The 141100-nt window shown below is 43.3% G+C and overlaps 11 protein-coding genes, 2 long non-coding RNA genes, 1 other non-coding gene and 2 pseudogenes across 19 annotated transcripts; 8 read left to right on the forward strand and 8 right to left on the reverse strand.

Moving 5' to 3' along the window:
- On the reverse strand, positions 64–10560 carry LOC8082944 (coatomer subunit beta'-2). Of its 2 annotated transcripts, none has more exons than XR_002452779.1 (26): positions 10303–10560; positions 9982–10002; positions 9805–9866; positions 9654–9708; positions 8614–8650; positions 8208–8533; positions 7965–8096; positions 7743–7891; positions 6811–6879; positions 6331–6481; positions 6182–6247; positions 5535–5723; positions 5013–5153; positions 4846–4920; positions 4532–4708; positions 4361–4452; positions 4164–4280; positions 3976–4090; positions 3822–3893; positions 2990–3186; positions 2808–2901; positions 2294–2400; positions 1976–2108; positions 1072–1288; positions 664–730; positions 64–569 (listed from the first exon to the last, which is right to left on the reverse strand). XR_002452779.1 is itself a non-coding variant. In XM_002453480.2 (26 exons), the coding sequence occupies exons 1-25, from the start codon at positions 10303–10305 to the stop codon at positions 711–713; spliced, it is 2769 nt and encodes a 922-aa protein (XP_002453525.2). In that variant the 5' UTR covers positions 10306–10560; the 3' UTR covers positions 145–569; positions 664–710. The 2 variants fall into 2 exon arrangements, 1 of the variants encoding a protein (XP_002453525.2); XM_002453480.2 differs by having other exon boundaries at positions 145–569; positions 1120–1288.
- On the reverse strand, positions 16952–32125 carry LOC110435114 (coatomer subunit beta'-2-like). Of its 3 annotated transcripts, none has more exons than XR_002452780.1 (26): positions 31853–32125; positions 31575–31595; positions 31398–31459; positions 31247–31301; positions 30621–30657; positions 30215–30540; positions 29972–30103; positions 29750–29898; positions 28902–28970; positions 28416–28566; positions 28261–28326; positions 27618–27806; positions 27081–27221; positions 26914–26988; positions 26601–26777; positions 26430–26521; positions 26233–26349; positions 26045–26159; positions 25891–25962; positions 19808–20004; positions 19627–19720; positions 19113–19219; positions 18795–18927; positions 17819–18029; positions 17404–17470; positions 16952–17309 (listed from the first exon to the last, which is right to left on the reverse strand). XR_002452780.1 is itself a non-coding variant. In XM_021460477.1 (26 exons), the coding sequence occupies exons 1-25, from the start codon at positions 31853–31855 to the stop codon at positions 17451–17453; spliced, it is 2763 nt and encodes a 920-aa protein (XP_021316152.1). In that variant the 5' UTR covers positions 31856–32125; the 3' UTR covers positions 16976–17309; positions 17404–17450. The 3 variants fall into 3 exon arrangements, 1 of the variants encoding a protein (XP_021316152.1); XR_002452781.1 differs by having other exon boundaries at positions 16956–17309; positions 17749–18029; XM_021460477.1 differs by having other exon boundaries at positions 16976–17309; positions 17867–18029.
- Positions 57094–57715, reverse strand: LOC110435002. Its single transcript, XM_021460207.1, has one exon. The coding sequence runs from the start codon at positions 57685–57687 to the stop codon at positions 57388–57390; it is 300 nt and encodes a 99-aa protein (XP_021315882.1). The 5' UTR covers positions 57688–57715; the 3' UTR covers positions 57094–57387.
- LOC8071670 lies at positions 58544–59392 on the forward strand. The gene has a single exon (XM_002451712.2). It carries the CDS (start codon positions 58699–58701, stop codon positions 59215–59217), a length of 519 nt encoding a protein of 172 aa, XP_002451757.2. The 5' UTR covers positions 58544–58698; the 3' UTR covers positions 59218–59392.
- LOC110434436 lies at positions 60397–60791 on the forward strand (annotated as a pseudogene).
- On the reverse strand, positions 60751–62697 carry LOC110434437. Its single transcript, XR_002451936.1, has 3 exons — positions 62332–62697; positions 62070–62120; positions 60751–60785 (listed from the first exon to the last, which is right to left on the reverse strand). It is a non-coding gene; the product is annotated as an uncharacterized LOC110434437 (long non-coding RNA).
- Positions 67072–67142, reverse strand: TRNAG-GCC. Its single transcript has one exon. It is a non-coding gene; the product is annotated as a tRNA-Gly (tRNA).
- On the reverse strand, positions 67763–69349 carry LOC8082946 (syntaxin-124). Its single transcript, XM_002453482.2, has 2 exons — positions 68627–69349; positions 67763–68547 (listed from the first exon to the last, which is right to left on the reverse strand). Exons 1-2 carry the CDS (start codon positions 69071–69073, stop codon positions 68047–68049), a joined length of 948 nt encoding a protein of 315 aa, XP_002453527.1. The 5' UTR covers positions 69074–69349; the 3' UTR covers positions 67763–68046.
- On the forward strand, positions 70989–76370 carry LOC8082947 (sterol 3-beta-glucosyltransferase UGT80B1). Its single transcript, XM_002451713.2, has 15 exons — positions 70989–71155; positions 71296–71367; positions 71449–71542; positions 71636–71796; positions 72666–72736; positions 72907–72988; positions 73486–73587; positions 73682–73737; positions 73960–73994; positions 74101–74311; positions 74871–75095; positions 75169–75228; positions 75337–75376; positions 75703–75924; positions 76045–76370. Exons 1-15 carry the CDS (start codon positions 71072–71074, stop codon positions 76105–76107), a joined length of 1578 nt encoding a protein of 525 aa, XP_002451758.2. The 5' UTR covers positions 70989–71071; the 3' UTR covers positions 76108–76370.
- Positions 76503–78037, forward strand: LOC8071673. Its single transcript, XM_021458128.1, has one exon. It carries the CDS (start codon positions 77399–77401, stop codon positions 77801–77803), a length of 405 nt encoding a protein of 134 aa, XP_021313803.1. The 5' UTR covers positions 76503–77398; the 3' UTR covers positions 77804–78037.
- Positions 81024–87560, forward strand: LOC8071674 (ABC transporter A family member 8). The gene is made up of 18 exons (XM_021459312.1): positions 81024–81310; positions 81636–82035; positions 82161–82243; positions 82320–82413; positions 82673–82792; positions 82881–83053; positions 83284–83451; positions 83592–83754; positions 83972–84097; positions 84192–84275; positions 84408–84775; positions 85395–85595; positions 85841–85950; positions 86059–86143; positions 86450–86578; positions 86692–86797; positions 86884–86972; positions 87070–87560. Exons 1-18 carry the CDS (start codon positions 81251–81253, stop codon positions 87370–87372), a joined length of 2862 nt encoding a protein of 953 aa, XP_021314987.1. The 5' UTR covers positions 81024–81250; the 3' UTR covers positions 87373–87560.
- LOC8071675 (ABC transporter A family member 8) lies at positions 87675–98795 on the forward strand. Of its 3 annotated transcripts, none has more exons than XM_021459313.1 (18): positions 87675–88219; positions 88635–89019; positions 89368–89447; positions 91316–91457; positions 92033–92161; positions 92244–92344; positions 92537–92695; positions 94145–94307; positions 94557–94682; positions 94782–94865; positions 94948–95306; positions 95845–96045; positions 96150–96259; positions 96389–96473; positions 97608–97736; positions 97875–97980; positions 98102–98190; positions 98340–98795. In XM_021459313.1, the coding sequence occupies exons 1-18, from the start codon at positions 88136–88138 to the stop codon at positions 98622–98624; spliced, it is 2817 nt and encodes a 938-aa protein (XP_021314988.1). In that variant the 5' UTR covers positions 87675–88135; the 3' UTR covers positions 98625–98795. The 3 variants fall into 3 exon arrangements, with proteins under 3 accessions (XP_021314988.1, XP_021314989.1, XP_021314990.1); XM_021459314.1 differs by having other exon boundaries at positions 98268–98358; XM_021459315.1 differs by lacking the exons at positions 98102–98190; positions 98340–98795 and having other exon boundaries at positions 97682–97736; positions 97875–97967.
- On the forward strand, positions 105727–112757 carry LOC8071676 (ABC transporter A family member 8). The gene is made up of 18 exons (XM_021458888.1): positions 105727–105861; positions 106117–106510; positions 106852–106934; positions 107028–107181; positions 107515–107628; positions 107709–107857; positions 108115–108273; positions 108394–108556; positions 108896–109021; positions 109111–109194; positions 109360–109724; positions 110014–110214; positions 110485–110594; positions 110715–110799; positions 111653–111781; positions 111958–112063; positions 112189–112277; positions 112370–112757. The coding sequence occupies exons 1-18, from the start codon at positions 105802–105804 to the stop codon at positions 112661–112663; spliced, it is 2865 nt and encodes a 954-aa protein (XP_021314563.1). The 5' UTR covers positions 105727–105801; the 3' UTR covers positions 112664–112757.
- Positions 117955–119690, reverse strand: LOC8071677. The gene is made up of 3 exons (XM_021459434.1): positions 118634–119690; positions 118416–118534; positions 117955–118347 (listed from the first exon to the last, which is right to left on the reverse strand). Exons 1-3 carry the CDS (start codon positions 119688–119690, stop codon positions 117955–117957), a joined length of 1569 nt encoding a protein of 522 aa, XP_021315109.1.
- Positions 127155–128658, reverse strand: LOC8082948 (annotated as a pseudogene).
- On the forward strand, positions 133500–136957 carry LOC110434487. The gene is made up of 2 exons (XR_002451993.1): positions 133500–133630; positions 136577–136957. It is a non-coding gene; the product is annotated as an uncharacterized LOC110434487 (long non-coding RNA).

Consider the following 141100-nt stretch of genomic DNA (forward strand, 5'->3'; position numbering starts at 1 on the left):
TACGTATCAGGTACACCACAAGAAATAATGTCCAACTTTGCTATCACTGTCACTCCAGCCAGATAGCTCAACGGAGTCGGATATATAAGTAGCCTAGCCATCACAACAACAAACATAGCACAACACAAATTGCTCACAATTAACTAAACAGGCTACTGAAAGCATCTGCTCTAAACTTATTATTCGCTAATCGCTACCATTGAAAAGGTGTAACACAATGATACAAAGCTCCAAGTCCGATGTACATATCACAGGTAAAACATTCTCAGTTCGACAAGCTACTACTCTATGTACCCTGTAAAATATCACTCATCCGATCACCAGTCATATCCCATCTCGGTGAAACAAGAGTACCTCTGATGATAGGCTATAAAATGTCTTCGAGACCTAAAGATCTGATCTACATGTAAAAAAGGTAGCACAAAATTTCCTATATAGGGCACAAAGATGAAGTGTTGATTAATTGCGGTCCAACTCCGTATGTGGATAAGCCAATCCTAGAGCACATCCCATGCTTAATACCGCTCAAGAAAAATGGCTTGCATGTACTCTAGATAGCAGTCAGCAACCTGCAATAACATTGGTTACTTGTATTATAGCTTTAACATGACTAAAAAGGTTCTATGGTACATGAGTAATTGTTTACTTGGAATAGCATCTGACCTTTACAAACTAAACCACTGAAGCAAAGTTGCCGTCCCATTGATCCACTATTGCTCAGGAGTCAGCACTGCAAAGAAAAGACAACCATTAGAAGCATTCTAGTGAAATTGTGTACATCAAAAAACTGGTAGAAATCCATAACAAAACAAGGGAATGGTAGCAAGAAAGCAGGCATCAGTAACAGAAACAGTAACGTTTTAAGCAAAACATTCTAAGGGATACGTTTAAAAAGCGTTTGACCAAGGTTGTAATAATGAATCCTAGGTTGATCAAAAACTCCCTGAACTGCCATACTGCTAAAGATAAGGGCAACACAATGATATATCCAGAATAGATCACCCAGCAGGAGCTTCCTAATATCGTGCACTGGGAGGAAGGCCAGGAAAAATAAGGTATTTAGGACTGTACACTTGCTCAACTACAGCTTTTATGCTGATGGTTCTTCATTTTTCGTACCCCACTGTTCCTCACTACTGTTTCCATTCACAAGGACAGCACCATCAGTTGAACCCTCAGCCTCAACCTCAACAGCTTCGTCTTGACTTTCTTCTTCTACTCCGTCATCCTCTGCATCACCCTCAACAGCATCTTCTTGACTCTCTTCTACTCCACCATCCTCAATAACCTGTTCAACAACGATCAATGTTACCAGTTCTGCAAGAACGGTGAGCTTGAACAGAAGCATGAAACTTTGGAAGTGCACACAACTAACCCTACTGAACTCAATTTATTAGATAATAGGTCAACAAACTAGAAACTAACAGGAGACAGTCCTGTACCATTTATAGCAACTCAGAGGTTCTCATCTTTATAGTCAAAACATATTTCTATTAGTTTTAAGGTACGAAATGAAACAGTGCAGAACATCATACTCATAAGCAAAGAAGTTAAACTACCAGCATGTTCCTAAGCAATTCAATTTAGTGAAACTACAATATGCACACTACTCCCTCCATTCCAAATTATAGATCACTTTAGCCTTGTCCCAATTAAAACTTTTCTAACTTTGACCAAGTTTTAGGAAAAGCACCAACACAATATCAAATTAGTTTCATTAAATTCTCCATGGAATGTCTTGATAGTGCATTTATTTTGAAATAGTAGATGTTAGCATAGTTTTCTAAAAATTTGGTCAAAGTGAGGGAAGTTTGACTTAGGACAAAACTGAAGCGACCTACAAAATGAAAGAGGGACTACAGATTACCATATTGTCAAGATCAAAATTAGGATATTTCACATAGTAAATAAGATGCAACTAACATCAGATAACCACCAAACCTTTTTTTTTGCGAGGAATAAATCATAATAGTACCTCATGAACAGTATCTTCATTATCATCTGGTACCATCTCTTCATGTACATGCATATTTTTAAAAGCTTCCACTAAACTCTCATTTGACCTTTCAGCATGAATCATGTACTCCTCGGCAGGTGGATAGATACCCCTGTTCAAACGATTTTTTTATGTGTGTCAGTAAAAGATGATAGCTTGGAAAAATATATGAGTATCGACATCACTTCCGCTTTTCAACAGATGAGTGCAATTAAAGCACCCTCATCTGATGCAAGAGGTAATCGGAGACAATACAAAAGGATACAGTTACATATGAAGATAAAAAAGAACAAAAACCTTTTCGGGGCAACAACAGCTTCTACATTGAGAGCAATCTGCCAGTCTTCAAATAAGTTTGGGTACTCATTAGGATCAGCCAGCGACTCTGCTGCTTTTGGGTTTACCTAAAAAAGCAAATGGAACAAAACAGTGCACATTTCATAAGCTTAGACCTGCAATTTGAAGACAGTGATGCCCAAGTCTAAACTTAAGACAAAACAAATATCACATGATTTTAGCAAATCTTTTAAGACACATCCACCCTGAATTTAGTGTACTAAAATTATTAGGTAAATTGTGCTGGACGAAATTGAAAGCATCCATTACAAGTAAATTCAGAAACAATTCCAGCAGTGGACTGTACCAGGGTTATGCTAAAATAACAATACCATGCTTGAGTTTGTAACTTAAGATGACAATTTATCCTGGGATACGTGCACTAAGACCAAGTTAACCTAATTAAGATATGCAGAAAGATTTGAGCATAAGACTGAGTAGAACAGAAGCAAAGGAGACTCATAGGACAGAAGACCTTCTGGAGATCCTTTTTCCACAATGCTACAATCTCAGGGACTTTGCTAGGAAGATAAGATCTTGCCATCAATGCTGCTTCCGGAATACGGTTGCTGTACAAGGGATAGTAGACGAGTCAAAATAAGAAACAAAAAAAAAGTAAGGTTAAGCATGACAATCTTGCCCAGATGCCTATTATACCTTTCTATTAGCAACTGAAGACACTCTTCCAGCTTTCCTAGCATGAAGAAACAAAGGAAAGAAACATTGTTCTTTCCTTGTTCTTTGGCTACAGATGCCAATTTCTTAATGCCATCAGCATCCCCAAGGGAAGAATACAAAAGCAACAAACCACTGAGGTCCATAGCATGTAGAAGACACTCCTCTGCCATCTCAAGCTGCAGAAAATTGTATGGCATGTGAGTAAGCGACTTCAAGTTAAATTTTTGCATGATTGCATCATAGTTTTACATGGAACACTATTTTGTTAAATCTAAGGAAATAGCTATAAGCATCTCCTTACCATCAAACTTTTAGTATAACTTTCTCTTTATAAGTACCCTCGTATTATCATAAATAATTTTCTGCTTCATAATAGCTATTGTTTGTCCCAGTCACAAATAACTAATGCTTTGGACAGTGACATGGTCACCAAGAAACTACTTTTAAGTCTTTGACCACTAATTACTAGTCCAAAATGTATGCAAAATATAGTGAATTGACATGTTGAAACTACTTTTGAAGAGACATCTAGCAATGAAACTGATGAATGCACGCAACATAAAATGTTCAAAGGTTATTCATAGTGAATCTAAACCTCTGCAAAATATAGCAAGTTTACAAAAGTTCAATCAAAGTATTCTCTGATGGTCAAAGTTTAAGCCTGTCAAATTCACACAACATAAAACGACACTTATCTGCAACCAGAGGAAGTAATAATTAAGAAAACATTATGGCTGAACCACACTATATAAGGACAACATAGATAGCAGCATTGCGCATGCAAGATAAACAATACACCCGGTAGCTGTACCTTTCCATTTGACATAGCTAACTCCCCTAATTGCTTCCACTTGGACTCACTTTGCACCTCGGTAGCAATCGCCTGCAAAGCAACTACTATTAGAAAAAAATCAAAAAATAAATACTTTCATGAAATTGTGGAGAAGAAAAGAAATCGATTGTGCCTTCGCAATTTCAAGTCGACCAAGCTGCACAGCCAGGTCAAATTTGTAATTAGTGTCAGTTGCTATCTCGAGGGCTTCCTCCAACATTCCCCGTGATTCCAAGAAACGTGCCACACTGCAAAACGAAAGGTTATGTTTCTATGCTAAACCTGACTTGACACTACAATAATTACCATGACATTGAGCACCTGTCATATTGTTCCTTTGGTATAGATGATAAAACATCATTCGCGCGATCAAAATCCCCACGCATTACAAGTGTTTTATACTCGATCAAACTAAGGAGTAAAGTATACCCCACAACACTGCAATTAAAAGGTACATTAGCCACAGAACTTGTGTATGAAAACTACATGTGAAATTTAGGTAACAAAGATGAACTCACTTAAATTGCTTATCAATAAGATAGACACGGCTTTGGTTTGCAAGATATCCTAGTAAATACATTGGCCTATCCAAGTGAAACAAGGTTGTGACCTGTAACACATGAAATGGTTATGACATGAAAGCTCAAAAGATATATAGGATGTTTTTGTAAGTGACGAAAAAAACTCACCTCTCCTCCTACACAGTAATTAAGCCGCCATGAAGAATTATTGTAGATGAAGCAATCGCCAACCCATAGCCCAGTGCGGACACGTTCATTGATCTCATGAAGCAGTTCAAAGGCATCTTCCACACCTTCCTCACCAGCTGAACCCCCTCCATCCAAATGAGATGAAACTACATCCCTCTACAAGGTAAAAGGAAACTTTTATATTAGTACATTTCCATTTGACCAAAAAATAATTGCTTCTTAATTTGACATAAAAAAAAAGACACAAGAAATGTCAACGGAACATAGGTAATTGAGGTAATGACAGAACTCACATTATATTTCAAAATGTAGAATGACGTATCACTTGCAATTGTTACTAAATCACCACTGTCGGCCCAGTAAAGATTCTACACAAAGAAACATGTTTTCAGTGGCACCACATTTCAAATGGCATGAATGTAAAAATAGCTTTGAAATAATAAGGCAGCAAATTCCATACCTTCACATTGACATCAATTCGACGTATCAATCTGCAATCCACCCAATCATAGAAGCAAATGAAGTCATTTGTACACATAGCAAGTAACACTCCACCAAATATCCGTTCAGCAGAAAATGATGGCCTTATACTTTTCTTCTCCTGAAAAGACCAACTCTAGTTAACAGACTATGTTCCAGGAACCCATAACAAAAGAGAATGGTGTATGGAGTATAGTATGGTGGTTGCAATTCATTTAACAATTTAGTTTGGAGCAGCACAGTAAAATAGTTATTTTACCTTTCCATCAAACTTAACAAAAAAAGACAACACAAACTACAGTACAGTTTATTTCATAGCGTCTATAGTTCATTATAGAAAATATTGAGGCTACAAATTGGATATGAGGGCCAATTGACCATCTTTTATGGCATGACTAAGCATGTTACCAGGAACAGGTACCCTACGGATGTTTGTTTTATAGATATAACTAAACAAAACAGTGTGCCAGGGAGAAGTGAAATATGTTATACTCAAACAAACCTGGAAATTTTTAGTGTATATCTTTATCCTCGAGGTGCTTTCTCTGATGGCATATTCTCCATCAGTTGACCAAACAACTTCAAGTGCGGTCCCAAATGATTTGTTTCTCCATGCTAATGCTGTGTATATTATGTATTCTCCATCTCCGCATACAACAACAAATCTCCCATTCGGATTGTGCCTTAAGCTCTGAAACAAATATTGCACCAGTATATTATTAACGTAAACCAGCACAAATAAAATATGCATGACCACAAAAAAAGTATAAAAAAATCATGATGGTTCAAACATTCAATGTTGTTCGAAAGAATGAGCCATTACCCCCTACCCATAAACTGCCATAGGCATTTTTATGGTCCCACTAAGTTACAGAGAACTTTATTTGCACAAATGAGCTTTCACTGAGCAAGAAGCATTTCATTTTGGTATTTGAGTTTAACGATATTATACTGAAAAATGCAGCTAAATAAACAAAATATCCGGATGCATTTCCAAAAATACAAGATGAATGTATTATCATGACACCATGTCTATGTTACTTGGACATTAAAAAGAAAAAAAAAATAGAACTAAGTTTCAAGTATTTAGTTGACTTGTGATGAAGAAGATCACAACTGAAGCATCCATTTTATCACAGGTAAACTTACTTGTGGATAAAGATCGCAGCTTCCCAACTCCTTCACGGCCAACGGTAACCGATCACCATCTGCGATCTAAAAAACGAAACAGTTAAGGACCACAGAGAAACCTTATAATAAGCTTACTAAGTTTACATCGCAAGGTGAACAAAGGCAACCTCATTGTCTGCACCAACACTCTTGATATTAACAGTTTGGATTTCATTATGCTTTGCCCATATAATTTTCCCACTACTATCCATGCTAGCAACAGGAACTTCACGACCAATTTTTATCATTATTGTCCCTTCATCATATCCAATCACGACCCTACACAAAATAAGATATTCCATATCATTAACTTGACTTGTGCAGGAAAGAACAAGTCAAAGAAAACCACACACAGCATGTTTCAGTGAGAGCAATTCGTTAAGAAATAGTTAGGCAAATAAACAATTTTATTGTCACAATGTATGAAAATGGGATATGAAAAAAGGTATGGTACTTCCATAAGACAGTTGAGGAAATGTGGAGAACACAGCGTGTGCAGTATTACTGAGCTGTGGATCTGTGGAGCCCTTGATAGCAGATTACAAGAAATGGCATTTGGTGTCAGACACTTCAATATGGAGAGAGAGAGAGAGAGAGAGAGAGACTACCTTCTTGACCCTTTCATATATCCTAAAGCCCAAACTCGCTCAAGGCCATAGTTAAGAGTGTTCTCAAGCCTGTAAAAGCATCAAGAAAATCATTAGTCTCTTGTTGGCTTGTTCTATAACCAAAAAAAAAGTATTAGTTGCATGGAAAAAGGATTGTAATACTATTCTAAACCATGAGTACAAAACAGCAGGTCTTCATATATCACGAGTTCCGGCATCAAAAAGTAGTTCCATAATTTTATATGACAAAATGAAAATAATTTTTTTTAAAAAAAAAAAACTCTTCTCAAAACTGCAGGAGAAAGCATAACTCCAAGAACCCCTTTTTTCTCATCACCTCATTGTTAAAGGAGCTAATCATTTCAACAGCTTATGGACTAAGCTATTATAGTCATGGTGTCATGATGGTTTAATGTTCAACAATTAGTGCCAGGTGTGATACCAATCAGCATAAGGTTAGAACCAATCATGTATCTCATTCACCCCTATTTAGTTGCAGTGTTTTCTCTGTATGTGACTGATTTTTACTGTATGTTGCAATACAAAACAAACAGTGCAAGTTAAATCTCCTGCTACTGTAACCCTGCCACCAAACTTTTTTTGGGAAGTCATGTGTACTTAATCCATGACAGAAAGTACTGTTGGCTGATTTGCTGTGAGAGAAAAACACTGCTGACTGACTAGCAGATTCGGCTGATAAGCTCAAGCGAACAAGGCTAACAAAATCTCCTGCTACTATAACCAACAATTGAACATTTGAACTCTAGAATTGTCGCAAAGTTAAACCTCGGATCAAATAGCAAAAGAGGCTATCACAGAAACTGCTGATGAACTTTAGTGTTTACCAGATTTGGCCTCAAAATGAAAGCACACTTGCATATACATATATAAGCAAGTGATGGCAGTGATACTAAATAAATGAGTAGCAATACCTGTAGGTAGTAGAATGCCACATTCGAACTGTCCCATCCTCTGAACCAGTAATTATTATAGGTAGCTCTGGATGGAAACATACAGCAGACACATTATGTGCATGTCCTTCAAGTGTTTGAACGCAACTCTTTGTTTGGTAGTCCCAAACCTGATTTTCACCAATAATGTCATCAGTGTACAATAAATGATCACAGGAGTACAATTCAGTGCATATGACAAACCTTTGCAGTCTGATCATCAGAGCCAGTAATTAAGTATGGTCGATCACCACCGGTGAAGTAATCAACACAGTTCACACCTTTTGAATGGCCATCTAGTGTGAAATTTGGGTCAGGGGAACCAAGACTCCATATCTGATATTGACAAAAATTAGGATATCACCATTAAGTTATGAAAAAGCTAATGGCAGCAAATAATACAATATTGTGGCCAACCAGAACTTTTAAAGCAGAGATAACACAAACCTTTATTGTGCGATCCAGGGAAGCACTGGCAAAGGTGTTGGTATCTTTTGGGTTAAATGTAACTTGCATCACATAGTGAGAATGCCCTTCGAATATTTGAGTACACACCCAGCCTTTATCCCAATCCCACAGCTTAATCAGCATGTCATCGGACGATGATAGCACAAAGGGCTGGGTTGGATGAACAGCCACACACCTAATGTAATCAGTGTGAGCTTCAAAAACCTTGACCTTGTCCATTGTGTTATAGTTGTACACACGGATGAACATATCGTCAGCACCAGCAACAACCCATTGCTTACGTGCAATAAATTTAGCCGAACGAACTGAAATTGTTAAAGAATATTAGCATAGCATGATGTAAACTTCAGGGAAGAGAAGCAAGCAGAAAGTTGGGTGAGCGTACCTGGTAAATCCGTGACTTCAAATGATTTCACCATTGTCTGGGGACGAGTTGATAAAATGCCATCAGTTAAAGTTTATGACCAAACCAACTAGGTAATATTTCTGGACTTTAAAAGTAATGAGATCATGGATTCACAAGGTGTGCATGTTTCTCTTTTCTTCCTTCCAGTACTGGGGTTTAATTCTGTGTTTGCTCTATTCCATTCCTTATTCTTCCTTCCAGTACTTGGGTTTAATTATGTGTCTGCTCTATTCCATTCCCTATCTGTGGTCCACTAGTCTGTCAACCATTTACAAGCTGCATATAAATTCAGCACATGCAACTAAAACCCATCCATCTCAGCATCCATCAGGGAGGTGCTTGTAACTTTTGCCCTAAGCCCCTAACCATTACGCTTTTTGCAAATGCAATTAAATCCAAATTGTTCCTATTAGTTTTATGTAACCACTAGTCTTTCCCATACTCTATTGCTGGCATATCACTAAGTTCATTATTGTGTGCACCCAATATGCCCGCGCCTTGAGCTCTATAGTAAATGCAATGTATGCAAGTAATGGCTAATCATTATGGGAAGATATCTAGTGCAAACCACAACTTTCGTGAAAACCTGTGCAAACCAAGGCAAAAAAGTCATCTAAATTTACCAAAAAAATCACACATGTAGATGATATGATGATACACAACCTTGTAAAATATCTTGTCCAAACTCAAATTCATTTGTGAGATATAAAAATAACAAATTTCTAGCAAATTCTGTGGACACCTTTCTGGCTTGAAATTTGTTATTTTTATATCTCACAAACAAAGTTGAGTTTGGACAAGATATTTTACAATGTTGTGTATTATCAAATCATCTACATGTGTGATTTTTTTGATGAATTTAGACAACTTTTTTGCCTTGGTTTGCACAGGTTTTCATGGAGGTTGTGGTTTGCACTAGATATGTTCCAAATCATTATAGCGTAAAACGTTCATCCAACAACCCAATTTAGTATAAAATAATAGGCATAAGCTACCGTGAAGCATGAACAATCACCTACCTGAGTCTGGTAGTTCCATACACAAACGCTTCCCGAGTACAGACTCGACAAAATCCTGCATTCCGCCACATAGCATAATGTGATTAGCCATGGTTCAGACGAAGCACTCATAATTCACGTAGCGTTTCGGTACACAAAACCAGCCACTCACCATGGCTCTGTCGGATGCAGATCCACGGACTTCACCCTCTCGGACCTCTGCGCGAGCTTCCTCTGATCCAAGCAAACAGAGAACCACCATCAGCGACGCGGCCCAAAAGCATTTACCGCCGAGACAAAACGAGGAGCAGAAAGCCAAACGGATCCGAGGAAGATGGGTTGAGATTACCTTGATATCCAACCGGAGCGGCTGCCGGAGCACGCCCATCGCCCGCCCACCAACACCACAGACAGAGAAAAAAAAAGGCAATCACATCAGTACACAACGCCAGAAAGCACCAGATCCACGCAGATTTCAACCAGCCCCGCCGCGGATCTCGCTACCTCGCGAGCCGCCGCGCCACAGCCCAACGGGCGCGATCTCGCGTACGCGGCGGCGAAGTAGCAAGGCGGGAGCTGGAAGAGGTGTTCGGTGCGGAAGACGAGAGAGAGAGAGAGAGAGAGAGAGAGAGAGAGAGAGAGAGAGAGAGAGAGAGGCACGTGCACGTACCATGGTGGCGCCCGCGACGGCTACGGAGGCAGCGGCGAGGCGAGGAGCGCGACTGGCGGAGGTGCGGCCGTGGAGGCGGCGCTTCTAGGGCTTGCGTAGCGAGGGGGCGGGTGGGAGTGTGAGGAGCGCGGCCGCGCGGGCGGTGGCCTCTCGCCGGACCGGGAGGTGCAGGCGCGCCGCGCGGGGAGAGGGGAGGAGATTTGCGAGTGCGGGCCTGCGGGGGGAGACGATTCCGGTGGAGAGGCGAGTGGAGACTGGAGCCCAATTTTTTACAATTTGATTCTTTTTTTTAAAAAAAAATTCCTTTTTCATCCTAGAAAACCTAAACGCAGTTTTGGACCCATGGCGTCGACCCCATGGGTCCAAAACTGCGTTTAAGTTTTCCAGGGGTCTAAAAAGGATTTTTTTTTCAAAAAAAGAGCCAAATTGTAAAAAATTAGGGGACTGGAGAGTGGAGAGGTAGCAAACGGGCTAACGGGTCTCGTAGCTACTGTGGATTGGATCCTCCGTGTGTTTTTTGGTTGGCCTTTTTGGATCGTGGGTTTGCGTGCATAAGGGTTTAGCTAGGCTTGTGGAATGTAACCTGAAACTTATTTCGTTGGCTGGATGGCCAGCTAGCCAAGCTCCAGCAAGCCCAAATCAAGGGATTTAGTTTTCTTGATGGAAACAACCGATTCGGTTGTTCTCCGCAAGCCTAGCTTGGCCAGCCCTCGCAGCCGTATCCGCTCACCTCGAGCGCAGCAGGCTCGTATCCGCAGACCGATGCGACCTCGACGTCTTCCTCGCGTCAGCAGCCGTGCGCGACCCGTGCGCCGGCAATGACAACTTCACCGCCCTCTCGGCTGCCTTCCCACGGGCGCTCTCCGCCCGGACCCCCCCCTCCTCCCTCCCTTCCTTCTCAACCTCTGTGCCACTGTCCCCGTTCACGTCCGCCTCGCCGGCTCCTCCTTTCTGGCCTCCTCCGGGCGGTCCCTCCCTTCCGTCGTCAACACCGCCGTCTCATCAGCTCACTTACTCTCCAGCCGCCGCCCACACCATCTCGCGGTCTCCCACACCCTCCACCTTGATGTCACCAGCCCCGTCGCGGCGTCCAAGCTCACCTCGAGCCCGTATCCGCAGACCGATGCGAACAACACGAGCGCAGCAGGCTCATCCGCGCCCTCCGCCGTGAAGAACGCGAGCGCCTCAGGCCCTCGAGCTGCCTCTGCCCACCTCTTCATCGACCTGTCCGTCGTCGGTGACCCCAACAACCTGCACGGGAAGATGCGCGGCGGGATGGGGCGCCTCGCCTCTCCCCCTCCCCCGACACCTCCGCCGGGATGGGCGCCTCGCCCCTCCCTCTCCCCTGACACCTCCGCTGGGATGGCGTGACTCGCCCCTTTCAGATCGGCTGAGAGCTCGGCCTCTAAGCCTTCTGGTCCTCTGAAAGCCTAAGTTTGGTTTTAGTAATTAATGACACCAAGTTGCTAATGCTTTATGTTTAAGTGAACTGAGACAGACATAGCAACACATATGATGAAGGTGCAAGGTGCCATAAAAAGGTGGTCACATGATCACAGAGAGATAAAGCATAAAGTGGAGATCATGGTGATAAACAAAGAGTAAAGTGAACAAGGCAAAGGTATAAACATAGGGTTTTGCTTTTGCCGGTCTTAGTTGAGTAGAGAAGTGATTGACCGGATTTAGGATTGATAGCCGACTATCAAGAGGGGAAATCACGGTCATCTCTTGAATCAAGTGCTACTATGTCCATATCTTGAGCATATGCATTAGGATCTAATAAAATACTAACCTAACTCCTTTGGGAAAATATTTGTGAAATGTTAACACACATGCACATTAGTGGTGGACACTTGTTGGTGTTAGCACATTTGCAAAGGAGGTAGAGTTTATAGGGTTGAGAGGGGTTTGGGTTCCTCTCTCCCTCCCGCCGAGCTTGAGAGGCGGGATTCGACGCTTTTAAGAAAATTAAGTGTATATTTTCTATTTGCGCCGGTGGAAAATTTGGGAAAGTCGCGGGAGTGCTGGATGTAGTGCGCGGAGGCACCGGACGCTGACCCTAGCGTCCGGTGTGCTGTCAGTGCGTGGCCCGGTTAGGGTTAAGCACCGGACGCAGGGTATTCCCTGTTCGCGCGTCCGGTGTGGCCTGTCTTCAGCTGAGGTTTTCTAACAAGGCACCGGGTGCACTGGAGTGAGTCCGGTGCTCAGCGTCCGGTGTTAGTGCGGTTTGTAGACCTCTCTGCGCACGAGTCCAGTGAGGTCGTGAGTTTCACAAACTCTCTGCGTACGAGACCGCTGAGTACCGGACGCGTCCGATGCTCACTTGACCGCGTCCGGTGGTCCGCATGTGACCATTGGAGTTCAACGCGCGAGATTCAAAGAGTTGACACGTGGCCAACACCAGAGCACCGAACGTAGGGGGTCGAGCGTCCGGTGGCTCCCTGTGGTGAGTCCAGTGCCGCCGATTTCAGCCCAATGAAAATGGCCAACGACTCTTTTGTTGAGGGGGATTATAAATAGGAGGTGACCATCTTTAGAAGGTTCTCTCTTGCACATTTGATTACTTGAGGCATACATTAAGCTAAAGAACACTCCCTCCACTCATCTCCTTGCTTGATTGCTAATCCTAGTGAGATGAGTGAGATTCAAGTGCATTGCTTAGTGAGTTGCATCTAATGTCACTTGATTCTTGAGTTTGCTGCAGATTTCTTGTTACTCTTAGGTGTTTCCCGACACTCTAGACGGCTTGGAGCAGCGGTGGTGTTGAGCTCGTGATTGAAGATTGTTTCGAGCCTCGCCAAGTGATTTGTGAGGGGTTCTTAAGCCTTCTCCGCGGAAGATTGCAATTGGCTACTCTAGTGGATTGCTCGTGGCTTGGAGGATCCCCATCTTATGAGTGGATGTGCGACACCCGCTGAGGGTTTGGCTTTGGATTACCAATTAGCTCGTGATCCATCAAGTGGGTGTATTGCCACAACAAGGACTAGCTTGCCGGGAAGCAAGTGAACCTCGGTAAAAAATCTTGTGTCATCTCTTGCCGAAGATTCTCCTTGTGATTGTGATTGTAAGTAATTGATTGGATATATCTCTACTCTACAACGTTGGTATAACAATCACACTCCTCTCCATTACTTTCTTGCACAACTTACTTGTTGTATAGCTTGTGTAGCTTAGTCTTCTTACATAGGAGTGTAGTTAACTTTAGTTGTGCTTTGTTGTTGTGACTTAGTGTTTAGCCTTCTTGCTAGACTTGTTTAGGTGGCTTGCATAGCTTAGTTGAGTTAGTGCTAGAATAGCTTCACCATTTGTTTTTACTAATCAACTTGTCTAGTTGAGTTTGTAGAGAATTTTAAATAGCCTATTCACCCCCCTCTCTCTAGCCATTTGGACCTTTCATCCTCTTCCATCTTTTCGACTCGGCCTTCTTCTCCAGCTCGCAGCTCATAGCGGCGTGGTGGCCCATTGCCATGGTTGCCGAGGTGCTTATCCACCATGCCCACAACATGTTCGACTAAAGTTCTGAAAGGGGGTAAAATTATCAGGTGAAGAAAGAGGTGAGTCTATTCAAACTAAACCAGGCAACCAAACACACATATTCTTAGCCAAGCTTAGCCAGTACATGCAACCAAACATGTGCTACTTGCATTAGTTAAAGCTGGCCAGAGCTAGCCTGTCTTAGTTTTGCTAGCAGGCTTGTCTAAGAAACGAACCAAGCACACCCGTAGTGATTAAGCAAAGATGGGTAGGTGTCTTTTAAAGTTCAAGGGCAACTAACATTAGATGGTTTTAAAATTTTGAAATTAGATTGTTATAGTCTCAAAATTCAAACTCTATTATCTTTGATTAGTAATTAGTTCAATTGCATAAAAAGTTTATAATACGGTAGTGGTTACATTAGGCTTGTATTTAGAAATACTTTCTAATGATCAGAATTTTATTATATAATACATTACTAGTATAGATAATAAGAAAAAAGACTGTGATAAGTTGAATCATATCTCATATTCTAGAACGGATAGTATAAATAAATTGTCCCTGGACGTTATTGGTTGCAGTTTATCCGAGAGAAGATATCTTATGCATTGGAGTTGACGTTTCATGATAGAAAATCAAATTGATTCTAGTGCATGCAAATTATAAGAGCATGTTCAACAATTTAGCAAATGACTTTTATATCTATAATTTTTTTAGCAAAATAAAAAAATAAACTCTCTCTCACAGTTTGGTATCTCAATTCTCTATCTTTTCTATCTTGATATATCACTTTGTCTAGCGCGCAAATATACGTGCAGTCTTCGTGCTTGGCGTTGGTCTTTCTCCTTATGCTTAGTGGGGCCCTTTATTTCGTTAGCGGATTTTTAGGTTTTTAGAAACGAATTTTTGTCAAACTGTTAGAGATGAGATCTTTTTTCTTCCTCATATTATTTGGGAGTTGGCAAACAACAATATTTGGAGGCATCTCCAACCGTTTTGGCAAAATTTGTTTTCCAAATCTTGATGTTTGCCAACTCTCAAAATAAGAGCATCTCCAGGAGTTTAAGAGCAACTCCAATAGTTTGGCAAAAAAAACTTGGCAAATCTAGGCATTTGGCAAGTGACTAAAACACATATAGCAAGTCAAAAAAATTAGTATATCCAAAAATTTGGCATTTGGGCTTGACAAAATTAGGCACAAGCACAAGCACACACACATTTACGTGTTGCAGATAACATTTTCATTGTTGAATTGTGATTGAAACAATTTTTGGTTCAACTATATTCGGCCATCAGCTCTTGCATGAAATATGCACTTGCATCAGCTCTGAATGTGTGAATGTGTGTGTGCTTATATTGACAGCCGTTTCATCATTGCCAATCATATGCTTAGATGCATGGCCAATCGCCTGGCAAAAAACGACAGAAACAGGTGTTGTTCCGGCGAACTGGAGCTGCAACTTCTTAGCCTGACGCGGGCAGGGAAGCCGATGCCAAGTGAACCGGACCGTGCAAACATTTATGTGTTCATCCGAAGGATGCCAAGTGCGCAAATTTTGCCAAGTGAATTGCCAAACGGTTGGACCACCATGGCGAACTGGAGCTGCAACTTCTTGGCCTGACAAGGGATGCCGATGCCAAGTGAACCGGACCGCGCAAATATTTATGTGTTCACCAGAAAGATGCCAAGTGCGAAAATTGTGCCAAGTGAATTGCCAAATTGTTGGGCCGTGGTTTTTCAAGTTTTGTCAAAAATCTAAGAATAGCAAGTGCTTTTGCCAAACTATTAGAGTTGCTCTAACAACTTCCTACCTTAATATTTTAGTAAAAAGAGAAAAAAAATTTCCTCCAACAGTTTGGTAAAACAGCTTTTAAAAAATAGAAAGTTCAACTCATTAATTCCATATTCTCTTTGAATCTGTTTTCACGTCATTTCTGATATAGTCCTCTCATTCGACTAAGGGTCTGCAGCACTCAGCGGGACAGACATGCATCGAAGCCCTCGAGAGAATGTGTTTCATACAACCAGGTGGTGTATTTTGTCGGCCGTAATCTGTTGTACAACTTGTTTCCAAAGGCTTAATGATCGAATGTAACTCTGTTTTAGAGGGCCTAAGCCCTAAGCTGCTTTCAGCCTCATTCCTTGTATATTGTGCCTGGCGTTCTGCTCGAATTGCATAGTATGTATATTTTGTGTTCCGTAGTTGTCTTGGACAGTATCAGCTCATGTTTTTAGTACAAGTCGTTTTTAGTGCAGTTGGCTATTCAATTTAACGTGGATGATAAGTACTGTATACTTATCAGATGTATAATCGTGATCAATCAATTTTGTGGTTTCTTTTACTTAGTAGTATCACTTAATTTTGTGTGATCTTTTGTAAGGGTTCTATTTCTTGTGGAACTCATCATTCACCAAAAAGTTAATTTTAAGATTCTTTATCATATTAAATCTTTGAACACATGCATTAAATATTAAATATAGATAAAAAAATAATTATTGTATAGTTTGTCTGTAATTTGTGAGATAAATTTTTTAAACCTAGTTAGTCCATTGTTGAATAATAATTATTAAATAATTTTTTGAGCATGTTAGTTTATGTTTAGATAATAATTATTAAATACAAACAAAAGTGCTACGATAACCGAATAAAAAAACGCGAACTGGAGTGTTTGGGACTACTCTACAAACTCCACTGTGAAGTAGCTCCATAAAAAACTAGAGTTTGCGGAGTACCTTTTTAGGTGCTTTCACAACTCCACCTTTTTTTCCTCGAACTGAGTGCGTAGAGAACTGAGTGCGTAGAGCTGAACCGTTTGGCTAAATAACATAAAGCGGAGCTAAAAAAACGTGAGACAAAACAATCCCAAACACCCTCTAAACAAGGCAAAAGTTCGCGAACGAAACAAGGCCTTGGTAATGCACTCCGGGTAACTCAAATCAAGTGCTTACAAATGAGCCCAATTTGGCCGAGTTTAATAGCCCGGTTAGGCCAAATCCCTAGACGTAGAGCTAGCCTTGCCTAGCCTCCTGTCTGCTGTCACGTAGCTATAATACCTACTTATGACTCAGGAAATAATTTCCAGCTTTGCCGCCACTGTCACTCCGGCCAGATAGCTGCACAACGGAGTCGGATATAGAAGTAGCCATCACAAACAAAACATAGCACAACACAAATTGCTCACAATTAACTAAACACGCTATTGAAAACATATGCTGTAAACTTATTATTCGCTAGCACTGAAAAGGTGTAACACTGATACAAAGCTCCCAAGTCCGATGTACATCACAGGTAAAACATTCTCAGTTCGACAAGCTACTACTCTATGTACCCTGTAAAATATCACTCCTCCGATCACCAGTCATATCCCATCTCGGTGAAACAAGAGTACCTCTGATGATAAGCTATAAAATGTCTTCGAGACCTAAAGACCTGATCTACATGTAAAAAAGGAAGCACAAAATTTCCTATAGGGCACAAAGATGAAGTGTTAAGAAAAATGGCTTGCATGTACTCTAGATAGCAGTCAGCAACCTGCAATAAGATTGGTTACTTGTATTATAGTTTTAACATGACTAAAAAGGTTCTATGGTACATGAGTAATTGTTTACTTGGAATAGCATCTGACCTTTACAAACTAAACCACTGAAGCAAAGTTGTTGTCCCATTGATCCACTATTGCTCAGGAGTCAGCACTGCAAAAGAAAAGACAACCGTTAGAAGCATTCTAGTGAAATTGTGAACATCAAAAAACTGGTAGAAATCCATAACAAAACAAGGGAATGGTAGCAAGAAAGCAGGCATCAGTAACAGAAACAGTAACATTTTAAGCAAAACATTCTAAGGAATACGTTTAAAAAGCGTTTGACCAAGGTTGTAATAAAATTAATGAATCCTAGGTTGATCAAAACTCCCTGAACTGCCATACTGCTAAAGATAAGGGCAACACAAGGTTATATCCAGAATAGATCACCTAGCAGGAGCTTCCTAATATCGTGCACTGGGAGGTAAGGCCAGGAAAAATAAGGTATTTAGGACTGTACACTTGCTCAACTACAGCTTTTATGCTGATGGTTCTTCATTTTTCGTACCCCACTGTTCCTCACTACTGTTTCCATTCACAAGGACAGCACCATCAGTTGAACCCTCTGCCTCAACCTCAACAGCTTCATCTTGACTTTCTTCTACTCCGTCATCCTCTGCATCAACCTCAACAGCATCTTCTTGACTCTCTTCTACTCCATCCTCAATAACCTGATCAACAACGATCAATGTTACCAGTTCTGCAAGAACAGTGAATGGGAAGCAATACATACATACATATATAACAAAAATCATGAAAGAAAATGGAAAATGATAACAGTACGATGCTTGAACAGAAGCACGGAACTTTGGAAGTGCACACAAGTACACAACTAACCCTACTGAAAATTTATTAGATAATAGGTCAACAAACTAGAAACTAACAGGAGACAGTCCTGTACCATTTATAGCAACTCAGAGGTTCTCATCTTTATAGTCAAAACATATTTCTATTAGTTTTAAGGTACGAAATGAAACAGTGCAGAACATCATACTCATAAGCAAAGAAGTTAAACTACCAGCATGTTCCTAAGCAATTCAATTTAGTGAAACTACAATATGCACACTACTCCCTCCATTCCAAATTATAGATCACTTTAGCCTTGTCCCAATTAAAACTTTTCTAACTTTGACCAAGTTTTAGGAAAAGCACCAACACAATATCAAATTAGTTTCATTAAATTCTCCATGGAATGTCTTGATAGTGCATTTATTTTGAAATAGTAGATGTTAGCATAGTTTTCTAAAAATTTGGTCAAAGTGAGGGAAGTTTGACTTAGGACAAAACTGAAGCGACCTACAAAATGAAAGAGGGACTACAGATTACCATATTGTCAAGATCAAAATTAGGATATTTCACATAGTAAATAAGATGCAACTAACATCAGATAACCACCAAACCCTTTTTTTTTTGCGAGGAATAAATCATAATAGTACCTCATGAACAGTATCTTCATTATCATCTGGTACCATCTCTTCATGTACATGCATATTTTTAAAAGCTTCCACTAAACTCTCATTTGACCTTTCAGCATGAATCATGTACTCCTCGGCCGGTGGATAGATACCCCTGTTCAAAACGTGTTTTTTATGTGTGTCGGTAAAAGATAATAGCTTGGAAAAATATATGAGTATCGACATCACTTCTGCTTTTCAACAGATGAGTGCAATTAAAGCACCCTCATCTGATGCAAGAGGTAATCGGAGACAACACAAAAGGATACAGTTACATATGAAGATAAAAAGAACAAAAACCTTTTCGGGGCAACAACAGCTTCTACATTGAGAGCAATCTGCCAGTCGTCAAATAAGTTTGGGTACTCATTAGGATCAGCCAGCGACTCTGCTGCTTTTGGGTTTACCTAAAAAAGCAAATGGAACAAAACAGTGCACATTTCATAAACTTAGACCTGCAATTTGAAGACAGTGATGCCCAAGTCTAAACTTAAGACAAAACAAATATCACATGATTTTAGCAAATTATTTAATACATATCCACCCTGAATTTAGTGTACTAAAATTATTAGGTAAATTGTGCTGGACGAAATTGAAAGCATCCATTACAAGTAAATTCAGAAACAATTCCAGCAGTGGACTGTACCAGGGTTATGCTAAAATAACAATACCATGCTTGAGTTTGTAACTTAAGATGACAATTTATCCTGGGATACATGCACTAAGACCAAGTTAACCTAATTAAGATATGCAGAAAGATTTGAGCATAAGACTGAGTAGAACAGAAGCAAAGGAGACTCATAGGACAGAAGACCTTCTGGAGATCCTTTTTCCACAATGCTACAATCTCAGGGACTTTGCTAGGAAGATAAGATCTTGCCATCAATGCTGCTTCCGGAATACGGTTGCTGTACAAGGGATAGTAGACGAGTCAAAATAAGAAACAAAAAAAATTAAGGTTAAGCATGACAATCTTGCCCAGATGCCTATTATACCTTTCTATTAGCAATTGAAGACACTCTTCCAGCTTTCCTAGCATGAAGAAACAAAGGAAAGAAACATTGTTCTTTCCTTGTTCTTTGGCTACAGATGCCAATTTCTTAATGCCATCAGCATCCCCAAGGGAAGAATACAAAAGCAACAAACCACTGAGGTCCATAGCATATAGAAGACACTCCTCTGCCATCTCAAGCTGCAGAAAATTGTATGGCATGTGAGTAAGCGACTTCAAGTTAAATTTTTGCATGATTGCATCATAGTTTTACATGGAACACTATTTTGTTAAATCTAAGGAAATAGCAATAAGCATCTCCTTACCATCAAACTTTTAAGTACCCTCGTATTATCATAAATAATTTTCTGCTTCATAATAGCTATTGTTTGTCCCAGTCACAAATAACTAATGCTTTGGACAGGACATGGTCACCAAGAAACTACTTTTAAGTCTTTGACCACTAAATACTAGTCCAAAATGTATGCAAAATATAGTGAATTGACATGTTGAAACTACTTTTGAAGAGACATCTAGCAATGAAACTGATGAATGCACGCAACACAAAATGTTCAAAGGTTATTCATAGTGAATCTAAACCTCTGCAAAATATAGCAAGTTTACAAAAGTTCAATCAAAGTATTCTTAGAGACATTGATGGTCAAAGTTTAAGCCTGTCAAATTCACACAACATAAAACGACACTTATCTGTGTTGCCCAACTCATAGAGATTTGGATCTGGGAATGCCCAGAGGGCAGCTTGGCCCTTGGCCGCTTGGATTGAATCAAACTTGTGATAACAGGATACAATAGAGGGAGGGGGGTCTGCCACTTATATAGCAATGTGGTCAGACACCTACTCCAGAATATGCTATAGCAAAAGTAAAGATGCCTGCTCCAAACTTGGATGCCAAGGCACTGCTACTACTAATGCAGAAATTAAGATACATAGCAATTAGGCTTAACTAACATTCTCCCCCTAAGCCTAATGCTGGTTGATCTGCTCCAGTCCAATCCTCCTCCTCATCTCCTGAAACTTGGCCTTTCCCAGAGACTTGGTGAGTATGTCTGCAAGCTGATCAGTAGTAGGGATGTGGCTGGCCTTGATACTTCCATCTTCCAGGCAGTCTCTGATGAAGTGGTACTTGATTCTTATGTGCTTGCTCCTGTCATGGAAGACTGGGTTCTTGGCCAGAGCTAAAGCAGACTTGCTGTCCACCTTCAACTCCACCACATCAACTTCTTTGCCCAGCAGCTCCCCGAGCAGTCTGGACAACCATAGTGCTTGAGTTGCAGCAGAGGCAGTAGCAATGTATTCTGCCTCGCAGCTTGACAAGGCCACCACTCTCTGCTTGATTGACTGCCAGCTGACCAGACAATCGCCCAAGAAGAACATAGTCCCACTGGTGCTCTTGCTTGTATCGATGTCACCGGCAAGGTCGCTGTCACAGTAGCCGATGAACCGCGCTGTTCCAGGAGCCCTCTTGTAGTGAAGACCATACTCCAGAGTCCCAGCAACGTAGCGGAGGATGCACTTCACCGCCTGCAGATGCTCCACCGTGGGCCGCTCCATGAACCGGCTCACGTACCCGACGGCAAACGCCAAGTCCGGCCGGGTATGCACGAGGTACCGGAGGCTGCCGACAAGCCGCCGGTAGTGCGTGGAGTCCACCTCCTCAGCCTTGCTCTCCCTGCTCAGGCGAAGCTTCTCTTCCATGGGCGTGTGCGCCGGATTGCAGCCAATCATCTCGCCGAGCTCGAGGATCCGCTTGGCATAGTGAGTCTGGCGGAGAGTGATGCCCCTGGCATCCTGACGCACCTCGACGCCGAGATAGAAGCAGAGTAAGCCAAGATCGCTCATGTCGAACCTTTCCTTCATCTGCGCCTTGAAGCTCTTGACCTCCTCCTCCTCAGCGCCGGTGATGATGAGGTCGTCGACGTATACCCCGACGAGCAGGACAGAGCGTCCGCTGCCCCGCCGATACACAGCCGCCTCGTGCGCGCTCTGGGTGAAGCCCATCGCCTTCAGGGTGGCGTCCAGCTTCGCATTCCAGGCGCGCGGTGCCTGCCGCAAGCCGTACAGGGCCTTGCGCAGGCGGTACACCTTGCCTTCTTCTCCGGCGACGGCGAAACCCGGTGGCTGGCGCACGTATACCTCCTCCTTGAGGTCGCCGTTCAGGAAGGCGGACTTCACGTCCATGTGATGCACCGACCACCCTTCCTCAGCCGCCAGCGCGAGGAGGACGCGCACTGACTCCATGCGCGCCACGGGGGCGAACGCGTCGTCGTAGTCGACGCCCTCCTGCTGGACGAAGCCCCGCGCCACCAGTCGAGCCTTGTGCTTGATCACCGAGCCCTTCTCGTCCTTCTTGAGCTTGAAGACCCATTTCAGGGTGATCGGGCGATGACCGGCAGGTAATTCGACAAGCTCCCAGGTCTTGTTCCTCTCCACCGACTCGATCTCCTGCTTCATGGCGGCCTCCCACGCCGGATCACCTCGTGCCTCCGCGTGGTTGATGGGCTCGCCAGCGTGCGTGAGGTGGAGCTGGGCGAAGAGGCGCGGCGCCAGGTCTGGAAGAGACACATCTCCCAGGATGTTGGTCATCTTGCGGTACCGGAGGGGCTCGTCGTCGTAGAAGGCGTCCAAGCGATCCTCGTCATCCTCCAGTGGCGTCGCGAGCTCGACTTGGGGCTGATCGGTGGTCGGAGTAGTGGTCGGAGATGGTGTCGCAGCAGCTCCAGGACTGCTCCCGTTCTCCCCCGGAGCTGGTGAGCTTGATGGCGTGGTCGGAGATGCTGAAGTGGTCGGAGTGGTCGGAGATGGTGTAGGCGCGGCTGGAGCAACTGCGGTGGTCGGAGTGGTCGAAGCAGAGGAGGTTGTTGAGGATTCGCCTCGTGCTCCTTCCTTCCCGCTGAACACCGCGTACTCGATGACGAACTCCGTGTTCACTGGAGCTGCGTCCTCTCCAGCTTTCACCCAGTCCCAGCCGCGGCTCTCGTCGAAGATGACATCCCGTGACACGCGCACTCGCTGCGTCGCCGGGTCGAGCACGCGGTACGCCTTGGCACCGTCGGCGTACCCGATGAAGATGCCGGGGCGACTCCGATCATCCAACTTCTTCAGCTGGGTGAGGTCCTTGGTGTATGCCACACACCCGAACGTGCGCAGGTGACCCACCGCCGGCGTCTTGTCGTGCCATGCCTCGTAAGGCGTCTTGCCCTGCAAGCTCCCGGTAGGCGCTCGGTTCAGGAGATGGACAGCAGTCACCACTGCCTCCCCCCAATACCGAGCCGGAAGACACCTCTGCTTCAGCAGCGCACGAGCCATGGCCACCACCGTCTGGTTCCGGCGCTCCACGACTCCGTTCTGCTGCGGCGAGTAGGGGGCGGTGTAGTGGCGCTCGATTCCTTCATCGGCGCAGTAGGCCGCAAACTCCATGGCGGTGAATTCGCGACCGTTGTCGGTGCGCAGCACCTGGAGCTTGCGTTCGCTCCCCTTCTCAGCTACAGCCTGGAGATGTTTGATGGCGTCCGCGGCGGCGTCCTTGGTGGTCAGCAGTGCCACCCACATGTACCGCGTGGCGTCGTCGACGAGCAGCAGGAAGTAGCGTCTGCCGCCCGGAGTCGCCGGCGTGATTGGGCCGCAGAGATCGCCGTGGACGAGCTTGAGCGGCTCCTGCGCACGGTACTCAGCCTCCGCCGGGAACGGGGCTCGACGATGCTTGGCGAGGACGCACGTGTCGCAGAACTGCCCGACGTGGGTGATCGCCGGCAATCCGCGCACCATGTCGTTCTTGGACAGCTGCCGGAGAGCGTCGAAGTGGAGATGACCGTAGCGCTCGTGCCAGCGCCATGCCGCATCATCCTTGCGTGCGGCGAGGCAGAGTGGCTTGGCCTGGTTCAGATGCAGGACATAGAGGCGGTTAGCACCGCGGCGCACCTTGACGAGTAGCCGCCGGTGTCGATCCCAAATCCTCAGGACGCCGTGCTCGATCTCCACCTTTGACCCCCCTTCGTCCAGTTGGCCGAGGCTCATGATCGAATTCCTGAGCGCTGGGATGAAGTAGACGCCGTGGAGCACCCGGTGCTCCCCGTTCTTCGCTTCGAAGATGATGGACCCGACGCCATGGATCTCCACCTTCGACTCGTCGCCGAACCTCACCGATCCTCTGGCAGAAGTGTCCAGGTCGGTGAAGAGCTCGTGTCGGCCGGTCATGTGGTGGGTTGCACCGCTGTCCAGGTACCATCCGTCCATCTTCTCTTCATTGCCGGTGTCGAGGTAGGCGCGCGCACGGGGTTCTTCAAGCTCGAGGCAGCCGTTCTTGGCGCAGAAGATTGAAGCTTGGGCCTTGCTGCAGCTCCCTTGTGCGTCGAGCTCCAGGAAGCCATGCGCGAGGAAGGCGGCAGCGTCCTCATCCACTTGGGCGACGTTGGCGGCGCCACCGCGCTCTCGGTTACGTCGGGGATGAGGACAGTCTCGGGCCCAGTGGCCTGCTTGATGGCAGTTGAGGCAGAGGTCGTCGCGATTCGCCTTGTGCTCGCCGTCCGCACCTCCTGCCTTGTCCGCCTGCGCCCCTCCGCCACCGGCTCCGCATCCGTCGCGATCGCCGCGCGGCTTGTTCTTCTTGCCACCGCGAGGACGCCGTCGCTTGTCCTTGGACGGCCCGGCTGCTTCCGCCTTCTTCTTCTTGTCGAAGGCCCGCCACTGTTCGGCGGTGTACAGAAGCTTGCCGCCGGCGTTGGCGGATTCGAGGTCGTCCGCCAGCTCTCGGTCCTGGACCGACTTGAGCCGGCCGGTGACGTCCTCGATGGTGAGCGCGTCGAAGTCGAGCAGAGTCTCGATCGAGTTCACGATCTGCCTGTACCTCTTCGGCATGCACCGGAGGAGCTTCTCGACGGCGCGTTCTTCGGTGAGGTCGGTGTCGCCGTTCAGCTTCATCTGCTCCATCAGACTGCTGAGGCGCACGGCGAAGTCCTCGACATGTTCGCCGGGCTGAAAGGCGAGGCCTTCCCACTCCCCGCGAAGGCGCTGCAGTGTCGCGCGGCGTACCCGGTCACCGCCGACTCTGCGCAGCGCGATGGCGTCCCACGCCAGCTTCGCCGTCCTCTTGTTGGCGATGGAGGCCGCGATGTCGAGCGGGACAGCGGCGCACAGAGCCTCCAAGGCCCGGCGATCCTCCTCATACGTGACGCCACCGACGTGAACTGCATCCCAAAGATGTCGAGCTTGGAGCTTTACCTTCATCAGGAGGCTCCACTCGTGGTAGTTGCTCTTGGTGAGCATCGGCCACGGCGTCCCGGCCCCGGAGTCGCGGTAGACCATCTGCGGCACCGGCGAACGCCCGCGACGACCACGGCGCCGCTCAGGAGACGGCGACTGGCGGCGGCGCTCGGGGGTGCGCGATCGCGATCCCGCGGAGACCGCATCCTCCTGCTCCAGCTCCCGACGCAGGGCGGCCGCGGCGTCAACTGCGGCCTGCGCCGCTGCTGCTGCCTGCTGGGCCGTGGCGGCCGCGGCCGCCGCCGCTGCCTCTGCGGCAGCAAGGCGCGTCCTGCGGTCATCCCCCCCCGCGCCGAAGGCTCCAGCGCCCCGCTGCTCCACCGTGGATGCTACAGCTGCTGCTGCTGCTGCGGCGGCGGCGGCCCGGACGCGAGCACTCTCGGTGGACATGGCTCTCTCTGGGTAAACCCTAAAGCTCTGATACCAATTGTTGCCCAACTCATAGAGATTTGGATCTGGGAATGCCCAGAGGGCAGCTTGGCCCTTGGCCGCTTGGATTGAATCAAACTTGTGATAACAGGATACAATAGAGGGAGGGGGGTCTGCCACTTATATAGCAATGTGGTCAGACACCTACTCCAGAATATGCTATAGCAAAAGTAAAGATGCCTGCTCCAAACTTGGATGCCAAGGCACTGCTACTACTAATGCAGAAATTAAGATACATAGCAATTAGGCTTAACTAACAATCTGCAACCAGAGGAAGTAGTAATTAAGAAAACATTATGGCTGAACCACACTATATAAGGACAACATAGATAGCGGCATTGCGCATGCAAGATAAACAATACACCCGGTAGCTGTACCTTTCCATTTGACATAGCTAACTCCCCTAATTGCTTCCACTTGGACTCACTTTGCACCTCGGTAGCAATCGCCTGCAAAGCAACTACTATTAGAAAAAAATCAAAAAATAAATACTTTCATGAAATTGTGGAGAAGAAAAGAAATCGATTGTGCCTTCGCAATTTCAAGTCGACCAAGCTGCACAGCCAGGTCAAATTTGTAATTAGTGTCAGTTGCTATCTCGAGGGCTTCCTCCAACATTCCCCGTGATTCCAAGAAACGTGCCACACTGCAAAACGAAAGGTTATGTTTCTATGCTAAACCTGACTTGACACTACAATAATTACCATGACATTGAGCACCTGTCATATTGTTCCTTTGGTATAGATGATAAAACATCATTCGCGCGATCAAAATCCCCACGCATTACAAGTGTTTTATACTCGATCAAACTAAGGAGTAAAGTATACCCCACAACACTGCAATTAAAAGGTACATTAGCCACAGAACTTGTGTATGAAAACTACATGTGAAATTTAGGTAACAAAGATGAACTCACTTAAATTGCTTATCAATAAGATAGACACGGCTTTGGTTTGCAAGATATCCTAGTAAATACATTGGCCGATCCAAGTGAAACAAGGTTGTGACCTGTAACACATGAAATGGTTATGACATGAAAGCTCAAAAGATATATAGGATGTTTTTGTAAGTGACGAAAAAAACTCACCTCTCCTCCTACACAGTAATTAAGCCGCCATGAAGAATTATTGTAGATGAAGCAATCGCCAACCCATAGCCCAGTGCGGACACGTTCATTGATCTCATGAAGCAGTTCAAAGGCATCTTCCACACCTTCCTCACCAGCTGAACCCCCTCCATCCAAATGAGATGAAACTACATCCCTCTACAAGGTAAAAGGAAACTTTTATATTAGTACATTTCCATTTGACCAAAAAATAATTGCTTCTTAATTTGACATAAAAAAAAGACACAAGAAATGTCAACGGAACATAGGTAATTGAGGTAATGACAGAACTCACATTATATTTCAAAATGTAGAATGACGTATCACTTGCAATTGTTACTAAATCACCACTGTCGGCCCAGTAAAGATTCTACACAAAGAAACATGTTTTCAGTGGCACAACATTTCAAATGGCATGAATGTAAAAACAGCTTTGAAATAATAAGGCAGCAAATTCCATACCTTCACATTGACATCAATTCGACGTATCAATCTGCAATCCACCCAATCATAGAAGCAAATGAAGTCATTTGTACACATAGCAAGTAACACTCCACCAAATATCCGTTCAGCAGAAAATGATGGCCTTATACTTTTCTTCTCCTGAAAAGACCAACTCTAGTTAACAGACTATGTTCCAGGAACCCATAACAAAAGAGAATGGTGTATGGAGTATAGTATGCTGGTTGCAATTCATTTAACAATTTAGTTTGGAGCAGCACAGTAAAATAGTTATTTTACCTTTCCATCAAACTTAACAAAAAAAGACAACACAAACTACAGTACAGTTTATTTCATAGCGTCTATAGTTCATCATAGAAACTATTGAGGCTACAAATTGGATATGAGGGCCAATTGACCAGACATTTCAAGATTATCTTTTATGGCATGACTAAGCATGTTACCAGGAACAGGTGCCCTACGGATGTTTGCTTTATAGATATAACTAAACTAAACAGTGTGCCAGGGAGAAGTGAAATATGTTACACTCAAACAAACCTGGAAATTTTTAGTGTATATCTTTATCCTCGAGGTGCTTTCTCTGATGGCATATTCTCCATCAGTTGACCAAACAACTTCAAGTGCGGTCCCAAATGATTTGTTTCTCCATGCTAATGCTGTGTATATTATGTAATCTCCATCTCCGCATACAACAACAAATCTCCCATTCGGATTGTGCCTTAAGCTCTGAAACAAATATTGCACCAGTATATTATTAACTTAAACCAGCACAAATAAAATATGCATGACCACAAAAAAGTTTAAAAAAAATCATGATGGTTCAAACATTCAATGTTGTTCAAAAGAATGAGCCATTACCCCCTACCCATAAACTGCCATAGGCATTTTTATGGTCCCACTAAGTTACAGAGAAATTTATGGCACAAATGAGCTATCGCTGACCAAGAAGCATTTCAATTTGGTATTTGAGTTTAACGTTATTATACTGAAAAATGCAGCTAAATAAACACAATATCCGGATGCATTTCCAAAAATACATGATGAATGTATTATCATGACACCATGTCTATGTTACTTGGACATTAAAAAGAAAAAAATAGAACTAAGTTTCAAGTATTTAGTTGACTTGTGATGAAGAAGATCACAACTGAAGCATCCATTTTATCACAGGTAAACTTACTTGTGGATAAAGATCGCAGCTTCCCAACTCCTTCACGGCCAATGGTAACCGATCACCATCTGCGATCTAAAAAACAAAACAGTTAAGGACCACAGAGAAACCTTATAATAAGCTTAATAAGTTTACATCGCAATAGCATGGTGAACAAAGGCAACCTCATTGTCTGCACCAACACTCTTGATATTAACAGTTTGGATTTCATTATGCTTTGCCCATATAATTTTCCCACTGCTATCCATGCTAGCAACAGGAACTTCACGACCAATTTTTATCATTATTGTCCCTTCATCATATCCAATCACGACCCTACACAAAATAAGATATTCGATATCATTAACTTGACATGTGCAGGAAAGAACAAGTCAAAGAAAACCACACACAGCATGTTTCAGTGAGAGCAATTCGTTAAGAAATAGTTAGGCAAATAAACAATTTTATTGTCACAATGTATGAAAATGGGATATGAAAAAAGGTATGGTACTTCCATAAGACAGTTGAGGAAATGTGGAGAACACAGCGTGTGCAGTATTACTGAGCTGTGGATCTGTGGAGCCCTTGATAGCAGATTACAAGAAATGGCATTTGGTGTCAGACACTTCAATATGGAGAGAGAGAGAGAGAGAGAGAGAGAGAGAGACTACCTTCTTGACCCTTTCATATATCCTAAAGCCCAAACTCGCTCAAGGCCATAGTTAAGAGTGTTCTCAAGCCTGTAAAAGCATCAAGAAAATCATTAGTCTCTTGTTGGCTTGTTCTATAACCAAAAAAAAAGTATTAGTTGCATGGAAAAAGGATTGTAATACTATTCTAAACCATGAGTACAAAACAGCAGGTCTTCATATATCACGAGTTCCGGCATCAAAAAGTAGTTCCATAATTTTATATGACAAAATGAAAATAAAAAATATTTTTTTAAAAAAAAAAACTCTTCTCAAAACTGCAGGAGAAAGCATAACTCCAAGAACCCCTTTTTTCTCATCACCTCATTGTTAAAGGAGCTAATCATTTCAACAGCTTATGGACATAAGCTGCTATAGTCATGTGTGTCATGATGGTTTAATGCTCAACAATTAGTGCCAGGTCTGATACCAATCAGCACAGGGTTAGAACCAATCATGTATCTCATTCACCCCTATTTAGTTGCAGTGTTTTCTCTGTATGTGACTGATTTTTACTGTATGTTGTAATACAAAACAAACAGTGCAAGTTAACCTCCTGCTACTGTAACCCTCTCACCAGACTTTTTTTGGGAAGTCATGTGTACTTAATCTAAGTAACAAAATCTCCTGCTACTGTAACCAACAATTGAACATTTACACTCTAAAACTGTCGCAAAGTTAAGCCTCGGATCAAATAGCATAAGAGGCTATCACAGAAACTGCTGATGAAATTTAGTGGCTACCAGATTTGGCCTCAGAATGAAAGCACACTTGCATATACATATATAAGCAAGTGATGACAGTGATACTAAATAAATGAGTAGCAATACCTGTAGGTAGTAGAATGCCACATTCGAACTGTCCCATCCTCTGAACCAGTAATTATTATAGGTAGCTCTGGATGGAAACATACAGCAGACACATTATGTGCATGTCCTTCAAGTGTTTGAACGCAACTCTTTGTTTGGTAGTCCCAAACCTGATTTTGACCAATAATGTCATCAGTGTACAATAAATGATCACAGGAGTACAATTCAGTGCATATGACAAACCTTTGCAGTCTGATCATCAGAGCCAGTAATTAAGTATGGTCGATCACCACCAGTGAAGTAATCAACACAGTTCACACCTTTTGAATGGCCATCTAGTGTGAAATTTGGGTCAGGGGAACCAAGACTCCATATCTGATATTGACAAAAATTAGGATATCACCATTAAGTTATGAAAAAGCTAATGGCAGCAAATAATACAATATTGTGGCCAACCAGAACTTTTAAAGCGGAGATAACACAAACCTTTATTGTGCGATCCAGGGAAGCACTGGCAAAGGTGTTGGTATCTTTTGGGTTAAATGTAACTTGCATCACATAGTGAGAATGCCCTTCGAATATTTGAGTACACACCCAGCCTTTATCCCAATCCCACAGCTTAATCAGCATGTCATCGGACGATGATAGCACAAAGGGCTGCGTTGGATGAACAGCCACACACCTAATGTAATCAGTGTGAGCTTCAAAAACCTTGACCTTGTCCATTGTGTTATAGTTGTACACACGGATGAACATATCGTCAGCACCAGCAACAACCCATTGCTTACGTGCAATAAATTTAGCCGAACGAACTGAAATTGTTAAAGAATATTAGCATAGCATGATCTAAACCTCAGGGAAGAGAAGCAAGCAGAAAGTTGGGTGAGCATACCTGGTAAATCCGTGACTTCAAATGATTTCACCATTGTCTGGGGATGAGTTGATAAAATGCCATCAGTTAAAGTTTATGACCAAACCAACCAGGTAATATTTCTGGACTTTAAAAGTAATGAGATCATGGATTCACAAGGTGTGCATGTTTCTCTTTTCTTCCTTCCAGTACTGGGGTTTAATTCTGTGTTTGCTCTATTCCATTCCTTATTCTTCCTTCCAGTACTTGGGTTTAATTATGTGTCTGCTCTATTCCATTCCCTATCTGTGGTTCACTAGTCTGTCAACCATTTACAAGCTGCATATAAATTCGGCACATGCAACTAAAACCCATCCATCTCAGCATCCATCAGGGAGGTGCTAATCATTACGCTTTTTGCAAATGCAATTAAATCCAAATTGTTCCTATTAGTTTTATGTAACCACTAGTCTTTCCTTTACTCTATTGCTGGCATATCACTAAGTTCATTATTGTGTACACCCAATATGCCCGCGCCTTGACCTCTATAGTAAATGCAATGTATGCAAGTAATGGCTAATCATTATAGCGTAAAACGTTCATCCAACAACCCAATTTAGTATAAAATAATAGGCATAAGCTACCGTGAAGCATGAACAATCACCTACCTGAGTCTGGTAGTTCCATACACAAACGCTTCCCGAGTACAGACTCGACAAAATCCTGCATTCCGCCACATAGCATAATGTGATTAGCCATGGTTCAGACGAAGCACTCATAATTCACGTAGCGTTTCGGTACACAAAACCAGCCACTCACCATGGCTCTGTCGGATGCAGATCCACGGACTTCACCCTCTCGGACCTCTGCGCGAGCTTCCTCTGATCAAAGCAAACAGAGAACCACCATCAGCGACGCGGCCCAAAAGCATTTACCGCCGAGACAAAACGAGGAGCAGAAAGCCAAACGGATCCGAGGAAGATGGGTTGAGATTACCTTGATATCCAACCGGAGCGGCTGCCGGAGCACGCCCATCGCCCGCCCACCAACACCACAGACAGAAAAAAAAAGGCAATCACATCAGTACACAACGCCAGAAAGCACCAGATCCACGCGGATTTCAACCAGCCCCGCCGCGGATCTCGCGAGCCGCCGCGGCACAGCCCAACGGGTGCGATCTCGCCTCGCGTACGCGGCGGCGAAGTAGCAAGGCGGGAGCTGGAAGAGGTGTTCGGTGCGGAAGACGAGAGAGAGAGAGAGGCACGTGCACGTACCATGGTGGCGCCCGCGACGGCTACGGAGGCAGCGGCGAAGCGAGGAGCGCGACTGGCGGAGGTGCGGCCGTGGAGGCGGCGCTTCTAGGGCTTGCGTAGCGAGGGGGCGGGTGGGAGTGTGAGGAGCGCGGCGGCGCGGGCGGTGGCCTCTCGCCGGACCGGGAGGTGCAGGCGCGCCGCGCGGGGAGAGGGGAGGAGATTTGCGAGTGCGGGCCTGCGTGGGGAGACGATTCCGGTGGAGAGGGGAGTGGAGAGGTAGAAAACGGGCTAACGGGTCTCGTAGCTAGCGTGGATTGGATCTATTCTGGACTCTGGAGTGGAGGCCTCCGTGTGTTTTTTGGTTGGCCTTTTTGGATCATGGGATGTTGACTTGTCCTGCTGAAGTAGTGATTAAGCAAAGCTGGGTAGGTGTCTTTTAAAGTTCAAGGGCAACTAATATTGGATGGTTTTAAAATTTTGAAATTAGATTGTTATAGTCTCAAAATTCAAACTCTATCATCTTTGGTTAGTAATTAATTAGTTCAATTGCATAAAAAGTTTATAATACTGTAGTGGTTACTTTAGACTTGTATTTAGAAATACTTTCTAATAATCAGAATTTTATTATAATACATTACTAGTATATATACATAATAAGAAAAAAAGACTGATAAGTTAAATCATACCTTGTATTCTAGGATGGATAGTATAAATAAATTGTCCATGAATGTTATTGGTTGCAGTTTATCCGAGAGCTAGATATCTGATGCACACGTTTCATGGATAGAAATCAATTTGATTCCGGCATTGCACGCAAAATGTAAGGAGTGCATACACCCTACATTTTAGATGTAGGAACAAGATGTTTTAGTTTTGTCCTAAGCTAAAATGTCCTATTCCGTACCAAGTTATAAAAAGAACTAAATTTTATAAAAAAAAATTCTAGAATATCTAATGAAATATCTTGGTATTGTATTTTTTTGTTCTTATATATGTTAGTATATTTTTATAAACTTGATTAAGGTCCGAAAAACACTTTCTATTTTTAAAAGAGACATAGTATGTCATGCTATAAGCCATATGGCACAAGGACTCTAAAGGCTTCAGTAATGCAGGCTTAGGCTTGAGCCAACAACTACGATGTATACAGGCACAAAACACCTTGGGCTCCTAAATCTCCCAGCTCAAGGCAACACTCACAAGGTTGCATATTTGGTATGGTTTAACTAGTTTTCATGGAGAAAACTGCTTTCGCTTGTGCTCTCTGTTGCAAATTATTACGTCGCAGTGTTTGGGTGTCTATTGCGCTACTACATAAAATGAAACTCCAGGAAGCAACCTTATTGTCTGACAACCAGCAATTGGTCTTAAATGGGACTAATCTCTCCAACTCTCCTGATTGGAGAACAAAACCATATACACAGACGATCAGTTCTTTTCTCTGGCAGCCACAAACTCTTCCTTTTGCAATATTAGAAGAACTCAGAATCAAATGACAGATTTGTTGGCTAGATAGACTCTTTCTGTTTTTCACTCCAGTCACACAAGTTTCGCAGGAGCTTGTGTTAATCCACAACATGCTTATGAGTGCTCAGTTTCTTGTGGCTCTCCAATATGTAAACATAAACTCTATTATGGTTCTCACAGCTTCTTGCTGTTCTCAATGAATATGGTTACTTGTCAAAAAAATTGTCTAGCTCGGTGACTCCTTGCAGGTTCGGTTAGATGAAGACAATACTATCTCTGCAAAATTTCTACAAAGCCACAACCCACAACACAAGCATGACATGAATGCTCAAACTGAAGATGAACGCTAGAGCTCCAGCATGCATGGCACGACCTTGATGTGTCGTATCATGCCCTTAATTAGTGATGAAAAATGGCGTGTGTTAATGTCGTCCATGTTGTTAGCAAGAAATGAACATAAAAAAAATAAGACAATAATGCACCACTTCATTAATATATGTTTTTCTGTTGAAGAAATAAGCTTTGATGACTTATGACTCACTCACGTGACACCCCAACTTCTGTCGCTGTAAATCCTCCATGTCCTTTTTCCTTCTCGCTTAGTTGGAGAAGTCTACTACAAACTTGAACATTTGTGAAGCATTGTCATGATCCTCTCTCCATTGGTGAAGAAAACATTTTTCTTAGGCCTTGTTTAGTTCACCCCAAAAACCAAAAAGTTTTCAAGATTCTCTGTCACATCAAATCTTGCGGACATGCATGAAGCATTAAATATAGACGAAAATAAAACTAATTGCACAGTTTACGTATAAAATCACGAGATGAATTCTTTGATCCTAGTTAGTCCATGATTGGACAATATTTGTTACAAACAGATGAAATGCTATCTAAACAAGGCCTTAGCCTTGTGTTGACACCGTTTTTGGACACGTACCCAGGATCGGTAGAGTGTAGATCGGCAAGAAAAGGGCAATGATAACTGATCTGCAGGAGAGTTGCCGATGAGGGTGGTTGCCGATAAGAAGACAGCTGAATGTGGCTAAGTCCATGGATGGTGATGTGTTTATACCGATGGCCAGTGTTAACCGTTGCCGATGGGGAGTCTGCCGATGATATGGAAGGAAGACTTGAAGGTTGCCGATTGATCCGTGGTGGTGTCCCAGTTTGTCACGGAAGGATAGTTTTATGTTTTCCTTAGTTATTTAGATCGTTTTGTACACGGATTCTGTTTAAATTTAGAATTCGAATTCTAGTCGTGTCTGGTTGTAGCTCTTTGAGCAGGGTATAAATATAGACCCTAGGGCCTTGTGATCGAGATCTATCAATCAATCAAACACAAGTTTTATTCATATTCCAGCATCTACTTTTTCGACGACTTCGTCATATTTTCCTTTTTCATTACGAGTTCTTAGGAATTCGTCGACTTAAGCTCGGCGTATTCTCAAGTTCCGCGTGAATACCTCTTGGCCGTGGCATCCGGGCGCATCGCTGTTGTCAGGACCAAAGTATTCGAGTTATCACCTTTGCCGATAGTAAGGTCAAATCGGCTGGTACGCCTTAACGTTTGAAATCGGGTATTAGCCCTTTGTGTTTGCAGATCTAGCTTTTGCATCAACACATCTTTTGGCATCGGCAGACTCAATGCTGATGCAACAGAGGCTTATGACTCAGCCAGGGTATGTCAACTCAATGATAATGCCCAATTACGAGTCATCGGCAGGACCTATGCCGATGAACGCTAATAGTGGATGGCTTGTACAGCAAGTTTTTCCACAAATGTCCCAACAGAATCATCAGGCTATAGGGTTTCAACAAGGCCAGATCTACCCCGGGTTCCAGAATCAGGGATTGCCCAACCAGCCGATGAATCTCGGACAGCAGATCGGCGGACAGCAGATCGGCGGGCAACAGTTTGGTGGTCAGCACACGGGTGGCCAAATGATTAACCCAATGTTCCATGCAGATCGTGTGCCGCACAGACACGTGGAAGCTTACCAATAGATGCCGGATCCGCAGCCGCCTCATCGGCAAGATGCCGATGCTTATTGAGCCGATAAGATTGCTGAAGTAATGAGAGACCAATTTGGGATAAACCCAAAGTCAACACTTACTCTTATCGGACACCGTATCCTCCCGCATATGATTTAATCCCGCTTTCAAATCGGTACAAAGTACCAGATTTTACCAAGTTTTCTGGGCAGGATGACACGTCAACCATGGAGCACGTCAACAGGTTTATCATCCAATGCGGGGAAGCTGCTAACAGGGACGAATTAAGGGTTCGCTTGTTCTCGTCATCATTATCTGGATCGGCTTTCACCTGGTTTATATCATTACCTCCTAACTTAGTGATTACTTGGGCCGATCTAGAGAAGCAGTTCCACAAATACTTCTTTTCTGGAGTCCATGAGAAGAAGATCACCGATTTGGTCAAATTGAAGCAACGCAATGATGAATAGGTTGAAAGTTTTGTGCAAAGGATACGGGAAGTCAAGAACAAATGCTATAGCCTGGTTCTGGATGATCGGCAGCTAGCCGATTTGGCTTTCCAGGGCTTGTTGCCACATATCAGGGACAAGTATGCATCTCAGGAGTTTGAAAGCTTAAGTCATTTGGTGCAGAGAATTTCTGATCAAGATATCAAGCCTTTTGAGCCCAAGAGAGCATGGAACAAAAAGGTATCATTCGTTGATGAAGCAACAAGCTCGGATTCTGATGAGCAACCAGTCATCGGCTTGGCAGAATGGGTAAAAAATAAGAAGCCAATGTCTTGTCCTTTTGGGCACAAGGAGCCAGAAAAGTTCGCGTTTGACATCACTAAGGCTGATAGGATATTTGACTTTCTACTTCAGAAAGGTCAAATCAAATTGTCACCTAATCATGTAATCCCATCGGCCGAAGAGTTAAAAAGGATGAGTACTGTAAATGGCACAATGCAACTTCTCACAGCACCAACGAGTGCAAAGTTTTTAGACAACAGCTGCAATCGGCTATAGAGTCTGGGAGGATCAAATTTGACAGCTCCAAAACTCAGAAGCCAATGAAGATTGATCAACATCCTTTCCCAACAAACATGCTAGATGCTAAGGGAAAGGCCAAGGTCTTAACCTCGGAAGCAGCCGAAAGAAGTGCATCAGTGGATCCTCAACATCAGATCACTACTGCCGATGCGAAAGGAAAAGGCTTGATCCAGGAGGGAACTAACTCAGGAAGGCCTCCCAGATCCGGTATTGTAATAACTCACAGAAGGCATCGGGAAACTTGGCAGCAACGTGAGGATCGGTATCAGCGCCAGCAAGAGGACTATCGCCGGGAAGAAGAAAGACGCCGACAGGAGTGGAATCGGCATAGGAATCACTGGAATTGTCCGTTCTTCATCCATTGTTGGGAGGAAAATACCAAGCTTCCTACTGTCAGAGATTGTCCTGAATGCAATGGTTATGATCGGTATGACAGATCCGATCGGCGCTATCATGATGATGATCGGCGGTTTAATGGGCCGATTAGGGGGAGAGCGTCCGTTCATGATCGGCTTGGGGGCAGGCTTAGTGTGCACGATAGGCTCGGTGATCGTGTTGAATATTTTCCCAGGAACCAGGAAGAACTTGAAGAGATGGCTAATGCGCGGGTTCCCGATGAGTTCATCTTCTGCAGGGATGCCAATACTTATCGGATGGAGTCAAGAGAAAATCATCGCCCATCGGTAAGGCAGCAGCAACTTCCTCCATGGTGTCCAGAGGGGTTGACCAGGACACAGAAGAGAAGACTGCAGCGCGAAAGGCGAGAAGAGTTAAGCAAGGGCGAGAACTCTGGGGATCAGCAACAGCCAGATCCTAAGGGAAAGGGGCCATCGGCAGACATCAACATGGTATTCATGTTGCCGATGGAATTCCTTGTGCCGTCCAGCGATGATGAATCGGAGTTTTCCGACCAAATAGCTCAGTTGGCTCTGGATCCGATGACAACCATATTTGAAAAGCCTGCCGATGATGAAAGGCAACATCTTAAGGCTCTGTTTGTCAAAGGAAGGGTTGATGGTCAGCCGATGACCAAGATTTTAATTGATGGTGGAACTACTATCAACATCATGCCATACGCAGTGTATCGGAAGCTTGGAAAAGGAGATCAGGATTTGACCAAGACCGATATGATGCTTAAAGACTTTGAAGGCAATGTGTCTCCAGTTAAGGGGGCAATATGCGTCGAGTTGACCATCGGCAGCAAAACCTTGCCGACAACTTTCTTCGTGATGAGTGGGAAAGGTGCTTATAACTTGCTGCTAGGGAGAGATTGGATTCATGCCAATTGTTGCATCTCATCTACAATGCACCAGTGTTTGGTCTAGTGGGTAGGTGACAAGATTGAGATTGTCCCGGGAAATTCTTCCTATGTCATTGCATCGGTAGAGGCAGACACCTACGAAAGAACTAGGTGTATTTCGGGAGAAGTTTGGGAGAAAGATTTTCTCAAGGTTGCTGATTATGAAATTCAACCGATCCAAGCAGTCGGTTCTGATGAAGGTTTTTAATGGATAGGTTCGCCGATGATGGAAAATTAGGCCAGGGATTCACATCGGCCGATGATTTGGTAGAGGTAGACATAGGTAGTGGTGATAAGCCTAGACCTACTTTTATTAGTGCTAAGTTAAATTCTGAGTGTAAGCAACAGTTAACTGATTTGTTAAAGGAATATAAAGATTGCTTTGCTTGGGATTATACTGAGATGCCTGGTTTGGACCGATCGGTTGTTGAACATCAGTTGCCTATCAAGTCTGGGTTTCGGCCACATCAACAGCCAGCTCGCCGATGTAATCCTAATATTCTTCCTGATATTAAGGCCGAAGTAACCAAACTTATTGAGGCCAAGTTTATTCGGTAGTGTCGGTATGCCGAGTGGATCTCCAATGTTGTTCCAGTCTATAAGAAAAATGGGAAGCTTCGGGTCTGCATTGATTTCAGGAATCTTAACAAAGCTACGCCGATGGATGGCTACCCAATGCCAGTTGCCGATCTGCTAGTTGATGCTGCGGCTGGGCATCGGATTATCAGCTTTATGGATGGCAATGCAGGATACAATCAAATATTTATGGCTGAAGAAGATATTCCAAAGGCTGCATTTAGATGCCCTGGTCATGTTAGGTTGTTTGAATGGATAGTCATGACCTTTGGCTTGAAGAATGTTGGTGCTACTTATCAGAGAGCCATGAATTTTATATTTCATGAGTTCATCGGCAAGCTGGTGGAAATTTATATTGATGATGTGGTGGTTAAGTCTGGAGACTTCACAAAGCATCTTGCCGATTTGCGAAAGGTGTTGGAATGCACAAGGAAGCATGGTTTAAAGATGAATCCCAATAATTGTGCATTTGGTGTATCGGCAGGGCAATTTCTTGGTTTCATGGTGCATCAAAGGGGGATTGAAATTAGTCGAAGATCCATTGATGCTATCAACAAAATAATTGCCCCTACCAACAAGACTGAGCTCCAGTCATTGATCGGCAAGGTAAATTTTATCAGGAGGTTTATATTTAATTTGTCTGGTAAAATTCGTGCTTTCAGTCCTCTTCTTAAGTTGAAAGTGTAAGTGCATTCCCCCCCGATGTGGGTTTTGATAATTAATGACAACAAAATTAGGGACTAACATGTTTATCGAGCATAATTTACAGGTGTTAGTCCATTGATGGAATTGAACGAAAACATTCGGTGAATTATAGCACCCCTAAATTTCCAATGGATGAACAGTGTTTCGACTCAAGTGGCTACAAAGTTTTTATTCTTTGCTTGAGTTATAGGAAACGCCGCACTATCAAGAGGGATGCAAATTGAGTTGGTAAGATGAGGATAAGAGTGCTCAGGTCAACTTAGCTCTTGTGCTTGAGAGACACACTTGCACGCACGAAGCACTAGGAAATTTCTTCTCTGCTAGGGTGACCCGGTAGTACCAACCCATCCTTTCTCCTAAGTTTTGCGAGAAAATAAACTACCGGTAGTACCGCGCTCGGGCCAGTGGTACCGGCCAGCACCAGAAGTACCGGTGTGAAACGCCGGTAGTACCGGCAGGCCAAATCTACGCTGACTTTGGTTGTGGAGATTTGAACTGCCGGTGGTACCGGCCTTCCACCGGTGGTACCGGCAATGGTCGGTAGTACCGACAAAAGCCCGGTGGTACCGGTAGGCTTATTTCTCGCAAATCATAGAGACTTCTTACCGTTAGATCTAAGGTAGCCGGTGGTACCAGTGGTTGCCCCGATAGTACCGGCAGTTGTTCAGGACCTATGTATAAATAGCTCTTCCCTCATTTCTGACCGTTAGCTCTCCCATTCCTTCAACTCTAAATCTAAGAAATCAGTCTCCAGGCTTTGTCTCACCCACTCTCTCTCCCTCTTTGCTCCTAGACTTCACTCCTTGAGAGATTCGAGCTAGAGAAGTGAGATTAGAGAGTTGGGAGCTTCGATTTGTGACTTGAGCACTTGGATTCTTCGTCTTGCCGGTTTGGTTTGCATTTGTTACTCTTGGGTTCTTAGAACCCTAGCCGGCTAGGCGTTCTTCGTGGTTGCCCGTGTTGATTCATTTGTGAGGGCACCCCGAAGTGTTTGTATAACCCTTTGATTCTTAGTGGAAATCTTAACCTATCCTGTGTGGTTGCTTGAGGGAGGAGACCTAAGTGGTCGGACCTTCGTGGTCACCTCAACAACGGGGACGTAGGAACTCCTTCGTGGGGGTTGCCGAACCTCGGGAAAAATATCTTGTCTTGCTGTGGAGGTAGCATCGACTACCATTGTTCTTGTGTTCTTCGTGTTCTTCCTCTCTACTCCCTTTCATAGGTGAACAAGGGCCGATCTACGTTTTGGAGAAGAACCGAGCCAAGGGAACTTCAACATCATCCTCTACTACATCTAGGAGAGTGGGGTAACTCTCAGATCTGAAATCAAAACTCAATCTACTCTAATTTCGTAGCTCTCATAGGGCGTCGGTAGTATTGGCTGTCTTACACCATGTAGTACCGGCCCAAACTGTCGGTAGTACCGGCAGGCATTTAACTTCCGCAACTTGAGCTTTTGAGTTTCAGGTTTTTAAGATACGCCTATTCACCCCCCCTCTAGGCCAATTGGATCCTTTCAATTGGTATCAAAGCAAGGTTCCTCGTACAAACGCTTCACCGCGTGAGGAGCAACATTGGCCAAGATGGATCCAATAGCACAGAAGCAAATTGTTGATCAAATCACAGCACAGATCACTACATCCTTGCAGCTACAGCAACAAGAGCAAATGCAGAAGATGCAAGCAGAGCTTGACAAGATGAGAGAGCTCCTAGGCAAAAAGAATCATGAATCGGGTAGCAAAGATGAAAATGAAGATAGTAGCAAAACATCAAGGAACTACAATAAAGCTAGCTTTGATTGTGGTGGTTCAAGCAAGAATCCAACCTTGTCAATGATCAATCCTGGAAAACCACCTCCATTTGATGGTGTAAGGTACACCAATTGGGCTCATAGGATGAAGCTACATCTCATAGCCGCAAGATGTTGGGAAGTAGTGGACATTGGAGTAAATCCGCCGCAAGATCCAAATGAGTGGACACTTGAAGATGAGAGAGACTTTCACCTAAATGCAATGGCAGCCACCTTGATCTTGCAATGCCTCACTCCGGAGGACAACAACAAAGTAAATGGTATGGTGAATGCAAAGCAAATCTGGGACACTTTGAAGGTGTCATTTGAGGGAGATAAAAGTGTAAGAGTTGGAAACATTGAACTCTTACAAAGTAAGATTGAGAATTTTTGCATGGTTGAGGGAGAAACAACAAAGGCCATGTTTGATAGATTCATGTCCTTGATCAACCAAATTAGAGCACTTGGAGCAACAACATGGGATGACAACTCTGCAGCAAGAAAGATATGTAGGGTGTATAGACAAAAGAACAATATGCTTGCCTCCGTCATTATGGAGAAAGACAATTACCACACGATCACACCTCAAGAGATGCTTGCAAAGTTGATGCATCATGAAGTCTTGGATGATGAAGCTAAGGAAGCAATGAATCAAAGAAACAACATTGCACTCACAGCATCACATGGAAGTGATTCAAGTCATTGTAACAAAGGGTGTTGTGAGCATAAGCATAATAATGATGATGATCTTAATAAAGAGCAAGCTATGCTAGTGGGAAACTACAAAAATTACTTGAGAATGAAGAAAGATAATATGAGGAGATATGGAGGAAACAAGCCATACAAGAAGAGGTTTTGCTATGAGTGTGGTGACACCGGCCATCTTGCGGCCGATTGTCCTAACAAAGAGAAGAAGTCAAGATACAATGAGCAAGGTGACAAGAAGTATAAGGACAAGAAGAGAGGTGAAGCACATCTAGGCCAAGAATGGCAATCCGACAGTGACAGTGATGATGACAATGATAATAAGAAGAAGAGTATGGCTGCCCTCGCCATACAAGAGGCATCTTCCTCAACAAACATCTTCACCAAAAATGCGTCATCGACCTCTCTCTTCACCCACACTTCTTCATCACCTAGACTCTTCGCCAACCTCTCCAACGACGACCATGACACTCCTACATGTCTCGTGGCAAGAGGAGATAAGGTATAATTTGACTCTCCCACTCACACCACTAGTAAATATGATAGTGATGATGAAGATGATGAAAACTATGCATCAAATCTCATTAAGAAATATGGTAAAGTTGCTGCAACTAAAATCCTAAAGCTAATATATGCTAAAGATAAGCTTGAGTCATGCATTGAGTCGCAAGGGGAATTGCTCCTAGAGGAAAGGGAGAAGAACCAAGGACTTGAAGCATGTCTCTCCAAGGAAAAGGAGAGGGCTGATAAGTTGAGTGTAGAATTGTCTTTAGCCAAAGATGCTAATGATCATTTGTCTAAGGGACATTCTTCACTTAATGACTCTTTGGCTAGCCTAAAGAATGATCATAGTTTGGCTCAAGAGAGCCTTACAAGCTTGACAACTAAATATCATGAGCTTGAACTAAACTATGACAAGCTTTGGACTAGCACCTCTACCATTTCCAAGGATTCCAAAGCTTCAACAAGTAAAAGCTGTGAAAGATGCTTAAATGTTGATATAAATGCTTGTGTTACTAACCTTGTTGAGCTAGCAAAGAAGGACAAGGAGATCCAAAGATTAAACACAATTGTCAAGATTGGTTGCAAGTGCAAGGACAAGCAACCGGCAAATGTGTTCAAGGCATCAAGGCACCCCATAATCAAGGATGGCCTCGGTTACAATAGGTATAATGGTAAGGCCAATGGAAGAAACATGCTAAATGGGGTGGCTTGTGTGAAGTTCAACAAGAGTGTGCCTCTTGTTGACCTTATTGACAAGGTGAACAATATTGCTACTCCTACAATTCCACTTACAAACAACAAGAACATCAAGAAGAAGCAAGTGGAGGTGCCCAAGCAACAAGTGCCTATTTCACGCAATCACATTTGTGATTACATGTGTTGTTGGGACAAGGATGGTAAGATTGTTGTGAAGTATGTGGGTGCCCTTAAGAAGAGACAAATCTTAAGGAGTGTTTGGGTGCCCAAGTCTTATATTTCTAACCCCCTAGGTCCCATCTCGGGACCTAAAACAACAGCTTAATCTCGTGTTGTAGGAATACTCCTCCAGTGGACCAAAATGGGTGCTTGATAATGGATGCACCAATCATATGACCGGAGAGAAGAACATGTTCACCTCCTTTCAACCAAATCAAGTTGCATGTGAAAGGATTGTCTTTGGTGACAATAGTAAAAGAGATATCCTTGGTTTGGGTAAAATTGCTTTCTTAAATGATAATTCAATTTCAAATGTATTACTTGTGAATTTGTTGGGATACAATTTGTTGTCCATCTCACATCTTTGTGAGAAGGGTTACAATTGTCTCTTTACGGATAAGGGTGTAGAAGTCTCTAGAAGGTCGGATGCCTCTATTGCTTTTACGGGTCAACTTAAGGGCAAGCTCTATCTAGTTGATTTCTCATCTAGTAGAGTGGGGTCCAAGACTTGTTTAGTGGCAAAATCTAGCATGGGCTGGTTATGACATCGCTGTCTAGCTCATGTTGGGATGAGGAACTTGGCCGATCTTCAAAGAGGTGGATACATCCTAGGACTAACAAATTTTTCTTTTGAGAAAGATAGAATTTGCACTGCATGTCAAGCGGGAAAGCAAGTTGGAGACAAGCATCCCACTAAGAACATCATGACTACAACAAAGACCACTTGAGTTACTTCACATGGACTTATTCGGACCCAATGCTTATATAAGTATTGGAGGTAACAAATATGGTTTTGTAATTGTTGATGATTTTTCTTGCTTCACTTGGATGTTTCTTTTGAGAGATAAAGGTGAAACCCAAGGGATCTTCAAGAAAGTTTGAAGAAGAGCTCAAAATAAGTTTGAAGTGAAGATCAAGAAAGTGAGAAGTGACAACGAGATAGAGTTTAGAAACACCAACATTGAAGCTTTCCTTGATGAAGAAGGCATCAAACATGAGTTCTCGGTTCCATACACTCCACAACAAAATGGTGTTGTGGAGAGGAAGAACCGGACTCTCATTGAAGCCATAATAGCAATGTTGGATGAATACAAGATTTCAGAAAAAGACTATTGGGCGGAAGCCATCAACACGTCATGTCATGCTATCAACCACTTGTAACTCCACAAGTTGAGGAAGAAAACCACCTACGAGCTTCTAACCGGTACAAAGCCTAAGGTGGACTACTTTAGAGTTTTTGGATGCAAGTGTTTCATACTCAATAAGAAATCCAAAAGCTCTAAGTTTTCACCAAAGGTTGATGAAGGTTTCTTAATTGGTTATGGTACTAACGAACATGGCTACCGTGTCTTCAATGAGACCACTGGTCAAATTGAAATAGCGGTAGACGTGACTTTTGATGAAAGCGACGGCTCTCAAAAGGAGCAAGTCAATGCTGAAATTTTAGGTGAAGAAGAACCATCTCATCAAGTGATCAAAAAGCTTGCTACCGGTGAAGTGAAACCCGTTGAAGAATAAAAAGATGATGCACATATGCAAATTCCTCATGATCCAAACTTGCATCATGGGTCAACCAATGCCCATGATGATACTTCCACTTCAAGAAGGGGTCATGACTAAAGGGAACAAGCTAGTCAAGATCCACAAGGTGGTGATCGACACAGTCAAGATCTTGATTCTCCAATCAACCAAGACTATGAAGATGAAGATGATGGTCTAATTCAAACAAGAACAGCAGTGCCTCACCCAAGAGTTCATCACTCCATCTAATGGGATCATCCCGTTGGGAGACACACAACGAGGGGACCCAGATGGGGTGATTGCCATGCAAGAGGAGCTAAACAACTTCACTAAGAATAAAGTCTAGTCCTTGGTGGAAAGACCCAAGCAAAATGTGTTAGGTACCAAATGGGTCTTCCGTAACAAAGAAGATGAGTATGGCATGGTCACAAGGAACAAGGCACGATTGGTAGCCAAAGGTTTCAGTCAAATCAAAGGTTTGGATTTTAGGGAGACCTATGCACCTGCAGCTAGGCTTGAATCTATTCATATATTACTTGCCTTTGCTGCTCACCATGATTTCAAGTTATTTCAAATGGATATGAAACGTGCATTATTCAATGGCCCCCTCTCTGAAACCGTGTATGTGGAGCAACCGCTGGGTTTTGAAGATCCACATCATCCCGACCACTCTACAAGCTTGACAAGGCACTCTATGGTCTTAAACAAGCCCCTAGAGCTTGGTATGATTGTATCAAGGATTTCCTACTCAAACAAGGGTTGAGATTGGAAAGGCCGATCTCACTTTATTTACTCGCAAAGTCAATAATGATATTTTTTATGCCAAATATATGTTGATGACATTATATTTGGTAGTACTAATGCGGACTTCAGTGAGCAATTTAGTAGGATCATGACCAAGAGGTTCAAGATGTCCATGATGGGGGAGTTGACATACTTTCTTGGATTTCAAATCAAGCAACTCAAAGACGACACGTTCATAAGTCAAACCAAGTACACCACCGACATGCTAAAGAAGTTTGACATTGACAAGGCCAAACCCATAAAGACACCAATGCCAACAACCGGACATCTTAACCTTGATGGAGACGACAAGGCCACTGATCAAAAGGTATATCATTCCATGATTGAATCTCTGCTTTACCTTTGTGCATCTAGGCCTGATATTATGCTTAGTGTGTGCATGTGTGTATTCGAATAGGCAAAAACTCTTGTGAAAAATTGTGTAAATCTTTCAAAATCTATTTTTCACAGCTCAAATGTGTCCATAGTTATGTAATGGCTTCATGAAATCTGGACAAATTTGAGTTGGTTTGAGTATACTATGTGGTTCACCTCCTTTAGAATTTCTGCTCACTGGTTTTTGACCTCCTACAACTTATGACATTCAAGCATAACTGGAACACAGAGGTTATTTGTCAGTTTTGGGCCACAGTTTATAATGATGTAGAGCACAAGATACTTCACTAGATGACCAAGGGACTTCACTGGCACTATGATTACCGCCAGTTCTCCCACCTTCTTGGGTTTGATCACCATGACTGTGATGCTCCTAGCTTATATGGTCATTATCCAAATGGTGTGGGTAGGGCTGATTTCATTGAAGCAGCCTAATGTTGATCTGACTAAGGCAAATGGTAAGACAGAAGGTCTAAAGCCCTATTTCTATGTGCTCAACAATTTGCTCTGTGCTACTATTAACCCAAAGGTTGGTGATGCTACTTCAGTTCAGAATCCTGCTCCAACCATCATTGTTTGCTTTGGGCTTAAGAAGAGGTTCAGTGTGACAGATCTCTTGTGGCATCACATTGAGGAGGGTTCCTAGACCTCCAACTAGTCCTTCCTCTATGCTCGGTATCTCATGTATATCATTAAGCAAGTCACTGGCTTTGCATTCTAGCAAGACAGCAAGCACCTGGACCGGAATGTCAGACGTATATATGCTAAGTCCAAGCAAAAGGGAAACGGTCAACAACAGATGCTAGCTGCAATGGTGCAGCACAGGATGATGAGGTGCAGCGTGACACTGAGTTTGAGCAGCAACAGGGCTTTCAGTGAAGGTGGTGGTGGTGATGATGATGATAATGTTGAGTAGTTCACCTACTGCCTTTGCCCCTTGGAGCTTCATGAAGCCTACCCTTTTTGGCATTTGATGCCAAAGGGGGAGTGTTAGGCTTATCTCATATGGTATTAGGCTTGGTATTAGAATTATCTCGTGTGGTGAACCATGTGGTAAACTTAAATTTTGTGTATGTGATGGTTGATTGTCAGCTAAACACCTTTGCTTCATTATTATATCCTACTTGTGTTAGCTGATTTGGGATTGTGCTGATGCAATGTTGTTTATGAATGGTTATGATAAGCTAAGTCCTTTTCTTTCTTGCATAACCATTCAAGTTCTTTCTTTTTATTCTTTGTGATATATCTTGTCATATGCATCACACTTTATTATCTCACACACACTTAGGCACCCCACAGATTGCAAAATTTAGGGGGAGCTTGTTCTTAATGTATGCCATCTTGATTCTAATCAAGATTTGAAATTCTGAATCCAATGCATACATAAGGGGGAGCTCAACTTAAATTTTTGGAATTCAAAAGCTTCAATTCTTTCAATTTTTATAAGCCTAAGTTGGTTGTCATCAATTACCAAAAAGGGGGAGTTTGTAAGTGCATTCGCCCCCGATGTGGGTTTTGATAATTAATGACAACCAAATTAGGGACTAACATGTTTATCGAGCATAATTTACACGTGTTAGTCCATTGATGGAATTGAACGAAAACATTCAGTGAATTATAGCACCCCTAAATTTCCAATGGATGAACGGTGTTTCGACTCAAGTGGCTACAAAGTTTTTATTCTTTGCTTGAGTTATAGGAAACGCCGCACTATCAAGAGGGATGCAAATTGAGTTGGTAAGATGAGGATAAGAGTGCTCAGGTCAACTTAGCTCTTGCGCTTGAGAGACACACTTGCACGCACGAAGCACTAGGAAATTTCTTCTCTGCCAGGGTGACCCGATAGTACCAACCCTCAGGGCCGGTGGTACCGGCAGTGCCAGCCTTTCTCCTGAGTTTTGTGAGAAAATGAACTACCGGTAGTACCGGGCTCAGGCCGGTGGTACCGGCCAGCACCAGTAGTACCGGTGTGAAACGCCGGTAGTAACGGCAGGCCAAATCTGCGCTGACTTTGGTTGTGGAGATTTGAACTGCCGGTGGTACCGGCCTTCCACCGGTGGTACCGGCAATGGTCGGTAGCACCGACAAAAGCCCGGTGGTACCGGTAGGCTTATTTCTCACAAATCATAGAGACTTCTTACCGTTAGATCTAAGGTAGCCGGTGGTACCGGTGGTTGCCTCGGTAGTACCGACAGTTGTTCAGGACCTATGTATAAATAGCTCTTCCCTCATTTCTGACCGTTAGCTCTCCCATTCCTTCAACTCTAAATCTGAGAAATCAGTCTCTGTCGATGAAAGCTGGTCGGCAGTCTACCTTGGGGTATACCCACGGTAGTAGTTTATCGGTAGACGGTGCGCAAACTACGAACTTGATGGTGACGCAAGACACAGGCAAGCTTTTTATCCAGGTTCGGCCGCCGAGCTGGCGTAATACCTACGTCCTGCGTCTGATTGTATTGATTTGTGTTGAGAGAATAATGTGTCCTAGGGGGGTCCCTTGCCCCTCCTTATATAGTCCTGAGGGCAGGGTTACAGATGTGGAAACTAATCCTAGTCGGTTACAATTGCCATAGATAGTTCGATATCAATTCCTACTCTAACCGACTAGAATCCCGCTTGATCTCCACATCTTGTTTCCTTGCGCGAAACTCCAAACTGTCGGATCAAGCCTTGAACTTGTCTCGTAATGGGCCAAGCCTCCTGGCCCAAGTCTAGCCGTAAGGGTATAGGGGTTTATACCCCCACAGTCTCCAAGCTTTGTCTCACCCACTCTCTCTCCCTCTTTGCTCCTAGACTTCACTCCTTGAGAGATTCGAGCTAGAGAAGTGAGATTAGAGAGTTGGGAGCTTCGATTTGTGACTTGAGCACTTGGATTCTTCGTCTTGCCGGTTTGGTTTGCATTTGTTACTCTTGGGTTCTTGGAACCCTAGCCGGCTAGGCGTTCTTCGTGGTTGCCCGTGTTGATTCATTTGTGAGGGCACCCCGAAGTGTTTGTATAACCCTTTGATTCTTAGTGGAAATCTTGAGCTATCCTGTGTGGTTGCTTGAGGGAGGAGACCTAAGTGGTCGGACCTTCATGGTCACCTCAACAACAGGGACGTAGGAACTCCTTCGTGGGGATTGCCGAACCTCGGGAAAAATATGTTGTCTTGCTGTGGAGGTAGCATCGACTACCATTGTTCTTGTGTTCTTCGTGTTCTTCCTCTCTACTCCCTTTCATAGGTGAACAAGGGCCGATCTACGTTTTGGAGAAGAACCGAGCCAAGGGAACTTCAACATCATCCTCTACTACATCTAGGAGAGTGGGGTAACTCTCAGATCTGAAATCAAAACTCAATCTACTCTGATTTCGTAGCTCTCATAGGGCATCGGTAGTACCAACAGTTGTGTCGGTAGTACTGGCTGTCTTACACCGGTAGTACCGACTCAAACTGTCGGTAGTACCAGCAGGCATTTAACTTCCGCAACTTGAGCTTTTGAGTTTCAGGTTTTTAAGATACGCCTATTCACCCCCCTCTAGGCCAATTAGATCCTTTCAGAAAGCCGATCAAGAATTCGTTTGGGGGAGAGAGCAACAGTTGGCCTTGGATGAAATCAAGAGTTATTTGTTAAATCCTCCAGTTCTGATTCCACCGCAGCAAGGGAAGCCCTTCAGGTTGTATTTGTCTACCGATGGGATGGTCATCGGTTCGACTTTAATTCAAGAATTCGAAGGGAAAGAGCGTGTGATTTATTATTTAAGTAGGAGGTTGATTGATGCTGAGACCAGGTATTCGGCTATTGAGAAACTGTGCTTATGCTTGTATTTCTCCTGTATTAAGTTGAGACATTATATGCTATCGGCCCAATGCACTGTTATTTGCAAAGATGATGTGGTCTGATACATGCTATCTATGCCGATCATGAGTGGTAGGATCGGTAAGTGGATTTTGGCACTGTCAGAATTCGATTTACGTTACGAATCGGCTAAAGCGGTTAAAGGACAGATTATGGCCGATTTTGTGACTCAACATTGCGGTACAGTGGAGACTTTGGAGATTGTACCTTGGACGCTCTTCTTCGATGGATCCACGTGTGACCGGGGTGCAGGAATCGGCATAGTGTTAATTTCCCCTCGGGGAAGGAAATATGAGTTCTCCTTGCCGATTGTTGCCACGTCAACAAATAATCAGACTGAGTATCAAGCTTTGATAAAGGGGTTGGAATTGCTAAGAGAAGTTCATGCTGATGCTGTTGAAATCTTCGGGGATTCTATGTTAGTTATAAATCAATTGGCTGGAAGCTATGAATGCCGAAGTGAAATCCTCATAGCTTATCATGAGAGGAGTATGCAACTGTTAAAGGAATTCAGGGATTTCCGATTAGAGCATGTTCCTCGATTGCATAATGAGGAGGCCAATCGGTTGGCTCAGCGTGCCTCGGGATATCAGCCCATGATTAATGCAATATTGGCAACCGGTGTCGATGATTGAAGAAAAGAGATCATTGATTATTTAAAGGATCCATCCAAGAAAGTGGAGAGGCGTGTGCGGTTTCAAGCTACCAGTATGTACTCCTCGAAGATGAGTTATATTACCGAACCATTGACGGGATTCTTCTCAGATGTTTAGGTGATGATGAAGCTAAGAATTTGATGGGAGAGATCCATGAAGGGGTATGTGGAGCACATCAGTCAGCCTTTAAAATGAAATGGATGATCAGAAGAAATGGGTATTATTGGCTGACTATACTTGAAGATTGTTTTAAGTATTTTAAGGGGTGTCAAGGATGTCAGAAGTTTGGCAATGTTCAAAGGGCACCTGCATCGGCCATGAATCCTATCATTAAGCCTTGGCCGTTCCGGGGATGGGCTATTGACTTGATCGGCCAGATTTATCCACCATCCAGCAAGGGGCATAAGTTCATCTTAGTTGCCATCGATTATTTCACTAAGTGGGTTGAAGCTATTCCTTTGAAGAAAGTTACATTGGCCAATATGATTGATTTTGTGAAAGAGCATATTATTTACCGATTTGGAATTCCTCAAACGATTACTACCGATAAGGGTACTATGTTCACATCGGGGAAGTTTGATGAATTTGCAATCGGTATGGGAATTAAAGTATTAAACTTTTCTCCTTACTATGCTCAAGCTAATGGGCAGGCCGAGGCATCTAACAAAGGAATTATCAAGCTTATTAAACGAAAGATTGAAGAAAGTCCTAGGAAGTGGCACACGTTGTTAAACGAAGCTTTATGGTCATACCGGATGGCTTGCCATGGATCGACCAAGGTTTCACCTTATCAGTTGGTGTATGGGCATGATGCAGTGCTACCTTGGGAAATTAAGACTGGGTCTAGGCGACTATCATTTCAAGATCAATTGGCTGCCGATGATTATGCTACCTTGATGACAGACGAGTTGGATGATCTAGCAGGACATCGGCTGAGGGCTTTGATGAGTATAGAAGAGAATAAGAAGAGAGTTGCCAGATGGTAAGATAAGAGGGTAAAAGCTAAGGAGTTTGCCGATAGAGACTTAGTATGGAAATTAATCTTACCGATCGGGACTAAGAGTTCAAAATTTGGGAACTGGTCTCTCAATTGGGAGGGTCCCTATCGAATAACTCGATCGACTCCTGGTAATGCTTATATTTTAGAAACCCTCGAAGGAGTTGAATTTCCCAGAGCATTAAATGGCAAATATTTAAAGAAGTACTACCCCAGCATATGGGTCGATGCATGAAAGTATAAGTGCCGATAACACTCCTATCGGCTGGATCAAAATGTGTCTGGGGCCGGACTTAATGTTTTAAAAGGTGCTGATAACAGTCCTATCGGCTAGACTAAATATCAGGAAGGTTGGAAAGCAGAAAGGGGCAAGTGTGTTGCGGATGAAGAGCTCACATGGTCAACAGCGCCTGGATAGCTGATATAGCGCGTAGGCGGATTTGGTTGGCTGCTTCTATCTCTTTGATGTCTTCATCGGCAGAGCCTTCCACTGGCTTCAACTTCTTCTTCATTTACAGCGCCGTGCGGGCTTGGACATTTCGCTCTTGCTCAAGACGCTTGATCACCTCAGGCAGCTGGTTCTCCTCTTGTTGAGCCTGGGACAAGGCTTCTTCCACTTGCTTGAGTTCTGCCAGCAGGGCCTCTCTTTTTGCTGACAGATCAGAGATCTTATGCTTCAGAGCATCTCCCGAGGACTTTAAGATGCCGATGTTCTTGTGCTTCTCATCGGCAAGGAGCTTCACCTTCATCATCTCCTCAGAGAGCTGGGCATGAGCAGCTCTATCGGCAAGACGTTGCAGCTCTATCGGCAAGACGTTGGGTAGCCCTCTGGTACTGCAGTAGACGACTCTCTAGATGTGCAGCTTGAAAGAGAACTTCTTCAGCATCGGCAGGGATTTGGCCTCTAAGGGTCTTGAACAAAGCCTTGGCCAGATTAGAATCATTGATTAGTTGGGCTGTGTTTTGATGGAGGAGGGTCGACAATTCTTCCAATTTTGCCCTGATCTCTGCCGATGTGATTCCAACTGCCCGAGAGGAGCTTGCTTCCTCACCTTCATCTTCGGAGATGTCGATGGCGAAAGAGAACAAACTGTCGGGAGAGTCTTGCTCCTAAAAAAAGGAATAAAACGAGTTATTCTATGGTCAAGTATTGATAAATGATACAAACAGAGATTGGATAACTTACTTGTTTTAAGGCAATCTCTCGCCTCTGACTGGAAGATGCCGATGGAACTACAAGTTGATCGGCTGGGGTTGCCGATGGGACTATGTCAGCTGAGAGAAAAACAAAGGTAATTATAAGGTAGGGAAAATAGGTTCATCGGCAATAATTTCATGAAAAATATGTTACCTTGAGGAGGAGCAATACTTGTCTGAATGGAGGAAACTACCGATGCTATAATGGAACCTGCTGGATCGGTAGTTTGCTCGTGCACGTCAGCCGATGTGTCTTCTGACTGAGGTACTTCCGGCTGGGGCTCTTCTGCTTGGGGTTCTTCCACTTGGGGTGCTTCTTGCGGCTGAGAAGGAGATGGTACTTGCTGTGTCTGTGTTTCTAGAGAAGAGGGAGAAGATTCTACCGGAATTAGAGATACCGGGGGAGGAGGAGGCGTTGCTACTCTTTGGCGCTATGTTTGTGCTCTGGTACTCTTGGCACCTTTTCTCTTCGGCTGGCTGGACTGGGGGGCATCGGCACTTGTGCTTCTGGTCCTTGCCGATGTGCCAGTTTGCTGGTACAACGATGAAGATTCGTGAGTACAGGCATATTAGCTAGAAGAATGAAATTGGTAAAGAAATTTGAAGGTTTACCTTAAAGGCTTGCGCCAAAGCAGAGGCGGCTACCGATGGAGATGTCTTTGAATGCTTGGTGGTGACCTTCTTGAGGCGTACACCTCGATGCATTATGGCAGCCAAGGTAGGAGCGTTGTTGCCGATTGAGGAGATCGGGCATGATGGAAAAAGATCAATCGGCTTGCCGCTCCTGCTGACCGATGGAGGAATGTTATCAACCTGCAATGTGATACACAGAGTGAGTTACCGATGGAAATAAAAGTGAAAGAATTGAGGCATCGGTTTGGAAATACTTACAGTGTTATCAGGAACTCTGTACTGAGGGTCGATCATGCCGCGGTACGTGAGAACCGATTTGCAGAACAAATGCTCCTTCCATTCTTCCCACCATTGTTTGTACGCCTGAGTGATGAAGAGGGCTGGAATCCACTCTGACAAATCTACATCTGTATCGGCACTCGGTGGCGATTGAGCTACTCGAATCCACTCGTGAAGGTTAGTGATGGCTTCCCTAGGTTTTATCACATCGTCATAACAGAGTGCGATCGGCAGCTGGCCGAAAGCTAGTTGACGGGCTAGTGCCGATGGGTTGTAGAACTCGTAAGTCTGGTTGGAAGTTTTCCCACTGCCAAAGAAATTCACTGGTATAGCTCTGGGAGTGATCAGTGCCATCATCACATCATGATCCTTGTTGAGAGCGTCATTGAATGGATGGAAAACCAAAGGAAACATAGTATGTGGATCTTCATAAGGCATCCACGCTCACTGCTCTCTGGTCAGGCCTTCGTACAAGGTTTTAAAGAATCGGCTGACCTGGTCTGCGTTGCCACCAGTGCCAGGAAGAACAATGACAGCCTCGCCAAAGTTCAGAGGAGAGTGAGTTGCCGATTCTTCTTCATCTAGTTCATAATCCTTGGCTATGTCCCTAGGGAAGCGTTGTGTGAAGAGGTTGAATTCAAGACGCTTGTGCATGTGAAGGCTAAGCCACATATTGATAAACCGCCAGGGTCCTCCTAGGTTGCCGATGGACTGGCCGAGCAAGAGTTTCCTGGTTACTTGATGAAGGAGGTGGTAAGCCGCGCCAAGCAGGTATCGGCCGAGGGGAAATCGGCCACCATTGGCTAGTCTTTCTGCTACTGCCAGATAGACAGAAGTTGGTCCTGCCGATCGACCATAAAATACAAATTTGTCCAACCACATGTTCAGGAAGCTGGTCTGTTCCTTTATGTTGACAGGGCCTGTTCGTTTGTATTTTTGGATGTACCCTGACCAACCGCCGATGGAGCGAGTTTCTACCTTGGCACTGGGTTTAGTATCAAAAAAGTGGGTGCTATCGGCAGAAGATACATCTAGGCCGATGAGCATAACCACATCGGCAAGTGTGGGGGAAGCAGGGCCGTGACCAAAGACAAAGGCATTAAGAGTGTCCGACCAGAAATAAGATGCAGCTATCAGCAATGACTCATTCCTATGCATATCGGCAATGGACAACCTGATGCATTGATCCAGTTTTCTCTCACCCCATTGGACTTTGTTTGAGTGGCTGACTCTCAAAAACCAATCCTTCCATCCCACGGTAGGACTGGGCCAGGAACGGAAGGTATCCTTCCACAGATCCAAAGAAAAATTCTCGGTTCTAAAGGGGATTCTGTTTGTTTCTGCGTTGATAAGGTCGATGGGATCTGGATCCCCTAACGGACCAAGGCATTGGAGATGTGGTTGATCGGTACGGATGACAATTTTATTGGACAGATCCTAATGGTTTCAAGGATAAAAAGAAGAGCAAAAGAAAAAAAAGAAGAATATTCAGTAAAATAAATTGTGAATGAACGAGGATATGATAAAAGTACGAGAGGTAGGGTGAAGAACCTCAGGAACGGTGAAGTTGATGGCCATCTCCTCACAAAAATGGTGATCAAAGGCTTCAAGGTCGGTGAAGAAGGGGCTTTGTTGGAGTTCTTGGAGATCTCGAACAGCGCCGCCAGGAAGGTGGAGTTGGAACTATGAAATGATGCGATGGAGAAGGAGTACCCGAGAAGGAACTATTTATAGGACAAAATAGGCAAGGGTAAATCCGACTTATCACTTCGCCGTATCCGTGAAATCCGAGGATACTCAGGAGGATATGGTAACTGTTCGCACGGTAATCAAGGGGTTGTGCAGGTGATTTGACAGGAAACGGTCGTGATCTGGAGATATTTTACTGTGCGAGATTTCCTGGTCGGTCCATCGGTAGCGTCTTGTAACGGTAATATTGCCGATGGACGAATAAAGTGGAGATGACCGTTTGGGAGGTTGAGATATTTCGCTGTGCGGGACGTCCTGGTCAGTCCATCGGCAGCTCTCTGTAACGGTAATATTGTCGATGGGCGACTAAAGTGGAAATGTCCGTTTGGGGGGTTGAGGATTTCGAGGAATCTGTGGAGGATTCGGATCAAAGTTGTTCAGATTAAGGTTGTCGGTTACCAAATTGGGGGAATTAATTGCGGAAAGGCATCATTACTGCAGAGAATTTCGGAGCATTAATGATTTCATACTCCGAAATTGGGGGGCATGTGTTGATACCGTTTTTGGACACGTACCCAGGATCGGTAGAGTGTAGATCGGCAAGAAAAGGGCAATGATAACTGATCTGCAGGAGAGTTGCCGATGAGGGTGGTTGCCGATAAGAAGACAGCTGAATGTGGCTAAGTCCATGGATGGTGATGTGTTTATACCGATGGCCAGTGTTAACCGTTGCCGATGGGGAGTCTGCCGATGATATGGAAGGAAGACTTGAAGGTTGCCGATTGATCCGTGGTGGTGTCCCAGTTTGTCACGGAAGGATAGTTTTATGTTTTCCTTAGTTATTTAGATCGTTTTGTACACGGATTCTGTTTAAATTTAGAATTCGAATTCTAGTCGTGTCTGGTTGTAGCTCTTTGAGCAGGGTATAAATATAGACCCTAGGGCCTTGTGATCGAGATCTATCAATCAATCAAACACAAGTTTTATTCATATTCCAGCATCTACTTTTTCGACGACTTCGTCATATTTTCCTTTTTCATTACGAGTTCTTAGGAATTCGTCGACTTAAGCTCGGCGTATTCTCAAGTTCCGCGTGAATACCTCTTGGTCGTGGCATCCGGGCGCATCGCTGTTGTCAGGACCAAAGTATTCGAGTTATCACCTTTGCCGATAGTAAGGTCAAATCGGCTGGCACGCCTTAACGTTTAAAATCGGATATTAGCCCTTTGTGTTTGCAGATCTAGCTTTTGTATCAACACCTTGAGTACGGCTTGGTGGTAGAGATCCAACAACCACAACTGTGGCTATTAGCACATATGGTGGTTAGGCCATGGACACCGATATTGGGTCCATCAACCATGCCTCTATGAACTTAGGATCTCAAAGGTATCTTGCCGCAATATATGGGTCACTGAAGGCGCAAGGCTCCAAAAGTGTGATGATGTGGCCTTTTTTGTGTTGATTCGGGAGGCATATTAACGTACTGAGAGTGCTTGATGTAGCTCTAGCCCATGGGTGGGGTAATGGTCTCGTTGTGATTATAGTTCCCTTGTTGGTCAGCTTTTGTTGTTGCTCGTGTGTATCCCCTTCCAAGTTGGTCAGCTCTCGATGTAGATTTTGCCTTTTTTGCGTTGACTTGGAAGTCGAGGGCCTATGTTGTTAATGAGCGACTAGCTGGGAACGACGGCTAAAATTGTGCTCCCTCATTATTAGACTTGTTAGGTCAGTCTTAGAGGGTGTTTCGGACTGCTTTGCTCCATGTTTTTTTTAGCTCCGCTCCACGTTTTTAGCCAAACACTCCCTTAATGTATAGTTTTATGACACAATTACTAAGACTAGCCACTTGAGTTTTACGGGGATGAAATTCCTCTCTCATAGGATGAAACTTCTTCATTTAATGACCCTGTTAAGTCTGTAATTTTACTTATGTGGCACCCTATTTAATATGCATGATATTCTCATAAAACATACATTAAAATTGACCTTTTGTATCTTTCTTTTCATAGTGTACAACTCATTTATTGTACATCAATATGTGATAAATAAATAAATAAAATCAAATTAAGGAGACGAGGACCATATGGATATCCTAATGTCCTTATTATATCTCTAATTGAAGGATTTATAAGATACATTAATGTACAGGTTACACCTTTGAAGATCCTAGTTCACATGCGTATTGAAAATAAACGTCGGAACTGTGCTATATATAGAGCTAAAATACACGGTGATGACAAATTTGGTCACGCTGCAAACTCTCGGTGTCGAACCCATGCACAACATAATAAAGATAGACAGAAGACCAAACCATGGTAATAGTGAATGTTTTGGCAACAAACGAACAATTTTTACAGATTAATCACAGAAAGAGCATATACAAAACAATTTTTTTAATGGTACAGACTAAACCACAGTACGTACACAGGCGTCTCCATCTCCATACAAGAGTGGAAAACAAATGAATGAAGTTTGGTGCAGGGGAACTCTCAGGCTGAGGCCGCCGCGCCGGCCGGGAAGGGGAAGCAAAGCTCACGAAAAGCCTTCTCTCCTTTCCTGCGGGAGCTCTCTGCCGCCGTGGAGCGGAGCTCTAGTGAAGCGCGTACGTGGCGACGAGGGCGGCCACCATGAGCAGGTAGGCGATGCCCCTATCGACGGCCTGCCGGTCAATCCCGCGCCGACCACCACGCGCGGCGGCGCCCGCCGCCGCCGCCGTCTCCTCCATGGTGGCCGTGGCCGATGACTTATTGCCAGCTGCTGCCATGCTTCTGACGCCGAGCCAAGGATCAAAACCGAGCCTGTAGCGGACGTAAGGAGCAACACGGAGGGCGGAGAAGGAAATACTGCTATGGTGATTGTGGTGCTTGCTGGGAGAGCTTGCTGCAGCCATGGTGGCATGGTGCGGGGTGTATATATATATACACGCGTGCGTTTGTGAAGTGCATGGAAGGGGCGGGCGATGGAATGGAGAAGGAAGACTTGCTCAAGTAAGTCCGGCCGACGGCGACGGGTCGGTAGCGAGCGAGCCGCCTCGTTTGATCGGTCGGGGGTGAGGCCAAAAGTGTGGGTGGGTTTGGCTTTTCTGCGGCTGGGACGACTGGACTGGGAAGAGTCTTGGAAGCTGGAACCTGGACGGAAGGGCGGCAGAGAAGGACCGCGTGGATCGGAATGGAATGTTGAGTGCGCCGGAACCGGAAACGCTTCTGGACGCGAATGACGAAAGCGAGGACGGCTGGCTGGCGCCTGGCGGTGGCGGTGGCGGGGGTGTTGCTGCGAAAGCGGAGGCGTGCGGGTGCGGCCGTGCCTGCCCGTGCGGTGCGATACGGAGCAGGAACTAGAGCGCATCCATAAGGCCCAGCGGGAGCAAACGTCTGACCTGCCGCGTGATCGATGGATGGACCTGGGCTGTCTCTGTGGCGGTTCCTGCGCGGGCCGAGCTTGACGCAGCTACGTAGGCCCGAGCAGCCCCTTTTGACTGTGCTGGGTGTCGACTTGTCCACCGACGAATTATCCTGCTTTCATCAAAAATCAAAATGTCAAAGTTTACTCTGTCCGGATACATGTCTCGTTTCTGATAAACTATTTTTTATATTTGATCAAATATATATATATATATATAAATATATTAATATTTATCATATGTAATATATGTAATTATAAAATTAAGCATAAAATATGTTTTTATAATATATTTATTTGTAGATACAAATATTAATATTACTCGATATATTTCTAGCTAATTTTTTTTTTTTAAAAAAAAATCTCCGGAAGCTATTTATTTGTGGACATACGCGCCACAGTCACATCAACATCCACATAGCAGCGTGGAACTCCCTGGAAGCCTGGAACCAATTAATCAACACTGCCACCTCGCCGCCGCCGTGCTAGACCTGCTGCGCTGATGATGGCCACCACCCCGGAAGCGTCCCGCCGACGCCGTGGCGGCACAAGCCCGTACATGCCCGTCGCGGCACACGAGCTCCAGAGGCAGATGTCCATGCCGGCCGCCTTCGCGGCCACCTTCGCGTCATGCGGCTCCGGAGGCGGCCACATGAGCAGCGACGGCGACAACGACAGCGACGGCGAGCTCCGCGGGCGCGCGGCCCGGCCAGGAGCAGGCGGCGTGGTCCGCGCGCTGCGGGCGTGGATCGCGAGGGGCAGCAGGAGGAAGGCGGCCGTCATGAGCAGGAGCGGGTCGTCGGTGAAGGAGCAGCAGCAGTACGGGCACGAGGAGTACGCGCAGAACTTCGACGATGGCGGCGCGGCGGCGGAGCCCGAGAACCTGTCGCGGTCCTTCTCCGCGCGGTACGCAAGGCAAGCGCCGTGGGACGACGGCGGGGCTCGCCGGCGTGGAATGAAACCAGCTCTTTTTCGCCTAAACGCTCCGACTCCGACCATCACTGCTCCACCGGCGCCATAGACACATGGTCTCAAGTGATCGACAGACAGGGGCGCGCTCTGAATTTGGGCGGTGCCATGAACTCAGTCAATTTCAGTGTAGCGACTAGTCATTAGTGAGACACTTGGGCCTTGTTTAGGCCTTGTTTAGTTCACCCTGAAAATCAAAAAGTTTTCAAGATTCTCCGTCACATCGAATTTTGTGCCACAGGCATGAAATATTAAATATAAATGAAAACAAAAACTAATTACACAGTTTATCTGTAAATCACGAGACGAATCTTTTAATCCTAGTTAGTCCATGATTGGATAATATTTGTCACAAACAAACGAAAGCGCTACAGTACCGAAAACTTTTCACTTTTCGGAACTAAACAAGGCTTAGTTCACCCCGAAAACCAAAATCTTTTCAAGATTCTCCGTCACATCAAACCTTGGAGCACATACATGAAACATTAGATATAGATGAAAATAAAAACTAATTGCACAGTTTGCCTGTAAATCACGAGATGAATCTTTTAAGCCTAGTTAGTCCATGATTGAATAATATTTGTCAAATAAAAACGAAAATGCTACAGTGCCGAAATCCAAAATTTTTTCGAAACTAAAGAAGGCCTTGTATCAGTTGTATAGCGTTAGGCATGGTAGTGGTAGTGCAGTTGTTCATTCTTGGCTTTGATATGCTGTGAGCCTGTGACGGTACAAGTGAATTGTATTGCCGCTTGTCTCCCTCAAGTTAAGCTCGATCAAGATCTTATTAATTGGCCAGTAGCCCAGTACATACAATGATACAACTCAATAATTAATAAGCAGGTTTCTTTGCGTGCCTCGTTAATTAACCTCCAATTGAAGCACTGAACGAACAAATGATGGAACGAAACTGAATGGCATTATTGTTATAATCCCAACTGCGTAACTAGCCGCCGATGCTCCCACAATTAGGAGACCATGACTATCATCATCGCAGACCAAAAAAAAAGTGTGGAAGAAAATACATATACATATACTTGTCTGTTGCTGACATTGGCATGGTTGTGAATAAACCTGTGAACACAAGAAACTGAATAACCCCATGGGCCATGGTTATGCGCGACCAGGAGCCTTAAGGTAGCAAATACTATGTCGCCTCAGAGAACAAAACGTTGCTTGTGTTGAACAAGAAAAATATCAAAAGTGTTGACAGCCGGTTCTTCACTTCTTCATGCCCAGCCTCTCTTGCATGTAGTGTCCAGCCATTCGCAACTCAGCTCTCCTGGTCCTTGCCTCCGCTGGCAATCTCCACAGGTGGAATGGTCTGCAGGAGCGGGAAGTGAAAAAAAAAAAAGAGGAAAGAATGAGCAGGATCTCGTGTAGGGATTGGGCCGAACAGGTGGTGTGCACAGTGGCGGGGGTGGAAGGGTTGTACAGACGAACCATGTCAGGCTTGTAGATATTGTGGACGATGGAGGCACCAGTGAGGAGGGAGGCGACCATGACGACAGAAGACCATGCAAGGGATGGAGTCCCCGTGGGCACCCGGCCACCGCCAAACCTCTTGACACCGTTCATCCTCGTGAGTAGCGAGTCCGATGCTTCAGCCTGTTTGGATAACTAGAACTGAAACTCATTCCAGGAATCATATTCTAGGAATTAGATTTAAAAAGAAATGAAATACCTGGTAGTTCAATTCAATTTTCTTGTTTGGGTGCACATGGAATAGTTTTCTAAGAAACAATTTCAAATGCTGTTTGGATGATTAAAAACATATCTCCAAAGACAGCTATCTCTATGCAAACAAGCATGACATCTCTCTGCTTCCACAAGTAAATTTATTCTTTCTCTAAAGAGTAAACCTTTTCTCTACATGGAGTTTGGTTCTCTCCACACAAAAAAAAAACATGGCTCCTCTTTACACAGCAAATTTGTACACAGAATAAGCATAATCTCGTAACAATGCAATAAGAACCATTTCATTTATGTAAAAATTGAGGCCTAACCAACAAGGATAACTTCTTTTCTGTAAAAATCCAAGCAATGCAATTCCATGTATACTAGATTTTAAAAACAGTTTATTAGTTCAGGGCACTATTGGTATCATGAAGAAGACAAAACCACTACTGAAGTAAAAGAGTACAAGGAACATAGAGCTAGCAGCCTAGCACCATCAACTTTGTTGTAGTTGACATGCACCTTTCAAAAAGGTATAAAAATGGAATCATATATCTCACTGTTTGAGAGTGTTCTTCCAGAAAAGCCAGTGATCTATTGTACCCAATCTAGTGTACTAATAAATACTAGCAAATAATTAAAAACGTTGATCTCACTTCTAGAACAAGGTCAGATAGCATGACAATGATTTCAGCTACCATTGTATAATTCCAAGATATTACGAAATCAATGCCTTGCAGATGCAGTTCAGAAAAAAAAAAAGAGTAGAGCCAAAAGCGTGCAATTGTATCTAGTGCAAATATAAGGCCCAGAATCATGTCAGCTACCATTGTTTTCTTTTCCATCCTACTAACCAAGTGCTCCGAATTAACCAAAAAACATCAATCATAAGATGCCACTCTACCATCGTTTACAGTACCAAAAGGCTACCACACCTCATAACACCAAGTTTAATGACACCCAACACCAAGCAAAGAATAATATACTCGGCATTATTTGTATTAAACAGCAGGTAATGAACTAAAATAACTAACTATCTATATCTAAATCTATATTAATATAAACAATGACAAAAAATAAACAGGGCATCTATTGACTGTTAGGCAAAAGGCATTTGCAAACTCATGCGCTGCATTCCAGTGGTGGATCCAGGTTTTACTCGAGACTAGGGCCTTTAAGAAGTTACAAAATGTTGTACGATAGATATAATGAGATGAAAATAAATACCTAGTATCTAGTGAGGTGGTGCATTTGCATCTTTCATGTCCTCGTAAAGTTCTTTATATGGATAAGATGAAAATAAAAATGAAAAGGTCATAAGAAAGATTAATTATTAAACATACATTTCCAATCTTCCGAGGATTCACTGATTCTGTAAATCCATCATCCATATCTCTAATTTCACTTCTAATTTTTCAATGCAATCGAAATATTGAATCTGAATGGAAATTGAGTAGAGAAATTGAAAAAGAAACGAAAATATGCTCACAAGGGGGCGGATGGGTCACGGCCGGGGGCCAGAGGCTTGGAGGCCGGAGCCTGGGAGTCCGAGAGCGGGGGACGGTGACCGGCGGCCTGCGACTTGAACGCGCCTGCACGAAGCCGCGGAGGTCGGCCGGCGCGGTGCCTGCGGGAGCCACGGACACGGACTCGCGAAGGGATCCACGGAGGCCGGTGGCCGGCGCTGCGGCGGGTTGGGAGGCTGCTCAGCTAGCGGCTGGTCAGCGGCGGTAGCGTGCGGCGTAGCAGCGGCCGGCGGGGTGGCGCCTGCAGGCTGCAACGCTCCTCGCGTGCGGCGTCCGTCAGCAGCAGGAGAAGGTCAGGTTGAGCTGAGGCCTGTGGACGCTAGATTTTGGTGTTGGGCCTTCATTATTTCGGCCTTGTTTAGTTCACCCAAAAATAAAAAAGTTTTCAAGCTTTCTTGTTACATCGAATTTTACGACACATACATTAAACATTAAATATAGATGAAAATAAAAACTAATTGTACAGTTTACATGTAAATCACGAGATGAATCTTTTAATTCTAGTTAATCTATGATTAGATAATATTTGCCACAAACAAACGAAAATGCTACAATAGTAAAATCCAAAAAATTTCACATCTAAACAAGGCCAAACCGCTAAAAATTACATAAGGGTGTGGAGAGTTATTGGGCCAAAGACTAGGGCCTGGGCCGCAGATCCGCCTCTGGGCAAAAGGCATTTTCAAACTTTTTTTCCACGATCAAGGCTTTACCCGTGTTCCATTGAGAAGAAAAACTCACAAAAAGTCATTTGCAAACTCATGCGCTGCATTTGGCAAATAATTAACCATATCACACCTCTCTGGCTTTCCAGAGGTGAAAGACCGATCTACCGACGCGCGTCGGTGAATCGACGTTCGCCGGCAGGCCGCCTGGTGGTGCTCTGCGCCCAGCGCCTCCGTCGGCTGCCGTCGGCCCGCGGCTGAATCCCTTTAACGGTGGGCGTGGCTGAGCGGGAAGCGGGGCACGGCTGGCGACCGGGTGCTGGTGCAGAGGAGGAGGCACGGCGCACAGAGGAACGGAGGATGGGGGCGGGGTGGCGGCGCACGGCGAGGCGAGGTGAGGCCAGTCGCCGTTCTCTACAGAGAGTTCTATCCTCCCCTTTCCGAGTACACAGCACTACAGAATTAGCACCAGTTGGCTAATGGGCCACCCGTTCCGGGCCGTAGAAGCGTGTGCTGAGTCGGCGGAGTCGTAGGCTTAGCGCGCGAGGCCCAGTAATCACCGAAGTATCAGGCCATTTTGTTTAAAGCAATTCATCAGGTTGCATTGCTTACTTGTCCTGACAATGATGCGTAAAGAAAAGTGTGAGGCCATTTTATTTAGGGCTTGTTTAGTGTTTTTTTCCTCATATTCCGGAGCGCCGCCGGCGCCGCCACGACCGTCCGAAATATCTCGGCACGTTCAAGAGGCGCCGCCGGTGGTGCCACCGTTTCTACCCAACGAAAGTGATCCTCGAACAGATTCTGACCCGTGTCCCAGCCGATGCCACCGTTCACTTCCGTCTCCGTGCGGTCTGCCGAGAGAGTGGCGCTAGATGTTAGGCCGTATTAGGCCATTCTTGTGACGCTGATGAAGGCAGAACATCCGCACGGCCATAGCAATGACATCGTCTCTGCGCCGGTCCGTAGGTCCTCGTCCTCCTTGCCTGGCAACAGTCCGGTTGCCAGGCTTCATCTTCAGCTTGCCCACATCATCACCGTCGTCCCCAGGACGCCGGCACACCGGGGTGGCCCATTCCTCATGTACGGCGATGTTGAGGAGAAGCTCCGACTCGCGCGTCAGGGTGTCTACGAACTCGTGCGCGGAGAACGCCCTGCGAGCACGGTTGCTCTCAGGGTCGTAGGCGTACACCTCGTGCCGGCTCGTGGCGAGAAGGATCTCTCCTCCAGGCGAGGAGGAGCCGAGCGGGAGCACACGGAACCCAGCGCGCAGGGCGTCCCCCATCGGCCGAGGCACCACGCTCGCCAAGCTGATGCGGCAGCGCAACGTCCACGGCGACGTCGCCGTCGTCGTCGTCGTCGTCGTCGAGCCTCCTCGAGGTCGGCACAGAAAGCCGTCGAGGTCGGCGAGATGGAAGGCGTAGCGCGCCCGTTCCTCCGGCGGGTGTACCCACCGGAACTGCTCGGTGTCGACGGCGAGCGACAGGATGGGCTCCGGCGTTGCCAAGGACCTGGCTTCCCAGCCATAGAAGTTCATCTCGGTGTTCATGTGCCAGTAGAAGTAGCCGTCCACAAACACCGGGGGACGGCTGCAGAGACCCCTGGGCGCGTGCGGCGGCACGTCGCCGGCGCAGGGGCGCCACCATCCGCCGGACCTCAGGCCGTACACCTCGCAGTGCGGCTGCTTATTCCAGTCCTCGAAGAGCCTGACCACCTTGTGCTCGTTGGCCGCCCGGTCGAAGCCGAGCCCGGTGCTCGACAGCACGTAGGGACCGTCGGCGATCACTCTCCTAGCCCATGGGCAAGGGGGCAGGGAGACGTGCTCTCCGGTGGAGAGGTTGCAGACGTGGTACGCGGACACGCTGGGCTGGAAGAGGAGGGTGAGCCCGCGGCAGGGCTTGGTGCCGGAGATGACGAGATCGTCGGCGGGCATGTCGCGCACGGTGACGAGCTCGCGGGCCGACGACGACGAGCCGCCGTTCTGCTGTGCGGATGACGTAGTAAGCAGCAGCCTCGAGGAGTAGAAGGACGTGGTGGTGGAGCCTGCGGCGGTGGGCGCGAAGAAAACGATCTCCGGCGACGGCGGCTGGGCGGCGGCTCTGACGACGGCTTGGTGCGCCCGGACGAAGTGGTCGGAGGTGAGCGCGGCGCGCCACTCTCGGCAGACCGCCCGGAAGCGAATGGTGTCAGCTGCCGGGACGCGCGTCAGAATCTGTTCGAGGATCACTTCGTTGGGTAGAAACGGCGGTGGCACCACCGGCGCCCGCGCCTCTTGAAAGTGCCGAGACCTTTTGGACGGTCGTGGCGGCGCCGGCGTCGGCGCCACTTGGTATTCCGGCATGGTGGTCAGGTGGTGGATCGATCGATTGATTTCCTTGTCTTCTTCAACTCGATTTTTTGTAGATCTCTCAGACCAAAAAAAAGAGTTGGATTCCATCCATCTATATATGTGCGCAGGATGCGCTCTGATTAGAACTTGGTGACGACGTGGCACCCGGAACCGTAACGGATTAGCGGCCCCACGGAAAGAGTCGATTGCGAAAGGGACGGGCTTGGCGTGACCAGGAACCAAACATGGATCGGTATGTTTTTTATTCGAAGCTAGCAAATAAAATGGTGTAACCTTTTTTTATATAAGAGCAACTCCAGCAGTAGCCCGAAACAGGGCTCTACTTTTCATTTGTGTGCTCCCCCTATTTTTGGGTGCTTAAAATTTTTGCTTCCACTCCAACAGTACCACCTAAGTGAAGGCCTCCAAATCCAAACTGGCAGACAATGACATGTGGGACCCACTCGTCATTGGGTCATATATTTTGCTACCACATTGCCACAAGAAGGGGAGGCTCGACGCTCACGATAACCATGGCTGGGGCTGCTCCCGCTCATCGAGGAGAGGTCATTCTCACCGGAAGGGATGGCGGCGAAGCCCAACGGTGGAGGTTGGAGGTGGAGGGAGGGAGCGTGGTAGTGAAAATTAGCGCTGGAGGGAGATGAGGAAGCTGCGTTTGTTCGGTGTGAGGAGATAATTGCCACACCACGCAGGATGGGGGTTGGACTGTTGGCCAACAGGAATGAGGTCTGCAGGGAAGATTTGGCTGCCCACCCCAAATTAGGGGCTCTGCTGGAGTGGTGTTTTTTGCCTGGGCACCCATATTTAGCTATAGGGGCTTAAGTAGGGGCCCTGCTGGAGTTGCTCTAAAATTTAAGCATCATTGTTTTAAGCAATAATATGTATTTGCGCAATGCTCTAAAATTACATAATCAACGAACTGATCATAGACCAGCTGGTTAGATTTCTTGTGGTGGAATCTATACCTACTAGGTTCAAATCCTTGACTTAACACGGGTGCTCATATTTTTTTAGATTTATTTCATGATTTAACGGCGCTATGCTTTCAGTGGTAGAAGATGTGCCCGTCGACAGCGATGCGTTTGTGGTGACTTCGTCAATCTTAAGATTTATCAGTCCGATTTAATTCTCCGGAGGTGCTCCTCAGGGTAAGGTGTGCATGCGTGTGTTCGTAGAGGTGAATGTATGCTCATATATGTGAACGTTTGTGTATGTAATTGGGTCTTGAAAAAGAAAAACTTAAATTCAGACCTTGTTTGGAATATGCTTATATGTAATCGGATTATTACCTAACCGAGTAAAACACGTGTGTGCAAACGGATCTTAGGTTAAAAAACCGAGACCTAGCCACGAAAAATTCTGTAGCATGTTATTAGCACCATTTACCGTTACACCTTTTTTTTTGTTTTACTAATTTGTCCTTATAGTTACATAGCTATGCTTAATTTCTATACCACACCGTCAACTAATCCTGAAGACTAATGATTTTTATAAGCTCTTCTTTTTTATCTATGTTGCAAACTCAGGTTTATACATGTGTATACAAAATATGCACTTTACTGAAGCTCTGGAAAAAGCAAGAATCTTTTCTTTGTTACGAGAATAACGAAATTTCTAGCTACTCCAAGGACGAAAGCATGAGCTCAGGTTCTTGTAGTCCAAAAATCTAGCGAAAATAGAAGCACCAAAAATGCACCAGCCGGGAATCGAACCCGGGTCTGTACCGTGGCAGGGTACTATTCTACCACTAGACCACTGGTGCTTAGATGGAAAGTGCAGATAATAAAATTTTATTTTCGGTATTCAACATGGCCTGTCTTTGTTTTACAAAAGGCGTTTATCTTTCTCCCTTTCCGTTCCACGGAAGACGAACGTGCTTGTTTACTTTACCACGCCGTCCAAATTTGCTGCCGACTACATCATCTATCTAGCATCACACCAATGCCAAAAGCATCTGAGCTCTAAGATCTCGTTGTACAGTTACGGCCGCCACCAAAGAACCTGTTTTGAAAATACTATTCACTAATTTGTTGTGAAAAAAAACTACTAAATATCTTAGAGATTCAGTAGATAAGTTTAAATAAATAGACCCAAAAATCCCATCCCTTCCTATCAAATTCTCAACATACAAGTAGTAGCGGCAAACATGTCCTTACCTCGCCACAGGCTGCAGCATCTGCTGCCACCGCAGACCGCACTCTCGGCAGGCCACGAACATTCCTCGCCGTTATATTACAACATTATATATCACGCTACTAGTAGTACAGTACGTAGAAGACGTGCGGACATTGAGGTCAAACAAGACGGAGTCTCATGTATCTTTTTTTTTTTGTGAACTTATTGGGTGATTCTCGCTGCACTGGTGTTGACAAGAGTCTCATGTATCTTTGAGAAAGGCGTGTCTTTCGTTTCAGCTTCAGGCATCGTTTTGTTGCCACGTCGGTAACCACTATATATGCCGGCTCAAACGAATAATGAACAAACAACAATTCCAATGTACCCAACACGTACAACACTGTTTCTCTAGCTACGAAACGATCCGCAATCTCCACCGCAATCCAAGTTCAATTCTAAGGTAGCACAAGACGAAGAAATGCATGCATCGATCGACGGCGGAGTCCGGCGGACGTCCCGCGAAACGCCGCCGCCGACGATGAACGATCTACCTACCGTCTCAGGCTGAGGAGGTGGAGGTTGACGAGGACGGGTAGAACGACGACAGCGGCGAGCAACGCGGCAGCGACGAGGGCGACGCACGCCCACTTTCGGCCACTCCTCTGGTACTCCCTGGCGGCCTCGAGCTCGACGGCGCCGCGGAGCACGAAGGAGCTGGCGCGCGCCACGTGGCTCTCGATGTCGTTCAGCTGGTGTCCCTGCGCCTCCACCAGCGCCGCCATGTCCAGGAACACCTGGTGGAGCTCCCTGAGGCTGCGCTCCACCTCCACCACCGCGTCGCGCCGCTCCTGGATCTCCGACACCGTGTCCACCACCTGCGCGCGCCCCGCCGCCGCCGCCTGCTCCTGGATCGCCTTCTGCAGGAACGTCTCGCTCTGCCCCGACGCGATCAGCGCCTCCACCGTCCCCTCCGCCGCCTCCTCCCCCGTCACCGTGTAGTACCGCCGCGCCACCGTCTCCTTGTACTCCGCCGCCATCCGCGTCCGCAGGCCCTGCGTTCAGGTTTCGATCAGAGATCCAAATAAATGGAAGATCGAGCGAGCCAGGTACAGGTACCGTACAGGTACCGACCTGGAAGTCGTCCATGAGGTCCTTGAGCTTCTTGCCGAGGCCGGTGACGACGGAGGTGCGGGTGCGGTCGGCGGAGGAGCCCGGACCGCAGCCGGGGAGCCTGCGGCTGGCGGCGTTGGCGCGGTCGAGCGCCTCCAGCTTGGTCTTCACGGCCTTGGCGCGGCGGAGCACCTGGTCGACGTCGGCGTCCATGCGGGCGCGGAGGGCCTTGACGGCGCGGGCGTCGTGCGCGGTCTTGCTCTCCTCGTGCGCCGACTGCAGCCGCCGGTGCAGCGACTCCAGCCCGCGCAGGTCCTCCTTCACGCCCTCCACGTCCTCGAAGAACCGGTCCAGGCAGGGGCCCTCCGCCTCGCCGCCGCCGACGCCGGACTCCAGGTCGTCCATCACCACCTGATGCTTCAGGTCCGCGTACTTCTTGAACGACGCCGACGTGAAGAGGTCGTTCATCTTGCCGGACAGCCGGAGCCGGAGCCACAGCGCGAGCAAGACGACGATGATCGCGCAGCTGGCCGTGTGCGAGCCACCACCAAATGCAGCAGCCAGCAAGGGCAACAAAAATGTCGCGAGACGTCTTGTTTCTTGGCAATGGCGGAGAGGGAGGGAGGGAAGGACGCCAATTGGCGGGGCAAGGAGGAGTCCCTTCGATTCCTAGAAGAGCTGGCATCCAGCAGACGAAATGGACGTGCCCACGCCGCGTCCCGTGTAGTACTCTGTGTGGTGTGCACGCGCTGCGCGCCGGGTAGTAGAAATGCTTCTCCATCCCATTTTGTTAGGATTTCTGATCCACGGGGGATCGAATCTGTGGGATTTTAGCGATGCGCGATGTTGTTTAATTTTCCCTTTCTGGCCGCTTGATTTGATATATAAGGAGTGTTTAGTTTATGTTTTGTGGACTGACAACTGCCATATCATACTCGACTCTATAGAGATACAACATATTTTTTGTATGGGTTATTTTACTCTCATCATTCCAAAATATAAGACATTTTAGTTTTTTTCTAGATAAGTTGATTTTACTATATATATATTAGACAAAATGTTTTATCTAAGTGCATAGCAAAAATTATGTATTTACAAAAGCCAAAACATTTTATAATTTAAAACTGATGGAGTACACTTTTGCCATCATACTCGTTTTTATCTTCGATATACAAAAAATCTGTAAGAATAATCGTTATATATTATTAAGTATTCTTTAATATACTTTATAATTTCACCAAGTTTACATACATGGGGAGTGAAACGATGTAGAACACACAAATGCTTGAGAAGTGTGATTTCATTTGTCTTTTTTGAATGTAATATCCTAGTTTGGTTCTTGTCGCCGACAACGGCTTCTTGTACATAAACATTCTTCGTCTTCTAATACAGTGATACACACACTTGTACGTATTTGAGAAAATAAATAAATAATGGTGTGAGTGGGAAATAGAACAATGTACACATGGGTATTTTGTTTCTTTTTAAATTGTTGTATCAAGGCAACAATAAGCAATCTATCAACATATACGCTTATGTTTTTATTTCTTTCTGATTAATATGATACTTATTTGCTTTGAGCTTCTCATGTTACCAAAATCTCTCATAGTTGCGAGAGAAGGGAGTGTAAGAGGTGGGAGATGCGCGCCTAGGTCTGTCTCAGTGATGAGTTTTATAACGTTGTTTCCAATGTTGCCATGTCATGTGAAATGAAATGAAACTTGAATGAAACACCCACTATCAATGGAGAGTTTCATTCCATGGTGTCATAGGTATTTAATTTCAAAACTCATAGAGAGTTGGTAATCGTGCCAAGAGAGTTTCATCTAGATGAAACCCATTTCTTCTCTAAGGCCAGTCTCAATGCATGTTTCATGAGAGTGTCATGCACATTAAATAGGGTGCCACATAAGCAAAATTGCTGACTTGGCAGTATCATTAAATGAAGGAGTTTCATCAGATGAGAGAGGAGTTTCATCCCCATGAAACTCATATGGCTCGGTTACCAAGTTTAGTTTTGGTAAGTGTGCCATGAAATTATGCATTGAGACTGGCTTAACTTCTTAAATATGCTGCCATGTCATCTAAAATGCCTATGTGGCAACCTATTTAATGTGAATAAAACTCAGATAAAACTTCCACTTAAGACTGGCCTAAGAAAAATAGAATAATGCACGTCTATTGCTACGGGCATATGTTTGATCCTCTCACGTGATGACCCCTTGCATTTTTTCACCTTCTATGTTTTAGTCAGGCATTTGCAGTTTTGCACACGGCTCCTTTTTTTCTCGAGCAAAAGGCCAATTCAGGCTTTTGGTTGGGTTTTTTATTTAATGGAAAAAAATCAAATTCGGCTGAAAAGTGAATCGGCCCATCAGTAGCCCACAAACAGCGCCCGCCTTACGGCCTATCCGCGTCAGACCGCCGGCGAGGCACGCACGAGACCCCTAAATTCGCGAGGCGACGATGGCAGGCCGCGCCGGCGGCGGCCGCCGTCCTCGCGCCGTCTTCATGGCCTTTGGCACTCAAGGAGACGTCTTCCCCATTGCAGTATGCTTCTCTTCCTTCACCTCCCCCTCTTGCTCCACCTGTTACTGAGCCGTCAGGATTTTCGGGATTAAAACTAATGGACTCGATTTAGTTTGGAGGCCTGTGCTTTCAATTTGATTCCATCCGTATTCGTTCTGTAGGCGCTCGCTGCAGCTTTCGCGCGTGACCAGCACGAGTATGCTGTGGTGTTCATCACTCATTCAGCGCACCAGGTAAGAAGGCTTGCTAAAAGGGAACAGTGTTTTCATACTCCGGTTTACTTCATGTGCCATAATGTAATGAACTTGGTGCAGAGTTTGTCAGCACATCTAGCGGCCAGCAATGTTAGATACATGCCTGTGTCAAGCCCGCCTGTCCTCGCCGCCGAACAGGTAGAGAATATCTCAAGTAAGTGCCACTACCAGGAGGCTAATCGAGTCACATGTGGTCCAGTTATTTCCTGAAAAAAAAAGCAATTATTCATGCAACCATGTTTCTTAGGTGATTCTGTTCAATCAAATCATGAGCATGAGTCCTTTTCAATGCGGAAAAGGTCCATTCAGATGGAGCAGAGGAAAGAATGCTTGTCTTCTGTGGAAGAAGTTTTTGGAAACGACCCAAGCATTAGTGGGGATTTTATTGTGATCAATTTCTTTGCTTTGGTGAGTAGCTAAGTAATATCTTAATTCATGTATCAGTTGGAACTTGGTTCTATTATTTTCTTCAAAATGTTCTGTTCAGTTAAAAGTGGCGGTAATTTTATGAAAACCTTGATTCACAACACATGTTGAAATCATGGATTTTTTTCATTACACATGACAGAGGACATATCTACGATAAATTTAACCAATCAGTTCTGTATTTAGCAATGTTCAGCTAGGCGGCGATTAGGCGGCGACTAGGCGCGACTAGTCGCGAATCGGAGGCTCCCCGCCTCGCCTATGGGGGTAGGCGGAACCTAGGCGGCGGCGGCGGCGCCGGTGGGGCTGGAGAGCATCCGGGCGGAGCTTCGGCGGGGCGGAGCATCCGTGCGCAGACGGCGGCGAGCGCCGCGGGCGCGGGCGCGAGGAGGAGACAGTCGCCGGCGGGGAGGAGCAGCGCGGGCGACGGCGTGCGCAGAGAGAGGGAGCAGCGGGAGAGGGCGGCGGCGGCGGCAGCGGGCAGAGTCGCGACTCGGCGACTCGCGAGTCGCGACGCGGCTTGCGGGGGACGGGGTCACGGGAGGGATGAGAGAGTTGGGTAAAGTGGGCCGTTAAATGGGCCTTCTATTCTTTCCCCTTTCATTACTACTATTGTTTTTTCTTTTCTTTTAAGTGTTTATACATGTATTAGGTCACCGCCTAGCAAAACGCCTAGAAACGCCTAGGCGCGATTACTCCCGACTAGGCGCTAGGCGGAGGGTCCGCGCCTAGATTCCGCCTAGCGCCTAGCTGATCTTTGGTATTTAGGAAATCAGAACCATTTGTAATAATCTAATTCAGCAACAAAATGCTTTTTATGCTATCATAATACGAGTCATCTCATGATTTAGGAAGGTTGGCACCTTGCAGAACTATTCCAAGTGAAGTGCGTCATTGCTGCTCCCTATTTTGTTCCATATAGGTACTTGGGCTATATTGATTTCGATTTCATATATGCTGTTTAAATTATTTCATGAGGGGGTTATCTAATCTTCTGCAGTATTACTCTATTAGATATGTATTAGTAATTTTAGTGTGTTTATGCCTCATTTTCAATAATTTAATATTCTAGCGCTTGCTTTTTTTTTTCAGTGCTCCTACATCATTCGAACGCCAATTTAAACAAAATTTCCCTCTACTGTACAAGTACTTCCAAGAAGCTCCTGCAAACACGGTACAGAATAATGCCTCATAACAATGTTTTCTCTCTCAAATCTTCTTTCTCATTGGATTTATCAGTTTCGGATGGGCAAACATATCTTTAAAGTTGCTACTCTATTTAACTTATCTGCATGGCGTGCAGATAAATTGGGTCATCTTCTAGAGACATAGTCTCATGACTATTACCATTTTCTGTATTTCACACAGTACCCATTATCATATAAGAGGAAACAATAGAGCACTTCGTTCTGTAGACACCTAGCCCTGTAGAGCAGTTGGGATATCCGTTAGATCCTTGAGGCTAAACACTTTTACCATTCTATGTAATTATCAGGTTGCCATAGTGCCATAAACCATACTTATGCTATGTGATTTTTATTCTATCTCTACCTCTGTGGCACAGACATTGCAGATTCTCATATGTTAGCATCTGAAATGTGTGAGAAATGTTGTATGCCTCTTAAGCATTTTGGGACAAAACGCTACATTACTGTTGTAAAGCAATGACAGGTCTGCTGGGCTGACATTATCCACTGGATGTGGTCACTCTTCACGGAAAGTTGGGGATCATGGAGAAATGATTGTCTGAATCTTAGCCCTATTCCTTTCACAGTGAGTATTATCTATAATGGTTTTTGCTTGTATGTTTGCAGTCGTGTTTAAGCTGCTGGAACATTACTGAGGTCAGGTTTTCTGATAACTGCAGGATCCAGTTACCAATCTTCCTTTGTGGCATGTGCGAGAGGAGTCACCTTTATTACTGTTAGTATCATGCCTTTGATAATAAATTTGAAGCCTATGCCTTATATGAGAACAATCAATTTAATACACCTTCATATTCTACATTCTGTGAGCTACTGCTTTGACAACGGGAAATTTAGGAAATAAAATATTGTGATGGATTGATAGTAATTAATTGTACAAAATAAACCACCCTTGTATTAGTTTATACTGGATAAATGATTATCGGTTTTGTTTTTCCAGGTATGGTTTCAGCAAAGAAATTGTGGAGTGCCCTGGTGAGCTCTGGTGCCCCCACATATTTTTAAAATCATTTTATATGTTTATATTTCTTCAAATTTATTGTACCTAAGTTCAGTAATACTTTACATAACATCATGGTAGGATATTGGCCGTTCAATGCTCATGCTTGTGGCTTTTGGTTTCTTCCTATGGCTTGGCAATTTTCTTGTGAGAAATGCATGGAATTGTCTGGAAATATCAATTCTTCATTTGGGGGTATGTTGTGTGCAAACCATTCTTCCCTGGAACACTTCCTCATAAGGAATGCTTATTCATCAAGACCTATATTTGTAGGATTAAGTTCCATTGGTAGGTGTGTTTCTCATCCAATATTGCTTGTGTTGGTATTTTTACTCTTTCAATTCTGGTGCTTGTGCATTGCAGTGGATCTCCAACAAATATTGAAATTATGCCTTCACAAATATTTTTTTTAACCTTGAAGCTGCATATATATTTTCTGATCTATCATTAAGCCATAACCAAGAAATTCAGTACAGCTGTGCACAAAGGATTCACTGAGCATACACATATGCATGAACAAATCAATGCACAAAAGTCCTCGTGGTTAAGGCATAGTAGAACTTTAGAACTAACCGCTACCACCGACCAATCTTAAGAAGTGTATATCAGAGTATTGTATAGAACCTAAGTTCATCAGCTCCCATTGCCTTATTTTCCTTTAAATATGGCTGTTAATTGAAAGTTTTGGATATGGCTTTGCACTTTGCAAAACATTCTGTGTCCTAGCTTTATTTTAGATATCTATGTTCTATGTTTTAGGAGTTTTTTTTGCTTCTTATTGTCATTCCAAATCTTAGAAATTTCCTAGATTTTTTTCTTACAAATTTTCTTTTATGACCAATCTGGTGCAGAATGGGCTTTCTTAGAAATCCTAAAGCATTTTTAATGGTGCTTAAGGCTGCCATAGAGTCAACGGATTATAGATTCATCCTTTTTTCATCTGGATACAAGCCATTGCATTCTGCAATCCAATCGATTGCTTCATCAGAAAATGAATCAAGAGGGCCGGAGTCGGTACCTTCTCTTGCTGGTGACAGCACTCTCCTTTTTAATGGCCGTCTTTTCTGCTTTTTAGGGTGAGTATTAGATTGATGTTATATGCTTGTCCTGCCATGTGGAATTGGTGGTGAGTAATATTACCATTTTCAGATCAATACCGTACAGTTGGCTTTTTCCTAGATGTGCAGCCGCTATTCACCATGCTGGCAGGTAAGAGATTGATCAGTTTTTCTCTCACTGGCAAGTGTCTGATTCATAATCTTGCATGATACTGGTACTTCCGCAAAATATTTTATGTTTTTACTGCTTTGATAACAGTGGATCAACAGCTGCAGCACTACTTGCTGGAATCCCTCAGGTAACAACAACACTTATAGCTTCACCCCATGTTTGAGGCTGTCTTTCTGCTGCTGTTTCAGTGTTTCTTGTCCTTTTACTAAACTTGTGATACCTGGATGTGTAAGAAGCATCCCTGTTCGGCTTGCTGATTTTTGGCTGCTGCTGCTGCTGATTTGTTGCGTTCCATGGCTGAAAAGTAGTGCTGGTAAATTCAAAAAAAAAAAAAAGTTCTCATGCCGATTCGAACAAATACGTTATCTTCCAGATTCTGCATTTTTCTTGACCATTTAATTGTATAGCTACCTGCTTTGGGATGGATCCATTGTACTAAATCTTTTCATGCAGGTAACATGTCCTTTCCTGCTGGACCAATTTTACTGGTCAGAGAGGCTACACTGGTTAGGAGTGGCGCCTGAACCCCTACAAAGACAAAATCTAGTCCCAGATAATGATGACGCCTTGAGCAACAACAATGCTGCAGATGTGCTAGTTGGAGCTATCAAATCAGCTCTATCACCGGAAATCAAAGCTCAGGCGGCCAGAATTGCTGATAGGCTTTCTTTTGAGGTGAGTTGTCTCAATGGAACTCTACAATCATTGTATCAAGGGTATGCCCATATAGACCAATGCTTATATTTAAAAAAAATGCTGAAAACTTACTACTTTTCACTTTGCTATTGTGCCCAGGATGGGATTGGAGAAGCCCTCAGGATCTTGAAGGAGAGAGTGTTGACTCGGAACAAAACCTGAGCTATGATATCTGTGTGACCGTAGAAAACAGGACCAGAAACATCTAAATTACTGATCATAATACACTTAGAAAACAATGCACGCAATTCTTGTGTCTAGTTTGTGTAGAAAACAGGACCAGAAACATCTAAAATTACTTATCATATTTACTTTAGTTACTTTGTTTCTTGATTGGAGACGGAATAAAAGTTGTAGTAAACAATTTTTTGAGACTGCGAGTTCACAGTGGTCCTTACCAAAATAGACAAACAAAATTGTAAATAGTCCACTGTTCCTGACTCACTGATGCCTCGCCGGTAGAGATACTACTTCCGCCCTCAAAAGAATATAATTCTCACTGATTGAATCAAATAATTAGCTTTGGCCACCTTTAAGCCCTGTTTGTTACTGCTCAACTTTACTAGTAAAATTATTTTTTTAGAAAAGAGTTTAGCTGAGCTGTTTTAAAAAAATTGTTTAGCAAAACAACTTCACCTGGTGAGGAAAGAAAGAAACGAGAGAAAGAGAGCTAGGATAAGCTACTTTTTTTTTTCCAGTTTCATGCCAACTCGTGTATTTGTGAGAAGAAAAGAAAAATAGTTTCACCTATGAAAATGTTTGAGTGTTTGAAAAAAAAACAGTCTAAAAAAATGGTATTGATCAAATAAGTATTATTGTATTGGTTATAAAATATATTTTCATAGTAAATATATTTTAAGACATAAATATTGATATTTTTTTCTACAAATTAAATGAAACTTGATAAAATTTGACTAGTCTCAAACTTAAAATCACATTCTTTTTTAGCACAGAGGGAGTAGTAGCATAACTGGCAACACGTTGTTTTATCTCTTCAGGTAAAGTTTCACAAACTGAGACATGTTCCATTCTGACCTTACATGTCACCAAAAAACATAATTAACATGATTTTTTTTAGCAATATGCCTGTTAGAAGTTGCACTCAAGTTTTTAGGCCTTTTTTTTAAAAGCATCAAATTACTTTATAGATAGCTGAATTTTGCAAAGCTTCGAAACAGAATGGTTCAGTTAGCACTCAAGAGTCAATGCCTGTGGAAGTTGGAACATGCAGAGCTAGCAAACCACTCTCCAGTCTTCGCGCCACCCACCACCGTCTCCATCTCCATGCAGCTCTTTCACATAGGCAGAGCAAGCAAACTACTCCACGAAAAAGCACGGGAAATCTGGCTTTTGGTGTCTTGCCGCTATAAATTCATCAAATCCAGCGCGCTCCAACGCCGCAGGAATTCAGCCATTCAGCACGCCTGATTCCACTCCAGAAACTAAAGCAAGCATGCCGCGCCACCTCGCGCTCCACGCGCTCGCCGCCGCGCTGCCGGCGGCGTCAGGCAGCCACCTCGGCCCCGCGGTGGCGGCCGTGGCAGCTTTCCTGGCCGTGTGCGCGCTGGCGCTGGCGCTGTGCGCGTCGCACTCGGCGCCCGCGGGGCGGCTGCGGCGCGCCCTGGCCAGCGTGAGCCGGCGGCGGACGGAGCCGGCCATCGCGGCCGTGCACCAGGTGCAGCCCGGCGGCGGCGAGGCGTCGCCGTGCGTCTGGCAGAAGGGCATCCTCATGGGCGGCAAGTGCCAGCTCCCCGACTTCTCCGGCGTCATCAACTACGACCCCGCCGGCAACCTCGTCGCGCCTCCCCGCCCTGGCCGCGCCGTGCCCGTGCCCGCCGCCATTGGGCTTGGCTGGTGAAAGACAGAAGAGGATTTTTATCAAAGCAGTATTAGGAGTTCGAAAAATTCGTGTGTCTATTTTCTGTTTGGAGTTCGAATTCTGGTCTTGATATTTTGCAGTCATTGGTGGCTAATAACTGAAAGTTGCCACCTGAATTCCTGAAACTTGTTATTCAGTTTGACACATCTCGTGTGCCAACATTGCACTGCTCTGTAAAGAAAAAACCACTGAAAAGAGTGAGAGTTTGGTAAACCGACATGCTTCACCCATCAAACTTCCGGGATTTTCAATATATAAGATGTTATCCGTGGTGGTCAGACGTACCCTCACGCAGTGGCGAATCTAGAATTTTAGTTTAGAGTATGCCATCCAAAAATATTTTAGCTAATTCGGTAACAATTGTAAATTTTGCAATGTGATTCAGTATATATGCACTAAATATAATATAAATAGTTCAAAAGCCATATCATAGTTCAAATATAGTCATAAAAGTACCGAAAAACCTTACAATGCTAATTTTTTTGACTATTTCATTCAATGCTTTCATATAGATATGAATGTCTTTATTATATCATCTTCATCAACTTCAAAAAAATTATCTTATTCAATGAAAGTGACTAGATGTAGCAGGAGCCGCCGCCTTTTTTATTGTATGCTTCTAAAAAAGATATAAATATCCGATTTGCCTTCATAACTGCAGAAATATTTGAAAACAATGCCAAATAATTAAATAATTTATTATTTAATGTTAGCAAATAGCTATGAAAGTAGGCAATAATTTTCTAGAAGACAAATAGTAAAAATTAAATTTATCTAACCCAAATAGCGAATCAAGATGATAAATCCTAACTAACGCGACCGTATATACTTAAAGAGACCTGTGAAGTAGATAGCGATCCTCTGACTAGAGCAGGGCGGCGGCAGAGCACTAGCCGGGCTAGGGTGGCAGGGCGGCATCGACTCACCGGTGAGGCGGCGACGCGGCGTGTTCATCTTTGGCGCCGTACTCTCGGATCAGAATTAGATTAGGAAATTAAAACGTAAAGTATGAAATCAGAGCGCAAATAGTCAAATATACTCTTCACTTGCCACGTGGGCCGCGTCACATGGGCCTCCAGTCCAATGAGCCAGGAAAAAATTATAGCTGGGGTGAGTTCTAACATGAAGATGAATGAAAAAGCTTATGACACAAATCGCACAATATTCATCAACTACGATTGTAAAAAATATAGAAAAAAACTAGAATCACAAAAGTTATTGTGAAAAAGACGGACGAACAACATAAGATGTTGCCTCAAATTTGTAAAATAAATTAAATAACTGGCAAAGCTGCTGATGCCCCTGCCAAGTTCCGCTTCTCCTCCCTCCATCGTTCCTAGCGATGGCAGTGAGCGGACGAGCAGTGTGCCGCGCTGGCGCCTACACAACCAGAATTTTTAATTTCTCCTAGTAATGTGGGGTTCTCCTAGTATTTTAGCATTTAAAATTTAGTATAAACTTTCCCTAGTAAATGTCTTCTAGTGAGGATTTCCTAGTGTTTGACTAGTGATAGTGTTTTATTACTAACTAAAAACACTAGGAGAACTCCACCATTTTGGTAGTGCTAGCAGCGGCCGGCGAGAGTGGCGGCGAGCGCGTGGCTGGTTCCTTGCAGCGGGCAGCGAGGGTGGCGGGCACGTGGCTGGTTCCGTTGGTAGCTGGGGCGGCCGCCCCACCCCGCCGCTAGGGTGGCTCCGTCATTGCTCCAGCCATCACGTTATGGCGTCTAGTATGTTTTCTCTTTTTTCCTTTTTACAAATACAGTGTATATACTATTATGTATGGTATACATATACTACTTGCCACCGGTTTTACAGGGTATGCCGGTGCATACCTTGTGGCTCCGCCACTGATCTCACGTAGATCAAGAAAACCTCTAAACCTCTGACTCATCTTACACAGTGGTATCATAGTTCCGCGAGATGAGTTAGCCACAGATCTATACTTTAAATGTGAGAGAGTGTTTTTCCCCCTCTAGTCACTATGGCCGAAGCAGCAAGCAGTTTTTTTTTGCTCTCAAGGGCATATGCTCCCACTCTCTCCACCACTGGATTCGCATTGAGAAGTGTGCAAACACACATCTTAAAGCAGATTCGCATTGAGATGTGTGTTTGCATACTTCTCAATGCGAATCCAGTGGTAGAGAGAGTAGGAGCACATGCCTGCAAAAATAACTTTCCCCGTGAGTCCCTCAGGTTTTAAACTCCGACTACGCGGAAGGGAGGTACTGCACTGAGCCAGGCCATTCCCAATATAATATATATAAAATGTTACGTAGGTTGATGACACATGATTGACGTTGCTAGATTTATCACGTGTGGAAAAATCCTTTCATAGCATACAATACAAGTTGATCTATAGTATTATATTTATACAAGTTGCATGTTTTTTCTGCAACCGTGTCTTAGCACGTATTTTATTAAGAGAGAGAGAGAGTAATGACACTGTCAACAACCAAACAGTCCTCGTAACCAAAGGTTGCCAAAAACAGGAGCAAGCTAGAGAAAACAACAAAGGTAGAAGGCGCAACGGCGCCAAAACCTGAACGGGCTAATTACAAAACACTCAAGAGCGACTGAAGGTGGCTGTAACCGGCCTGAACCCAAAGCGAAGCTTCCTGAACCCATCGTCTCGGAGGCCTGAAGGCACATGACGTAGATACGCAGTTGTCGCCATCCTGCAGGCCGCGCTCGGCCGTCCAACAACGACGATGCAGCATCAACCAGAAAAAAGAATTTGATCTTCGGAGCTCATCAAGGAGTTCAGCATGGAGATAGTTCACCATCAAGGTTTTCCGGATCAACTTAGCACTCCATAATCAGAGGCCGCAGAGTATTTGTGGTCAGAGTCAGACGACCATCTCCAAATGAGAGGAGCGTCAGGAGCGGTGGCAAGTCTGCGGGTGGAAGAACGGGGTGTTCGCGTCTCCCTCGACGAGGAACAGCAGACGTGAACGCTCTGACGGGCGATTGTTCTAGCCAAAAACGTCAGCCATCCAAGACATTTGCATTTTAGCTCTTTGCAAAGCGCCACCTCATCAGGTGACAGTGACCTGGTTTACTGCCTCTGTGTTAAACGTCGTATTCCAGATCATGTCAGTGTCCTAGTACATTTGTACTGGGACCTGTGGTTTGCAGAGTGCAGTACAGAAAAAAAATCAATCCAGCCTAATCTCAAGTAGGAGTTGGGGTCTACGAGTCCACGGGAAGACCCAAGACGAGTGCCCTGTCCGTGACGGCCACGACAAACTCCAAGTGCAAATAAAATCTGGCATTCCATACGCTCGGCCGGCTGCATAGTGCGCAGTGCTGCTAGCTTTAGCCGCGAAGCTCAAAGCCAGTTTCCTCAGGAGAGCGAGAGTGCAGCATCAGAGTCAGAGCATCTATCTCTTCTTGGCTTCTCCAAGGGCGAACAAGAACAAGAGCCATGGGCGCGAGCCGTCTTGAGCAAACCAATGCTCTCTTCAGGAAAAATCTTGTAATCCAGGTGACCCCCGCCTTCATCTCCCTCTTGTTCTGAATTGTTTTCCTATCATCAATCAAGGTTGCATCTTTCAAGTTGTTGCGTCGAATGGATGAAATTGATCCTTTCGTGATTCCATCACTGACTGACAAGAATTTGGTGCAGTTGCATGAACAACATACCAAAATTCAGTTTCGCTCTCCCCAGTCACCATAGATGAAAATTCCCTGCACTGACGCTACTCTGAATTTCGACTCGTTTTTGAATCTGCGGTTCCATGAACAATACACCAAGATTCACTCAGCATGACACTGAATTTCGACTCGTTTATTTCACTCCCAATCCACAGAGGCGTGCCTGCAAGACGAACTGCTGCCTGATCATGTTTCCGCTGCTCTTCTGCTCCGTCATCGGCGGCCTACAGATCGCCATCAACCGCGCATCGGCATCGTCGCGGGGAGAAGACGGAGGTGCTACTCCTGCTACCCATCTCGACTGCAGCTGCAGCAACGTCAGCGTCGACGAGAACGCGATGGGAGGCATAGAATGCCCATACGCGTACGCGTACCAGTGCCCGTTGCCTCGCGCGCCCAAACAGCCCCCTTTCCTCAAGATCCCATTTGCCAAGTACCGGGCGGTTCAAGATGGGCTCTTCCCGTACACTGATCTCCCAGATGCGTCGTGCAGAGTCGATGAGTCTTGCGCGGCAACATTCCTTGTCACTGGTAGCAACCACTCTTTTGTAGAAAGTAAGTTTGTTGTTGTTGTTGTTGTTGTTGTTGTTGTTGTTGTTGTTGTTTTTCCCCCCATTCTGACAGAGTGCAGTGCTAGCTTTATGTGAGTGGTTTCTGAAATAACCGTTTTCTCCTTGCAGGTGTGATAGACAATATTTTCCCTGCTCAAAATTCTTCAGTGAACTTGTCAGCCGATATTTCTGCGTTGTCTGATTTTGTTCTGGTAGGTTTGATTCTTTAGGTTCTTTGTGTATGATCCTTATTGGCAGGGCATTTTTGTGATGTTTGAATACCTGCAGGCAGATTATGGAGGATCTTTTCTTCAGAACAAGTGCTTCCCTAACTTGACACTTTCTTATCCAGTTCAACATGGCAATCGTACCGTGAGTCAAGGTAACTATTATCCCTCATGCAAGATCAAATGCTGAATTCATCACTGAAGATAAAGATCTCGGTTCAACTAAATAAAAGGTTGCAGTGTCAATGGCTTCAGTTGTTGCTGACACTGGTAAAGATATTTGGGATTAGTACGGTCTTTTAGCACATGGCAAAATGATAAATAAGTCCACAAGCAATTCTCCTGTCTTACTATTTAGCAATGTTACTACATTTTACCTATCATTACTCATGCTTACCGGAATTCTTGGAGTAGATGTGCAATGCACAGAAGGATTAGTGCTCTGGCGTGATAGTTCAAGGCTAATTAATGATGAATTATATGGAGGTTATTACCAAGGGAATAATAACCATAAGTTTGATGCAATTGCTGCAGGTCATATTTTTGAACCTTTGTGCTTTCAATCAGTTACTCTAACTACTGCTCATTGGCATCTAATATGTGGTTCATCTACGTGATGCAGCATATGATTTCTTAAGTTCTGATCAGAGCAACTTCAACCTGGCCATCTCATACAACTCCACAAAGAACTATGATTTTTATGATGAATCAGACCAATCTGTCCCTGTGCTTAATAATCAAGCAGGTCCAGTGCAAACAGCTAATTCGGATCAAGTCCCACGATTAGCTAATATGGTATCGCTTTTCCTAGTTGAGATAAATAATAGTATATCTCTTTGGAAAACTTTTCTTTAGTTTCTTTCATTGGAACCCCTTTGTTCTCTAAACATTTTGTCCATTCTCATATGCTTCTTGATTTTATTTTATAGTGACTTTGTTCATGCACTACTACTCTCTTTGTTGTCAAACTATTCGTGGCACCCTTTTATCATTGTTTTACACTTTATAGAGTTTCCATTTTTCAGGCCTCAAATGCATACCTTCATTTAAAGGGTAATGGTCTCAAGATGTCATTTGAATTTGTGAAAGACATGCCTAGAGCAGCTCTACCAGCTGTACACAATGACCAGTTTGATCTGGCTCCATATATAGGGCAGCTACCTTTTGTATGGACTATGGAGCTTCTTTTTCCGGTACGACATGCCTTTGTAGATTCTTTTTGTATAGCCAATAAGAATTGGATGATCTGATATGTTTTGGTGTCACTGGAAGAAGCATACAAATGTGGTTAATTATAAATATTTTCTCGTGAACTGGTGAGTTGGTTCTGCAGGTAATTTTGACAAACCTTGTATACGAGAGACAAAATAAGCTAAGGATAATGATGAAGATGCATGGTCTTGGAGATTTACCGTATTGGACTATATCCTATTTCTATTTTCTACTATTGTCGCTGCTTTATGTGCTGTCCTTCATGCTATTTGGTTCTGCCCTTGGTAAGATACATTACTTTTAATACTAGGAATGTACTTTATAATAGTCAAAATGAAACATAGGTTGGACTTATAGTGGTTCTGATCATGAGGGATCTTGGCTTCTCTTTATACAAAATTATTTTACTTTTTATGCTAATTTTAATGAAAGGGAAAGGAGCCTCATGGTACTATTATGAATTGGAAGCAAACCTAATGATACTTCAATTTCTATGTTCAGGTTTAACATTCTTCCGCCAGAACAACTATGGCGTGCAGTTCGTATTCTTTTTTGCTTACATGAACTTGCAAATTTCATTTGCATTTCTTATGACAACATACTTCTCTAGTGTGAGGACAGCTACTGGTATGCTTCTGTTAATGTGTGCATTATATCCATTTTATCAGATAGTATGAAGTATCTTCTTTACTGAACTAATTATCTGGCATCTTTCATGCAGTGACAGGATATTTGTACATATTTGTGTCTGGCCTTTTGTCACAATTTATATTCAGATACTATGTTGAAGATGCTAACCTCTCAAGTATGTACAAAGATCACTAGCTGTATCTTAATGAAGTCGATATGCACGACATTAGTCATCTTCTTTTTTATGTAAGTTTTTTTCGTTAATTCTAATAAGTTGCATGGAAATTTTGTGTTTTCTCATTTCAAGGAAGCTGGATCACACTTATGGAACTTTTACCTGCATTTTCCTTATACCGAATTGTCTATGAATTCTCGCGATTTGAATGGCTTGGAAATTATATGGCCTTCTCGGGGATTCAATGGACTGATATGACTAATCCAGAGAATGGATTAGCAGGTGTGCTTACCATTATGGTACTAGAATGGTTCGTATTCCTTTTATTTACATTCTATTTGGACCGTTTTTGTTCCTTCAAAGACGGAATGAGAAAAGCAGCAGTATTTGTTCGCTCCCGCATAAATGGGAACCATGTTGAAACTGCTCAGCAGCAGAACATACAACTTCAGGAGTTCAGAGCTTCCGTTGAAATGGAGAGAACAGATGTCATCAAAGAGGTGTGCTCTGCTCTATTCTTTGGTACACTCCAATCAGTTTCATACTGCTCCAGGAGTATTTTTTTCTTTGTTTTTTAGAAAGAGCTTTAGGAGTCTGTTGATAGAATTAGTCAGGAGTTTAAACTACACAATGTACTCCCTCCGTATAGGATTTAAAAGTCGTTTATAACAGTGATACGGTCTCCAAAACACAACTTTGACCTGTTATTTTTATAAAAATATTTAGGAAAAAATAATATATGTATACTTTTATAAAAAAAAATCAAGACAAACCTATTCATATAATTTTCACATTTGCAAACTCAACAATTTAAAAGTTGTCGATGATTTATATTCTCAATGTTTAACCCAAACTTTGTCCAAAACGACTTCTAAATCCTATATGGAGGGAGTACTACCTAAAAGTTACACTTAACATTATTTTTAGGTTAGTGGTTATTAAAGTAACCTTATGAAGAGAAAATACTAAAACTATAGGAGACATGTTCAAAAATTTATGGGACTTGATAAAATTAGGTGCTTTGAAATACCACAGCTTGAAATATAGAATCAGATTAATCTATATTCAAAGTCAGTTGTGAAGCAGTGCACATCAATTTATTGTTTTCATTTTTTTCAGAGAGAGATAGTTGGACATATATCAGAAGAATCTCGCAGAAGCTATTCAGTCATATGCGACAATCTTGAGAAAGTGTACCGTGGAAAAGATGGAAATGCAAATAAAATTGCAGTTAGAGGGATATCCATTTCTATGTCACGTGGTCAGTGTTTTGGTGTTCTTGGTCCAAATGGTGCGGGAAAGACCACTATGATTAACATGGTAAGTTCAATAGATTTGGATACAATAGGTTATGCTATGTAAGTATAGGTCAATCTCTCTATTTAGAGAAGGTGGTTAATGACTGCAATATTATGCATTCCTTCAAATCTAAGAAAAAAGTTTTGGTGTTCGTGTAGTAATAAAACTGAACTCCAGAGTTCGCATCCTATATATTTTAGCTTTTGTAAATGTCCATCAGCTATACTGATTATCATGTTTTGAGTACTCTCTTAACCTGTCAACAGCTGACTGGGTTTTGTAAACCTACCTCTGGCACCGCATACATTGAAGGGATGGACGTACGCTTCGACATGGACAGAATATATACAGGAATTGGTGTTTGTCCACAGGATGAGTAAACTACTCTGTCTCACTCAGATGTTTCTGAACCAGTTTTTCCAGGTTAGCTTATTTAGTTGCGAACTTGTGATGACTTTCCTCTTTTCTGGATGATCTGATGCAGCTTGCTATGGGAAAACCTGACTGGTCGCGAGCATTTGTTGTTCTATGGCAGGCTTAAGAAATTAAAGGGTGCAGCATTAGTTGAGGTATTATTTGACCTGACTGCTCTGATATTGTGCTGGGTTATTTTGATGTTTTTCTTTCTGTCATTATTGATCATTTGAAGTACTATCAAGAATAGATGAATGGAACTAAAATATTAGTCAGTGTAGTCTGTAGTGTTATTTCCAGGCAAGAATCATCTCTTGTTTGTGGGTTCTACTACTCTTGTACAAATCAAAAATCATTCAAGCTTGATCTACAATCCAATAAAAATTTATCTGGTTGCAGAACCAAATCATTGTACAGTAGAAGCTACTAAAAGCATCATAGGATGTTCCCCTTACTTCCAGGCTATTGAACAATCTTTGAGAAGCATGCACTTGCTTGCCGGTGGTGTTCCTGATAAACTCGTTGGAAAGTACAGTGGTGGTATGAAACGTCGTCTCAGTGTTGCTATCTCTCTAATTGGTGATCCTAAGGTATTTTTATTTATCAACTGATCGAAATCATGATTTAAGGAACACCTGGTATTCGTGCAAGACTGCAAGTATAAGTATAAATAAATATGTTTGTGGAATGCTTTTTTATATAGGTTGTTTATATGGATGAACCAAGCTCTGGCTTGGATCCAGCATCAAGGAAAAACTTGTGGAAGGCTGTCAAGTCTGCGAAACAGGATAGGACAATAATTCTCACAAGTACAGTATTTGACTTTCACCTTCCATCATGGGATTGACAACATAATCAGATGGTGAAAACATTGCTTGAATCTATCTATTTTCAGCGCACTCGATGGAAGAGGCTGATGTCTTGTGCGACCGGATCGGAATCATCGCAAATGGTAGCCTGCAGTGCATTGGGAGCTCCAAAGAGGTACACTACACAATTGATCAGATTGCAAATTTTCAGACAGTAGCAACCAGTGACCAGAAATTCTGACATGGCCATCGTTCCTATTTCTTGTTTCTAGCTGAAAGACAGGTATGGAGGCTCATGCGTGCTGACAGTAACAACTCCGGCCGGCGAGGAGGAGGAGGAGGAGGTCGAGAGGCTGGTGCAGTCCATCTCGCCCGCGGCCAACCGGGTGTACCGCGTCTCGGGAACGCAGAAGTTCGAGATGCCGAAGCAGGGGATGAAGATCTCCGTGGTTTTCGGGGCCATGGAGCAGGCGAAGAGCAGCCTGCACATCCTCGCCTGGGGCCTCGCTGATACGACGCTGGAAGACGTCTTCGTCAGAGTGGCCAAGCAGAGTGACATGTCCACTGTGACCTGATGACAGACTGATCCGTCCCTGGTGTGCTGCATATGCGTTGTCTGAATTCTCTGAAACCGGTAGTATATGATCAATCATGCACGAACATATAGTCTGTAGCTAGCTACAAAATATATACTAATTTACGATAATATGTATACATATTTACGATAGTCGGGTTACATAACACATGGAGATATTTACCGTAATTGTATAGTAAATTACTTAGTAAGAGTTACTATAATCTTATAAATTAATATAGTAATTATCGTAACTCAAAGTGACTACAAAATAAGTTATTTTGTAGCCAGCTACAAAGTAATTACCGTAATGCTATATATATATGAATCACTATATATGAGATTCCACTGAGCTTGTTTGTAAGTCTTGAGTGAAATTGGTTGGGTTTAGACGATCAACGCTGACACAGATTTGACACAGATTCCACGGCCGGGTCCACGACATGATCGAGCGCCTGCATGCCACTCTTGGCGGCGCCGGAAACGGTTGAGGCGTTGAGCGTGCGCGTGGCGAGCAGGAGCATCTGCCGCGTGTTTAATTAATTTCCACGCGCGAGCTATCTGATGCCTGATAGCAGACGTTGTGGCAGTTGCAGAACCCCGCCAAAGACGCCCAACCCTTTAGAACCATTGGTCAATGGATCCAGTTGGATGCATCTGTGCTGCGTTGCCAGATCTCACCTTGATCGGAAGGCTGTCGTCGTCGTCCTCGCGGTCGAGGCCAACGCTTGGTGAACTCCAAGGGCAGCAGGCCCGTCTTTCTGATGGCGGCCAGGTCGACGACGCTGGGGGCGGCGGACTTCCAATCCCAGGCCGATGCGCTCTTCAGGAAAAACCTCGCCATCCACGTATGTATATCCTGCCATCTTGCTCATTCCATATCATCCATCGTCCTTCTGTTAATTGTTACCTTCTTCTGTTCTTTCTGTTCTGATCGATGATTTATGTTCTTCTTCTTCTTCTTCTTCTTCTTCTTCTTCTTCTTCTTCTTCTTCTTCTTCTTCTTCTTCTTCTTCTTCTTCTTCTTCTTCTTCTTCTTCTTCTTCTTCTTCTTCTTCTTCTTCTTCTTCTTCTTCTTCTTCTTCTTCTTCTTCTTCTTCTTCTTCTTCTTCTTCTTCTTCTTCTTCTTCTTCTTCTTCTTCTTCTTCTTCTTCTTCTTCTTCTTCTTCTTCTTCTTCTTCTTCTTCTTCTTCTTCTTCTTCTTCCAACAATTAACGTTGCTGTCAACAACAACCGCCTGCGGGCGGCCGGGCATGCATGCAGAGGCGCGCTTGCAGGGGCAACTGCTACCTCATCCTGTTCCCGGTGCTCGTCTGCGGCATGGTCGGCGGGCTGCAGACGTTCATGGACAGCCTGTTCAGAAACCTGGGCGGCGTCAAGCCCGACTGCAAGGGCTGCGACGGCGGCGGCGTGATGCGGCTCAGCGAGGACGCCGTCGGGGGCCTCTCGTGCTCCCAGTCCTGCCCGCTGCCCGTGGCCCAGCGATGGCCCGTCGTGCTGCTGCTTCCCGGCGGCAAGGGGGATGCCGCCCTTAACTTCTCCGCCCTCATGGAAACGGACAATAAACCGCCGCCGTGCGTCAGCCCGGAGTCGTGCACGCCGCCGGCCAAGTTCCTCGTCACCGGCGCCAACAAGTCATTCGCACAAAGTACGTACGTATATATCCGCAGTGCAGTACTGCAGTGTATGCACTTTTTTTTTTTTTCCAAACTCCTTAATTTAGGCCTCGTTACATCTGATCAAGATTATACAAATTAGTGAACCATTAGATGGAAGTAACCGCCCGCTCTTAATCACACTTTTACAAATCTCTCCTTTCACCTCTCTCATGCGCCCCCTTGGATCAACATGCTGCGGTTCAGAGTAGAGTTTACATAGTTTACGAGTTGAGTTTGTACTAGATCCGTTGTCTAGATGGAAATCATTCCAGAGCATCATTTCTGGATATCCGAATATGCAGTATGACGCTATATACCTCTTCGATCTTGTCTTGCAGGTCTCACGGGCAACATGTTCCCGCCACACGCCTCGCCGAACTTGACGGCTGACATTTCCGGCTTGGCTGATTATGCGCTGGTTTGTTGCATTGGATTCCCATGCATTTCTTCCCTAGCAGATGATCTGATTTCTGTATTAAATTGTGTCATTGTTTGGTGCTCGGCATGCAGTTCTGTCGGCCGTCTAGGTTATGTTTAGATTGGGGAAAAAGATGAGACAGTTCTATATCCTATAGTTTTCTCAAACGGATGGACGGATGACGGTGTATCGATCTTTAGGTTTAGTTGAGGGGATGTATGTCTAGTTAAGTGGACGTGATTATTCAGTTAGGAATAGGAGAATCTCCATTCTTGCAACAAAAGAGGCCCAACCAGCGTGGCTATGTCGTCGGCAATTTCCGGCATCAGGCCGTTCTCTGTCATTTTACAAACAAGCCTTCGCACTTTGTTGAAATATAACCCGCCGTCAAGCCTACGGATCGGGTCGTTCTCTGTAATTTTGCGAAAAAGCCCTCGCACTTTGTTGAAATATAACCCGCCGTCCAGCCCACTCTCTCAGTTTTTTATTCAAAATAGTCCTCAAACTTTACTGAAATTAAAAATCAGTCCATATGCGCCTGCCTCCAACCTAGGCCGGCCTCAAGCTTGCTGGGCCTAAGTGGGCCAAATACGGCCCTATACTATTTTTATTTTCCTATTAATTTTAAATCTTTTCTTTTCAAAATAGAGATCTCCAAAAAAATCGTAAAAAATATAGAAAAATCACAAAAATACCAAACTAATTTTGTTGAGTTTATTATGACTAGATCTATGCATTTAACTTAAAATATCATATGATTTAGTGTATTTTATTTGATAGATATATACATCTATAATTTTATGTTAGTGATTAATTGTTTGCTCATATCGCATATGAACTAAAAATATCTCTAAAAATTAATTCTAAATAAATTCATACCCTTGTTCACAATCTTCGCTTTCTAATTCTCCCTACCTTAACTCTAAATCAATTCATATATTTTATACTAACTCGTAATACAAAAAATCCAAAACAAATAATCGCTGACATAGATATACGAAGCCAAATATCTCACCATATATATGACATTCCGTACACTCACATATATGAGTACATCATATGACGCATGTAAACAAACAAAATGAATACATTTAAAATGTACACCGTATAAAGAAAAAAACAAAAACACATAACACATACGTACGGCGCATAGCTAACCACTGGCCATAAGCGGCAACGCCGCACACATTTCTAGTACATCACTACTTTCCATCTGTTAGACAATCCTCGAGTGAGGTATGCATGTATGGATTTCATCATCTTTCACCTTCTTCCTCTTCCATACCTTCGCCATGGACCCATCTGTTGTCGTCTCTACCACCGCCCCGCATGGCCCGCCTTAGCCGCCCAAAACCCACTTAACTACGGTCGAGCTGAGGCCAAGTTTGTTGGATTGCCTACCCATGCTAGAGATGAGGCTAAGGTCGGTCTCAAATGGAGTTTGAGTTTCATGCACATTAAATATGTTGATGTAGCACTATATTAATGAAGAGAGATGATAAGAATTTCATAGAAGTAGAGAGAGTTTCATTCCCATAAAATTCTTCTGTACTATTTTCAAAATATGAATATGTTGGAAATTAGATTATAAAACTCTTATTGAGGATGGCGCAGCTCGCCCGCACACCCATTGCTGAACTTGCCCGTCAGAACGCCAAGGAGAAACGCCAAGGAGGAAGATGAGGACACACAAATGAAAGAAAACGGCATCAAGAGGGACTAGAGCGTATCATAATTTATGGGACGGGTGTCTCAGAGGAACAATTAAGAATGATAGACGACTAGTGAGAGACTGAGAGTGTCACCCTTAAAGCAAACACCATCATATATCCTAAGTACTGACAAAACTTCTGTTGGAACTTTTGCAGGCAATTGATGGAACAGGTTTTGGCACTAAAACTTATGAAGCCGCCTTTGACATTGCGGCCCTTTATTTTCTTCAGAGCAAATGCACTCCAAAATCAACACTTTCTTTCCCGGTCCAGCACGGTCCAAAAATGGACAACAAAGGTGAGATATGTTACTGGGCTATATATGCTAGAGAAAGCAATAATAAGTAAAGTTTTTTTTTTAATTTTCAACTATTCATGTAAACTTTTATGAAAATAAAAATTATAATCATTATGGGAACCGATAGCTGAAATCATAGTTTGTTGAATCAATTAGCATGTCCTACATATGCTTAACCTTGTTTAGTTGGCAAAATGAAAAGTTTTTGGACACTGTAGCATTTTCGTTTGTTTGTGGCAAATATTATCCAATTATGGACTAACTAGGTTTAAAAGAGTCATCTCGTGATTTACAGGCAAACTGTGTAGTTGGTTTTTGTTTTTGACTATATTTAATGCTCCATACATGTGCCGCAATATTCGATATGATAGGGAATCTTGAAAAGTTTTTGGTTTTTGGGGTGAACTAAACAATGCCTTAAGATGATACACAACAGAAATTGCAAAATATATATTACTAGCTACATCCTTTTTTAATTAAATATTTGACTAGGACATTTAGGTTAAAGGACGACCTGGTCAAATTATTATTAGATCGACCCTAACTGCTATTGTTAACTGAAAAAACCCGAACAGAAGCAAGATGTAGTCAAGCATTGTTTGAATGGCGAGAAAATTCAATAGTGATAAACAATGAATTGTATAAAGGCTTCAGAGAAAGCAAGGCCACGGAAAGGATAGAGAACACTAACGACATTGTTTCAGGTTTTATCATCCCACTATCTATTCCTTTTCTGCTTGTAATTGATATATATCTACATAACATATATTATTCTTCTGTTTACAGCATATGATCTCACAAGCTCAGACCTCAAGCACTATAACATGATTGTCCAATACAATTCTGAAAAATCAAACATGCTTCGGGTTGCGCGCTTAATGAATCTGGTAATGTTCATTTCTTAAATTGAAAGAGAATACAGTGTTATACATCTCCTACTACAAAATAATACTACCGTTAGTAGTAGGTCATTTGTACATGCCATCAAAAATATTCCGAAGTCCAAAGATCAGTTTGTGCATTGCCTTTTTTTTGTTTATCATTTTGTCGTCTTTACAGAGTTTCTAGCTATTGTGCAGGCCTCAAATGCATACCTTCAGTTGAGGGGTAATGGTACTAAGATGCGATTTGGATTTGTTAAAGACATGCCTAGAGATGGTCACCCTCTTAAGGCTCCTGATATGTCTTTTATAGTTGGGAAGCTGGTTTTTATACAGATTATAATGCTCCTTTTCCCGGTATGATCTCTCTTTTTTTTAATATAAACTAATGAAAGTTGAAACCCTTTTCTTCTGCTACATACAATATAAAGTAACTATAATTACTTGGAGAAATATGTTACTATCCCAAAATAATCCATTCCAAATTGTAAGTTATTTTAGCTTTGTCCTACGTCAAATTTCTTCAACTTTGATCAAATTTATAGAAAAATACACATACATCTATAACATTAAACAAGATTCATTAAAACACCATGAAATGTATTTTGATAGTGTATTTATTTGAAATTATATATGTGAATAAAAACTTAGTTAAAGTTGCAAAAAGTTCGACATAACAAAACTTAAATGACTTACAAATTGAAATGGACAAAGACACGAAGTATGTGAAATAAGGGCATTGTAGCCCCCTCCATCAGTAGGCCAACAAAAAAAAACTATATATGACTCAATTTACTTTCCCTTAGCAGCCCATGTCCACACCGTCATAAATAATTCTACTACAACTGATTTCAAATTCTATTCTACTGACATGGTCTGATTTTGACTAGAGATCAGACTTGTACACCTGCCAAGTCAACAAAATGACGTGTAAAGCAGCCATGCAGGCCAAGCCAACCTATGCCCCCCCACCTATCCTGTAGGCCAAGTCCACACTACGCTAGAGAAGCAGATTCGAGACGGGCCTCAAGGACGGGTAATGAAATAGTATGTGTGTCTCTGAATCATAAACCGTCTCTAATATATTTTATATAGAACAAACGCCTCAAAGTTGTGTGTCGCTGATATATAGAGACGGCTTGCAATAAGACGTGTCTTCAATATTGTGTCATTACAGACGGGTATATTAGATGTGCGGTTGTGGACAAATATTTTAGTACTACTTATTCTGTGACGCTTGCTAATTTAGTGTCTCTAGTGGACGCGTCTCCTTTGTTGCTTTCTGGCGTAGTGCCAGCTACTTCCATCTCTACTTCTCACATCTCCTCTCCCACACCAGTGTCACTGGCGCCGTTCTTCTTGTTGCACTTGCTACCTCTGCTATCGTAGCCTAGGCAATTGGTGCTCGTGCTCCCCATGCCCCTTCCAACTAGATGCAGATCTAACCTAAATGTAGAGCATAACTGGTAACAAAAGATCCAGGCCAGGTAGGCACAACTTGGTGAACACCCAATAGTTGTGTAATGGGTATCCAGAGGACGAGGATTGGGAGCAGTGGAGTAGAAAAGTCAGCTTGAATGAGCATTGAGCACCAATGATATGCTTAGAGAACGAAGATGTGGTGGGCTAGTGGACCCTAGGATCGCATATGAATCTCATGTGATGGAAAGAGGACTGACTAAAGGAGAGATAATAACCCAACTCTAGTATATAAGTAAGTATATTTTGAATATGAAGGGGGAATAAAAACACAGGAAAACTAACAAACCGATATATTTCTCTGAAAATGACATACTAACATTGCAGGTCATCCTGAGCAGTTTAGTGTATGAGAAACAACAGAAGCTAAGGGCTATGATGAAGATGCACGGTTTAGGTGATATGGCATATTGGACTATATCCTATTGCTACTTCCTTCTTATATCATTACTTTATATCTTCTTGCTGGTTACATTTGGCGCCACTGTTGGTAAGATGATACCACTCACAGTTTTATGAGAAAGGCTCCTTATAACACAATAATAAAATTAGCATGACTTTTAAGGTGGTTGTGGTTGCACAAGATTGAAAAAAAACTACACTGACTTAATTTTCTTTTTGTTTCACTCGTTATTAATAACTACTTTATTATTTCTGCAAATTTTAATCATTTATCTTCCAAAGCCCACATCAGGAACCTTATGTGCACTTTTAATCATGGGAATCATTTTTCTTGCAGGTATAAAGTTATTTGCAGTGAATAGCTACATGCTACAATTCTTAGTCTATTTTATCTACATGAATTTGCAAATTTCATTTGCTTTCTTTACGACAACATACTTTTCTACCACCACAATTGCTAATGGTATGTTTCTACTTGAGTATTCATATGTTTTTTCAGAAGATGGTTGCAGGAACAATGTATCTACTCTTGTTAGTTGTTACATGGATATGCTTTGTGCAGTAGCAGGACATCTCTATGTTACTGGGTCTGGTTTTATAGGAGAATATTTGTTCAGGCCTTTTGTCGAAGACACATCTGTCCCTAGTCTGTGCCCAACTTTCGTCTTGTATATATACTCCTATTGCTTGCTAAGTTTCAGACAATTCTATTTCTTCTTATGTTTCAGGAAGCTTGATTACGTTGATGGAGTTCTTCCCACCCATTTCTTTGTACCGCATAATCTATGAGCTCTCTCCACCTCCATCAGAGGGATTTTTTTCAGACTTCTCCGGAGTACACTTGGGAGACTTAAGTAATCCTAAAAATGGAATTTTAGTTCTCCTAATCATAATGGTACTTGAGTGGCCTATATTTATTTTCTTGACATTATATTTGGATGAATTTGGTTGCCTCCGAAATGGAATTAGAAAGTTGTTGACAGCTTCTCGCCCCGACGGGAGCTATCAGACCCTTCAGAAGCCATCCACACAACCTCAGGAATTTGAAGCTTCAATTGAAATTGACAGGACAGATATTTTGAGAGAGGTGCAACCCAAATATTTCTATCTGTATGTTCTATGTTTTTCTGACCATAGGGCTTAGGAGAGGGATTGCAGACACTGTTAAGTGTTAACCCACGTCCATAAGAGATGCACTTGTGTGTGTGCCCATAAGTCATCTAGGTATTCGATTTTGGAAGTTTTTTCCTCTTTCGTCATATGGTATTTTGAGAGTATATTAATCCATTTCATTATTTGCATTGGCGTCAAGTAATTCCTCATATATAAAGAAATACAATCTATCAATAAAGACACTATCAAGAGCATGGATGGTTATTCTAATCCCTCTAGTAGTCCTAGACACATAACAATATGAATTTTATGTTATGCTTAACTTGATCTTTTAACATTGACCCCCCCTACCCACCAGATACAAACAACCAAACTTGGACGCTGTACATAGTGTGATATTAATTAAACCAAATTTAGGTACTGATGGTATTGTCTGAAATTACTCTTGCATGAATGTATTTTCTTCACTAAATCTGTTACATTATGATGCAGCTTTCCCACTTTCTTTTCAGAGAGAGATAGTTGATAGATTCTTGAAACAACCAGATACCAGTTATTCAGTCATAATTGATAACATTAGGAAAGTGTACCCTCCAAAAGATGGAAATGCAGAGGTAGTTGCTGTCAAAGGCTTCTCACTTTCTATCCAACGCGGACAATGTTTTGGACTTCTTGGTTCAAATGGTGCTGGAAAAACCTCTCTCATTAGCATGGTATGCATTTCTTTCCTTTTATTGACCTTGAGAAGTAGCTTGTTAAATAGAAGTGATTTTTTATTGCTAATTCACATTACCAAATTTTGTTAACCTAACAACAGCTTACTGGGTTTACTAAACCTACATCTGGCACGGCTTATATTGATGGAATGGACATACGAACGGACATGAGCGAGATTTATACAAGAATAGGTGTTTGTCCACAATTCAAGTAATTGCAGCTCTTCACACACTATTCTCCTTTTCTTCAAAATGTTAGAAAATCCCTTACAAGATTAATGTGGAATCTAATGTGGAATGTTTTTTACTTGTGATCATTACTTTTATATTCTCCATACAGCTTGCTATGGGAAACATTGACTGGCCGTGAGCATTTGATGTTCTATGGCAGACTAAAGAGATTGAATGGTGCTGCATTATTTGAGGTACTACCACAGGGTACCCTCTACTATTTTTTTTGGCATTGTTTCCATGAGTCAGATATACTTCCATTTCCAAGTGTCAGATATACTCCATTTCCATGCTGAAGCACCATGCAAATAATTTTGATGCATTATCAACTTTATTTGAATATGTATGCTATTTTTATTTTTTTTCAAAAGTGTGCTATGCATGTATTTCATTAAGAGGAGATGTGACCCATAGAAGTACAATACAAACAAATATGATACAGACCAATATGCAAAGTGCCTAGGAGGACATAAAACAAAGAGAGAAAGAGAGAGATAGAAAAAAACCACACAAGGGCTCAAGCTACACTCGAAAGTCGAAACTACCTCTCCTAAAATCACTATACAACAGACAAATGGATTAACATGGCTTGCAACCAGCAACCAGCATCCTAACCTCTTTAATATCTTTGTCCAACTGCACTAACTGATGCAATTGTCCTCTAAACACCCGAGCATTGTGTTTTTTTAGACCCTCCAAAAGATTGGGATGACCAAGGAATCATTGAGAGTTCAGAAACCATCACTGATAACTTAAACATAGATGATTTTGGAACACATCGATGTAATCATCTTAAAATTTAATAAATATTTCCTTTATCAAAAAAAGGTTACCATAGACACAAATTATAGTTTGTTCAAAAGCCGCCGGTAATGCAGCCTAAGAATATCTTGTGTGATGACCCCTATTAATGAGTTAGTGATCTGTTTTGATCTGACCCACAATTTGAAAACTCCAAATTCAAAATAATGCAAGGTTGCTTGTCATACATCTGCATATTTGTAAGTTCATCATATATCCATAGTTTACAAATGGAAGTTCAAATTGCTCTCTCTTTATCTGAATGAAAAGAGATAGAAGTTCTCATATTCTAAATGGAACCAAACTAATTGTTCTCGCATAGCAAGTACTCCCTCCATTCTAAACTATAGAACATCTTAATTTTTCTAGATACACAACTTTTACTATGTACTTAGATATACACTATGTCTAGATACATGATAAAAACAATATATCTAGAAAAGCCAGAAGGTTTTATAGTTTGAAACGCAGGGGAGTAGCAACTAGGAATTAGTCAATGGCTCAAAGCTTTCTATTTCTTTCTCCAGGCTGCAGAACAATCTCTAAAAGCACTACAGATATTTGAGGGTGGTGTTGCTGACACTCTGGTTTCACAATACAGCGGTGGCATGAAACGTCGTCTCAGCGTCGCTATATCCCTGATCGGCGACCCTAAGGTTAAACTTGTGCTGTGCAGTTATATATCCATGATCAGCCAAACAGACAGTATTTGTATTTCTTTTGGAGACAGAACAGTATGTATTTACCCAATTGATTAAAGGGTTATATATTATTTGGAGCACGCATTTTTGTAGGTGGTTTACTTGGACGAACCAAGTACAGGATTGGATCCAGCATCAAGGAGTGCCTTATGGAACGCTCTGAAGTTTGCCAAGAAGGACAAAGCCATAATCCTCACAAGTAAGATTAATTTTCCAAACTTGTATTTTCAGACACTAATAACCCCACTTCCTGACTTCCATATCTGCTACTAATAATCACAACATTTTAAAATCATGGAAATGCCTTCTTCAACTTTCAGCTCATTCCATGGAAGAGGCTGAGGCTCTATGCGACCGGATAGGAATAGCCGCCTATGGACGTCTCCGGTGCACCGGAACCTCCAAAGAGGTACAATTTTTATTTTCTTCGAGAACATGCTTAGCACGTGTTTCATTAACAAGACAAAGTTAAGAGTTTCAGTACAGTGTTTTCAGAAACGACCACCTGGTTTCCAGTGTCAGTAAAAAGAAAAACATTGCATCCATTGTTTCTCCCAGCTGAAGGCGAAGTACGGAGGCACATTGGTGTTCACGGTGACGGTGGCGGCGGCGGCGGGCGAAGACGAGGACGAGGCGGTGGAGCGGCTGGTCCGCTCCATCTCCCCCGCGGCGAAGCGGACGTACCACATCGCCGGGACGCAGAAGTTCGAGTTGCCGAAGCAGGGGGTGAAGATCGCCGAGGTGTTCCGCGCCATGGAGCAGGCCAAGCGCTCGCTCAATATCGCCGCCTGGGGCCTCGTCGACACCACGCTGGAGGACGTCTTCATCAAGGTTGCTTGCTGATCCAGGAGAGTACGTGCGGTGTGCGTGCATGACAAGTGCGTGCGTGTGCTGCGCTGCGTCACTGCGTGGAGCCGGCCGGCCGGGATAGCTCATCGTAGGATGAAAATGGAACGAAAATATTCGGTATGGATCGTTTTCGTTTTCTATATTATAATATCGTTTTCTATATTATATATTGTTTTTGAATTTTGTCAAACATAAAAATTTATTAGTTTTAGTTGGGCCTTGTTTAGTTTCAAAAAATTTTTGTAAAATTTTCCAGATTCCCCGTCACATCGAATCTTTAAACGCATGCATAGAGTATTAAATATAGACGAAAATAAAAACTAATTGTACAGTTTGGTCGAAATTGACGAGACGAATCTTTTGATTCTAGTTAGTTCATGATTGGATAATATTTATCAAATACAAACGAAAGTGTCACTATTCATATTTTGTAAAAAATTTTGGAAGTAAACAAGGCCTTGGTTTCACAACCATTTTAAATCATTTTTTGTACTCTTTAATTGCTAAAATGTAGAAATATTCCATACCGACAACGTTCATTTTCTATATTGTAATTTCGTTTTCAACCATTTTCGACCGTTTTCATCCTTATGAGATCCATGCGGGATTTGTTTGTTTGGCGACGCATGCGACACAACGCTGTGTTCCTGCCATGGGGATCATCGATCGCCACCAAAAGCGTGCAGCGCTTGCGGATGCGGATACGCTTCGGCAACCCAACTGAAAGACTGTTTCTTCCTTATGTCTGTAGCATATGAGAACTTCAGAATTATTTAGTGTATTATCCCTGATATATGAGGTCGTTTTGATCTCCTGTGATTAAGAATTTAGTATTAGTTTTTTGGGCTTCCTGCAATTAAGGATGGACAAGTTTTTGTTTTCTCTCTATCTACGGCACTGGATCTGGGATGCATGTATATTTGTGGTGGTCTTGGCTTCGATAACCTTAGCTTATCATCCCTTTGTGTCATGTATTAACACACTCTTTCTACTTAATGAAAAACAGGTCTTGGCGAGATCATTTAAAAAAAAATCAGGAAGGCAAGTATACTCAGAAACAGTGGCGAAGCTATAGCAAATTCGAGAGGGTTGCAGCTGCCTTGTAGATGCATAATAACTATAGTGGAATTTCAATCCTATTCACTGATATTCAAAATGGGTGCATCCGCATCCACGACCTTACACGTAGCTTCGCCACTACTCAGAAACCATCGGGTCCGAACGGCTGAAACCGATGATCGTGCCAAACAGGAGCGCGGGAAGGTGCGTGCGGGTGGGAGCCGAGCGTGGGAAGCGCGTGCCAGCAGGTGCTGAGCACGGGAGTAGTCCAATCTTAGTACGTATTCTCTCTATATCCATAAAGAGAGTCGTTTAGGATAACAACATGGTCTCCAAAGTCTAACTTTGACTCCTTGTTTTTATAAAAATATTTATCAAAAACTAGTATATGAATATTTTTTGAAAGTATTTTTAAGACAAATCTATTCGTATGGTTTTCACATTTCTAAACTCACCAACTTAAAAGTTATTCATGATTTATATTCTCAATATTTAACCCAAATCTTGTCCAAAACGACTTTTTTATGGTTATGGAGGGAGTATACGACAGATTCTCTTCTAGTTTCCCTTTTTTTCCTTCTATTCTTCTTCTTTATTTTCTTTTTTCTTTTCTTTTCTTTTTATTTTCTTTTCTATCTCCTTTTGTGCTTCATTTTTCATTTTTATTTCCTTTTTTGTTTTATGTGACTTTTTATTATTTTTATATGTTTTATGTTTCTTTTATTCCTTTCCTTTTCTTATTACTTATTATTTTAAATTTATTTTTTATTCTGATTTTTCATTTCAACATTTATATTATTTATTTTTATTTTTGTTTGCTTTTACTATATTAATTATTTTGTTTGTCTTATTTTATTTTATTTTTATATTTTATTATTTTTGTTTTTCTTTCCTCTTTGTATTTATGTTTTCTATACATTTTTTATTTTTATTTTTCTATTTTACCTTGTATTACATCTATGGTATTTTTTTGATGTTTATTTAGTACACATGTGATGTTTTATGTTGTATTTAGTGATATCCACTTAATATATATATATACACGGTGTTCTATAATGTATTGATTGATGTTCTATAGTGTATTTAGTGATGTTATTTTACTCCACATGTGGTGTTCTATGATGTATTTAGTGATGCTCACGTAATATATATGTTATGTTCTATAACATATTTAGTGGTGTTCTATGTTGTATTTAGTGATGTTCATTTTATTACACATGTGATGTTCTATAGTATATTTTTAGGATTTTGAAAAGTATCCATATTCTCTATCACGTGTTTTTTTATCTTTCCCTATGCTTTTCTCTATATTTTTTAATTTACGTTATGCATTTATTTATTTATTTATTTATTTATTTATTTATTTATTTATATGTATTATATAATATCAATTTTATGAATCTAAAACTAGAACATTGTTCATCTAAATTGAGAACATTTTTCTTACAAAGATGGAACATTTATTCTCTGAATGTAGAACATTGTTTTTGCTCAGTAAAAGAAACTATTCTATCTTTATAAGATAAATGTTCGTTAATAAAATTTCATCTAAATATATACATATGAGATCTTGTTTAGAAGAATTTATTATAAGGAACATAATGGTGTAATCAGATTTTAATTTAGATATTTAGTTTAGAAGTTATGACTTTTTAAAATTTGTTGATAAAAGTAAAGAACATATGCGGCCTTGTTTAGTTCTAAAATTTTTGAAAAAATCGACACTGTAGCACTTTCGTTTGTATTTAACAAATATTGTTCAATCATAGGCTAACTAGGCTCAAAAGATTCGTCTCGTCAAATCCAACCAAACTGTGCAATTAGTTTTTATTTTCGTCTATATTTAATACTCCATGCATACGTCTAAATATTCGATATGATAGAGAATCTGAAAAATTTTGCAAAATTTTTTAGGAACTAAACAAGGCCCGAATGGAGTGGGTTCTGCGGGATGGACAGCCTGTGCTATCTGTCTGCACGTGCGCTACTTCTATGAATACTGTCGACGAAAGCTAGTCGGCAGTCTACCCTGGGGTATACCCATGGTAGTAGTTTATCGGTAGACGGTGCGCAAGCTACGAACTCGATGGTGACGCAAGACACAGACAAGGTTTTTATCCAGGTTCGGCTGCCTTGTGGGCGTAATACCTACGTCCTGCGTCTGATTGTATTGGATTGTGTTGATAGAATAATGTGTCTATGACCTGTCCTCTAGGGGACCCCTACCCCTCCTTATATATCCTGAAGGGACAGAGTTACAAGCAAAGTATCCTATTTGGTACAATATCTTGTAGCCTTGCGGTGCACGCCGACCAGTCGTGCGCCGCACGTCTTCATCCTGTGGGCCGAGCCACCTCTGATGGTGCGGCCCATATAGGCACATGAGGGTATAGGGGTTTATACCCCCACAGCTAGTCCCCGAGCACCTTGTATTGTGATGTAACACGCCGTCTTGAGCTTCTTCGATCAGTGAGGCTTGACGTCTTCAATAAGTAGGAAAGTCGCCCAAACAGTTGCAACGGTATTTTGACCAACTCAAAAGACAGTTGATCAACATTGACATCGAAGAAGCAGGTTGTTCGAAGAATGCATGGTGCTCTTAATTAAAAAAGATTTCTTTTCTGGTGAAGTGTGCCCACTTTACTTTTCTGAAAAGTATAGACCTCAAAAAAGCAAGCATATTCACCGCAAGATGAAGTGTGCCCACTTAGTCCCCGAGCCTGGTAGTAGGTGACGTAGGCACGTGGTGTCAGGGTCTAAAAAGAAAATCATAGAAATTCTAAAACTGAGATGCATCGCCAGATGCATCGTAGCGATGTAGTCCCTGAGCTTGCTGGAAGGCGAAGTATGAGCCTTGTAGCAAGGTCTAAAAAATTGAATTTACCAGTCCCCGAGCATATCATGCTCGTCTGCAATTGAATAGACTAATCGACCAGTCCCCGAGCATATAACGCTCGGTGGTCGGTACAGTCCCCGAATTATCAAATTGGTGGGCTGGTCGACCAGTCCTCGAGCGTATAGTGCTCGGTGGTCGGTGCAGTCCCCAAACTCTCAAATTGGTGAGCTGGTCGACCAGTCCCCGAGCGTATAGTGCTCGGTGGTCGACATAGTCCCCGAGCACGGCGTAGGGACCGGTGGACAAGTCCCCGAGCGTGGTTGGGAACGTAAACGTGCTCGGTGGTCGGCACAGTCTTCGAGCACAGCATAGAGAGTAGTCGACAAGTCTCCGAGCGTGGTTGGGAACGTAAACGTGCTCGGTGGTCGGAGCAGTCCCCGGGCACAGCGTAGGGAATAGTCGACGAGTCCCCGAGCGTAGCTTGTCGACTGGGCCAAACTTCTGAAAAATAAATATAAAGAATAGGTAGTACATGATGTATAAATAAACTTTAGATAAAAAATCAGCACTGAGATAAGTTTTAGATTTTTTATTATAAAATTAGCACGAGTAGTTAATTCATCCTAGAGCTTGTACCAGCTCTGGTCTAGCCAACAATCAGCATGAGATGCGGAACCTAGGCACGCGTAGAATTGTCAGCCACGTCAGAGAGCTACTGCCGACCACCCGAAACACAGAGGGCGGATCTCGTGCACGTGTAGGGAGGAGTCGGAGACAGTACCGACTCTGGAAAGCTCGTGTAGGAGAAAAAAACTAGTCGGCTAAAAAAAGTTGTTTTAAGAAAATAATAATATTAAAAATATTATACCAAAAATAAATAAGATATTAGAAGTGTACTTATCTTTGGACGAAAGTCTGGTCGGTGACGACAAAATGGTCTGGCCCTCGAGCTTTTGGACTTGTTGTCGTGACGGTGGTCGCGGTTGTCGTAGCGCCGTTCTTCGCGGCGATTATTATTGCGACTCGTGGTCAGAGCAAGTAGGCCAAACAACTTGGTTGATAACCTGACCAGGTCGATGTCGTCGATCTGCCTCTCTTTGTAGTAGAGACGCAGGTGACGCATCGTCGGCGTGGTCGGAGACGTTGGTGGAGTAGTCGGAGTCGTCGCCAGCGTGGTTAGAGCCGCCGCCGACGTCGATGAAGAGGTGGTTGGTGCAGATCGGATCTACACCTCCTCCGTGGTCGTGGCGGTGAAGCTGTTAAAGCTGACGATGAACGTGAAGCCGCCCGCCATGGCCGCGAAGTCGGGGATGATGGCCATCTTGTTCGTCGGGAGAGCTGTACGCACACCCCCTACCTTGCGCGCCACTGTCGACGAAAGCTAGTCGGCAGTCTACCCTGGGGTATACCCACGGTAGTAGTTTATCGGTAGACGGTGCGCAAGCTACGACTCGATGGTGACGCAAGACACAGACATGGTTTTTATCCAGGTTCGGCCGCCGTGTGGGCGTAATACCTACGTCCTGTGTCTGATTGTATTGGATTGTGTTGATAGAATAATGTGTCTATGACCTGTCCTCTAGGGGACCCCTGCCCCTTCTTAAATATCCTGAAGGGACAGAGTTACAAGCAATATCTTGTAGCCTTGCGGTGCACGCCGACCAGTCGTGCGCCGCACGTCTTCATCCTGTGGGCCGAGCCACCTCTGATGGTGCGGCCCATATAGACCTATAAAGGTATAGGGGTTTATACCCCACAGATACTGTCATCGGAAAATTAATATCCTATTACTCGTGCCCTTGCTCCATTTGGGCCGGAATTAATTGGGTGGGAAGTCATCGAATGGAACATTAGCGCCCCAGTATACTTGCATATATATGTATATGTTATAGAAACTGTAATCAAACCTGGCCCATTTCGTATAAAATTACACCTTTTTGCCACATTTCAACATTCATATTTTGTTTCCGATCACTCGGCCACCAAACAGAAGTGAACACGTACCTGCGTGCACACATACAAGAACCACCAAAGCTAGTACAGAACGAGGCAAATGCATTGCAAATTAGGAGGAAAAGAAATTTAGTTGTACTAAAATTTAGTCACTTAGGCTCCATTTGGGTGTTGCTTTTTTCTAAAACTGTAATATTACGAAACCAGAGTTTTAAAGACCGTAGGTATCATAGTATTTAGAAACCAATGAGTTTCTCTGTTTAAGGAAAGCCGTGAAGTGTTTGGCTACATAACACTGCGTAGCTTTTGAGAGTAGTTGGTTGTGTCTTTGCTGCTAAAAATAGCATGTATCTCTGTATGTACCTTACGAAACCTTGCATGCAAACCATCGCAAACTCAATTGTTAATTTAATACCTTATATATCCCATTTCAACAAAGACCATATCTCTTTTCTGGATGGGATTTCCAAACATTAATGTTGAGTAGACCAACCTACTAAGGCCTTGTTTACTTAGGAAATTTTTTGTAAAATTGCTACAGTAACTCTTTTGTTTGTATGTGACAAATATTGTCCAAACATAGACTAACTAGGCTCAAAAGATTTGTCTCGTAAATTTCGACCAAACTGTATAATTAGTTTTTATTTTCATCTATATTTAATACTCCATGCATGTGTCTAAAGATTCGATGTGACGGAGAATCTTGAAAAATTTTACGTTTTGGTTTGGAAGTAAACCAGACCTAATTCTGACATGCACAATAGCCGGCCAAATCCACCCACCTCCGGGCAGCTCCAACAATTAACTCTTAAGCTAGCTTTAAATATTCTTTTTCATATTTTTAATAGAAGATAGAAAAAAGCTAGTTCTTGATCAAGAGTTAAGTTCTTTCATATATTTCAACGTTATGTGAGAGTATCATATGAGACTATCCATATTAAAAGCTAATGTTAAAAGTTATCGTTATTAGAGAAGGAGGATGCCCTTATAAATGCTACCACATCCTTGCTGGACACTGTGTCATCCCGCTGCGGTTTCCCGAAATTGACCCTTTCTTTGGAGCAAAGGAAGGATGCTCAGAGTAGAAGATTGTAGGGGCAAAACCGTCTTTTGCACGTCGAAGGCCACGGCTTTTGCTCTGACAGTGCTGTACTCCTGGTGCCTTGGCATGCCCGCTCCCAGTGTCCAATTGGAACTGCCACTACACTTGCAAGCGCAGCAGCAGAGTCTTCTCTCTTCTCTTCTCTTCTCTTCTCTTCTCTTCTCCTCTCCTCGAGCTCTCCACTTCTCTCCAAGGGGAGGAGCCGGCCGAGCGGCGAGGCGATGGGTGCCAACTACCTCGCGCAGACCAATGCACTCTTCAGGAAGAATCTCGTGATCCAGGTTACGCGTCCTCATCTCCTGATCACTCTTTCGTTTTTGTAGGAAATTTTTTCTTTGAGGTTTCCTTTGCCTCTGCCTGTGAATTCCGAGGAACTGAAGAATGCCGCTCTTCTGTTTTGGTCCCAAGATTCGATCTTCTTCTTGCCGGAGCGCATACGAAAAACCCCCAAATTCTCATTTCGCCTCGCTGCAAGCAAATCTATTGCTTTTCGCTGATGAATCCTGACATGTTGTGCCTACACTCTGAATCTGCAGAGACGCAACCACAGGTCGAATTGCTGCCTCATCTGCTTCCCACTCCTCATCTGCGTGCTGCTCGGAGGGGTGCAGTTGATCGTGGCGATAGCTTACTTCACTTCGTCGGCGCACAGGGCGCCCCGGACCGACTGCGGCTACTGCGCCACTAGCACGAACACCTCCAGCACGGACACGGTCGGAGGGCTCGTCTGCCCAACCCAATGCCCCCTGCCGATCGCGCCGAAATGGCCGCCGGTGCTGCAGCTGCCGCCGGCACCGGACGACTTGGATGATTTCGGTTCCTCGGCTGCGTCGACCAATCTCACGGCGGCCGATTCGATCACAAGGGCGAAAGCGGAACCCCCCGCGGCGACGTTCCTTGTCACTGGTACCAACCGGTCGTTTGCAGAAAGTATGCTCGCACATCTTGGGCTTGTTTAGTTGTACTTGTACCCAAAATTCAAAAACTTTTTAAGATTCTTAGTCACATCGAATCTTGTGTACATATATAAAATATATAAAGCATTAAATATAGATAAAAAAATAACTAATTACACAGTTTGTTATGAGATGAATCTTTGAGCCTAGTTAGTCTATGATTGGACATTAATTACCAAATACAAACGGAAGTGCTACAGTAGTCAAATTCAAAAAGTTTTTGAATCTAAACAAGGCCTTGATTTTTTTGCAGAAAAAATAAATGCTGTTGCAGGTTTGGAATGGATGGAGTTTCATGATTTCTGGTTCTTGCAGGGGTGATGAGTAACATGCTACCCAAGCATGATGATGAGTTGAAGTCTGCAGCTGACATCTCCACAATTGCCGATTTCGCACTGGTTGGTTTGGTTCCCTGAATTGAGCTTTGTGTGATGCTCGCTTGTTGAATTGAGCCATTGGTTTAACTTCCTGTTCCTGCGAAACATTTTCAGGGTACAGATGCAATGCACTTTATCTCTAATGGTGCTGAGGAACTTGGTTCCGATTTTGACCACCGGAACCACATTTTTTTCCTTCAGAGCAACTGCACTCCGAACGCAACACTTTCTTTTCCGGTCCAAGAAGGTCGCAGCAATTTCACCAAAGGTGAGATTATTAATGGCTGGCCAGGAGCTATGTAGAGAAGATGATTTAGTATTTTACAGAGTTGCATAATTCTTTCTGATTTTTTAAGGAAAATAAAACTAATTTACAAAAAGAAAAGAAAAGGAAAATAGGTGTCTAGGAGTAAAATTTAGTGCATTATTATTACTATTTTTAGAATGGGATTTACCAGATATTTTTTCCCACAAATACTCGACGATTTGGTTGAGACATTATCAGACAGAGTACCTTTTCTGAAATATGACTAGACTAAGTCATTATGAAATAAGATGAACCTTATCAGCTATTCTTATCTGAAAAACTGGCCTGAATCAGATGCGGGATGTATTAAAGGATTATTTCTTTGGCGAGAGGATTCATCTGTCATTAACAGTGAATCGTACAGAGTTTATTACAAAGAGGATAAGCAAGCTAATCAAATTGCTTCAGGTTTTACCATTCTTCTCCTTGACCATTTCCTTTTCCGCCTAATTGATAACTCTAATCAATTAATATTGTTCTGTTTACAGCATATGACCTCACAAGCTCAAACCTCAACAAGTTTAATTTGATTGTCTCATACAACTCAACATACAAGGGTGCTACTCAATTGTCATTGTCGTTATCTTCACTTTCATTTTCACCAATCTTGCTTCGAGTTCCACGGTTACTGAATCTGGTAATTATTTCTTTCGACCCACCCACCCACCACTCAGCTCACCATTATATAAATTTCATAAGGAACTAGGATGTACTAGTTTAAACTTCCTTGCTTTCTATTTTATAGATTCTGCTATCTGTGACCACACCCCTCTTTAAAAAAACTATTACATTTTGAATGTTCTTTGGAAGTCAAAATCTTGTGCTACTAAATGCCTTCGAGTTGAAAAAATTATTCACGCATTGTTTTACTTATTTTATGGTGCTCCTATGCAGGTCTCAAATGCATACCTTCAATTGAGGGGCAATGGTACTAAGATGCAGTTTGAGTTTATTAAAGACATGCCTAGAGTTGCTCAACAAGAATTGCCTATTGATATATCTTTCTTAGTGGGAAAATTGGTTTTCGTATGGATGATAATGCTCCTTTTCCCTGTATGGTCCCCTTTACCGTAGACTGAACAGCATGTATTAGATTGGAACTTCTTTTCTTTCCTGATATATATAGACATTAATTAACTTTCATAATCAGATGTATACTTGCTACTATTGCAGGTCATCCTGAGCAATTTAGTCTATGAGAAGGAACATAAGCTAAGAACTATAATGAAGATGCATGGCCTAGGAGATATGGCATATTGGATTATATCATACTGTTATTTTCTTCTTCTATCGCTACTGTATATGCTCTTCTTGGTGTTTTTTGGCTCTCTTTTTGGTAATTTCACAATTTGACAAGATGCACTCCGTTAATATTCAAATAAAAGGGTACATTTTAGAATTGTTAGTTATTTTTAAACGAACCGGCAGGAGAGCTGCTTGTTATATTAAAGAGGAGAAAAGCCCTGACAAACACTATACAGAGAATGGTTAGGGTTGTACAAATGGTTAATAGCACACTAGTTTTAGTTTTTTTTGTTTTCTTGTAATAATATCTGCTTTCGAAATGGTCGAGAATTATTTCGAATATGTTGAGCATGCATTAGGGACCACTTGTGCATTTCAAATAATGTGAATTACTTTGCTTTGGAAATAATACTTGTCTTTCTGTTGCCAGGCATAAAGTTATTTATATTGAGTGACTACAGGGTACAATTTGTGATTTACTTCACCTACATAAACTTGCAAATTTCGTTTGCTTTTCTTATGGCAACATACTTTTCAAAAGTCGGAACTGCTAGTGGTATGCTTCTACTCCAGTGTTTGCATTTTTGTTTCTTCAAATGGTTCCAGCAAATTTCAACTTTCATTACATGTAACTGTTTCATGCAGTGACAGGATATCTCTTCACAATTGGGTCTGCCTATTTAGGAGAATATTTATTCAGGCCTATTTTTGAAGATATGTCCATGTCAAGTCTGTGCCCAAACTACTTCCTATATTATGGCTAATTCTGTTGTGATATATCTTATACCCCCCTACTATTACTTCTAAGAAAAAAATATAATTTCAATAAATTCCAGTAGGGGGTGAAACCCCTCCTGTTTCCTCAAAAAAAATATAATTTCTTCTTTACTTCAGGAAGCTGGACAACACTTATGGAGTTCTTCCCACCATTTTCTTTCTACTGCATAATCTACGAGTTCTCTCCACCTCCATCACCTTTGTATCGTACAGACTTTTCTGGAATACACTGGGAAGACTTGAGTGATCACAAGAATGGAATGACAGACATTCTCATCATAATGGCAGTCGAGTGGGCCACATTCCTTTTGTTAACATTCTTTTTGGACGAATTTTGTACCCTGCGAAACAGAATTAGAAAAATAGCATCAGCTTGTCACTCAAGCACAGATTGGAGCTCTCACACTTGTCAGATGCAGACTATTCAGCTTCAAGAATTCGTATCCTCAGCTGAAGCAGACAGGACTGATGCTTTGAGAGAGGTGTACTTCCATATTATCTATCACCATTCTTATACAGTTCTATTTTTGTACACTTTTATGTTCTGCTTGATTAAATCTGAATAATAGAATAAAGTAGACCGTGTGCTAACTTGATATTCTGCACACTATATCGACCCAACCTCAACCCATCCCACCAAACTTGGATGTTGCAGATAGTGTGACACAGCAAGTTGAGATAAGAACATTATTTGGAGTTACTCCGCAATGAATGTTGTTTTACCAAATTCTTGGCACAATAATATTGCTTTCCCCTTTTTTTCGTTTTCAGAGAGAAATAGTTGAACAACTCTTACAAGAATCGGATAGCAGTTATTCAGTAATATGCGACAATCTTAAGAAAGTGTATCATGGCAAAGATGGAAATGCAGAGAAAACTGCTGTCACAGGGTTATCACTTTCTATGCAACGTGGGCAGTGTTTTGGAATTCTTGGTCCAAATGGTGCTGGAAAAACCTCTCTCATTAGCATGGTAAATACAAACAGTCTTAGATGCATAAATGTCACCAATTTAGGAGTGTTTCAACACTGTAGTTTCTCTTTCCTAGGAAATGTCACCAATTTAGGAGTGTTGCTATACACATTTGTTTAAATCATAAAACATCATGTTTAGAAGTTCCTGATTCCCTCTTTATTCCAGAAGACTAGCTATTGTTCCATAGTTCATCGATTAGCATATATAATTTATTTCTCATTGCTACATCACACTATCAAATTTGATTAACTCTTAACCTGACAACAGCTGACAGGATTTACTAAACCTACATCTGGCACGGCTTATATTGATGGAATGGACATAAGATTGGACATGAACAAAATCTATACAGGAATTGGTGTTTGTCCACAATTTGAGTAATGTTAACTTCCTGTCTCTCACAAATTCTCTGTTAGAAAAAAACGATTCATATAATTGCAAACCAAGTTTCTTGCAAAATTGATCGCTAACCTTTTTCATTGATAATCTCCATGCAGCTTGCTATGGGAAACACTGACAGGTCGAGAGCATTTGATGTTTTATGGCAGACTTAAGAATTTGAGGGGTGGAGCATTAGATATGGTAATGTCTGGCTACAATTTAATTTTTAATTGTTTATTTTTGGAACTCTTTCCATGAAGCTGATAAGTTCCATTTGCCACCCTAAGTTGATGCACTGTCCAATTATCCCCATGCACTATCTCGTTTAAAGTTGTATGTGACCTGCATATTTACTTTTTTGCTGACCCGCACCAGTAGGCAATAGCTATATGAACAATGTTTCAAATTGTTTTAACATACTGGCTAAGTTATCATGTTAAAATTACACGTCACTAAAAGTATCAAAAGAAGATATTTTCAAATGAATTTGTTGGTAAAAGGTACCACTGCGATTTATCAGAAATTGGTAGATCGACATACTAAAAATTGACCATGATTATGTAGGTATTAGACATGTATAGTCTAGTCCACATATACAGGACTATACTATACATGTCTAATAGTAGGTCCCAGTTAAAAACATCCCTCTCGTCAAAAAGTTGAGTAATGGTTATTCTAGATACTAGATTATGCCAGTCAATATTTCGTCACCAGTTAAATTTCTTCGAAAAGAAATATTAAGAGGCATTGAATTCAATACATTCTCAACATTAGCAAGTGGGTAATAAAAAATATTATACATGCTAGAGAAAATCTCTTTTAGGTGTGTAAAGCCTATCCAAGTACTTTTCCCATAATCTAGTTTGTGAGCTATCTCTTATTTTGAAACTCCCACATTGCAGAAAATCTTTTTTGAGAAAAAAAAAACATTGCACAAATCACCCTGGACCTTTAAAAGACCTATCTTATTTTGTACAGTATTCTTGTTTCAATAACATCAATCACATTGACCATTATGTGTTGTGTGTCAATTAAATCAAAGTCTCTCCTCCAGGCTGTGGAACATTCTCTGAAAAGTGTAAGGCTATTTGATGATGGTATTGCTGATAAGCGTGTGGCAAAATACAGTGGTGGCATGAAGCGTCGTCTCAGTGTTGCTATATCTCTAATTGGTGATCCTAAGGTGCTTGCTATACCTGACCATAATTCTGGAAAATGGAAATAGAGTGCATTTATTGTACAATTAATAGAAAGAGTTGTGTTTGCGGCAAATCAATGTGGAATGCTGTGATGTGTATTTCTTGTACAGTTCGCCCATGTAAAAGGCTATATGTGTTTGGACTTTGGAGCATTTTGTAGGTTGTTTACATGGACGAACCAAGTTCCGGACTGGACCCAGCGTCAAGGAGAGCACTGTGGAATGCTGTGATGTCTGCCAAAGAGAACAGGGCTATAATTCTCACAAGTACTATATTCCACCTGTATATTCAGAAACCACTCCATTCTCAGTTTCCCCTAACAACAGTATTTTTCTGTCAGCTGCCATCTTGAACTTGACAACATATATATAATTGTGCCTTCAACTTTCAGCGCATTCGATGGAAGAGGCTGAAGCTCTATGCGACAGGATAGGAATCATGGTAAACGGGAGTCTGCAGTGCATTGGGAACTCCAAAGAGGTAGGCTTTACCCACGTCACAAGTCTGTACTGAACTACTACTGATCTATTAGCTTGCTGAAAGATGTCCACCACTTCATGGCCTTTTTCCAGCTGAAAGCCAAGTATGGAGGCACATATGTGCTCACCATAACAACTGCAGCAGGAGAAGAGGAGGCGGTGGAGCAGCTCGTCCGGTCCCTCTGCCCCGCGGCGAACAGAGTGTACCGCATCTCGGGGACACAGAAGTTTGAGATGGCGAAGCAGGGGCTGAGGATTAGTGAGGTGTTTCAGGCCATGGAGCATGCCAAGAGCTGGCTGAACATCGCTGCCTGGGGCCTATCTGATGCAACGCTGGAAGATACCTTCATCAAAGTTGCCAGCGAGAGTGATGTATCCTCCGTGTAGGCTGTAGATAGAGGTGGTATTTGGACTTCTTTAGATTGGATACATTCGATCGACTGTACGTATCCTGTGGTAATATTAACCGTATCTTGTACTATTCTTTCTATTCTACATTGTAACTCGCTTTAGCTTTTCTAGATACATGATAAAAACGATGTATCTAGAAAAGCCATAATAACTTACAGTTTAAAACAGAGAGACTAATATCTATACAACACTGTTCAAATTTAGCTAATATTTAGCTGATTTTTTTTAATCAAAATTTGATGAAAAGACACGAAGAAGAACCGAATGGATTAAACTTTTTATAACAAGCAAGAACTTGTGGGTTTATTTGAACTCTAGACTTGACTAGCCTAAAAATTTGAATTGAGCCAAAAAAAAATTATCGATACGATGTTGTTTCAGGTCTTACAGAATTTCACCAAAATTTAATCATTTTAGACTAAATCCCAAAACCCTACTTTGCACAACACGTCATAAGGGAAGTCTCATTAAAAGCGCAATTGGCAAGACAATCTGACGAGAGCTAGTGTGAACTTAAAACCCCAACGCGCATTCAAATTCCAAAAGGACCCATTAGTGTTGTAGAACTACTTATATCTCACATAATAAATCAGGGTAGCATATACATAACACTTCTCTTACACTTTTCTTTTCGCTTCATGTAAAATGGTTTACTTGAAGGTACTATGTTAAAGTGACATGGATTAGAAATTGCCGTGAAACTATTTAAATAACCCACATGGGATTAATTCTAAAAAAACATGACACATGGGCCACGACGAGTTGAAACCAGAACACTAACAAGCATTACATTCTCTTCTGCTCAAGGGCTAACGCCCTTTGTGAAACAGAAATGCTAATGGTCAGCTGGTTGATTTAGAGCTTCCAATCAACTAGATTCTTTCTGAGCCGCTTGATCCGCCGAGGCACCACCCTTGCCAAGCCCGCTGCCCGCCGATAAGACAGTGTAAGTACATGCGAAAAATTCAGTTAATAGAAAAAGCTGAATGTTGTTGGCTAGACATCCCCATTAATCTAGCGCCCTAGGACCTTTGTAGTTGGCCAACAAATGCTATGGCCTGTCCGAGTTCATGTGTGCGTCACAAACATGTGGCTCATTTTTCACCTTTTTTTACCTTATAGACTGTCTTCAACAAGTGACTCATATGAGCACCCAAACCCAAAATAGATAACAAGAGAACTAAAATCAGCTTCCATTAGAGCACTTATACGGAAGATCTATTTTGGGTTGTCTGAGACTATCTCTAACAACAATACCCAAAATACCTATTCAATGTTTGGGTAGTGCTAACCCACAAAATGTTCAATACCCATTCAACATATTCTCCAACAACAAGACCTCAAAGAGAATCCTTTCTTCAAATGGGTTTCCAAGAGAGAGAATACTCATATTTGAATTGTGTCTCTCGGACAACCTAAAATAGATCTTCTGTATAGGTACTCTGTTGAACACTGATTTTAGGTTTCCGCAACCCATTTTGGATATGGGCCCATATAGGTTCTTGTTGGAAAGATGTACAACCCAAATATGATTATTCTCTCTCTCAAAAACCTATTTGCAGAAAAGATTCTTTTTTAGATCTTATTGTTGCAGAAGATGTCGAATGGGTATTGAACCTTTTGCATGTAACGCTACCGAAATGTTGAATGAGTCTTGTATTTTGGGTATTGTTGTTGGAGATAGTCTAGTATATACACACAATAATTATATTTAAGGTTAGCTATTCTCCAACCAATTGTTCATACATGATTAATCCTTATTACTTTAGTATCTTGCACTCATTATACTTTCTTCCGATCTAGTTTATAAGGTGTGCATGCATATCATGATTCAAGCTTTGAGATTTTTGACTAATAATTAGGCTAATACTATTAACTTTATAATACAATTTTGATATTTTTAGATTTATAAGCAAATTCATTATCAATAATCATAAGTTGATAATATATAAATAATATAACATAACATAAATAAAATAAGTAAAGTGAAATTTTAGAGACTACGATATCAAACTACGGGCCTGTTTGGTACAGCTCGTTTCATGATTTGTTGTGAGTTATTTTTTTTTGCCAAACACTTATTTCCAAAACAGCTTCATGGGTAAAGTTGTTTTTCCTATCCTCTCACAAAGACATGAGTTGGGATGAAGTTAAAAAAAGTAGCTTATTACAGCTCTCTTCCTCATTTCTCTCTCTCAACTATGCATGAAGTAGTTGGTGAAGCTATTTTAATTTTACCAAACATTTTTTACAAAATAGTTTAGCTTCATCTAAAAAGTTGTTCATGAAGCTATTTTCTAAAAAATAGCTTTACTAGTGGAGTTGAGCTGTACTAAACAAAGCCTACATCTTATAAACTAGACCAAAGGTGCATAGAGATAATCACGCAACAAGTTATATATTGCTAGTTTATAATGTTCCACTAGCCTACTCTACTCTCCTGTGGGCACTGGCGGAGCTACGTTTGGGCCATGCTGGGCCCTGGCCCCCCTTGCCTCCACGTTTTTCTGAAGAAGTCCATATGATGTTTAGCCCAAATCGTATAACACACGCATAACTTGTTGTGTCCACGTCTCGACGACTCAGCGAGGGCGAGGCACGAGCGGCCGGTGGTGCTGAGGCAAATCTGCGAATCAAGTCAACACCTCAAACACTGGCCTTTAGTGGTGATTGACGAGCCGGCGACCGGCGACCGGGGGCCTGAAGTCCTAGACGACATGTGCCTTCTCCTCTGTGCCTGTGCGATTTTTTTTTCTTTTTTCTTTGCTTCTAGATTAAAATAGATAGAATATATATTAATATATATACTATATAAGTGGCTGATTGAGTGCAATTTTGTACTCAGTTGAGATCTTCTGTTATTTTTTTAGAGAATTTTAGGTGGTTAGCCCTAAACCAGTAATCCCCAAATTGAGTGATTTTTCTTTGCAACTCAATGGAAGATGACAGCATGCTAGTATGAAATTGCAATAGCCTACAGTTACAAAGATATAATTTCTGATTTCAAGATTTAAAGAAAAAGAGAGTGGACTTTTTGACAAGCGATAGTTCTATCTATATGTTACATGTATTTTGGGATGTGTATATATATGTGATGGTCTTCGTGGAAAAAAAAAGACCACACAGTCAACTGTATTTTGTTTAGTGTGGCCTGATTATATAAGTAGTAACTAGTAAGACTAATTTCTCCACTATCTATGTACTTATGGGTTTAATTGGTAAATTGGCCTCCTCTATGCTTTGTTTCTGGCTCCGCCACTGCCTGTGGGGAGGACAAATATAAAATCAAGAAGAATAATAAATAATAAAATAACTTAGAAAAGAAAGAAATACGAAAAAAAACTAGTAGTAAATTGCAACAGAAATTCGCGACGAACGGCCCAGAAGGCCCGTGCGCCCGAACTGGGCTACAGCCGCACGCCGCATCCTTCCACTTTACGACGCGTGCGCGTTTCAAAAAAAAAAAAGAAAGAAAAGAAAAGAAAAACCCTTCACGTCGTGCGCCTCTCTCTCTCAGCGCCGTCCGCTGCCGCCGCCGCCCCCGCCCTATGCCAGTTGCCGAGGCCCTCGTCGGTCTCTTCGCCGGCGACGAGCACCAGGTATTTCCACTCCTTATCTTCCCTTCCATGCTGTGCGAAACCGAGCTCCCAAACCCTAACCTAAGTTGCTGGTTCCGCCTACGTTTGATTAGTACCATACAGGCGAATTAATTAGAAACAGACGAGTTCATTAAGCGAAATCCGGGCCGCTCTATTGCCTCCACGGACAGATACACGGCTGTCAACTGCGAAAGATGCCTCAGGGCACACAAAAAAAAGAGGCCACCGAGCCCCAGTCCGTGACCATTGCACCACAACGATATTTGTGTGCGGGCACGGACGAACAAAATATGCAGTGAAAAGATCTTCTCCTCTCACTCCGAGAGTTGAGATGCACAGCCGTAAAAAAAAGGAATATTTAATAAAAATAAGCGCCCAGCAAAATAGGGCGCGGTTGTATCTCCCGTGGTGGCGTGTGCTAGACATTAGCACACTGAGCTCTTTTTTTTGGTCAATACTTTGTTTATTAATGCCAGACAAATTTTGTTGTACCTAGAAGTTGCCTCTATTACCCACAGACCACATAAAGGTTGTTGTGGTCTGCACATGATCTGCATTTTTTCCATAATGTTTCTTGTTCCCCCAATAAATTTATTCTTAAGGATTTGTAGCTATGTACATTTAGCTTTCTGTATGTTCATCGATCTTTTTCAAAATCAATTACAGTTGAATACAGTAGTTGATAACAATGAAAAGTACCACTTCAGTCAGCTGCACCCATATCGCTGCATTGCATTGCTGATTGTCTTGTCTGCAAAGAATTCCAGCCACCTTTGGTGCAGGGGCTGCCAAACTGGTCACTAAAGTCAGTTGCAGTACTGGAAATATTATAGTAGCCGTCTGCTATCCATTCCCTTTTTCATCATTAAGGAACTATCCATTCCCTTTTTCATCATTAAGGAAAAGCATGATCGTTGATTCATTTGTGTTCTCAGTTTTTCTTTTCTGGAAGAGCTGGTAATGTGGCTTCCAGGGAAAACAGAACTTCAGTGAAGGGTAAATGTGGAAGAACAAAAAAACCAAAGTTCAGCTAGGCGCTAGGCGCTATCTAGGCGATGACCGTCCGACTAGGGACTAGGCGCGCCTAATCCAGCCTAGGCCTTTCTAGGCGATTTGCTAGGCGTTTTGCCAATTTACTTAATAATATATATATATACTAATATATATATACAGCAGAAATTGCTGAATAAATAAGTTATATACTGGTATATACTTGCTGAATGTATATAGAAGAGAGGGTAGTAGACATACCTTTGTGGCTTAGGTTCAATAATCAGTAGACAGGTTGTTCTTAGTCCTACAACAAGGATTGACAGCTTGCAAAACTCAATAGACAACAAGTAGTTCATCAAATAAATAGAAAATAGGAAGTTGTTACTTATCTGATCACCAGCCATCCTCCATCCATTCAATGAACAAACCGTAGCAGACTAGCAGACCAGCAACAACTAGTAATTGCAAATTTTAAATCACAGACAAGTGCACAACACAATTGATAAATAAAGGTCTTGTTCAAACAACACATAGTTCTCAGAAAGAAGAAAAACAGTCACACAGGCACACAACAGCAGCAGTTCACAAGTTTAACACACACATAAATGCATGAATGCACCACAAAAGATAAGCCATGACATGAGAAAAGGCCCAGGACCATTCAATCTTCCTTCTTCAATAGGGCTCCAAATAGTCATCCTCATCCTCATCAAACTCTTCCTTGTCAGATTCAAACTCTTCTCCTTCATAAAGCTCTCTCACTCTAGCACTCCTACGCAGCTGAAGTTGTTCTTCTGCTCCCACTGCATCTCCAAGAACAGACCAAGGAATTCCAGTACCTTCCATCTCTTCTTCCTCCTCCTCATCTCTATAGACCACTAATGCACAATCATCTCCATTCTCATGCAGAAATCCTTGAACTTCAGTTGTTTCATTAGACAAAAGAACATCATTGATCTTTTTTGACTTGATTTTTTCTCTCCTATTAAGCAGCTTGGAGTTGAATTGAATGTAGACTAATTTGTTGAGACGTGTTGTAGTAAGCCTATTTCTCCTCTTAGTGTGTATCTATAAAACAAGAACAAGTTAAGGTCTGCAATTTAATTGAAAAACTCCTGAAATGCTTAGCTACTTACCGCTTCAAAACCGCTCCAGTTTCTTTCACAGCCAGATGCACTTGATGTTAAAGAAAGGATCCTTGTTGCCATCTTTTGTAAGGCTGGTACTTCAGTTCCATACAGGCGCCACCATGATGCTGCAATGAATGAAAACAAAAATTTTAGTTAGTAGCTACAATAACTTTTGGGCTGAAAACAACAAACATTGAGATGGCTGAGATCACCATAAATAAAACCTGGATTGTAATCAAAATTTTGGAAAGTCCTTGCAAGCTTCTTGTTAAATGGTCCTTCCCTATTCTGAAACTTTCTTAGTTCAACATGAGCAGCCTGATCTTGCTTATCCTCATCATGATAATAAAAGGTCTCCACACAACTAATGAATCCTTCTGTTATTGTGGGCTCATCAAAGATTGATGGATTAGCATAGCTATAGTGTGGATTTAGCAAATAAGCTGTCAAATGCAATGGTGAATCAAGTCTCCCCTTCATCTTCTTGTCAACAACAGCAATTACCTCCTTGAACCGAGACTCAATATTTCCTAAGGCCTCCTTCACCTCTCTCTTGGCCTTTAGTATTTCTCCATAAATGAAACCCATGGATGGTTTTACATCCCCATCAACCAAACGGAGAACTCTAAACAATGGCTCAAAAACACTCACTGTTTGCTTCACATCCTTCCAGAAGGTAGGATTCAATATAATTGCTGTGGCATCTTTTCCTTTCTTCGATTTCACATCTCTCAGTGAGTCCCACCTACTATGAACCACCATCTTTCTTAGCTGATCCTTCTTCTCTAGTATGCTACTCAAAGTGAGAAAGGTTGAAGCAAACCTAGTCACTCCTGGCCTTACTATTTCTTTTCCCTCAGTGAAGTGTCTCATGCATTCCAATGTTCTAGTGTGCCCATACACAAATATGGTGAATGCCTTTGCTTGCTCAATTACCTTCTTGAACCGAGCAAGATTGCCAATTCCTTGGAGCATCAGATTAATTGTGTGAGTTGCACATGAGGTCCAAAATATATTTGGTCTCTTCTCAAACAATAGCTTCTTTGCTCCCATGTTGTTAGAGGCATTATCTGTTACTACTTGCACAACATTTTCTGGACCAATGTCTTCTATTGCTTTGTCCACTAGTTCAAATATTACCTCACTTGTGTGTGACACATCTGACATCTCTTTTGAGCTGATAAAGCTTGTTCCATCAGCAGAATTTGTGCACAGGTTCATTATGCTTCTCCTCTTCCTATCTGTCCAGGCATCAGTCATAATGGAGCACCCATTCTTCATCTTCTCGGCTTCACGTTCTTGCAGTAAGCTCTTGGTTCTTGCATACTCTTCTTCCAGCAATTTCTCTCGTAAAGAATCCTGAGTAGGAGGTTCAAGTCCAGGTCCAAACTGGCCAATGGCTTCACACATCTGCTTGAACTCATCATTGTCACATGAATTGAATGAAATTCCTGCCAACAGCCAAAGTATAGAATAATTAGTACTCAAACATTCTGAAATGTAAGTACAGAATCATAGATTAGTGAATTACCATGTGTATACACCCATCTTGCAATAAATTTGTGCACCTCATGTGTTCTTTCTTTCCACAATTCCTTGTTCAATCTCTGTTGCTGCAAAGACTCACTTTTAGTTGCTTTAGGATCAATAGCCTTTGTCCATTTGTCAATGGGCCCTAACTTATGAGGCTCTGAACTGCCAACACAGGTGACCTCCTCTGACTCTGATCCAACACGTGATACATTCACTTCCTCTCTAATTTGTAACTCACGAACCACCTTCTCTGCCCTCTTCCTTTTTGCACCTTCTAGTGATTTCTGACACTTTTCTTTAGCTTCATCTGTGCACTTTGGGCATTTCGTCGTATTCTTTCCATCATGGGCCACATGCTGCTTCAACCGATAAATCCCCCCACTCATCTCCTTGTTACAGAACTTGCACTTGACCTTGTCCTTGTTGTTAGGATCAACAAGAAATCCATACTCCCAGCCCACATCATCGGAATTTCTTTTCAGGAGATTTACTCCCTCAGCCCCAGGTGTAGGTGCAGCATCACTTCCTGTTGTTGACATCCTATTCCTAGCTATAGATCAACAAGCAAGTTCACTCAGATTTAGCCACAGAAACACAGAACAATAAGCAAGTTCACTCAGATTTAGCCACAATACACAGAATAATAAAGCAGCAAGCAGCAAGAAAACAGGGCATCACATGCAGGCAATACATACACATCCATGCATTCAGCTGTTCAGAGAAGACATACACAATAGGCATACATTTTACATTCAGATCTAGTCATTCAGAGCAGAGAACATAGAACAGGGCATCAGGCTCTCAGGCAATACAAACATGCAGGGGAGGGGAGTAGCGAGCAAGAGCAAGAGAGCGAACAGGGGAGGGGAGGGACTCACCTTGGGGCCTGACAGCGGCGACGGTAGGGAGGATGTGCGCGACTGCGAAGAGCTCCAGGCGGGGATGAGCAAGACCGGCGGCCAGGGACGAGCTCCAGGCGAGGTAGCAGATTCGTGCCTTCGTGGAGTCACGGGGACGAGCTCCAGGCGGGGTCGCGGTCACGCGGACGAGCTCCGGCGGGAGGAGCACGACCGTCGGGGAGAGTCGAGACCGAGAGCAGCGACGGCGGGAAGGACCAAATGACGAGCGGGAAGGGCGTCCGCTCCTCTTATCCTCCCGCGATTTTGGCGCGGGCGAAGCCAGCTGCACGCGCGCGCAAGCGGGAAGCGTTCGCGCGCCCGCCCGCGGCGGAAATTTCCGCGCGCTCCCGACGTTCGTCCGCCTCGGCGTCGCCTAATCGCGTCTGCGCCCGCCTCGGCGACGCTTACCAGCGCCTAGTCGCTCCTCCGCGCCGCCTAGCGCCTACACGCCGCCTAAGGCCGTAGTCGAGGCGGTCACCCCCCGACTACCGCTTAATCGCGCCTAGGCGGCGCCTAATCGGCGCCTAGCGGAACCTTGAAAAAAACATCTATCTTTCACTTTATTTACCTCATATGAATCATACTTTCGTGTCCAGGTCCATCTTTTTGATAAGAATGTGAGATAGATTATGGAACAATCAGTTTACCACAACATTTGAATTAGTTTGAGTATTATTGTGATTTACTAACTAATTATTTCTTTTTAAAAACTTCATGCTACATATTCCGGATGTGGTACATGCTGCAAGGGATGCTTGGCTGGAGGAATGGTGCCTCCAGATGTCTGAGATGCATCTCTGTACCTGGTAAGGTACCTGAAGAAGCGCACTTGGTAGATCCAAACTGCTGTTGGGTATGTTTTATTCCCTTGAACACTAGGCAAAAAGTAATTCATGGGATGATATCTTGGTCTGTAGATTGCTCAGGAGTTCCCAGTTTTAATTTACGTAGAGGTAGAGCTGCTGATCAACCAACCTGCATATTAGTACGTAGGAACCAATATATACAGCAGAAATTAGTTTGGGTAGACAGTTGTTTTCGTTCAATTGCACGAATCGCAGATTGAGTTAATATCAATCTTTTGTGGTATATATAACACAATGATTTATAAATAAAGAAAATAGATGTTTGAGAGAAAAAAAAAGAAAATAGATCCCAGTAAGAGCATCTCCAAGAGTACCCAAAACACTCTCCTAATCCTTTACTTTTTAGCAAAGATTGAAAAAATACATCTCCAACAACTCCTAAATCCAACTCCTAATTTTTGGCAATTGGTAAAAAACATGTCCGCGCGCGTAAAGTTACGCGCAAGAAGCTCACGTGTAGGCTATCCTCCTCTCGAGTCTTCTTCGGCCTCGCGCGCATGGTCACTACAGGTACATCGGTTGACATGCTTGGATCCTGCGGCGAGCCGCCGGCGATCTACTCTGCCTCCTCGACATGCGCAGCCGCACCGTTGATCTCCAACCTGGCCATGGCGAGTCACTCGACCTGCTGTCGCCGCTCTGCCTCAGCTTCGACGCGACGCGTCCACGGTGGAAGGCGCCTGGAGATTTGTTAGCGTCGAGCCGCACTTCTACGACGGCCTCCGCGTCACTGACGCGCTCATCATGGAGGTCATCAAGATGGTGCTCGCCGGGAAGGTCAACAAGAACCTCGTCTCATTAACATTGCGGGAGGAGCTGCCATCGGCCTTTGCGTCAAGCAGACGTGCCTCATCGATCCTCTTTGTTTGGTTTTGTACATGATTGTTTCTTTTCTGTTTTTATATATGTGCTTGTTTGTAGGAAGAAGATGCTGATGTCTACAAAAATGCCAGATTGCTTGGAAAGTTTGATGTGGGCCTATTTTTTTTTTAATATTTTAGGAGTTACTTTTTAGAAACTGTTGGAGAAGCTCCTCTTTATTACTTCCAATAATTTTTTAGCACTTGGAAAACTTAATGATTTTAGAAAGAATTTTTTTAGGTACTCTTGGAGATGCTCTAAGGAGACTGTACATCCTTCTCTTGCGCAAAATAAGTTGTACCATTGGATTTTTTGATGTTACAAACATTTCAAACCGCAAGTCAGGCAGCATCATGCCTGGTTCTCAGCGGCTGCAGTGATTTTCTGTGTGACAAATACCATTTTGAGTTTTAGAACATACAAAGTTATTCTTTACAAGTTATTTATAACCTCATGGGGAGAAATACACGTTCTGAAGAAGAGATCTAAATTCTTTGTATACCTCACTGTCACTGCTTATCTCTCGTTATTAATACCCTCTTCCACACCTTGCCATCTCCTCAAAGCTTAGAGAGAAGGGGAGCAACAAGGAGGTATCATAAATTGGTGCTCGTAAACATGGATATGTTCTGGACTCTAGAAGTTCAAGGCTTGTCAATATAATGCAAATCATGTTATAGGTTGTGTAAATACTGAGCCTTTGTAAACCTTCTGTAGATAAATGCATATATAGAATGCTGTAACAAATGTTTATGCGCTGGAATTTGTTTAACTTAAAAATTCAGTCATACGCTCATACTATTACTGAATGGGCAAAGATATTAGTGAATCAATCTTGCATTGTGTGATACTTCCTGAGTATTCTATCAACGTAAACATTACCTTTTAGTTGTAGAAAATGAGGATGAAATTGACATGCACAATCATGGTATTATCATGAAAATTCAGATCAGATCACACAGTTGCACCTACAAAGATCAATACAAAGTACGGCTAAAATGTGCACCCATAGGTTCTACGAAGACCAGGTCTCTCTGATTTCTCGCACAGGACCCACAAGCTTGACCACCGATCAAGCTAACTACGAATACGGTTTGCTATTAATAATTAGAGTAATTTAGACCTGAATCGAAAAAAAAAGAGTAATTCAGACCTAGATCTCCGTGGACGTGAATTCATGCCCGTCGTGCACCGCCTGCTTACAGCTCCTCATCTTCATGTTGTGGTTAAAGGTGGCAATGGGTAATTACCCACCGGGTTATGGCTGCCCATACCCTTAACTACGAGAAAATATTTTATCCACTAATTTATCCATATCCATGCACGGGTAACACTAGTACAAAAATCGTTTTTGCTGGCACGTTTTTTTTTTCACTGGCGGTTCACAATATCATGGCGCTAGTAGAAAAATTTTCAGAGGGCCCAACAAGAAAACTGCCTGTGTAAACACGTTTACACAGACGTTCTTCTTAACTACACCGCTTGTGTAAACTTCACATTTACACAGGCGGCTTACAATACAAACCGCCTGTGTAAATACCATTAACACAGGCGGCAGAATTACGACAACCGCCTGTGTAAATGTGTCTGTTTACACAGGCGGTTTGTATAGAGGACCGTCTGTGCTAATGTATTTACACAGGCGGCCCTCTTTATGAGCCGCCTGTGCTAAGTCTGCTATAAATACCCTCCGTCCACTTCCAAACAAGAACAGTTACTCCCGTGAGCTCACGGACCAGGCGGACCAGACGATTCCAGTTTCTAAGGGGGAGGTTTTGATCCTCATTTCTTTGGTGAGAAACTTCCAAAAGGTTAGTTGGAGCCCTTGATGCTATTTTTTTAATGATTCTTTGGTTCAATTCTTGTATTGGAGGTGCTCTAGATCTAGAGTTCATGAAGCATTCTTGCTTAGGGTTAGGGTTCATAGGGCAAGAGAGAGAGTTTTAGCTAAATTTTTATGTAAATTCATAGTAAATTGTAGAAATTAAAAAAATAGAAAATAAATACTTTTTAGAATTCTTGTGAGTAGATCTATATAATAGAGTAATGATGAGGACATTTTGAAGTTTATAATTTTGATTCAGTTTTAACTTTTCTTTTTTCAGATGAATTAGACTTTATAAACTCAAACATTAAAATGTTGAAAATCATAAAATGGCAAATAAATACTTTTTCAAATCTTTGTGCATAAATACTTCATAGAAATCCTTGAATTATTCCTAAATTTTATACAATTATTTCTTATATTTATGAAAATGAGCTTCAACAATTATTTAAATTCCATAAATTGTAAACTCTGTAAGGGGTAGGTTTTCATCTTTGTTTAGTAGAAGGAGGTTAGTATCTTAGTTAAATCTGTTTTCGAGAGTTATATTAGTTTTGTTTTTAGATTGACCTACATTAATTGTTCTTAACTAATTACAGCTAAATATGGAGAGGTCATTATGGATGTACAACTTATCAAGATTGGACCCATCATATGTAGTGGAGGTCCAAAAATTTATTGATGTTGCAAAGATACATGCTCGCAGAACAAAGGCGAAGCACATATGTTGTCCATGCGCAGACTGCAAAAATATTGTGGTATTTGACAATGTAGAAGCAATTACTTCCCATCTGGTTTGTAGAGGATTTATGGAGGACTACTTGATTTGGACAAAACATGGTGAGGGTAGTTCTGCACCTTATATGCGGACAACAGACAACACTGCAACTAACATCAATGTGGAGGATCAAATGCCACCTCTCAATGAATTTCATGCTATGCCAGATGTCAATGAAACTCATACGTCTGATGTCAATGAAACTCAGCATGCTAACACAGATGCTGTTGAAGATGCAGATTTCTTAGAGGCAATAATGAACCGTTGTGCAGATCCATCAATATTCTTCATGAAGGGAATGGAAGCATTAAAGAAGGCAGCAGAGGACACTTTGTACGACGAGTCCAATGGTTGTACCAAAGAGTGGTCGACATTACGTGCTGTTCTTCAGTTTTTGACGATGAAGGCTAGACATGGTTGGTCCGATGCTAGCTTCAATGATTTCTTGCGTGTACTTGGAGACCTTCTTCCTAAGGAGAACAAAGTGCCTGCTAACACATACTATGCAAAGAAGCTAGTCAGTCCACTTACGATAGGTGTTGAGAAGATCCACGCATGTAGAAATCATTGTATTCTATATCGGGGTGATCAATTTAAAGACTTAGATAGTTGTCCAAACTGTGGTGTCAGTAGATACAAGACAAACAAAGATTATCGGGAGGAAGAGAATCTAGCCTCTGTTTCTACAGGGAGGAAGCGAAAGAAGACCCAAACAAAGACTCAACAAGACAAACGCTCGAAGCCTAGTAGCAATGAAGAAGTGGACTATTATGCATTGAGAAGAATTCCTGCTTTGGTGATATGGTATCTCCCCGTGGTTGATCGTTTGAGGTGTTTGTTTGCAAACCCTGAAGACGCTGAACTTATGACTTGACATGCTTTGGATGAAAGAAAAGATGATGGAAAGTTACGACATCCAGCCGATGCAAAGCAATGGAAAGATTTCGATAAGAAATATCCAGAGTTTGCTGACGATCCACGGAATGTAAGGTTTGCACTGAGTATTGATGGAATGAATCCATTTGGCGAAAGGAGCAGCACGCACAGCACATGGCCGGTAATCCTGACAATATACAACCTGTGAAGATGCCTTTTGCACCGCCTGTAAAAATATTTTCTGTAGTAGTATAAGAATTCTTTCCCATACCCTTACCCATGCGGATAACGGGTACCTATGGGTTATCCTTACCCATGGATCTAAGAATGTTTGTAATATCAACATTACATGTGTCAATATATCACACTCCCAATTTCATCCAAAAAATCATAAATTAATAACAAATTAATCAAACAAACTAGTCACAAAAACACATGATCAAATAGTCTGATATAAAATTTGTCGTTTGAAGTCACGAGAAATGAGGGCAGCAGCGTCCGGAGTCGTGGCAACTCGCGGTCGTGGTCTCGACGGCAAAGCGGGGAGCGCAGGAGGGGAGGGAGAAAGTGGGATAGGGAGGTGAAAACCTAAGGTTGCGTTATATACACTTTTACTGAGCTTGGGCTGTGTGGTGGTAATTTTGACCCATGATTCATAGAGTTAGGTCGGGTTTAATTTACCCATGGATTAAAGGGTATGGGCAATACAGCCTCATACTCTTACCCGCTTTACCCGCTGGGTAAGACTTTTGTCCCATTTACTTACCCATGGGTGGAAAATTTAGCCATACCCTTGCCCTAATCGGGTTTTTACCCATCGGGTTTCGGGTAGAAATTGCCATCTTTAGTTGTGGTGGTCGTCGTCCCCGTCTGCCGCTTCCGCTTCCGCATAGGCGGATACAGAGGCTATTCCTGGTATTTCCAGAAATACCCAACTTTTTTATGCATTAAGTTTCTCTCTCATTTTTATATATCCTTATATTCTTTTTTTCCACATAGGTTCTATATTACTTCGATTGTCAAAATTATTCTATTTTATTATTTCTGCAAATTAGAATCTAATTATTATTTCTAGAACACATACACATTGACTCATGCCGCCAAATATCGGTCAAATCATATCTTGCTTCCAAATTCTTTTCCAAGCTAAATCAGAATATACACATAGCAACATGTACAATAAAATATTTTTTCGTGTGAGTGAACGAGACATGAGTGAGAGGCAATTCTATAATCCCCATTTTTAAATCTCTAACTCTAATCGGCATGACGTGGTGACGGCATTATTGTTGGTTGCCAGTGTTCGGCGCTCCTAGCGGCGTAGGGCGTGCAGCACGCTGCATCTACCCTACGCCTACATGGTGACTGGCGAGAGCGCACGTCGGTCATGAGGTTAGAGATAACAATTGAGCGTGCGGCCCACCAGACACCCGTAAGAGAATACCTAATGTTTAAATTCTGGCTCCGCCACTGCGCTTCCGGCAGCCGCCCATATAGGTAGGTGGCAATGGTGGTGGTTGCCTCCCCAGCTGGATACTTTTTGCACGCGTGGACGTAAAACGCGAGGACGAACACCGTCATGAGGACCATGCACCATCCGAACTGCAGGTTGACGACAGCCACGGCGTGGTGCAGGCTGTCGTCGCCGTGGCAGCGCAGGTTGACGCCGCCGCCGTCGTCGTCGAGGGAGCAACCCTTGGGAGCCATCCCTGCTGGGATCCACGCGATGACGACGCCCCACAGACCCTGGAACGCGAGGGACGCGGACCGGACGAGGCTCACCGCTAACTGAAGCTCCGCGGGAAGCCGGCCGGCGCCGAGGAGCGCGCGCGGTGGCGAGGCAGACGGCGGCAGCGGCCTGCAGGAACCAGTGGAGCCGGCCCTCGACGCCGGCCGGCGTGGTCGGTGGAGTGGACGTGGAACACGAACAGCTCCTGCGCGTAGTCCGCCGCCAGGAGGAGCATGCAGAGCGTCGATGTGGCGGTGGCGGTGGCGGGCGTGGTGGCGGTCGAGGTACATGGCGGAGCCGGCGTAGATGAGCAGCGAGGCGTAGATGATGGCGTGCTCGTGGTTGGGCATGCGTTCTGGCGGGATGGAGCCGTCGGCGGCGTCGAACGGCATCGGCGAGTAGGCCAGCATCTGGGTGACGAACCCGTAGACGTACGCCGCCGGCGAGCGTGACGATGAGCTCGAGGTGCCGGACCCGTGGCGCCGGGAACCACGGCGGCGCGACGTACGATGAAGACGGTGGTGATGTCGGGGCAAGGTAGACGATCGAAGAGCCTGATGTGGTTGAAGAGATGCCACAGGCCGAGGCCTGACAGCATCACCCCTGCCAGGACGTGGCTGATGATTTTATCCATGACGCCGCGGCCCGCGGGGCACGGGCAGCATCATATATATCTCAGTTCCAGCTGCTTGTGGCCGGTTAGCTGATAGTAATTTCTCTGTTCGCATGCTTAGTTGGTTAGGGGCAGCAGAGAGCGCAGATGCATGTAGGAGTAATAGATAGACTAAAGTGACTAATGTTTTTTTCCATGAATACACAAAAAGATTTATGCATCTTTATGTTATAAGATCGACGTGCCACGAACATGGCACACTAGGGGATCATGGGCTATTTCGCTACCTAGCCAGCATCGGTGGCTGATTTGTGCGGTGCCTCGCCTGCTCTTCTTGTGAGTTAGGGAAGAGTTATCATATTGCCTCAGTTATGGAAGGCTTTGTCTGTCAGTCGAGCAAAAACTCAGGCCCCCTTTGGAACGAGGGGGAAACACAGGAAAAGTGAAGGATAGGAATTTCACAGGATTTTTTCCTATCCTGTCCTTTGGTTCACACGAAGAGCAAAGGAAAACTTCCGGAGGATGGCATTCCTACGCTCGATTCCGGAGGAAAACGAGCATGAGCTCAGAGCTCATGGAAAGAATCCTGGCGCGAAAAGAAAATGACTCGCGCGCACCTGCGGACCTGCCATGCTGTTCGGCGCTAAGCACGGGCGAGCGCCACCGCCGCGCGCGGGCCTCGCAGCTGTCGTGGGCGGCCCCTGCATCGACGGAGGACGACGACCGGAGTCCATAGCGACGCGGAGGCGGAGGCTGGAGCGGCGGCCGGCGGAGGATGTGAGGCGGCGCGGAGCCCTCGATGTTGGCGAGGCCGGCGCGGTGCGAGGCAACGGCGGAGGCTCGGAGCCCCGGCGCGGCCAGGCTACCCTTCGCTGCCGCGCGTGGGGAGAAAAAGCGGGCGCCGAGTGAGAGAGATAGAGAGCCGCGCGGTGGGGCGGCGCCGTACGCCCGCGGCCGGGCCTGCCCAGTAGCGGCGAGAGAGAGAGAGCCGAGGGGATGCTCAGCAAGCAGCGCACGAGGTCGCGCGGCGGGAGGCACAGCTGGCCGAGATCTGGCTGCGGATTCGGCAGCACCGGGAGCGGACGCGCCGCGTGGCCGCCGGTGGGGAGAGCTGCGGGGTGGGGGCGCGGATGGGGAGCGTCGCCGTCAGCCTCGGGCGCGCGCAGGTGGAGAGAGGTGGGGGGCGGATGGGGGCGCCGCCGTCGGCCTTCCGGCCTCTCCCAGTAGAGAGCCGCGAGGGACGCGGAGGATTTCGAACGCGGATTGACGGGTGGGTGGGTGGGACCGTGGGAGTGTACCACTCATTTCTGCATTTTTTTTATTAATCCTGAGGGATCGAGGGACCTGCCGCCAAAGGGTTTTTCTGCCTGCACTGTTCCGGTAGGAATCAACAAGTCGCGCACTTGCATTCCTACGATTTTCCTTTTCCTATCCTCCGCCTACAGTACAATCCAAAGGGGGCCTCAGTCGAGCAAAATCTCATCCGCTTCATCATCAGCAACTTTCCCCGCTAAAAAGCTGAAACACAACTAAAGTGGCCATGGCAATGCAGAGGAGAGGAAAAGAGTTGCTTGCATGGCTTGTTCTTCTCCTTACAAAGTCAGATGTGAAGGTACGTTTAGGCAATACTATATTATTATCTCAAAAAAAGTACAATTCTAGAAATATCTAGATTAAAGTGTCTAAAGCTTGATTAAATATATAGATAAATCTCATGACAAATTTGATGATACTTATTTCATATCCTAGCTATTCATATTTTTATATATAGTTAGTTAATTTGAGATACTTTAACTTATTACTATGGGTAAATTACATTGTTTCGTGGATGAGGAAGTAGACATCAAGAAAGCTCAAATGAAGTAGCTGAGGTTCGATCGTTTACACGCAACGAACGCAACTATATACCACCCTACACGTGTTATAACCTCAATTAATTAACTGCGGTCGTTTACACGGAACGAACTCAAACTATACCACAGACACGCGTTATTGTTATCTGATCCTCGGCCAGTGCACGCAAGGGCCAAGTCAAAAAGTATCACGATCGTCCTTTGAATTGATGCCGACTAGTCTATGTCACTGTATATATGTTTGCCAGCTTCCCGACGATTTTGTCTTGGTGAACTTCAGGCCTTGTTTAGTTACCAAAAATTTTGTAAAATTTTTCAGATTCTTTATCACATCGAATCTTACGGTACTTATATAGAGCATTAAATATAGATAAAATAAATAACTATTATACAGTTTACCTGTAATTTACAAGACGAATTTTTTGAGCCTAGTTAGTCTATGATTGGACAATATTTGTCAAATACAAACAAAAAAGCTATAATATCCATTTTGTAAAAAAAAAACTAAACAACGCCACTGTCCATCACATCGTTAATTATACACTCTTATTACTCCTTCCGAAAGAATATAACTCTAGCAATGTCACGTTTTAGTAACTTATAAGTTTAACCAATTATAAATAAAAAAATATCAATATTTATGATACTAAATAAATAACATTAGATTAATTATGATGTATTTCATGTTAAATTAATTTGAAGCCATAATTATAAATATCGTTCACTAGAAACCTGGTCATACATGAACTACTCTACATGGCACGTAACTCATAGTTGTATTTTTTTTGGAACGGATATAGTATTGCATTGTAACGGCACTACTACGTACTACCGTACCTATCAAGGTCGTGAAGAGAGATGGGCAGAGGATAGTTAGGATTCATTTGATAGCTCTAACTTTAGACAAAACGGTTTCAGCGGTAGGTTCTATGGTGAAATAGCTCTATTTAGCTTCGGTTTATCTGGGTGAAAAAAAATTAGTAAAACATCTTCTTCTAGTGTTGATACGGAATTTTTAAGATATTATTTTAGAAATGCAAATTTAAAAAGTATGTATAGTATATAATTGAAACTTGCTCAAATCATATATAAGACAATATTCATTAGATGTCTATATCTACATGTTATGATACAGGTACATTTGCGGGTGGTCTGTATGGTAAGAAACGTGCTTTAAGTAGAAAAAAGAAAAGAACACTCGTGCATTGTGCAAGAGAGGCAGATGAGCCCAGGAGCTTGGGGCTTGTCGGGCTCATGGGCTTGCTCCATGACCCAAGGCTTAAATGGTTGTGCCTCAGGGGCACCGGCGGACACAACACGACCCGCTAAGCCAACTGTGTCTTGATGGACTGATGCTTAACAAGGGTTATAATACCGTTATATACACATATCATAATTCAGGTTTTACAATGTTTAACCAATAATTTTGTCCACAACCAGGGGTGGAGTCAGGATTTAGCTATGAGAGGAAGGGAGGGTAGTTCACCGAGTGCAAAAAACAGAGAGTTGCTATATTTTAGGTGCTTGTATTTTTTTGATAAATTTCAGACAATAATCTTATATAATAAACTAATACAATTAAATGATAACTTGACAATTTATACTTTTTTCTATAGTCACAACAACAAATTGCTTATTGCCTAAACAACAACAACAACAAAATCAGGTACTTGAAATATTAAAGAAGTGAAAAAATCACGAGCTGATCATAGACCAGCTGGGTGGGTTCTTTGTGATGGAATGGAACTTGAACGTCTGCGTCTGTAACTGGGTCTCACAAAAAAGAGGAGAACTAAAAAAATCAAGACACCAGTGGCCGACATTGATGTTTGTTTAAAAAAGTTATTTTATTTTTTCTATATATTTTTTTATATACAAGACTTTTATTATGTATCTAGATATAATATATATATATATAGTATATCTAGGTGAAGCAAAAGCTATGTAACTAGAAAAGCCGAAAAGATGTATAATTTTGAATAGTGAGCTGTATAAATCATCTTTAATATCTTGCTTTTTTTCATCTGGAACAAGTTCTAATTGTCTAAATTGAAGATAAAAAAGGAATTTGTTCATAAAGCCAACGGTTCACTTTGTATATATTATCTACCTACATAGAATTATATACTCAGGGGATATAACTTGAGGAAAACACAATAACGAGATGTATTATATTTCTAGCTGAACTTTTATTATCTTAGTTGAGGATACTTTTTACCTATAATCTCTAGGATTAGTACAACTAATCAGTAGTATTGATAGATGCTATGCAATAACAACTACTATAATACTACCTATGATCCATTTTATCTGGTGCACACGCATATCAAGATTCAAGTTTTAAAAACTTTGACTAATAATTAGGCTAATAATTTTTAACTATTATAATACAAAGTTTTTATGATTAGATTTATAAGGAAACATACTATATAATGATAATAAGTTTATAAGCACAAATAATATAATATAAATCAAATAAATGAGGAGACTGTACCATTCTAACTTGCGCTAGATAAAATGGACTAGAGGGAGTATAATTTTGATACTTTTATATCTGTAATCAAATGTACTATACAATAATTATAAGTTGACAATCATAAATAACATAATAAAATAGATGAATAATCAAAGTGAAATTTGTGAGGCCATGTGTTGCTAAATATCGTCTTACAAACTGGACCGAAGGAGTGCTAGATAACCACGCAACAAAGATGTACACAACACTACAACACATGAACAGTGTTCTACCGTCCTATCCTAATCTCCCGTGGGGAAGACATATTAATTAAATTAAATAAATATGAAATCAAGAAGAAGAATAAAAGAAAAAAATGAGAAAAAGAAAAGAAATACGAAAAAAAAATACTCAACCCAAACGTCTTGTAATTTGGGTTTGAGGGTGCAGTGGCCTTGTTTAGTTTCCAAAAATTTTTGAGATTCCCCGTCACATCGAATCTTGCGGCACATGCATAAAGCATTAAATATAGATAGACGAAAATAAAAACTAATTACGCAGTTTACCTGTAAATCGCGAGACGAATCTTTTGATCCTAGTTAGTCTATAATTGGATAATATTTGCCACAAACAAACGAAAGTGCTACAGTAGCGAAATCCAAAAATTTTCTCAAACTAAACAAGGCCTAAGTTGCAACAGAAATTCGCGACGAACCACGAACGGCCCAGCCCAGAAGGCCCGTGCGGGTGCGCTCGCTAGGCCGAACAAGTCCGGACTGGGCTACAGCCGCCCGCTGCATCCTTCCACTTCACGACGCGTGCGCGCGTTCTTCCCTTCTCTCTCTGCGCCGCCCGCCGCTCGCCGCCGCCGCCCTACGCCAGTTGCCGTCGCGGAGGCCCTTCGTCAGTCTCTTCGCCGGCGACGAGCACCGGGTATTCCCACTCCTTCTCTTCCCTTCCACGCAGTGCGAAACCGAGCTCTCAAACCCTAACCTAATTGCTGGTTACGCCGCTGGTACGTTCGATTAGTACCATACGGGCGAATTAATTAGAAACAGACGAGTTTATTAAGCGAGATCCGGCCCGCTCCATTGCCTCCACGGGCAGATACACGGCTGTCAGCTGCGAAAGATGCCTCAGTGCACACAAAAAAAGAGGCCACCGAGCCCACCGTTGACCCTCTGCGGCCACGGACGAACAATATGCAGTGAAAAGATCTTCTCCGAGAGTGAGATGCACAGCCGTTAAAAAAAGAGAAAAAAGAAAAAAGAAAAAAAAAAGATGAAAAAAAGCGCCCAGTGAAATAGGCGCGAACATCTCACCCGTGGTGGCATGTGCTAGACATTAGCACACTGAGCTTTTTTTTTTTACAATACTTTGTGTTCAATGCCAGACAAAATTTGTTGTACTCCCTCTGTACCTGAAAGCTGCAACTTCTAGAGTTGTCGTAAGTCAAACTTTTAAAACTTTGACCAAATTTATAAAAAAAACGCTAAGATTTATAGCAAATACCATTAGATTTATCATCGAATATATTTTTTCATAAGATACTCATTTTATGTTATAGATATTGATGCTCTTTTCTATGAAGTTGGTCAAAGTTAAACAAGTTTAACTGGCACGGATTGTAGGAGTTGAAGCTTTCAGAGACAGAGGGAGTACCTAGAACTGCCTCTATTACCCACATACCACATAAAGTTTGTTGTAGTCTGCATATGATCTGCACTGGCAGATCTAAGATGCTGCTGGGGATGTTTTATTCCCTTGAACACTAAGGCAAAAAGTAATTCATGGGGTGATATCTTGGTCTGTAGATTGCGCAGGTTTACTGATTAACCAACCTGCATCTTAGTATGTAGGAACCAATATATATACAGCAGAAATTAGTTCAATAGCACAAATCGCAGATTGAGTTAATATCAATCTTTTGTGGTATATATAACATAATGGTTTATAAATAAAGAAAATAGATGTTGGAGAAAAAAAAAAAATTAGATCCCAATAAAAAACTGTACATCCTTGTCTTGGGCAAACATAAGTTGTACTGTTGGATTTTGATGTTACAAACATTGCCAAAGTTCAAGAAGGCGCTAGGCGGTTTCTAGGCGAGGACCCACAGCCTAGAGCCTAGGCGTTTCATGGCGTTTTTCTAGGCGCTTTAGACAAATGCATATATTACATCTAAAAGAAAAAAAACAAAGCTGGACAGTGGACTTAGATGGTAAAGAAAGGCCCATCAAAAAGTCCAGCCCACCTTACCCCACTCCAATTGGCAACCTTATCCATCTGCCTCCTCCCAATTCCAGCCGCATGCCCGTCGCTGCCGGCCTCTGCTTGCGCTTGTCGCCCAGAGCCTCTCTCCTCTTCCTCTCTGACCGTGCTCATTGCCAGGCGCCTCTGCCTCTCCTCCTGGCCATGTGACAAGCGGCGCCTCTGCCTCTTCTCGACTGCCGCGACAAGTGGTGCCGCTGCCTTCTCCCAGCCGCTGCGCGCCGCCTGCCGCACGCCGCCCGCGCTCCTCCCGACCGCGCTGCGCCGCCTGCCGCTAACATCCTGCTGGCCGTGCCCGTGGCCCACCCCCTTCCCCTCTCCCGTTCGCGCTTGATGCCTCCACTGCCACCTACATCACTTAGCGGCTCTGGATCTGGTGGGGACATCGCCTAACCTTCGCCTACCCCCCTAGGCGAGGCGGTGCCCCTCTGCCTAGCGTTGAAGCGTGCCCAGGCGATCCTAGGCGGGTGCCTTTTTGAACATTGAACATTGCAGATCCTGCAAGTCAGGCAGCTTCATGCCTGGTTCTCAGCGGCTGCATTGGTTTTCTCTGTGACAAATAGAATTTTGATTGTAAGAACATACAGAGTTATTCTTTACAAGTTATTTATATCCTCAGGGGGAAAAATACACGTTCTGAAGAAGTCTAAATTGTTTGTATACCTCACTGTCACTGCGTATCTCTCGTCATTAATACCCTCTTCCACGCCTTGCCATTTCCTCAAAGCTCAGAGAGAAGGGGAGCAGCAAGGAGGTATCATAAATTTGTGCTCGTAAACATGGATAGGTTCTGGACTTGAGAAGTCCAAGGCTTGTCAATGCAAATCATGTTATAGGTGGTGTAAATAGTGAGCCTTTATAAACCTGCTGTAAATAAATGCATATATAGAATGCTGTAACAAATGTTTATGGGGGACTGGATTTTTTTTAACTTAAAAATTCAGTCATACTATTACTGAATGGGCAAAGAAATTAGTGATTAATCTTGCATTGTGTGATACTTTCTGAGTATTTTATCAACGTAAACATTACCTTTTAGATGAAGTAGAAAATGAGGATTAAGTTGACATGCACATCATGGTACTATTTTCAAAATTCAGATCAGATCACACAGTTGCACCTATAGTGCTGCAAAGATCAATAGAAAGTATGGCTAAAATGTGCACGCATAGGTTCTTCAAAGACCAGAACCAGTCCACAAGCTTGACCACTGATCGAGCGAATACTAAATAGTCAGCACCAGCATACCATTTATCACCATTGAGTTTAGCTGGCTTGTTGATCAGTCATATGTTCAACAATCTACATCAACATTTACCTGAAAGAAAAACATCTATAAATTAGGTGAGTTACCAGTTTGGCACTGAATAAAGGTTGCCTTTTAAGCAGAAATACCGTTCAAATCATGAGCATTATCAGGAACCCTTCACTTTCTTACCGTCCTCTGCATCTCTATGGCGTTTCTGCTGGCCATCGGCTCAGTCGCTGTTGCTGGGTGTGAGAGGCCTCTTGACCTCCCTAATCTCTATGGTTATGATTCCAAGATACATGTATTTATGTTTGTGTTCTCATTTTATACTATGTCCTTTTTTTTTGTCACTGTTGCAGATTGGGAGTCCCCAAACCCACCAGGACGTCCTTTTGGAGGATGGTGCCATCCCACGTGGAGATGATATCTTCTGTGAATTTGTGAGCGACAATTTAACTCAGACAAAGTTAGCTGATGGAATGTGTGGGTGACACCCCAACTTCCCAGTTTCGTTCCTTTGTATGATTCAAATATGAATATGTATTCTTTTTTATGTACGTTAGAATTAGAAGTACAAATGTCATGGAAAACAAAGTGCAAACATTTCGAATGTTGTTTTAGCGACGTCAAGGTTAGCAATACTATTTTAACAAAGCCACATGTTTGGGAGTCCTAGAGTAACAATTTTCTCTGTTTTTTCTTCGAGGAATTTAAGAGTACAGTTCATTGTACTTGTTTCATTTGACGTGTATGTGGAGTGGCTGAGTGGCGAGAGTCGCCGACTGTGTGCGGTGGAGGACATTTGGATGGGAAGGGTCAGGGCAGGGGCAACAGTGGTCACTTGCTTTGCAGGGGATGGTGATTCACGTCGCGGGGGATAGTGGCTCAAAACCCTAGTGGCGGGGACCCTGCTTGGGCTGGAGAAGAAACTGAGAAGAAACGTTGGAATGTAAGGAAAAGACAATTGCTTGGAGGAGGAAGGGACTTGAGAGGCATTGGATCTTCGAGCAACGGCTAATATTGATCGCCTAAAAAATTTAAAAGAAAACAGGCGTTTCATGTATATCCATAAGAGTGATGTTCTTATCAACTACTTAATATGCTTTATTAGTAGTCACGAAGCTTAGGCAGTCCCCAACAAGCTACCTGATGTGGAAGCAAAAGAATAAACAAAAGCATAAAAAATATGGCATCCTGACCATGCCAGACTAAGGACAGATATGCAGGTCTCTCAGGCTCTCCTCAATGGCTGCGCGAGACTATCGACTCTCAGCTCGCTAGCGTGGTGTTTTTTTCACACTCTCTCACCTCCACATCATCTAAAACATGATGTCAGCTAGCGATTTCGCTACCCTGTTGAGGATACCCATACCAACTATGGCTTTGTGATACGTGCAAGGACGTTTCCCTTAGGGGGGGGGGATTTGGTAGCTCTTTGCGTGCTACTTCATGTATAGCTCCACATGAGCAACAACCAAATCCTCCTCAACTGCTTCACTCCATTAGAGAAGTCTTGAAAAACCTGATGAGAGAAGCACATGGAGAGTGAGGGAGCTAAAAATACTAGCTTCGCCTAGCTTCATCTTCTTGATGTGGACCCATCGTGCGGTATGGGTGGGCCGGCCCGATGGCACAGAGCAAGGCGGTGTGATTCAATTAGAACGACCTTTGCTGGTGGCGGTGTAGGCCCTCTCGTTATTTATGAGCGTACGTGGTTGTAGAGTTGCTGGAGTGAAGTTGCCAAGTCGTCAGGGTGAGGGACGCAAGCCACAAGGCCGGCGGGGCATGACTGCATGGGGCTGCTAGGAAAGATAGGGCTGCAAGGGCGGTAGGCCAGTGGAGCTTGGGTAGCTGATGCACCACACATCGAGAGAGAAGAGGAGTGAATAAAAGAAAACATAAATGAGAGAGGAGAAAAACAAAGATAGGGTATTATATACATTTTACCATTTTCATTTACCACTACTTTGTCAAACATTTCATAAAAACAACTTCAACTTCATTAGGAGCTATTCAAGGAGCTGAAGCAAAAAAATGCTCCACTAGTGAAGCAAAGCTATACTAAACGAGCCATTAGTGAACCCATGTGGTCAACTTGAGCAAAACACGAGGCTGTGATAGGGTTTGTGTTTAGTAGGTCAACTTGAGCAAACACCGGGTTGTGATAGGGTTTGTGTTTAGTAGTGGAGCTTGAAGGGTCGAGATGGCGGACTAGAGGGGGGGTGAATAGTCCTTTCTAAAATTTATTACGTCGGCTAACCGAAACAAATGCGGAATTAAAACTATCGGTCTAGCCAAGACTACACCCCTCTATCTAAGTTCTCTAGCACCATGAAAAGATCCTAAACAAGCAAGCAAGGTGGTACCTTAGCATGAGCTCACCTAACCAATTCTAGGAGCAAGGTCACACAAACTTATGCTATTAGTACTTTGCAAACCGAGGAGCTCCTACACAACTAGTAAGCAAAAGCACAAAGCTCCTAAGCTCACTAGCAATGCTCAATAACAAGGCAACCAATGCCAAATTAGAGAGCACTGTTGATATTTGGGAACGCAATAAGGAATTGATCCGCAAGCGCACGGATATCGGTGAGCACTTCACCCGGGAAATTATCCAGAGTATCGTATTTATTTTTTTACCACTAGGAGAAAGAGTGCATCTGACTAACCGGTCTATTACTACTAACCTTTAGGCACAAAGAATGTCTTTCGATGTGAGTGATAAATAGAGAAGACTGCAACCGTAGTCTCCTTCTAACCTTGGTAAGGATGATCTACTGTTCTAATGGGGAGGCTAACGGAATCTAGACACCACAAAGAATGTTCAACCCGCACCTATAAACCCTATCCTTCCTGCTAACGAGATGTGATCTACAAAGGTAGCTCGGAATTGTCACGTTCCTCACTACTACCACGGTCCAGCTAGTCAGGGAATATCTATGAGTACCCCAGCCTAAACACCACGTTTACGCCAGCAATGATTACTCTAAACTCTACGCGAAGAGATTAAAGTAAACTCATAAACCATAAGAACAATAAAACAAGAACTTACTAGAATTTAGAAGTTGAAATACTGAAGAATCCTAGGAGCAAGCTTCGGGTTAGGAGAACTTGATCCCGCAGGTACAAGCTTGGAGTAGACACCGACAGGCCGGGCTTCCTCCACTCTACACCTCCACTCTATCTCTCTCAATCTAGTAGAAACTAGAAGATCTATTTCTACCTTACATTGATTGCTAAGCCTAAAAAGAAATATTAATTAGAGAAGAGGTTTTCCTTCGAGGGCACCCCTCAATCTCTATGATAATTTCTTCATGTCTTCTCCAGGGGCCAGGGGGGCCTTGCTTATATAGTCCTCCCCTTCTATGCGTTTTTGGGTCGATAGGCGAGGTGGTACTATGTTTTTCTTGATCCAATAGGTCGGTGGAATATCCCGAGCGAAAGAGTCCTGATTTGGCTCCAACAGGGGGGCGGGCGCCCAGGCTACCAGGGCGGGCGCCCTGGGCCTGGCCCAGTTTCGCCTCCGCTTCGGTCTCGTGGCTTCTGGAGTCTTCTAGATGATGTAAAATTGCGCGGTGCGTTGATATCTCTATGTAATCCCGACATGTGGGCCTTTCTTCCTTATTTCCTGATAACCCCCTGCAGAAATAGATAAACAACAAAACTCGTGGAATTCTGTCAGATCAAACCCTAATTCTAGGTGTTGGTTGCATATTGGTCCTTTCTCTTGTTTATTTGATAATTAAAATTGATACTTAATAACCGTCAACAAGCACAAATTACTTAGCTACACAAACTAAGCAAAGTGACTAACAAGGTTACACAAACCAAATTAGTCACGCAAGGGAACTACTTCTAGCTACACAAGCAAGAAGGTAACTAGCAAGCTACACAAGCTAACTAATTATAAGAGCAACTACACAAGCACAAGTATATGAATGTAAGAACAAGCTTGTGTTAGGGACTTGCAAACCAACGGGAAGAATAATGTTGACACGATGATTTTCTCCCGAGGTTCACTTGGTTGCCACCAAGCTACGTCCCCGTTGAGGCAAGCTCCAAGGTTTTCCGCCGGTCCTCTTGCTAGTGGTGACCCGCAAGTCACACTCTCCCACGTGGAGTGCTTACCACAAGCTCTAGCACTTGACTCGGCCGGACCACTTGTCGCTCTTCACGTCTCGCTCAACTAGAGTTGCTCTTCGCGATCCCCACGGGGTGAGCACCGTACCCCTCACAATCTCTTCTCCGGAGCACCGCACAATCTCCTTGCGTGCTTCAACGGAGTCACAAGCCACCAAGCCGTCTAGGAGGTGGCAACCTCCAAGAGTAACAAGCACCACCGGCTTGCAACACGAACACCTAGTGCCACTCAATGCAATCTCTCAATGCAACGCACTAGAATCACTCACTCGCTATTGATTCGCACTCCTGCAAGCACAAGTGAGTTAGAGGCTTTCCTAGCACTCCCCAAGCATGGACACTAAGTCCCAAGGGTGCTCAGCACCAGCCAAGGCCGGCCACCACTTCTATTTATAGCCCCAAGGGCTAAACTAGCCGTTGCTCCTTTACTGGGCAAAACACGAGGGCACCAGACGCTCACAGGGAGCCACCGGACGCTCAACTCCCAGCGTCCGGTGCTCGGGCGTCAGCCACATGTCACTAGCTGTTTGAACTCGACTGTTACCGCCAACGGCTAACACACGCGCGCGCCTGACACAGCACCACCGGACGCTCTACTGCGTCACACCGGACGCGTCCGGTGCACACCGGACCCGTGCGCAGAGAGCTCCGCAAACTCGCAAGGTCACCGGACGCGAGCCACCAGACGCACCCTGAGCGTCCAGTGCTCACCAGACTCATACGCAGAGAGGGTCGCCAAAACG

The sequence above is a fragment of the Sorghum bicolor genome, chromosome 4, assembly GCF_000003195.3.
Source record: "Sorghum bicolor cultivar BTx623 chromosome 4, Sorghum_bicolor_NCBIv3, whole genome shotgun sequence".
NCBI lineage: Eukaryota > Viridiplantae > Streptophyta > Magnoliopsida > Poales > Poaceae > Sorghum > Sorghum bicolor.

Coding starts and splice junctions, on each gene's coding strand:
- LOC8071675 (XM_021459313.1), top strand. CDS start 88,136: ATGGCGGCCAGGTCGACGACGCTGGGGGCGGCGGACTTCCAATCCCAG. Junction 92,162..92,243: donor CACTAACGACATTGTTTCAG/GTTTTATCATCC, acceptor TTCTGTTTACAG/CATATGATCTCACAAGCTCA. Junction 92,696..94,144: donor TTATAATGCTCCTTTTCCCG/GTATGATCTCTC, acceptor CTAACATTGCAG/GTCATCCTGAGCAGTTTAGT.
- LOC110435002 (XM_021460207.1), bottom strand. CDS start 57,687: ATGGCTGCAGCAAGCTCTCCCAGCAAGCACCACAATCACCATAGCAGT.
- LOC110435114 (XM_021460477.1), bottom strand. Junction 27,222..27,617: donor TATACACTAAAAATTTCCAG/GTTTGTTTGAGT, acceptor TGGTCTTTTCAG/GAGAAGAAAAGTATAAGGCC. Junction 25,963..26,044: donor GTCGACTTGAAATTGCGAAG/GCACAATCGATT, acceptor GTTGCTTTGCAG/GCGATTGCTACCGAGGTGCA.
- LOC8071677 (XM_021459434.1), bottom strand. CDS start 119,690: ATGAAGAATGGGTGCTCCATTATGACTGATGCCTGGACAGATAGGAAG. Junction 118,535..118,633: donor AAATTTTGATTACAATCCAG/GTTTTATTTATG, acceptor CATTCATTGCAG/CATCATGGTGGCGCCTGTAT. Junction 118,348..118,415: donor ACTGGAGCGGTTTTGAAGCG/GTAAGTAGCTAA, acceptor CTTGTTTTATAG/ATACACACTAAGAGGAGAAA.
- LOC8082947 (XM_002451713.2), top strand. CDS start 71,072: ATGGCAGGCCGCGCCGGCGGCGGCCGCCGTCCTCGCGCCGTCTTCATG. Junction 71,156..71,295: donor GAGACGTCTTCCCCATTGCA/GTATGCTTCTCT, acceptor TTCGTTCTGTAG/GCGCTCGCTGCAGCTTTCGC. Junction 73,588..73,681: donor TTAGCCCTATTCCTTTCACA/GTGAGTATTATC, acceptor TGATAACTGCAG/GATCCAGTTACCAATCTTCC.
- LOC8071673 (XM_021458128.1), top strand. CDS start 77,399: ATGCCGCGCCACCTCGCGCTCCACGCGCTCGCCGCCGCGCTGCCGGCG.
- LOC8082944 (XM_002453480.2), bottom strand. Junction 6,880..7,742: donor TGGCATTCTACTACCTACAG/GTATTGCTACTC, acceptor ATGCTTTTACAG/GCTTGAGAACACTCTTAACT. Junction 5,154..5,534: donor TATACACTAAAAATTTCCAG/GTTTGTTTGAGT, acceptor TGGTCTTTTCAG/GAGAAGAAAAGTATAAGGCC.
- LOC8071674 (XM_021459312.1), top strand. CDS start 81,251: ATGGGCGCGAGCCGTCTTGAGCAAACCAATGCTCTCTTCAGGAAAAAT. Junction 84,776..85,394: donor GAACAGATGTCATCAAAGAG/GTGTGCTCTGCT, acceptor CATTTTTTTCAG/AGAGAGATAGTTGGACATAT. Junction 86,144..86,449: donor AGGGTGCAGCATTAGTTGAG/GTATTATTTGAC, acceptor CCTTACTTCCAG/GCTATTGAACAATCTTTGAG.
- LOC8071670 (XM_002451712.2), top strand. CDS start 58,699: ATGATGGCCACCACCCCGGAAGCGTCCCGCCGACGCCGTGGCGGCACA.
- LOC8082946 (XM_002453482.2), bottom strand. CDS start 69,073: ATGAACGACCTCTTCACGTCGGCGTCGTTCAAGAAGTACGCGGACCTG. Junction 68,548..68,626: donor ACCTCATGGACGACTTCCAG/GTCGGTACCTGT, acceptor ACCTGAACGCAG/GGCCTGCGGACGCGGATGGC.
- LOC8071676 (XM_021458888.1), top strand. CDS start 105,802: ATGGGTGCCAACTACCTCGCGCAGACCAATGCACTCTTCAGGAAGAAT. Junction 106,511..106,851: donor CAACCGGTCGTTTGCAGAAA/GTATGCTCGCAC, acceptor TGGTTCTTGCAG/GGGTGATGAGTAACATGCTA. Junction 110,215..110,484: donor AAACCTCTCTCATTAGCATG/GTAAATACAAAC, acceptor ACCTGACAACAG/CTGACAGGATTTACTAAACC.